Source organism: Labeo rohita, chromosome 25, assembly GCF_022985175.1.
Source record: "Labeo rohita strain BAU-BD-2019 chromosome 25, IGBB_LRoh.1.0, whole genome shotgun sequence".
In the NCBI taxonomy this organism is placed as follows: domain Eukaryota; kingdom Metazoa; phylum Chordata; class Actinopteri; order Cypriniformes; family Cyprinidae; genus Labeo; species Labeo rohita.
Genome location: NC_066893.1, coordinates 14,622,340 through 14,738,826, shown reverse-complemented (window position 1 = coordinate 14,738,826; position 116,487 = coordinate 14,622,340). Strand labels below are relative to the sequence as shown.

Genomic DNA, 116,487 nt, shown 5'->3' with positions numbered 1-116,487 from the left:
AAAAAAAAATTTATATATATATATATATATATATATATATAGAAATAGCATGAGGGAGATTTATCTTCATTGTTAGACACGTATTTTCATATGGTGTTATTTATTTAATATGAAATTATAATTAACTCTATAATTATACTTTTTTCCCCAATACTTGTTGGACAATTTCAAGACTTTGCTGTCAACTGTTCAAAACTGCTGAAAATTAAACAATAATAAGATGAGAGATATTTCTATCTGCCCTATTGCAATACTGTTTTTTAAAAGATATTTTGAGATAAAAACAAATCTGTCTTTGTTTTGTTTTTTTATGTGCATCACACCATAGGACATTATGTCACACTAAAGGACATAAATGGTAGTTATTAAAGTATTTCTATTTAATTTTGAACATGTCAAATGAGAAAGAAATATCTCTAAATAACTATATTTCCATGTTCTCTCTCTTCCACGAATTTCTCTTCCTCAATTCTTTCTGTTTTATAAAAGTATCACATTTTACATTTATTTTCATGACACTTTTTTAACAGTACAAGTTCTCTGAAAAAACATCAGAAAACAGTTTAATTCATGTCATCATTGCATTTAAGAACACTAAAAATGATCAAAGAAAGAATGAAAAGGAGTTAAAATAAATATTTAATAATTTAAAATGTCTTTTAAAGAGATTTGTCCTCTGCCGTGACATCTTTGTCCTATGGTGTGACAGTACAGGCATCACACCGGAGGACATTTCAGCCTTTTGTGTCAATTAATGACTTTGCTGTTCCAAGCTAACCTGTCATTAGCAGTTTGCAAGATATATTTGCATAATTTTCCATGATTCTGTAGTTTAAGTTGCCAAAGGACAACAAAATGTACCACTTTTGAAGTGGTTCCAAAAAAGTTAAATATTTGAAAGATTCTGAGACAAGAATTCACCGTGTGAACATGTGGTAACATGCCAATGAATGGGGTCCATCAACTAATAAAAGTTTTTTTCTTAAAATCAGTATATGGTGTCACACCACAGGACATGGTTTTCAGAGACAAAATGTATCAAGTTCCTACACTTTCAGAAATATATGGATGAAAAAACGATTGCCATTTACTAAAACAGACACTTGTACAATTATGCCAGAAGAATTTATTAAGTTTTGTGCTTTTCTTTTTAATTTATAAAAGTTTTTTTTTATAAAAAGTAATTTATTGAACTATGTTTAAAACAGTCGCATAGGACAATTTTGACATTTGTCTCAATAATTAAGAAAATCTAATAACACTGCAGCTTTTATAACAACATTTTCATGTAAGACAAAGAAATGTTGATTTACAGCATGTTGAATAACGACAATATTATTTATATTCTTTTTTATCTTACAGTGAAAGCAGTGAAAATGCCATGTCATGTCAACAATCCGTATACTCACCCTAAGGACATCCAAGATGTAGATGAGTTTGTTTCTTCATCAGAAGAGATTTGGAGAAATTTAGCATTACACCATTTGTTCGCCAATGGATCCTCTGCAGTGAATGGGTGCCGTCAGGATGAGAGTCCAAACAGCTGATAGAAACATCACAATAATCAAGAAGTATTCCACATGACTCCATTCCATCAATTATTGTCCCGTGAAGCAACAAGGTGAGTGTCTGTGAGAAACAAATCTATCATTAAGACGTTTCAAGTTTAAATCATTGCCTCTAGTCAATATATAAATACATATTGCTTGCTTTATTTAGCTCAATCACGTTAAATTTCTCTAAATCTATTCAATTGAAGAAAATTACTCATATAACTTGCATCTTGCAGGCGAGTGAATTTTAAAGGAGAAGTCCACTTCCAAAACAAAGATTCACATATAATGTACTCACCCCCTTGTCATCCAAGATGTTCATGTCTTTTTTTCTTCAGTCGTAAAGATATTATGTTTTTTGAGAAAAACATTTCTGCATTTTTCTCCATATAATGGACTGGTAAGGTTGCCCCGATTTTGAACTTCCAAAAGTTTAAATGTGGCTTCAATCGATCCCGGATTTTGTTCCTGTTAGAGACAGTTAGGGAATGTCGAAAAACTCCCATCTCACGTTCTCCCTCAACTTCGAAATCGCCCTATATCGCTGTTTTACCTTTTTTGTTAAGGGTGTTTGATCTTCTTTGCATGTTCCCTTTGCAAAGACTGTGTCGGTACTTCTGCAGTGATGTGAGAGGATTTAGAAATGATTTTTGAAGTTGATGGAGAAAATATGATTGGAGTTTTTAGACAAACCCTAACTGTCTTGAGCCAGAATACACAGAGTTCAGGCAGAGCAAGACAAGACGAGCGTCTGAGATTAAAAAAATATTTAAATTGTATGTTTTTAGTGAAAATAACCAATGGTTTCGCTAGATAAGACCCTTCTTCCTTGGCTGGGATCATTTACAACCAGGGATCGTTTGAAGCCACATTTAAACTGAATTTTAGAAGTTCAAAATCGGGGCACCATATCAGTCCATTATATGGAGAAAAATGCTGAAATGTTTTCCTCAAAAAACATAATTTCTTTACGACTGAAGAAAGAAAGACATGAACATCTTGGATGACAAGGAGGTGAGTACATTATATGTGAATCTTTGTTTTGAAAGTGGACTTCTCCTTTAAGATAATTTTTATTAATTCATTAAGTCAATTGACCTCAACATGGCGCCACCATGAGGCGATCCGCTTCATGAAAATTAAAACTTACGTATTACTTAAGGCATTCTTCATGTATTTATGTGTAAAACGTTTTAAAATAAACTTAAAAAATAAAACAAAGTTTAACATAAGAAATAAAGTCACAATTACCTTTTCTGGCTTCGAGGTGGATGCGAATCAAACCTACTTACTATAAAAAAAAAAAACAAACAGTTCACTCTCCGTTCCAATAGATGGCGACAAAGATCATCTTAACACAACAGACTACAGGATGAGAGGAAATCCGAACAAAATAGCTGTAGGCGCATGTGAATGGAACGCATTGAAAATGTGTTGATCGCATCGGTCCAAATTCAACCTGTAACGCAACACACCCCGTAATTAAGCTGATTAACAACAGCGATAATGCGGCGCCTGGGTTCAGTGCAGCAGAAGATCCCATGCGTTTTCCTGACGGAAGTTAGAAACGAACCATCCAGAAAACGCGACTGTCAGGTGGGTAAAATAGAACATCAGCATTTTTGTGTGCATGCTGCTTTCATGCCTAAACCATGTAAACATTATAAAAGCATTACGATTGCAAATGCCAGCATACTTGCTGTCACGTCATTGTTTTTAATTTAAATTTTCATTTTATTTAGAGCACTGAACTGAACTGTCCCGAAGCAATATGCATGTCCAGTCCATGTTTTTTATAAACCAAATTTAAAAGCAACAGGGGCTGACCTAGAAGTGCTGTACAATCGCATAAAATACAAATAAATGAATAAAAATGCACGGGTATTTTGTAATATCTATGCATTGCATAGATATTACATGCAATTGATTATGAGACGATTTTACTCATTCTCGTTTTCATTCTGCAGCAGTTTCAGGTGGTGGCCACTGAGAATGTGAATCCTGCTGCTCTTGAATCAGATATTCACTGTGCAGCAGCAACTGAGAAGATTGATGGGACGTGCTGCTATGTCACTACATACAAAGGTGAGTCATATAAATGAGTCATAAAAGAGTTATGTGGTTGTTAATATGAAATCATTGTTGGTTATCTATACAAAATCTTGAACATCACACACTACACAAAGTTTGTTCACACAAAGGTTTATGGGTTGATAATATTTTAAAAGTTGTTTTTTTCAATAATTTTTAGTATGCTCACCAATGCATTTGATTAAAAAAAACACTACAATAGTAATACTGTTAAATGTAATTACAATATAAAATATAAAAAATAGTAAAATATAGTATATTTTAATATGCAGTTTATCATGTGAAGGCAAAACTGTGTGATTGATCCTAGAAATCATTCTAAAGCGGATTTGCTGCTGACAAATATACACACGCACTACTAGTCAAAAGTTTTTGAACAGTAAAATTTGTAATGTTTTTTTAATTAAGTATAGCAAAAACAGTCACATTTTTAAACTATTTTTACTATTTAAAATAACTGTTTTCTATTTGAATATATTTTAAAATAATTTATTCCTGTGATTTCAAAGCTGAATTTTTAACATCATTACTCCAGTCTTCAGTGTCACATGATCCTTCAGAAATCATTCTAATATTCTGATTTGCTGCTCAAAAATCATCTAATATTATGTTGAAAACAGCTGCGTAGAATTTTTTTTTAGGTTTCTTTGAAGAGAAATTTCGGAAGAACAGCATTTATCTCAAATAGAAATCTTTTGTAACATATTAAATGTCTGTATCATTACTTTCGATCAATTTAAAGCATCCTTGCCTAAATAAAAGTATTCATTTCTATTATTTATTTCCCACAAAAAATAAATTATACTGACTCCAAGGTTTTCAATGGTATAGTGCAGGGGTGCCCAACCCTGTTCCTGGAGATCTACCTACCTGCAGACTTTAGTTCCAGCCCTGCTCCAACACAGCTGTCTATAATTATCAAGTGCTACCTAAGACATTAATTAGCTTGGTTCAGGTATGTTTGATCAGGGTTGTAGCTAAACTCTGTAGGATGGTAGACCTCCAGGAACAGGGTTGAACACCCCTGGTATAGTGTATAATTTTACAAAAGCTTTTTATTTCAGGTAAATGCTGATCTTTGGATCTTTCTATATTTACCAAAAAATCCTGGATATATTATAATAAAAATATTATAATAAAAAATGTTTCTTGAACCGCAAATATATTAGAATGATTTCTGAAGGATCATGTGACACTGAAGACTGGAGTAATGATGCTGAAAATTTAGCTTTGATCACAGGAATAAATTACATTTTAAAATATATTCAAATAGAAAGCAGTTATTTTAAATAATAAAAATATTTAAGCATTTTTCTGTTTTTGCGGTACTTTGGATCAAATAAATGCAGGCTTGGTGAGCAGAAGAGACTTTACAAAAAAATTAAAAATCTTGCTGTTCAAAAACTTTTGAATATCAGTGTATGTATATAATTATGCATTTTTATATCCAAAATTTTTTTTTTTTTTTTTTTTTTTTTTAAGGGGAAGCATATCTCTGGGCTCGCTTGGATCGGAAACCCACCAAGCAGGCGGACAAGAGATTCAAAAAGTATCAGTATTCGCAGAAGACCTGTAAAGGTATTTTGGTTTGATTAAATTTTTTTTTAAAAATTAATCTTTTTATTTTATTTAACTTCAATAAATATTAGAATTACCATAGTGTTACATTTATGGGCTACCAAGAAACTGTAACAAAGCAGTGAATAAAAATGAAACTTCTAAACATCTGATATTTTTTGGATTCTCAGGATTTGTGTGGAACGTAGACAAAGATTTCCGAGAAGTACCAGAATCTTGGATCGCTGCTCACAGAGTCCAGCATGAGAACGGCCATCCGGTTCCGGACGAACACGGACACATACCAGGTGGGTTGATGTCCCTTGAACACAGTTGTCGTTCCTCATCTTCCTGTCACAGGTTATACCCTACTGAGTAAAAATAAAAGCTTCTGATGGCATAGATGTATCTTTTATTAAGGTTGGGTTCCAGTGGATCATACCAACAAGCAGTACTGCTGGCACGCCTCTGTAGTCAACTATGATACTGGTGTTGCCCTTGTCCTGAAGACACACAGCGAGGATGAAGGATTGCTTAAAATTGTCAGCGTTCCTCTGGCAGACCTAATGGAGCAAACCCTTGAGCTTATCGGAACCAACGTTAACGGAAATCCATATGGTAAATATAATGTAATCTATAGTTTATAAGTTTATGGTTTCACACTCATTCCAAGTAATAATTTCTTGTACAAACAAGTTTAGCTGTTAAAGGTACAGTTCACCCAAAAAAGAAAATTACCCCATGATTTACTCAACCTGAACCCATCCTAGGTGTATATGACTTTCTTCTTTTAGATTAATACGGTCGGAGTTATATTAAAAAAATGTCCTGGCTCTTCCAGGTTTTATAATGGCAGTGAATGGGTGTTGAGATTTTGAAGCCCAAAAAAACTGCATCCATATATTATAAAAAGTACTCCTCATGGCTCTGGGGGGTTAATAAAGGCCTTCTGAATCAATGTGTTTATGTAAGAAAAATATCATATTTAAAACTATACACCATAAACCAGGGGTGGTAACCGTCAGTCTTGAAGAAACAGAGCCCTACATAGTTATGCTTCAACCCTAATCAAACGCACCTGAACAAGCTCTGAAGGGTTACTGGAAAGCTACAGGCAGGTGAGTTTTAATTAGGGTTGGTGCTGAACTCTGTAGGGCTGTGGCTCTCCAGGACCGGATTTCACCACCCCTGCCATAAATCGTACTTAAAACTCTGGTGAGAACAGTTAGCAGAGTTTTAAATATGGATTTAAATATGGATATTTTTCTTATACAAACACATCGATTCACTTTAGGAAGCCTTTATTAAGCCCCTGGAGTCGTGTGGAGTACTTTTTATGATGTATGGATGCAGTTTTTAGGGCTTTAAAATCTCAACACCCATTCACTGCCATTATAAAGCTCGGAGGAGCCAGGACATTTTTTTATTATAACTGGCTGTATTTGTCTGAAAGCAGAAAGTCATATACACCTATGGTGGCTTGAGGGTGAGTAAATCATGGAGTAATTGTCTTTTTTCTAAACTGTCCCTTTAAGAAAGTAAGAAACTGAGTGGAATTCTATTGGTTTATGAAGCAGCTGACTGTGTGATTCCATAGGTTTGGGAAGTAAGAAGCATCCAATCCATGTTCTGGTTCCTCATGGAGTCCTGCGCATCCGGAACCCTCCTCCAGTGGAATTCCAGCAGCTGTATTCCTGGTTTCAGGAATGCCAAGAAGGGCGAGTGGAGGGAATCGTTTGGCACTGCGATGATGGGACACTGGTCAAGGTGAATAAAGGGTTCATATGTAAAGCTGACACTCTTCTGCTGCTCCATGTTTTCTTCAGATCAAATCACTTTAAATCGTTTTCCAGGTACACCGCCATCATCTCGGTTTGAAATGGCCTGTTGGTGACACCTTCCTCAACACCAGGCGTGTGGTCGTCCACGTAGATGAAACGCCAGATCCAGATGCTTCCAACAAGGACTTATTCAAATCGTTTTCCAGCATAAATGGAAAACTCTTCAGCTGCATACAGGACATTCAGTTTGAACCCTGATCCCTTAAAATTAAATTACCAAACATTCCTCCTAAATCTGGTTTTAACCAGAGTGAAGAACTTTTGCCAACACTTAATACTGGTCAAAACTGCCTATTGCGAATTCCCATGACACTTTGGACTTAGATATATGATGTGTGCGACTGCTGCGATTACTTTATATTTGGCACTTTTTCTTTTCTTTTAGAGAATGAAAGTTTTTTTTTTTAAATTATGTAATTCTTTTGTTTGTTGGTTTCAGAGGACGGTTCAGCAATATGTATATAAATAAATGTAACAAATTGACATTGATCGGCATTTATTACACCTAAGGAGTCTCCAAAATGAGGCAGTGACTGATAGATTAAACAAAAAAAGGTACAAACCTTTCAGTTTCAGCTTTTGTTAGTAAGGCCATAAATCACAACTATTGTAAAACCTAACTTTATATGAAAATGCTTTAGTATTTTACAAAAAAAAATAAATATGAAGCTACTTATGAAACATTGTAACTTAATTGTACTTGAATATTAACCAACATTGTACATATTTGGCTCTAACTGAGCAGTAACAATAAAATCTAATGACCTGAAAAACGATCTGATGTGTGTTAGCTGATAGACACGTCTACGGGAAGCGGCACTCCAAATTGATCCGACAGCTTCTTCAGCTGTTCCTCCAGAATTATGTTTTTCTTCACCTCCAGATTGTAGTTGAACTTTAGATCCTCAAGTTCTTCGAAAAAGTTTTCCAGCTCTCGGGTCAGCTTTCTTACTTCATCCTACAATGAAAGCATTTATAATATGACAAACAAAGGCACAAATTTCACGATTTGATTACACTGAAGTTTGCGATTCAATTCGATTCTATGGACGCTCATTTCCGCCAAGAAAGAAAAAATGTAATGCCCTAAAGAAGTCGAAATTATGACATACTTAAGTCATTATTATGAGATAAAAAGTTGAAATGATGACTTAAAGTTGAAATTGAGATAAGTCGAAATTATAACTTCAAAAGTCAATTATGAGATAAAAAATTGAAATTATGACATAACAGAAACTACCAAAAGTCATAATTATTAGATAAAACATTGACATTTTGACAAAGTTGAAATTATATATACTTAAGTCATAATTACGAGACAAAAAACAAAATCATAACTTAAGTCATTATGAGAAAAAGTTGAAATGGCAAAGTTAAAATTATGCCATACTTAAGTCATAATTACGAGATAATCGAAATTATGAATTAAGTCATTATGAGATAAGTTGAAATTATGACTTAAAGTTTGAAATGATGAAATTAATTGAAATTATGACTAAAAGTCATAATTATTAGATAAAACATTGACATTTTTTAAAACATTGGAAGTCAAAATTATGTAATTCATTATGAGATAAAAAGTTATAAATCAAAATTATGACTTACTAAGTCAAAATGGACTTAAGTCATAATTCTAAGATAAAAAGTTGAAAAATTATCACTTTAAAAGTTGAAATTATGGCTTACTAAATCGAAATCAGAACTTTAAAGTCATGATTATTAGATAAAACACTGAAATTTTGACAAAGTTGAAATTGTGACATACTTGAAACAATTACGATATAAAAAGTCGAAATAATGACTTCAAGTCAATTATTAGATAAAATGTTGAAATTAATTATAAAGTTAATATTATGACTTATAAAGTTGAAATTTTGACATAAGTCATAATTACGAGATAATCAAAATTATGAATTAAGTCATTATGAAATAAAAAGTTGAAATTATGACAGTCATAATGAGATAAAAAGTTGAAATTATCACTTTAAAAGTTGAAATTATGACAAAGTTTGAAATGATGAGATTAATTGAAATTATGACAAAGTCATAATTATTAGATAAAACATTGAAATTTTTGAAAACATTGGAAGTGGAAATTATGACAAATCAGATAGAGATAAAAAGTTGAGATTATGATTTATAACTCAAAATTATGACTTACTAAGTCGAAATTTACTTTAAAAAGCATAATTATGAGATAAAAAGTCGAAATTATGACAAGTCATAATAAGATAAAAAGTTGAATAATTATCACTTTAAAAGTTGAAATTATGACAGTTTGAAATTATGAGAATAATTGAAATTATGACTTACTAAATCGAAATTATAACGTTAAAAGTCATAATTAGATAAAACACTGAAATTTTGACAAAGTTGAAACTGACATAATTGATTCATATATACGATATAAAAAGTTGAAATCATGACTCAAATCATGAGATAAAAAGTTGAAATGATTTATGAAGTTGAAATTATGAGATAAATCAAAATTATGACTTAGTTGAACTTAAATCGAAATTACGACTTAAGTCATAATTCTGAGATAAAAAGTTGAAATTATTACTTTAAAAATTGACGATTTAAAGTCTAAATTAAATTATGATTTAAAATCAAAATTATGAGATTAATCAAATTATTACTTACTAAATTGACAAGTAATAATTATGAGATAAAAAAATAATAATTATGAGATAAGTCCAAATTATGACTTTAAAAGTATTAATTAGACTAAGAATTTTTTTCTTACGTGGAGGAAATTGCCTTCCATACGATTCCAATTTGATTCAATATTATTTTGGATATATATCAGGTACAGTACATGTAAAATTTTCATGTTAAAAAACTAATGTTGTAAAATATACATGAGATTCAGCTGGTACTACATTACTATAATATTAAAGGTTAAAAGGACAATACTAAACTAAAGTTCACTATAAATTACATAATTATATTTCTACACCAATTTGTTTTTTAACATATAAACATTTAAATTGTGGCTTTACAGGGACAATGCACATTAATAAACATGACTGTAAATGTGCCAGAATTAATGTTAAAAAGTCACCCTTTTCTAGCTGACTAATGATTTTATTGTCACCAAATGTTTTTTTTCCTAAAGTAAATGTGACATTACATAACATTGTTTACAAGGTGTTATACTGATGTCTTTGCACGGTTCAAACACTGATTGAGCGATTACATGAGACAAGATACAGATATCGGTCATGTGACTTCAGATTATTTAGTTATACCTGTAATTTTCTTTTTTCAGTATTTGCTGCCTTAATTTGTTCCTGGAGCTCACTGTATCCTACAAAAGGAACAGGTAGATTATAATATGTCTCATGTAGCCACAATATTCTTGTACAATATGAATTATTAGGAAAATCAATGGTAATCTAACCTGGTCCTGCTTTGTTGGTTCCAAACTGCTCATCATACTTTTGGATCTGGCGAAGAAGTTGAGCTTTTTCCCTCTCGAGTTGTTTACTGGCCAATCTAAATGGAAAATATTTGGCAAAGAATGAGTTTTGAGTCATTTTTTGTGCTTTGAAGTCTATGGATCTTTTAGCGCTTCACCTCAGGGACTGATACTCTCTGGCCAGGCCTGCATCAGTGGTTGCCTCCACAGGGATATTTTTAAGCAGCTCCACCTGTTAATACATATTAGGTTATTAGATCTTGGAAAAAGAACGTGTTGATCCTGGAATGCACTACGTGACTTTTAAAATTGGAGCAGATTTTAAAACACATTTGCCAACTTTATAAATGGTTACAGAGAAAAAAAAGGCTGGTGGTCACACACACTACCAGACTTTCAAGTCATTCTGAAAACAACAAACTCAAACAGAAACATGTGCCTTGTTGCTACGAGACGTGTGACAAATGAAAACAATAAGCGTTCTAAAATCGGCTCAAAATGTTTCAGTAATGGCAGAATATGAGGATTTTAGTGGAGGATCAGTGTCTCACTTGGTCCTTCAGCTGGGTGACGGTGTGTTGTGTGGCCTGCTGTTTCTCATTCGCCTCTTTCAGTTGCACCTTCAGCTCTGAGATGCTGGAGTTTTTCTTGGCGATTTCACTCTCAAGACCTTTCATCTTGTTTTCAAATAACCTGTCATGGGAAAAATTTCTAATAATAATAATAACTTCGAGGAAACAGATGAAAACAGATTTGAGTATTTAAGTAAATGTAATACCTGGCCACAACCGAAGATTTCCAGGTCTTGCTGTCCGCGCCTTCTAAAGACGGCCCCTTCGATTGTGCTAATAAGAGCCTCTGATTGGTCTCCTCAAGCTCCGCCTTCAGTTTCTCATTGGCTACTTCAAGGCTGGACTTTGTAACCCTCAGCTTTTCTGCAGCTTCTGCTTCCTGCAATTTGCCACAAAAACATATATACTCTATCATGATATATTAAAACCATGTTTTACTGACATGAAAGAAATGAAAATGATTTAAAAACCTTTTTAATATCTTTACGTAAGCGTTCATTTTCCATCATGATTTTCTCAAGGCCCTTGGTTTTTGACTCAAGTCTTGCGTTTAGCTGTTCCTCTTGTTTTCCTTTCAGCTTTTCATATTCTGACTGTAACAGAAAAGATGCACATTATTATGAAATGTAGAAAAAAAAATTTTTCCACATGACATTCTTAAAATATTATCACAATCGTGTTTCCACATAATACAGTTTGGTCAAAAGTTTACATCCCCCTTTCAGAATCTACAAAACGTTAATTATTTTATCAAAATAAGAGGGGTTATACAAAATGCATGCTATTGTTCAGTGTTGTTACCTGAATGATCCACAGCTGTGTTTTTATTTGTTTGTTTGTTTTGTTTTTGTTTTACTTTACTGATAGTTGTTCATGAGTACCTTATTTGTCCTGAACAGTTAAACTGCCTGCTGTTCTTCAGAAAAATCCTTCAGGTCCCACAAATTCTTTGGTTTTCCAGCATTTTTGTGTATTTTAACCCTTTACAACAATGACTGTATTTTGAGATCCATCTTTTCACATTGAGGACAACTGAGGGACTCACATGCAACTATTACAAAAGGTTCAAATGCTCACTGATGCTTCAGAAGGAATCACGATGCATTAAGAGTCAGGGGGTGAAAACTTTTGGAATTTGAATATCAGGGTAAATTTAACTTATTTAATCTTCTGGGAAACATGTAACTATGTTCTAGTCTCTAAATGGCAGTACCAAATTCAAAAATATGACATTTAGGCAAAATAAGAAAAATCTCCATTCTGTTCAAAAGTTTTCACCCCCAGCTCTTAATGCATTGTTTTTCCTTCTGGAGCATCAGTGAGCATTTGAACCTTCTGTAATAGTTGCATTTGAGTCCTTCAGTTGTCCTCAGTGTGAAAAGATGGTTTTCTAAATCATACAGTCATTGTTGGAAAGGTTCAAATTCAGAAAAATGCTGAAAAAAAAAAAACAAAGAATTTGTGGGACCTGAAGGATTTTTCTGAAGAACAGCAGGCAGTTTAACAGTTCAGGACAAACAAGGGACTCATGAACAACTATCACTAAATAAATGTATTAAGAATCACAGGAATGTAAACTTTTGAATGGGGCAATTTTTGTAAATTCAACTATTATTTTCTTTTGTGGACAATATGTAAATATATTTTATGTGAAATATCTTATTCAGGTCAGTACTCAGCAACAACTTATATATATATATATATATATAGATGCATTAATTGATCAATAGTGAAAGTAAAAATATTTATAATCTTACAAAATATTCATATTTCAAAAAATGCTGTTTGTTTGAACTTTCTAATTAAAGAATCCTAAAAAAAAAAAAGGTTTCTACAAAAACATGAAACAGCACAAATGTTTTCAACCCTGATAATACGAAATCTTGTTTGAACAAATCAGCATATTAGAATGATTTCTGATGGATCATGTGACACTAAAGACACTAAGGAGCAATGGCTCTGCCATGTCATCATAGAATTAATACACTGATAATATTACATTTTAAAAATAATGTAATAGAATTTTTTTTTTTCGCTAATATTACTGTTTTTACTGTATTTTTCCATCAAATGCAGCCTTAAAAGACTTCTTTCAAGAACATTAAAAAATCCTACTCAGCCTAAACTTGTGAAAGGTAGTGTAACATTCAACAGGTTCACAAAATGTACCTTAAGTTTCTCATGATCTCGTTGTAGTGTAGCAAGCTGCTCCTGCATATTGGCCTCTGATGTCTTCTTTAAGCTCTCATTCTCTCTCTGAACTTTCTCCACTACCTTCTTCATCAGTGCAATGGTCTTCTCCAGCTCAGGTACAGTTTTCCCGCTGCGACCAGACTGCATGAGAAAAGCAAAAGAAATTAATGACGGAGATAAGAGGTTTAGTGTTTTAAAGGGATAGTTCACCCAAAAATGAAAATTCTGCTTCTGTCATTAATTACTTACCTTCATGTCGTTCCAAACTCATAAGACCGTCGTTCATCTTCAGAACACAAAAAAGATATTTTTGATGAAATCCGAGAGCTTTCTAATTCTGAATAGACAGCAATGCAACTGACACGTTCAAGACCCAGAAAGGTAGTAAGAACGTCCTTTCTACCTTTCTGGGCCTTGAATGTGTCAGTTGTGTTGCTGTCTATGCAGGGTCAGAAATCTCATGGATTTCATCAAAAAATAATTTGTGTTCCAAAGATTAACGAAGGTCTTACAGGTTTGGAACGACATAAGGGTGAGTAATTAATGACAGAATTTTCATTTTTGAGTGAACTATCCCTTTAAGATCTTTCAGATCTTGGAGACCTACCCCACGAACATGGCTGAGCCTCTTCTCAACTTCAGCTTTCTCCTTCTTCAAAACACTGCACATCTCTTTAAGGTCAGACACCTGGTCCTTTCATTACAGGGAGAGTAAAGTAAGTACAACAGTTTTAAAAAATGTATTTTTTTAACATGTTATACTGTACTTTTAATCGAGGCAGGTCCTTGTTTGCTTGCTCCAGTTGGAAACGAAGCTCCAGATTCTCAGTGGACAACTTGAGGTTCTCTTTTTGGAGCTCATGTTCTCTTTGAGACGGAGTACCAGAACCACGGCCAGATGTCTGCTGAAACAACAAAGAGATGTTGATGCTGTAGACGACATTCAGCTAAACATTTTTAAAAACATTTTTTTAAATGCTGGACGGAGAGGGTGCAACACAAAAACAAAGTTGCAATGGGACATAAGCAGACAATCCGGGTCTGGAAAGGCAAAATCACAAGCTCAAAGCCAACAAAGCTATAGGGTGGACAACTGGAAGCTTTGCATTAGCGCTTCAATGGGGGCTCCTATGTGTTAAGTACCTTTCCAGATTTTACTTTGCTTTTCATTGTGGGTTCTTTGTCATGAAAGGTGGTGACCTCTGATTCTACAGGTCCAAGATTGGCATCAAGTTCACTTTTAATAACACCTGCATCCAGCTCCTTGGTGGGGGAACATTTTACATTCTCATTTACGATAGGGTCCACATCTTCCTCAGGTATGAATGACTTGGTCTCCTCCATTGCTGGTTGTTCAAGCACCAGATTGGAATCAACTGTGCTGTGTGCTGTTTCTTCCTCTTCAAGCTCTTTAGACCCTGCAGATGTTTTCACATTTTGACTTGGATCACCTTCTTGCTCCTTATTTCCGTCTTGTTGGTTATCCTCCAGATGTTCTTTTGACATCTCTGGCTCTGTGTGCGTCCTATTTTCTTCTGCGTTTGTCTTTTCATTTTCAGCTGTTTCCACTTCCAGCTGATCTCCTTCAAGAGGCTTATCTGTTATCTCTTGATGTGTCAGTCCTGAATCTGTTTCTTCTGCATCTTCATTAGTCTTCAGTTCTTCCTGTGCATGTTCCCCTTGTCCTCCTTGAGTCTCATCTGGCTCCTTCGTATCTTTCTCAAGCAGTGCCTCCTTTTTGTCCTTCTCTTCCTGTTCACTTTTGCTCTCATTCACTAGATCTTCTGGTTCTATATCTACAACGCTATCTCCTAGATTTTCCTTGCTCCTTTCCTCATCTTGACTCACTTCTGCTGCACTGAATGAAGTTTGAGTTGCTTTGCTCTCTGTAACTGCTATTTCCTTTTCAGTGACAGCTTCTGTTTCATGGATTGTGTCATTTACTAATGGAGACCGAGTTTCACCTTCACTGATATCAAAAGTCACAGAATGAGTAACTTTTGAGGACCAATTGAGCTGAGATGGTAAAGCAACATGTTTGTCCTTGATTATCAGAGATGGAAATAGAGGGATGGAGAAAGAAACAGGTTCAGGAAGAAGCGTAAGAGTGAAATTAGTGGGGTGAAATTCAAGAAAAGCGTTAAAAGATGGCAAAATGTTTATTGTCTTGCAAAAGTATTAAACCTACAGATGGTCTGGATGGAGACTCTTTGGACAGTTGACTCTCCAGGGAGTGAAGCCTCTCCTCAAGATAACGGTTTCTGATGGTGATATCCTCCATTGCAGCATCACGGGGTAAAGCCTGCTGCTGCCTACAAAACCAATCATACATATAAAACATTCCTCAAGACAACATTAAAAAAGTTGAAACAATGGCACGATTTCTAGGAAGAACACACTTTATCACTTTGATTTGCTGCTCCAGTTCAGTGTTTCTTCTTTGTAGCTCCTCGATCTCTCTGTCAGCCTCAAGAGTCCGTACACCAACGACCTGATCTGCGGTCACTCCTCTGCCCTTTAGTTTCTTTTGGAGACCCATCTTCTCCAGCTCCAACCTTTACAGACATCAGCCAACATAAACATGATTGGGAATCTTCAACTGTTTTTTCCTGATAATTTACTCACCCCTGTTTCATCCAGGATGTTCATGTCTTTCTTTAGTCGAAAAGAAATTAAGGCTTTTGAGGAAAAAATTCCAGGACTTTTCTCCATATAGTGGACTTCAATGGGGTTCAATGGGTTAAAGGTCCAAACTGCAGTTTCAATGCAGCTTCAAATGGCTCCTCACGATCCCAGCCGAGAAATAAGGATCTTTTCTAGCGAAATGATCAGACATTTTCAAATAAAATTTTAAATTGATATACTTTTTAACCACAAATGCTCATCTTGCACTAGCTCGACTTCACGCATTACATAGTCACGTTGGAAAAGTCATGTGTGACATAGACGGAAGTACTGGTCCACGATTGAAGCGAACGAAAAGAAAGTCAAACGCCCTTTACAAAAAAAGGTAAAACAACAGTGTTTGACGATTTTGAAGTTGGAAGTGAAAATTAGATAGAGTTTTTTGCCCTACCCTACCTTTTTGAACCAGAGTAGTTTCTGAAACTAATCATGTGTGACCTTTCCAAAGTGATTACATGAAGCATAAAGTCGCACATGCACATCACAGAGCTAGTGCAGGATGAGCATTCGTGGTTAAAAAATGTATACATTTTTATTTTTTTTTTAGAAAACGATCAATTGTTTCGCTAGATAAGACCCTTATTTCTTAGCTGGGATCATGAAGAGCCCTTTGAAGCTGCACTGAAATTGCAATTTGGACCTTCAACTCGTTAATCCCCGTTGAAGTCTACTATATGAAGAAAAATCCTGGAATTTTTTCTTCAAAAAGCTTAATTTCTTTTCGACTGAATTAAAAAAAAAGGACATGAACATCTTGGATGGCATGGAGGTGAATTTAAATTCAGGAGTGAACCAATCCTTTAATGCGTCTTTTGAAGCTGTCCATTATGTGGATGGATAAGTGTCACAACACCGACCTGCTGTAAAGTTCTTTGATCGTTGCTAATTGTTTAGAAAGTGATTCCACTTCTTTCTCCTTCTCCTTGAGGACGGTCCGCACTTTCTCCACCTTGGTCTGCCACTTTTTACCTTCCTCCCATCTCACGATTTCTTCTTTAGAGGACTGCAAATATAGGAAAAATTCACATGTATACATGTAAGTTCATACTGTTGTTGTGTTACTAAATGATAAAGTATTTAACAAATCAGAGAAATACTTAATTATATGGAGACTTCACCACAAAATGTAAAATTAAAATTACGCGTCAAAAAATAAGAGCTCAAATAAAAATCTGACTTCAAATTAAATAGGTAAAGATTTATTTAGGCTTCTTCTACATCAGTGGTTCTCAAACCTTTTACAGCAGCGTACCCACTGGGGCGTTTAACATTCTTCTGCGTACCCCCTCTCTTCCACACGCAGTCACAGCTTTTCTTTTAAAGGACAATTTGTTCCCTTAAATTGATTTACAGGTGCATTTTTATACCTTTATAGAAGCAAAGATTTTTTATGTTATATTCTTGACATTCCATTACGTGTATTATATATTACGTGCATTATTAATATAATAAAGCAATAAATGATTGCAAATTGAACTGATACTTAGTGTAGATTTAAAAATATAACCACCAATAGATGGCAGCAAGTCACCGTCTTTGCCCACAAGGCTATCCGTGCCGATAACATGACAATATTCTGTTTAAAATGTAGGCTTCATTTAAAATGTAAAATGTTAAATTAATATTACCTTTTTTGTTAAAGGAAAAGTCCACTTCCAAAACAAAGATCCACAGATAATGTACTCACCCCCTTGTCATCCAAGATGGCTTTCTTCCTTTAGTCGTAAAGAAATTATGTTTTTTGAGGAAAACATTTCAGGATTTTTCTCCATATAATGGACTGATATGGTGCCCCAATTTTGAGCTTGCAAAATGCAGTTTAAATGCGGCTTCAAACGATCCCAAATGCGGTTGTAAATGATCCCAGCCAAGAAAGAGGGGCTTATCTAGCGTAACGATTTGTTATTTTCATTAAAATAATAAAATGTATATACTTTTAATGTCAAACCGTCATCTTGTCTTACTCTGCCTGGACAGTTTTTTTTACGGTTCATGACAGTTAGGGTATGTCGAAAAACTCCCATCTCATGTTCTCCCTCAACTTCAAAATTGTCCTATATTTGCTGTTTTGTTAAGGGTGTTTGATCTTCTTTGCATGTTCACTTTGCAAAGACTGGGTCGGTACTTCTGCAGCAATGTAGGATGATTTTGAAATGATTCTTGAAGTTGAGGGAGAAAATACAATTGGAGTTTTTCGACATACCCTAACTGTCTTGAGCCAGAATACACAGAGTTCAGGCAGAGCAAGATAAGACGAGCGTTTGAGATTAAAAAGTATTTAAATTGTATTTTTTTTAATGAAAATAACCGATCGTTTCACTAGATAAGACCCTTCTTCCCCATTTAAACTGCATTTTGGAAGTTCAAAATCAGGGCACCACACCAGTCCATTATATGGAGAAAAAATGCTGAAATGTTTTCCTCAGAAAACAATTTCTGTACGACTGAAGAAAGACATGAACATCTTGGAAGATAAGGGGGTGAGTACATTATATGTGAATCTTTGTTTTGGAAGTGGACTTCAGTATCAGATTTGCCATCGTTTGGATATTCAGGGAAATTCACATTCTTGCTGGTATTTTAAACATGAAACCAATAACTTGCACATGGGAATGTGTCTGTATCAAAAATCTAAATGTACAGTCCATGTCAATATTACTCTTCATGCTATTAAGTGAAAATCTACTTTAAAGATACATTGAACAGCAGTGCGATTTGCTAAAGCAGCATATTCAGCAGGCATCCTATCACATGCACTCTGCTTGTGTGGATGCAGTCACTTCTGATCACAAAAGATGAGGTAAGCTGATTGGATATGATGTACTTGGCCTTAAACGGCTCTCCCATTTTCCTGTTTTTACATTAGACGTGGCATTTTGCTTGTCAGAAATGTTGTTCAGTTTTAATATTACTTTAAGTTGGGGTAGAAATAAATGAAATGGCAAAACGTGAACACAAAAAAAAATTTGTGTTCACGTACCCCAGTTTGAGAACCACTGTTTTACATAATTTTCTGCAAATAATTTACCTCTAACTAACTTTTCTTGCAGTAAATGCTCACCTTGTCCTCCTTCAAGACGCTCCTCTTGTCTGCAGGCTCTGAGATGCCCTTCCTGTCCAGCTCCTGCTCTAACTTACGGATCTTCTTCTGAAGAGCCTCAACTGTGGGTCCATCACTTTCAACCTGAGCCTGCACAGACACACACAAAAAGACACCTTTATTTATGTAGACTCATTTTATTCCTTTATCCCCTTTTATAAACATTTAAGATGTTTGAATGTCTTTAATAGAAGGCTGCATTTATTTGATCACAAATACAGAAAAACAGTATTACTGTGAAATATTATTACAATTTAAAATAACAGTTTCTATTTTAATACATATTCCTGTGATGCAAAGCTGAAATCGGCATCATTACTTCAGTCTTCAGTGTCACATGATCCTTCAGAAATCATTCTAATATGCTGATTTGCTACTCAAGAAACATTTGTGGAGACAAATTGTTGTCCTGCTTAATATTTTTCTGCAGACCATTTTTTTAGTATTCATAGTTCATGAATTTGTACAGTATTTGAATGTTATTTGAAATCTTTTGTAACACTATAAATATCTTAACTGTCACTTTTGATAAAATTCATTCACACTTTGTACTAACTCCAAACTTTTTGAATGGGAGTGAACATGTCTTCAGTAAAGAACATTGTAAACAGTATATAAACAACTGTTAAAACGCTGAGAGGACTATGAATATACATACAGTACAAATGTTTGTTTCTTCCCAAGGACCGCAAACTCTGATAAGAGCGAGGAGCTTCACAATGGTGTCTAGACGTATTCACTGCCATCAAAGAACGGCTCTGTTCAACCAGACACTGAGCAGAAGCTCTTCATTTGCAGAGAAAAAAAAGGGCCGCTGACTCACTGTCCAAGTGCTTTTGAAACGCTGGTAGAATTACTCAAGAACAAGATATAAAATTCTTGATCTTTAACAGGGGTGAAAAAACACATATGTGGTCTAACCTGCAGGCCACTGCTGAGTCTCTGAACCTTCTTCTTTAGCTCATTCAGCTGATCCTCCAAAGACTCTTTTTCACCCTGCAGCTTGTTATGTGATTTATGGCTCCTCTGCAGATCCTTGTTTAAGCTCTCCAGCTCCTCTCTCAGTGAGTTTTCTCTGGCTTTTGCTGCTCGTACACCATCCTTAGCCAGCTGGAGCTCCTCATTAAGGTCCTTCACACATGCCTGATGAAAAACAGGGATATATAATTCCTTGGTTAGGGTTGAAATAAAAGTCTTTACATTTTAAAGCGGTCATGAACTGATAAATCACAATTCCCTTGATCTTTTGACAGGTCACTGTACTATAAAAACTTCCTGTAAGTTTCAGAACTCAAAACTTTCTTGTTAACAGCTTATATTGAAGTCATTCTGCTGAAACAACAGGTTGTGGAATGTCACTTTACGACATGATAGGGTGCCTCTGTAGAAAAAGATGAACGCCTGCTCATACATCACTACCTGTTTAGCCCCGTCCACCAATTCACTTGCAGTGTAAATAACAAGGGAGGCAAATGCAGGTCAAAGAAGAAACCAAATGATAAAGATGGCTCCGAAGATAAACAAGATGCTGTGCAGTGTCAAGTTGTGGAACAACACAGTCTTTGCATTGCCTTCCTTCTGATCCCAACATTACGAAAAAAGTGGATGAAATTTATTTTTAATGAAGTTCCAGATCACACCAGTAGAAACCAGTAAGAACCATCTGTGAAGGATGTAATCTGTCAAACATAGAGAATAGTTGCAAATCATAGCAGTGGGCATTTACTTCAGAGTCAAACAGAATGTTCAGATGATTAATGAAAGCAACTGACAAATGCTTTTTAAAATGAGTGGAGTAATGTACACTATCAGTCAAAAGTTTGAACAGTAAGATTCTAATGTTTTCTAAAGTCATCTTTTCTGCTCACCAGACCTATATTTATTTGATCCAAAGTACAGCAAAAACAGTAACACTCTGAAACATTTTACTGTTTAAAGTAACTGTTTTGTATTTGAATATATTTTAAAATGTAACTTATTTCTGTGATTTCAAAGCTGATTTTTAGCATCATTACTCCAGTCACATGATCCTTCAGAAATCAGTCTAATATTCTGATTTGCATTTATTTTTATTATGTTGAAAACAGCTAAGTAGAATTTTTTCAGGTTTTTTGATGAATAGAAAGTTCGGAAGAACAGCATTTATCTGAAAAAGAAATCTTTTGTAACATTATAAATGTCATTATCATCACTTTTGATCAATTAAAAGCATCCTTGCCAAATGAAAGTATTAAGTATTATAAGTAAAAGTATTATAGTAACAACTGTTTTAAATATTTTTGATAATAATAATAATAATAATAATAATAATGTTTCTTGAACAGCAAATCAGCATATTAGAATGATTTCTGAAGGATCATGTGACACTAAAAACTGAAGTAATGATGCTGAAAATTCAGCTTTGATATATTTTAAAACATTAAAATAGAAAGCAGTTATTTTAAATAGCAAAAATATGTATTTTGGATCAAATAAATGCAGGCTTGAGCAGAAGAGACTTCTTTAAAAAAAAACAAAAAAAAAACATCAAAAATCTGTTCAAAAACTTTTGACTGGTAGTCTATTTTTATTTTTTACATTTTAAACAAAAAAAAATTAAATGTCTATTTGTCAGTTTTAAAAGTGATTAATTCACCTACATTTTTATTTTTAATGAAGTGTTATTTTTATTCATTCAATTTATTTTCAGTTGACCTTCCTAGTCTTACATAAAAAGTTTATTTTTATTTTATTTAGTTTTGTTTTTTATGTTTACTTTGTATTGTTTTGTTCACGGTTTTCAAAGATGAATGGATGGTCAAGCAATTTGCTGAGCTTCTACAAAGTGACTTGTCACTTTAATAACTGTATTCATCTTCTCAATCATAATAACTGTATTCATCTTCTCAATCATAATAACTGTATTCATCTTCTCAATCATCTTTTAAAAGCTGATGCAAAAACTGATACTAAGTTTGGAACTAATGATTTACAGTTGACAAGTAAATGTTTAGAAAATAAGTAAGAATTTATGTTTCTTCCTTATTTTTACCTTTAGCTCCTTGGTCTGCTTGTCGACAATCTGTTGAACGTTGAGGGCCTCTTCCTTCTGAGCAGCATTGGCGATGATCTGCTGCTCTGCTTGAGATGTCAACTCCGCACGAAGCTCCAAGAGAGCTTTACTGAGAGCCTGCAGACGAGGAACCGAATTCTGTCACATTCAAACATCACCATGGAAGAACTTTTCCAGAACAATTAAGATGTGACACTTTGGACAAAAAAGACCCTCACGAGTTGTTCCCATCAGCGCAGATTTTTATTGAGATTATTACAGAATTTTGCCTGTGAAAATTCACCAATGTAACTGGACATTGTCCACTGTGTGTTACCTTCAGCTGTTTCTCCTTGAGGGCCAATTGCGTCTTCAACCGCTCCACGAGGTTCTTCATGGTGTTGGATGGTGACCTGACATTAGCTTCCTTCTGGGCCTCCAGCTCCGTGCGGAGGAAATGTAGCTCTTTCTCCATCTGAATGAGCTGAGCTCTCAGCTCTTCTGTCTCCTGGGACAGACTCTTCATTTGGGCAACATGTCTCTCCTCAAGTCTTAGAAATGAAAGCTTATTAAAAGTGGCACAAGGAATATCGAAAAAAAAAGTGGATTTGTTTTAATTCCTCACCTGGCTATCTCTGCAGCATGCTCCATGGCTTGTGCCGCCGTCACCTGTTTCTGTTGATCCAGCTCTGTGGTGACGACCTTCAGCTTGTGTGTCAGTGAGGAAAGCGAATTGTCCTGCTCAGCCACCATCTGCTCCATTTCCGCCAACCGCACCAAGTGCTTATTGGTCGGTACAGTGATGGTGGGTTTCTTCATTAGCTCCTGGAGAGGAATAAACTTTAGTAGGCTACTAATGATGACAGCTGGCATGATTTATATCATTACATGTATGATGTGCATTAAAAATTCATCAATTTCTTGCAAGCTATTCCAAACTGAGCTTTATAACGAATTCTCTACGTACCAGAGCGGTCTGTTTGAAACAGTCCAGCGATGTGTCCATATAAACGTCCAGTTTTTGATGCAATGCCCTGACCTCTTCCTCATGCCTTTTGGCAATCTCTTCCTGCTCCTGAGAAAATAAAAGTGAAGATATATGAGCTTTTATAAGGTTTTATTGTGCAATATGGAGCCTCAGTTTTTAGGGGTTCAAGCGTGTAGAGCTGAAACCATATCGTAATTGTTAAAATGGGCACAGATCGTAATCTCCAACGTAAAACTGATTGTGCAGAGCAAACTGTAAGTCGTAGAGACTTGAAACTTGGAGGGATGGTAGTACTCAATACTGCAGACAATGTGCCCAAGCTACAGCAATTAAAAGTACGAAATCACTCAGAACTCCTAAACCGTCAGTCGCAGGCTCAAGTGTCTTATGTCGCTGGAATCCTTGGATCAAGGTGGACCAAGGTGGACACCTCAGATTCAATCGTGAGCCTGGAGAAATTTTCAGGTATTTTGCATTTTTTTGAAAAACCTACTTTTGCGAACTAGTCCTAGGTTTTTCGCCCGATCGGAACCAAACCAGTGCAGAATGATTATCTGGAGAGCGAATATCAAGAAGTATTAAATAAAGTTACATTTTCGTGGAAAAGGGACACAAAAACATTTGAAAGGGCCAGGGCCAATTTTCGTAAAATGCCTATAACTCCTGAATGGAGTTCAGAGATATCTCCGCCAAACTCAGAAGACTTATGTAAGAGCTCAATCTGAGGTCACAGGAAAAAAACGCGGAGCTTGTCAAAACATAAAAATGGCTAGAACTGCACCACCATTTGAAAATCGGTGTGCACGGTCTTGGTCCGAAGTGCCACAACTGTGCATAAGGACATTTGCGTACCTAAAAAAACATGGCTGCCATTGGCTGACAAAGTTTTACAGTTTGACAAAATTTGGCCACTGGTGGGTGATATTGCATTTTTCAATGGTGTAAACCAGGGGTGGCGAACGTCAGTCCTGAAGAGCTGCAGCCCTGCATAGTTTTGCTTCAACCCTAATCAAACGCACCTAAGCAAGCTAATTAAGGGCTGAAGGGTTACTAGAAAGCAACAGGCAGGTGAGTTTTAATTAGGGTTGGAGCTGAACTCTGCAGGGCTGCGGCTCTCCAGGACCGGAGTTCGCCACCCCTGGTGTAAACTATAGTACATCGCACGGTTTTATATCATACAATAGAACTCCTCATTCCAGACGACTTTGCCTCTAGAACCACTGCTGTCAATCAAATTGTTTGTTAAATGATTGAGAAGATGTCAAAAACCTACTTTTGTGAACTAATCCTAGTTTTTTTGCTGGAAAACAACACTGCAGTACAATTTTCTGGACTCTCCAGGTCAGTAATTTACCCTTTGGTAGCCTATAACGGGGTCGTTTAGAAAAGGGGCCTGTCCAGATTTATCCAAATTCCTATAAAGCCTGAAGGAAAACTCAAAACTTCACAAAACCTAGTAGGCACATGCAACAAGTGATTCTAAACAAAAATGCGAATTTTGGAGAAGATCGGACGACAGCTTTTTTGAAGGATATAACAGTCATATCCTTAAAAAAAAAAAAAAAAAAAAACAAAACATATTTCTATGGTAAATTACCTGGATTTGCCAAAGATGCTTTTTTAAAATCATTGATATAGATGGTTACAAGCTTGCTCAATAATGTCTTTTTTCACATGTGCTTAAATGCCTTAAAGCGCATGAACCCCAGTAATCGCTGCTTGCAGCTGTATTTTAAATAGTCACCTGACGAGCCTTTGCTAACAGGTTCTGGTACTTCTTGAGAACCTCCTCTTTCTGATCCAGACGCCCTTGTAGGTTATTAATGGTCTGGTGGGCCACCTTCAGGGCGGGCTGGCTATCAGAGTCCTCTTGTTTGCTCAGGTCTGCCAGGAGTTTCTCTCTTTCTGCAGCGGCTGGTAGGCGAAGCCTGAGTTCATTGATCACTTTGTCTCGAGATAAGACGTTCTGTTCCGATGTCCACAAAGCAGCTTCTTTTTCCTTCAGCCTCTACTCAGATTGAAAGAAACTCCTTGTAAGATCATATTAAAAACAAGGCTTACAATTGCTAAAGCTGACTTAAATTAGTCACTTGATGAATGAAAAGTACCTCTTCCAGAATTTTGCAGGTGGCTTTTGTCTCAAGTATGGTACGGACATGCTCTTTGATTTTTCCAAGAGCGTAGTCTAACTGGTGCGCTAAAGGCTGATTTGGATCCGGTAGAGAGCCTGTGGCTTCCTCAAACTAAAACAGGACAAGTGTAATTTAAACTGTAGTTCATTTAAACTGTAATTCACATTTGTCAAGTCTGCCAAGAGTCACCTTCTGAGCTGTGCTTAGGACTTCATTCTGCTGTTTCTCATAGGTGTCGAGCTGGCGCTCCAGTTGCACCTCTCTCTGATCCCAGATCAGCTGCCGCTCCTCGAGAAGCTAATACAATGATAGCATATAAGATTAGAAATCACAAATGAAGCATGCTCTGTACACTGTAAACTAATTGGGAAGAAACATGTTTAAATGCAATACTGACATTATTCTGCTGCACCAGCTCCTCTTCTAGGCCGCTGATGGTGCGTTCCTGCTCTGCCACAATGTTCCTGAGGTATTTTATCTCTTCCCGTTGGCCACCAAGCTCTCTGCCCTGCCTCATTTCCAACAGACGAACTTCCTCCAGTTTCTTATGCCACTCACTCACCTGTAAGGGTTGATATTTAGCTGTAAACACTGCAGCGGAGTGTACATCCTTCAGAAATCATTCTAATATGACAATTTATTATTAATGTTGAAAACAGTTCTGAGTTCTGCTGGTGTGCAGGTTTTTTGGAATCTGTGACACTTTTTCACGATTCTTAGATGAATAAAAAAAGTACCAAAAAAAACTAAAAAGCATTTATTTAAAATAGAAATTCTTTTGTCACAATATACACTACCGTTCAAAATTTTTGGGTCATTACATTTTTTTTTGAAAGCAGTTAATACTTTTGTTCAGTTTCTAGGGATCACTAGCACCCCCTGTCCTGGTATAGGTCATATCTCACTGGTCACACAGTTTGTCCTAATTAAAAATGTCCGATCTATAGTTACTACTGGTGTCCCTCAAGGTTCTGTTCTGGGCTCACTTCTATTCATCATCTATCTACTCCCTCCTGGGCATATTTTCAGGAAATATGGTATCGATTTTCACTATCACTTACCTGTTTTCCAAACCCTTTGGCTCTTTTCCTCCACCTATCTTGACTAGATGCTTAGCTGAAATTAAAGACTGGCTTTCTAAAACTCAAAAGTAATAAAACTGAGGTCTTACTCATTGGTTCAACATCTACTCGGACTCCATATTTCCATCCACATAATATTAACAGTCTCCATTCTTCTCTCACAACAAATAATACTGCAATTCTTATCCATGCATTGGTTACCTCACGTATTGATTATTGTAATGCTCTTCTTACTAGTCTTCCGTCCTTCTCTATAAACTCTGCAGCATGTGTTTTTTCTAGGACTTGAGCATACTTCTTTTTTTTTTTTTTTCTTTTTTTTTTTTTTTAGAATGCTCCATTGAATAAAATGAATTATTATTATTATTTATTATATATACAGTAGCAACATATACACTACCAGCCAAAAGTTTTTGAACAGTAAGATTTTCAATGTTTTTTTTTAAGTTTCTTCTGCTCACCAAGTCTGCATTTATTTGATCCAAAGTACAGCAAAAACAGTAAAATTTTAAAGCATTTTTATTTTTTAAAATAACTGTTTTCTATTTGAATATTTTTAAAATGTAATTTATTCTTGTGATTTTAAAGCTGAATTTTTAGCATCATTACTCCAGTCTTATGCTCCTTCAGAAATCATTCTAATATTCTGATTTTGTTAAAAAAACCAAAACAAAAAAACCAAAACAAAAACAAAAACATATCGTATTATTATTATGATGTCGAAAACAGCGGAGTAGAATTTTTTCAGGTTTCTTTGATGAATAGAAAGTTCAGGAGAATACCCTTTATCTGAAATAGAAATCTTTTGTAACATTATAAATGTCTTTATCATCACTTTTGATCAATTTAAAGCAGCCTTGCTAAATAAAAGTATTTAATTTCTATAATTTCTTTCCAAAAAAAAAAAAAAAAAAAAAAAAGATAAAATACTGATCTTTGGATCATTCTATTCATCAAAGAATCCTGAAAAAAAATGTACTCAGCTGTTTTAAATATTGGTAATAATAATAATAAATGTTTCTTGAACAGCAAATCAGCATATTAGAACTATTTCTGAAGAATCATGTGACACTAAAGACTGAAGTAATGATGCTGAAAATTTAGCTTTGATCACAGGAATAAATTACATTTTAAAATATATTCAAATAGAAAGCAGTTATTTTAAATAGAAAGAGTTAAAAAAAAAAAAATATTAACATTTATTATAAATAAATAAAAATGATTTATTTTTTTCTTAGGAATAAAATATGATTTCAAGAATTGCAACTCTATTTGTAATTGATACACCTACTTTCTGAGCTCCTCTGGCATCTTTTAGTGTTGCTATGAGCTCCTCCAACCCCTTTAGCTTTAGCTCCAGTTCTTGTGCCTTTCCTTCTGCTTTCCTCCTCTCCTCCTCCGCCCTATGTGCTTCCTCCTTGGCCCGTGCCTTGTCCTCCTGCAGCTGGAGCATGGTGTTGGAAAACTTCTCCTGTTGGGCCAGCGGCAGGGCTCCAGAGAACTGTCTGCGGAGGGCTTGGATGGTGTGGCGGAGGTGTCTGGCCCGCTGATGACCCTCCTGCCTCGCGTGCCACAGCGCCTGCTGCTGGGCATCCAGCTGCTGTTCGACTCTGAGCTTCTGCGCTTCGAGTTTTTGCAGGCGTGTGTTGGCGGCCTCCAGCCGGCTGATTGCTGTGGTCTCGCTTAACTGAAGAGCCACAATGTGCTGGTGGAGCTTGGCAATGAGGGCCTTTTCGTCGGACTGAGCCTGAAGAGATGATGTGCAATTAGGGACGTGATCAAGAGGCTCCACAACTGAAAATAAAAAGAAAAACATACAGTACCTGGTAGTCCAACACCTGTCTCCTCAGGCTTTCTACTTCTTTCTCTCTTGACTGCTGTCTGGCCTCCAAAGCAGACACCTGCATTTTAGCGACATCTGACACCTCTCGCAATCTGCAAACATTTCATACATCTTAAAAGAGATGTCTGTGTATATTATCATAGCAAGCTTATGCACAGGCTGAGTCATCAGGCTTACTTGGACACTTCAATCCGCAGATCTGCCTCTGTTTTCTCCAGTTCGGTGATTCGTTTGCGATCGGCATCGCTAATGTCTTTGCTTACGCTGTCTGCCAGCTCATCCCTGAGCTCCCGCTCTATCCGCTGAGCCTCGAGGTTTAATTTTGTAAGCTATACAGGCATACAGAAATATATGCAAAATAATAGTCAAGTCAAGTTAAGTCATCATTATTTTGACGCAGATTGTGTCAAAGCAGTTTTACAGTATTAACAGGGAAAAAGTTCTAATTCTAGGCTGCAACAAAGTCAGATTGTGCAGAGGACTCATCTGGTTCCCATAGCTCATTAAATGTGTATACTATGTTTTATGAAAATAAAATAAAATAAAATAAAATAAAATAAAAGGTTATTACATTGTGTTTTATAAAATAAAACAAAAGCTTTTACAAAAACAAAATCAAATTAAAGCAAAATTATTCTGTTTTACTAAAATAACACCAAATAATAAACTTACATGTTCAACACACTGCTCGATAATGCTCAACATAATGCATTTTATAAAAAATAAGATCAAATAAGATCAAATAAAACATAAAATAAAAGATTATTAAATGTTTAAAATTGTGTTTTATCAAATAAAACTAAATATTACAAAATGTTTAACAAGCAGTTTTACAAAAATGAAAGCATAAAGTTTTATTAAAATAACACCAAATACAAAACATATTAAATGTTTAAGACACTGTTTTTGTTTTTTATAAAAACAAAATTAAAGGTTATTAAAATATTTTAAATACTGTGTTTTATAAGAATAAAACAAAGGCTAATTTGAAGCTTAATATAATGTTTTTTATCAAAACATAAAATAATAAAATAAAAAATAAATAAAACAAAAACACACAAAATCAAATATTATTAATTTAAAGAAATTAATAAATTAAAATTGTGTTCAACATGCTGTTTTATGAAAATAAAATAAAACCGAAGCAAAATTAACATCATTCTGTTTTATTAAAATGTATTAAATGTTTTACACACTGTTTTAAATAAAATTAAAGGTTATTAAAATATTTAACACACTGAGTTTTATGAAAATAAAACAAGGGCTAAAATGATGCTCAATGCCATGTCTTTCATTAAAAAAATAAAATAATGAAATAAATAAAATAAAATAAAAAAAATAAAATATTATTAACAGTTTAAAAGTGTGTTTTATAAAATAAAACTAAATATTATGAAATGCTCAACAAGCTGTTTTACAAAAATAAAATAAAACTAAAGCATAATTAACATTATTCTGTTTTATTAAAATAACAAATTATTATTATTAAAAAACAAATAAAAAACTATTAAATGTTTAGCACACTGTTTTTATAAAAAATAAAATTAAAGGTTATTAAAATGTTTAACACACTGTTTTATAAAAATAAAGGCTAATTTGATGCTCAATATAATGTTTTTACTAAAAATAAAATAAAACTAAATATTATATATAAATATAATAAAATAAGATCATTAAATGTTTAAAACTGTGTTTTATAAAATAAAATTAAATCATATCAAATGTTCAACAAGCTGTTTTACAAAAAATAAATAAAATTAACATATAATTAACATTATTCTGTTTTATTAAAATAACACCAAATAAAAAAAAAAAAAACTTATTACATTTTTAGCACACTGTTTAACAAATGTTTAACATGCTGTGCTTCATAAAAATAAAACAAAGGCTTATTTGTGCTCAATATAATGTCTTTCATTAAAAAAAATTAAAACTGTGTTTTATAAAATAAAACTAAATCACATAAAATGTTCAACAAGCTTTTACAGAATAAAAAATAAAAAATAAAATGAAAGCATAATTAATGTTATTCTGTTTTATTAAAATAATACCAAATTGAAAAACTTTCAAAAAAATGTTTAGTACACTGTTTTTAATAAAACAAAAATATATAACATTAACAGTTGTTAAAATGTTAAACATACTGTTTTAATGAAAATAAAACTGATTCATATTTAACGCTCAATATAATGTCTTTTATTTAAAAAATCAATTAAAATAATAATAATAATAATAATAATAATAATAAAATAAAATATTATGTTTAATGTTTAAAATTGTTTTATAAAATAAAACTAAATCATATAAACAGTTCAACAAGCTGTTTTATAAAAGAAAATAAAAGCATAATTGACATTATTCTGTTTTATTAAATTAACACAAAAAAAGTAATTAAATGTTTAGCATCCAAAGGTTATTAAAATGCTTAACATGGTGTAAAGATAAAACAAAGGCTTATTTAATGCTTAATATAATGTCTTTTATTTAAACATTACAAAATTAAAAATAAAATAAAATAAAATAAAATAAAATAAAATAAAATAAAATAAAATAAAATAAAATAAAATAAAATGTTCAAGCTGAGATGATTTTGTCGCTATGATATTCTGCTATTCTGGATGCTGTGTGATGCAAGAGATAAGAGATAAATCAGACCCACCTCAGCAAACTTGGTCTCAAGCTCAAAGTTGCGTTCTTCCACCTGTTTAAGTGAGCTCCTCAGGTGCTCGTACATCTTCTGGGCATGCTCGGCTCTCTGTCTTTCATTTAACTCCTTCATCTCCAGCGTTGTGATGCGTCTGGACACAGACACAATCTCACTATTGGCCAGAGCTTTGGCTGCCTTGTCCATGCCATTCTCACCACCTGTAAACACCAAAAGACATAGGCAGTAGGTCAATTTAGGACACCGCGGCAACATATTTCATTCAATTACATCTTTGCACCACTTCAGCATTGCTTCTGATTCAATTAGCAGTGACGTCTACCAGTCGTGCAGATGTTTTCCCAAGCCTGCTCCAAAGTGTGAAGCTTCTCCTTGCTGATCTCCAGCTCTTTATTGATGGAGTTAATGCGTTCATGTAAAGACACATTCTCCCTCTGAAAAGGAAAAGAGAGTACTGTAAGAAAAACAAAGAAGGTCCATCGCTTAATATAACTTGGAAGCGATGTACCTCCAGGTGCTCCAGCGTGGTTGTCTTCTGAACAAGGTGATTGTCTTTCTGTAGGAGGTTTCTGTATTTGATTGTGAGCTCAGTGTATTGTTTGTTGGCTCTCTCCAGCTCGGACGCAGGAACACTACCATCAAGAGATTTCTGCAATGCGGCCATTTTAAAAGCTGCCATTTCCTAAAGACAAAGCAAGTTACAGCCCTCCGCAAAGATGACTACCATTCAATATAAATTGGCCAGGCCAATGTTTTCCTTTTTTTGAGTGATATACATAGGCCTAATACCTTGAACCTCTGCAGGTAGCCGATTCTTTCAGTCACCGCAGCCTCCATTTGACTGAAATCATCCTTTAGTTTGCCGTTCTCCTTTCTCAAGTGTTGCTCGAGCTCAAGCAGAGTCGTATAACGTCGCGTCAGACACTTTTCATTCACCCTGAGCACCATCATTTTTCGGGCCGTCTCAGCCAGCTGGTGTCTGATCTCTCTCGGGTCCTTTTCAAGAGCCTCAAGCCAGTGCTGGGAATGAGTCAAGCAGATAATGGGAAACTTAGTGCTTTGTTTGATTTCATATTACACTTTTGTTCAAAAGTCTGGGATCAGTACGATTTGTAATGTTTTTAAAAGAAGTTTCTTATGCTCGTCAAGTCTGCTTTTATTTGATCAAAAATCCAGAATGTTGTGAAATATTATTTTTAAATGTAAAATAACCATGTTCTATGTGAATGTATTTTAAAATGTAATTTATTCCTGTGATGCAAAAGCTAAATTTTCAGCATCATTACTCCAGTCTTCAGTTCAGAAATCACTCTAATATGCTGATTTATTATCAGGGTTGAAAACAGTTGTGCTAATTAATGTTTTGTTGGAACCTGTGATACCTTTGCTGCAAGAGCGAGCCAAAACTTTAATATTTGAGGTTTTAAGAAGTTATTAAACTGTGTGTCACATTATCACAAATTTATTAGGATGACTAACTGCTAAGCCCACACAAAATCTATGCTTGTGGAAAGCTAATGGAAATTTCCACAGAATTTGACTGCCTGTCACCACTTGTATGTTCATAGATTCTCCCCCACTGCAACTGCATTCTGTAAACATTTATATTAAATGTTTTTTAAATAAAATGCTCTCTCAGCCCAGTTAAACACATTTTACCACAGTAAATTGGGATTTATATAATAAAGATTAATAAATAAGCTTTCTATTAATGTATGGTTTGGTGAATGGTATAGATGAATCTGAGGGTGCAAAAAAAAAAAAAAAAAAAAAAGAAAAAAAAAGAAAAAACATAATTTTGACCCATACAATGTATTTTTGGCTACTGCTACAAATATACCCGTGCTACTTAAGACTGGTTTTGTGGTCCAGGTGTGTATTATGTATAATTGTAAATGCACAGTGACATTTAATATTTATTCATAATTTGTTAAAAATACAATTTACTATTCTATTCCCACATAAATATTTTTTTTCATTAAAAATTTTACTACTCATTAAATGTGTAATTTTATATGTATTTAATTGCAGAATTACAGCTATTATTAAATGTTTATATTTATTATTTAAAATGCATAATTATGAGATTAATTATTTATTTGTAAAATAATTTCTTATTATATTTTTCACAACTAATTTTTGTAACTAATATTCTATTTCATATCTTTTTATTTTTAAATTAATAACTTAAAATGTAATAATTATGACATTTAAAATGAATTCATACTTTGTTAAAGATACAATTTATGATTTTATTTCCACATAAATTATTTTTTCATTAAATATTGTATTACTCATTAAATATGTAAGTTTATATGTATTTAATTTTACTTTTTCATACTTTTTTCCAGGATTCTTTAACAAATAAAAAGTTAAAAAGAACAGTAACAATATAAACTACCATTTAAAAGTTTCTGGTCAGTAAATTTTTATTCTTTCTTTTTTTTTTGAAAATTCAGCTTTGCATCACAGGAATAAATTCTACTTTACTCTATATTAATAAAGAAAAGCATTATTGTAAACTGTAATCATATTTCACAACATTATGTTTTTTTCTGTATTTTTGACAACAAAAACAAAACATAAAATCTTACTGATTCTAAACTTTTGAACGACATGAGGCAGCTATTAACCATTAGCTAATAAAGCAATAATCCCCAAGAAGCCATGGTTTACAGTGAATTTATAACAGCTCAGGGGTGTTGTTAGGCAAGACGCCACCGAACAATGTAGTTTCTCAGAAACAGTTGTGGTTGCAACAAAGTGGTTGCCCAGCAACACACAAAAGTAAACAAAGGTGTATGTTTGTAGAGTAGTTTACAACAGCTTTGAACGTTGCTCAACCAATCAGAATCAACGACCGACATCCGTTTTAGAATAAAGAATTCAACATTGCTGTGGTAAAAATCTATTTATAAAACGTATAGTTCCGGTCCTTGATTCTGATTGGTCGAGCTGCGTTCAAAGCTGTTGTAAATTTGTTGTAAAACAAAAGCAGTTGTGCAACCACAACTGTTTCTGAGGAACTATATTTTTTGGCGGAATAATAATGTTTTTATTAATATCATTACATTTTATTTGCTCTGTTTTGTGAAACCTTACAATGTTTATGGAATAACTGTTTTCTAATCAGTGTGAAGCCCTGTGTTTTACGCCCCTTAGCTGTTATATATTCACTGTAAACCATGGCTTCTTGGAGTTTATTGCTTTATTTTGAAACAATTTCAAACTTCAAAAATTTTCCAAACAAAATCAGTTCGTTGGCAAGTCATTAGAGTTACACAAATTTACATAACTGAAGAAAAATGATGAACTATCCCTTTAAGAGACTTACATTGTACTCTTTGACTTTTACTGCATCCACCTCCCTTTGTTCCTCGAGTTTGGATTTCAGTTCAGCAAAAGAGTCTCTGTCTTTCTGCCAAGACTCCCTCTCACTACATCGAAGCACATGAAGTGACTTAAAATCATGCTTTATTGATCACTGAACATGTGCATAATCCAACATATTTTATACTGTAATACAAACAATATTTTTTGGATCAGCATACCTTTATGTATATAATAAAATCTCCTACAGGCGCGTACCTTTGATACTCCTTGTACAGCAGTCCTTGTTGATGGCGGATCACTGCAAATTTCCTTTTATATTCTTCCAGAGCTGAACTGAGCTGCTCGATGGAATCTCCTTTGTTTTTGATCTCCTGAACATCCACAGTCGGGAGTCTTAATATTATGTACGTTACATCTGGTTTGTGTTATAATGTGACTGACACACACCTGTAGGAGTTGTATCATGTACTCGTTGAGAGCGTTGATGGCCTCGGCGCTAGTTGGCGGTATCTCTTCAGGCAGAGCTAATGACTTGTAAAGAATAGAAGTCCCAGCTGATTTGCTCATTGATTCAACTTCGCTTTCCAAGCGAGCAATCTACAAAAAAAAAAAAAAATGACACGTAGAGATGAAAACCTATTTTTTTAATCCAGTAAAAGTTTAAGGTAATGTTTTGAGTGAATACCTTCTCGTTAGCTTTCGTTAACTGATTGAGAGTGTTTGCTGCTTCTTCTCTGGCTGCCTTCATCTCCTGCCGTAGCTCTTCGTTGCGGCCGGTCAGCTGGTCTACCTGCGACCTCAGGTGGAGGCTTGCATCAAACTTTCCCTCTGAGTACTTCATCTCCAGAGCCTTGAGATAACACAGTTATCACTCATATAAGTTGTGACAGGATATTTAGGAACAGTAATTTCGCTTTGCTGCAAGAGGGAGCCAAAACTTTAGTATTTGAGTACAATTACACCAAGTTATTAAACTGTGTGTCACAGTATCAGGATGACTAATCACTAAGCCCACACAAAATCGGAAACACTTTATTTTGACACTTGGTAGCACCAATGAATATTAAAGAGCACCACAACTGCCAATTGAGAGGAATGGCCAGCAGCATCCTGATGATTAATAGCTTCACCAGTCAAACCTGATCCTGAATTCTTTACCACACACTTCTTTTTAGTAATGCACTGATCTTGATTCTTCATGGCCGATTCTGATTGTCGATGCTTTACAAACAAATATGCTATTTTAATAATTAATTAATTGTCTTAAAGGAGAAGTCCACAGGAGTCCAAAACAACAATTTACAAATAATTTACTCACCCCCTTGTCATCCAAGATGTTCATGTCTTTCTGTCTTCAGTCGTAAAGAACTTATGGTTTTTGAGGAAAACATTTCAGGATTTTTTTTTCATATAATGGACTGCAATTGTGACCCCAATTTTGAACTTCCAAAATGTAGTTTAAATGCAGCTTCAAAGAGCTCTAAACGATCCCAGCCGAGGAAGAAGGGTCTTATCTAGTGAAATGATCTGTCATTTTTTTTTTAAATAAAAATTTGTATACTTTTTAAGCACAAAAGCTCATGTAGCACAGGCTCTGAGATGCGCGTTCACGACACTACGTACTATTGAATCACGTCGAAAGGTCACGCGGAACTAGAAACCCAGTGTTTATAAAGCGAACGCGCAAAGACTAACAAAGTGCAAGTAAGTCAAAAGCTGTCTACAAGCAAAAAGCTACAACGATGTCGGACGATTCTGAAGTTGTAGGAAAAAATAAGATTGAGTTTTTCACCATTCTCTACCTTTTTGAGCCGGAGTACACAGACGACGAACTTTGACGTGATTCATAGTAGTTCAGTTCGGATCATTTTACAGACTCGGACCTTTTCGAGTCATTTTGTTCATTTTAGCAAAATATAATTAAAATGTTACGTGTTACTTCCCTAACACATCTACTGCTTACACAAATGTTGATCACACTACAAACAAAACAAAACTGTAATGTAGTAAGAAACAGAAAAGATTAATTTTTTAACATTGTTTACCTGGGTCTTTAGTCTATGATTAGCTCACCTCACCTTTTATCTGACAAGTTTTGGGGTTTGAGTCGTTCGTTCATCACTTGACAGCCCCGTAAGATGAGCGAACGACTCGAAAAACCCGAAGACTCGAAACAGATGAACTAATTCCAGTACAGAACCTAATAGGATGTGGCGTATGCGTGACTGAACGAATCACTCCCAGAGACGACTCGTTCCTCCTGAGTCACATTAAAGATCCGTTCAAAATGAACGAATCATTCAAGAATGTGCATTCCAGAGCTTGTGCTACGTGAGCTTTTGGCCTTAAAAAGTATACAAATTTGTATTTAAAAAAAAAAAATGACAGAACGTTTAGCTAGATAAGACCCTTCTTTCTTGGCTGGGATTATTTAGAGCCTTTTGGAGCTGCATTTAAACTGCATTTTGGAAGTTCAAAGTTTACTCTATGTGCATGACAATATTAGCACCATCTACCAGTCAGAAATAAGCCGGTTTGTTGACTGGTGTGATAAAAATGAGTTAATAATAAATACAAAGAAAACAGAAGAGATTTTTTTGACCGAAGGGAAGTTTTTGACCCAAAATGCATAGGTGACCATCGTCAAGTGGTCATACATGACCATCATATTATCCAGTCACAGACCTATAAGTATTTGGGAGTTTACAGTGATGGTACACTTACATGGAAAACACACATTGAATGAGTTTGCACTCGTCTACAACAGAGATACTGTACTTCTTACGCAGGTTACGTCTCTATGGAGTACATAAGAATCTTATGATGTTATTTTATAAAGCCGCTTTGGAAAGCATTGTTAGGTACGGTATCACGGTATGGTTTGGAAACCTGTCAGCACAGTTTAAAAAGTAAGTTGATGCACGTGTTATTGACAGCATGGAAAATCGTTGGGCATGACGAACAGTGTAACCTTCAAGTTCTATATGAGAAATGTGTTCTTAGTCAGGCAGAGAGGATTCTTAGTGATCAGATTCATTTTTTGTACTTACAGTACGAATTGCTTCCTTCTGGTAGAAGATACAGAGTCCCAATGTTTAAGCTAAATCAATATAAGAAATTCTTTGTACCTGTATCAGTGTGTTTATTGAACAAGAGTTTACATTGATTTTACTTTGAGTTTATCTTGTTTTTAGTGTATTTATTTTATTACTAATTGTTAATTGTATGTTTGCAGCAACATTTAGTCCACAACAAATTTTCTTTTGGAGGACAATGAAGTATACTACTACCATACTACTACTCACACCAGTCACATACTGTGCAGTACTTAGTTTTGTAAAGAAATGAAAACAAGTCGCACCACAACAATTACTTGCACTCGCATTCGCACATATGCTCCTAAATATATTTTGAAGTCGCGCAGATTAAAGTCCGAGAGCATATGTAAGGCCCTATGAAATCCCAAATTCCATTTTATTTTTTTCCAAATTTAGTTTTTTCCGTTTTAATTTTTCTGGATTCCCTTTTTTTTCTATTTTAATTTTTCTCAACTCCTTTTTAATAGTAAATGAAATGTTATTAATCAAAGAGCATGTCTAATTAATTAAAATCATGAAACTTGTACAATTTCACATCAATTTAATAAAGGTTTAACAAAAATGACATGTTTAGGGCCCTATGAAATGTTTAATTTTTTTCTCACCATGTTTTATTGTTATCAAATTCTGTGTTTTAGCATGTCTAATCATTTGAATGCATACTTAATTTATTCAAATTAATTCTTAAAAAAGCTTAATAAAAGTTTTTTTTTACCCTCAGAAATTCTGTGTTGTGTATTTAAAATGTTCTGGTTACCAAAATGAAGGCATAAAACATTAATTTAATTTATCTTTTAATTACTGAAAATTAAGCAAACTTTTTAAAATGTTGTAATATGTAATTTTATATGTATATAATTTTATTCCTTTAAATACTGTATTACTATTTAAATGTATAATTTAATATTTATTATTTTAAATGCATAATTATGACATTTATTATTTATTTTTAAAAGTATATATATACTTTTTTTACAACTATTTTTTCCATGAAATATTTGGTCATATTACAATGCATACTTTTATATTTAAATTCATAATTCTGACATTTAATATTTATTCATAATTTATTATTTATTCCCACATGAATTATCTTTCCATTAAATATTGTATTACTTAATTAAATGTGTAATCTTATGTATGTATGTATGTATGTATGTATGTATATATATATATATATATATATATATATATATAATTGCATAATTACAGCATTTATTACTCATTTATAAATGTTAAAAATATTTTTTTCCACACCTTTAATTTTATTTCATTAAGTACTGTATTACTATTTAAATGCATAAATTTATATTTAAATATATTATTTTAAATGCATAATGAGATTTATTATTTATTTTTAAAAGTATTTTTATTATAATATTTTTCACAACTATTTTTTACATGAAATATTGTATTTAATATTACAATTGATACTTTTATATTCAAATTTATAACTTTAAATGCATAATTATGACATTTCATATTTATTCATAATTTGTTAAAAATACAATTTATTGTTTTATTTCCACATAAATAATTTTCATTAAATATTGCATTACTCATTAAAAGTGTAGTTTTATATGTATATGTATTTAATTGCATAATTACAGCTTTTATTATTCATTTATAAATTATAACAATGAGTTTTATCCACACCTATAATTTTATTCCATTTAGTACTGTATAAGATTTATTATTTATTGTTAAAAGTATTTGTGTTATTATATTTTTCACAACTATTTATTTCCAATAAATATTGTATTTATTATATGAAAATGTTTGTTTATATGAATTTTTTTTAAATTCATAATTACGAGATTTATTTATTTTTATAATTAGTAGTACTATTTTTATTATTTCATTTACCTATTTTTTTCACTAAATATTCTATTTCATATTAAAATGTATGCTTTTAGATTTAAATTTAGAATTTTAAATGCATAATTATAGTTGTTATTATTTATTTATATATTACTCCAAATATAATTTAGTATTATTTCCACACATACACTCATATTTTTCACATTACTCATTAAATGTATAATTTTATATTCAAATTATTGCAGGTAATTATTGCACAATTGTAAAATGTATCCTTTTTTTGAAAAACTATATATAATAACTAAATAATTATGGATAATAATAATAATTTGTCACATATATTTGACACAAATGCAATAATGCAGTACTACACAGATTTAGTGTGGGCCCACTAATTGTCGGTGAACGTACATTGACAAGTCTCTCCAGGCTGGGAATGCTGACGCCAGTAGATGTGGGTGTTTTCGTCTGAGTGTCCTGGATAGCCTGCAGGATCTCCTTCATGCCCTGCTCCAGCTGTTTATTCTCATTCAGCATCTCATTCACTGCAGGAGAGAGGGAAACATTATTACAGAAACCACCTGACACTGCAAGTGTGCAAAGGTCACGCAGTGATGCCGCTCACATCTGGCTTTGAACTGGGCGGATTCTGTTCTCTTGAGCTCAAGTTCTTTCTCCTTATTGCTCAACTCTTTCTGCAGACGCTCGTTCTGAAAAACAAACAGGTTATGAGCTTATCTTCAGTGATTACAGAACTCATTCTTTCTGATAAAAAGCTTACTTTGCGTTTCATCTCTTCATCGGTGGATCCAGAGACAGAAGATCTGCTGGGCTTTTCTTCAACACTGTCATCAAGTACTGCACTACTAACTACTGATAAGCCTAAAAAAAAGGAAATGTGCTGTCAGGGTTCATTATATAATGCAACCAAGCGATCTGATTATGTGTATAGGACGTGAGTGTGTAACTGATATGCACCATCTTGGAGATAACTTCTCACCTTTGTCCTTCACCAGAGCACGAATGCGTTGTTTCAGCTCAAGCCTTTCCTCCTCCAGACGCTCAATCTAAGGAGAGTCCCGTTAGGGGTCACAGACTAAATTAAACAGGGCTAACGGACTAAAGCCAGACTATAAAGATAACGTTAATCGGTTTTACCTCTTTCAGCAGGACTTGGTTCTCTGCTTTGTACTGTCTCTGCTTCAAAATCTTTGATCTCCGGAATTCACTCAAATCCAGTTCTTCCTTCGCATTTAATCCTGATGCGGGAAGATGATCCCAATGAGGGTCAAAGCAAAGAGTTTTATCTTAGCAAACTCAACACAGGATTTAAAAACAATCTAACATGTCTACGTGTAGAAGTAATTTATACGGGATCCCTAAAGGCATAAAAGCAGCTTGAGGAAACTTACCAAGGCGTTCTCGTAGGTCTTCGTTCTCATCTAGCAGGTTGTTGATTTTGATCTCCAGCTGGTTTATCTCCTTTATCATGGATTCTATCTCCCGGTCTCTAACTCTGATGTGATTTTTACATTCTTTAATCTCAGTGATTGCAGCTTCTAAACCATCCGTCCCCTGAAAGACAATGGAGTGCTTCAAGCCAAATTCTGTGTAGGTATAATATAACATTCTATAGGTTTTTTGGGTTTTTTTTGTAAATGTGACCCTGGACCACAAAACCAGCCATAAGTAGCGCGAGTATATTTGCAGCTAATAGCCACTGTAATGGTCAAAATCATAGATTTTTCTTTTATGCCAAAAATCTTTAGGCTATTACTTAAAGATCATGTTCCGTTTAGATATTTTGTACATTTTTTTACCGTTAAAAATATCAGAACTTAATTTTTGATTAATAATGTGCATTGCTAGGGACTTCATTTGGACAAATTTAAAGATGATTTTCTCAGTATTTAGATTTTTTTGCACTCTCAGATTCCATTTTTAACAAATAGTTGCAAATATTGTCCTATCCTAACAAACCATACATCAATGGAAAGCTTATTTATTAATTGATTTCAATTTTTAAAAATGGACCCTTATGACTGGTTTTGTGGTCCAGGGTCATAAATGTTTACATCTTAATCATTTGTGATTAAGTGTTGCTACTTTCCGTCATTAATTGGAGAAGTTGCAATATACAGTTTGCTATTTAAAAAGTCGCCCCAAAAACTAGTGATCAAAGTTGTTGAGTATTAATTTCAACATTATATTAATAAATCATTTGTGACCTGATATAATTTATTTTACTTGAAAATACAGATTATTTGAACATAAACCTAAATAACTTTAGCAAGTGGTAACAAATAGAACTACAAAAATGAATTAAACTCTTAATAACTATATTCACATGTATAAATGGTTTTTTTCATTAAATGCATCATTTATATTTACAGTTTACATTTCAAACACATAATTATGAAATTTTAGTATTACTTTTTTAAATTATTAAAATATTCACATATAAAAATAGCTGTTTTTATTAAATATGAGTGGTCACATAGATGCAATATACAGTTTTATGCAAACGTTTGGGAACCCCTTGCAGAATCTGTGAAAATGTGAATAATTTTAACAAAATAAGAGACATTATACAATTTTTTTTTTTTTTCTAGAAAAGATGTTTACATATACAGTAGTCAACATCTGAAGTGAATCAAAACCTTTCATCAAAGTTGTCCTAAAACCAAAACAGTACCCGTTCTTGTCTTAAGACAACTTTGATGAACTTTTCTGATCCACTTCAAATGCTGGACTACTGTAGTCCACAAGACAAAAAAAAAAAAAATAGCTGAAATTATTAAAATAACCCCCAGCAAAAGATTGGGAACCCTTGGTTCTTAATACTGTGTGTGGTTGTTCATGAGCCCCTTGTTTGTTCTGAACAGTCAAACTGAGCACTGTTCTTCAGAAAAATCCTCCAGGTCCTGCAGATTCTTCAGTTTTCCAGCATTTTTTGCATATTTGAACCCTTTACAGCAGAGACTGTATGATTTTGAGATCCATCTTTTCACACTGAGGACAATTCAAGGACTCAAACACAACTATTAAAACACTCAGAAGGAAACACGATGCATTAAGAGCCAGGGAGTGAAAACTTTGAACAGGATGAATTTCGCCAATTTTTTCTTATTTTGTTGAAATATAATTTTTTTTCCATTTAGTACTGCTCTTCGGAAGCAACAGAAGGTACTTGTATGTTTTCCAGAAGACAAATTAAATACAATTTACCTTGATCTTCAAATTCAAAAAGCTTTCACCCTTCAGCTCCCTCAATTGTCCTCAGTGTGAAAAGATTAATTTCAAAATATACATTGCTGGAAAGGGTTCAAATATGCAAAAGATTCTGGTAAACTGAAAAACCTGCAGGACCTGGAGGATTTTTCTGAAGAACATTGCTCAATTTAACTGTTCAGAACAAACAAGGGACTCATGAACAACCATCACAAAAGAAAAAACAGTCGTAAATCATCCAGGTAACCACACACAGTATTAAGAACCAAGGGTTCCCAAACTTTTGCAGGAGGTTATTTTAATAGTTTCAGCTATTTTTTTTGTCTTGTGGACTATATGTAAACATCTTTTATGTAAAATATCTTACTCAGGATAGCATGCATTTTGTATGATATCTTTTATTTTGTTAAAATTATTCACATTTTCACAGATTCTGCAAGGGGGCCCCAAACTTTTGCAAAAAACTATCAAAAATGAATAACACTGTTGATAACCATACTAAACGAAACATTTTTGAAGATGCTTAAGCAAATAATAATAATTATGATAATAATAATACTAATAACACATTTAATTATTATTTTAAATAGTTTTAGAAGCATGACTGTATTTTACAGTAGTTCACATTTACAGTGAAGATCAAAATTAGAGAACAACCTACAATTTCCTAAATTTCAAGGTCACCGTTTAGTCCTATTTAAAGTCTTCCTAACAGGAGTCGAAGGGCAGTTTTTAAAACCTATTTCATAAATTAATTGTATTCTGATGCATAGGGCAAAAATGTAATTGAGATATTTGAAAAAGAACGCTTACAGATACCTCCAATTTATTGGTGTTAATCTTTAACCTAATGCTAATTTTCTTAATTATATGACAAACCCTACAGACCACTTTACAGTAGACGTCACAGTTAAGTCACTTGCAGCTGCGCACACATTGCTGTGGCAGAAAAACACTAGTAACAAGTGGAGAGAAACAGGAAAATCCACAGAATAAGAGATCAAATGTATTGTGCCTTTGGATGTCAGAATTGGTATGCAAATAATTTTTATAGAATACTGTCATCAAAAAACGCCATTTGACGCTAAATGCAGAAGTTTAAACAGACAGACTATGGGTGAAACCTGCTATGATTACTCTACTTTTAAAGCATAAATTTGATTGAAACAATAGATCTACATAATATTCACATATGAAGTTCATAGGGAATTATTAGCTCTAGTTACAGCATGTTAGTTATGTTTTAGGACTAGGTGAAACAATCCCATTTTTAGGACCTGAGGTATGAGTGGCGACAATGCATCCATCGATGAAATTTCCTTACTATGATGGTGATTGAGTGGAATAAGAATGAGGGTTTTTGCTTCATCGGGGTCATCAGGTGGGCACCCTCCTTCTCTGGCGTTTCGATGATAGGCCCACGACACCTCCAGAGGGCTCATCGGCATCACCTGGCGTCCCAGGTGTGCCCCCCTCTGCTTTCAACCCCTCAATGACTCAGGTAATATTAGGGGCCCAGTTGGAGTCTCCCCTTTTCACCCAGAGCCATCGACTTGCTTCTTCTGCTGCACCTGATAGGGCTTTGATGGTTCGGCGTAAGGTTTGACCTTGCACTCCCAATTCCTTAAGCAGCCTGATAGTTGACTTGCCCACGAAGCCTCTGCAGCCGACTTCCACTGGGCAGACCTTGGATTTCCATCCGCGTTGCTCAGCATCAGCTGCCAGCTCTGTGTACTTAAGGCTTTTGCGCTCAAATGCCTCCTCCACAGCATCCTCCCAGGGAACGGTAAGCTCTATTATATACACAGTGTGGAGAGAGGAGGACCAGAGCACAAGGTCTGGTCTAAGGTTTGTTGTGGCGATCTCAGAAGGAAAATGAAGTCTTTGGTTCAGATCTACCACCAACTTCCAGTCTCGAGAGCCCTACCAAGCTGGCCAACGTCCGATATTGTTTGGACTTTGGCTGTTTTTGTACCTTCTCGGGTGAACTCTCTTGCGTATGAGGGATGAAATGATGAAGGAGGCAGGGAATTGATCTTTAACCGTCTGGACTCCAAGGTAGCTGCTAGGCATTTCAAGACATGGTTGTGCCTCCAGGTATAGCGGCCTTGTGACAAGCTTGTCTTACATCCAATCAGAATGTGTTTTAGGTTTGCAGGGGATGGACAGAGGGGACATGTCGGGTCTTCCCCATACCATTGGTTGAGATTTGAGGGGGAAGGCAGGACATCATACGTTGCACGTAGGATAAAGCTGATATGAAATGCTTCCATGCCCATCAACTCCCTCCAGGATATCTTTCTCCTCTCAACTCCCTCCCATCTCGTCCATTGTCCTTGCTTGGCTTGTGAGATAGCCTTTACACACCTTGTTGCCTGTTCGTGCCGACGCACCTCCTCCACAACCAGCTGTCGGCGTTGAGCTGGAGCTGCCCTTTGCCACGATGGTCTACTGCCTCCAAGGCCAAGGCCTCCTCTCCCCTGTTGCACGTTACCAATGATGTCTCTGTGCCTGAGGTCTGACTTTGCCTGGTGAGTAGCTGCCGCTGGATTCCATTTTCTTCCAGTCACCAGTGTAGGGGCTGATCTTGAAACACTTGGGTGTTAGTGTCATGAAATACTATTTAAACCTATAACATTTTACTTTTTATCATATCAGAATTTAAACGCAAGCTTATATCTCATATTTCATACTTTATAACTTGATGTAACTAAACAATAGGGAGTTTGTCCATTCTGAGGTTAAAAAAAGTCAGAAGTGTGGGATATAAACTTAAAAGAGAGAATGGCGAGTTTATTTTTCTTATCAGAATTGTGAGATATAATCTCGGAATTGCGAGAATAAAGTCAGAATAAAAAAAAAAAAAAACATCATTACAGTTTGCAAACACTGAATTGGTCTATTTAACTGCCAGCTTTTCTCCAATTTTCACTGAGATTGCAAGATGGTGGGCCGCTCTAAAGTGACTGAAATCCTGTGACAGGGGTTGTCCAGATGAAAGGAATGACGCTTTCAGCCACCACAAAAGAAGCTGGTCATTCCAAATCTGTGATTTCTCAAATATTGCAGGTTTACAATGACACTAATTTATTCAAGTCCACCAAAAGGTCTATGAGAAGACAGGATAATGCACAGACTCTCAATGGGAAAATCAGTTCAACACTGCAGCTGGAATTGCTTGCCAGTTCAGCACTGAACAGGGTAAGGATCCGTCTCGGCATGTTTAACAGAAGTTGAACTGAAAGTGTACTCTGCAGTGATTAAGTCCTGATCTAAACCAGACTGAAAATCTCTAAGAAAATCCTTGCCAACAGTAATGGCTAAGAAACCCACCACAGTTACTATGAAGAAGAGTGGACCACACCAACGCAGTCTGAGAAACTAATAATGCCCTGCAGCCACAGATGTGCTAAAGTCACTCAAAGGCTTCTATTTCCTACTAATGTCTGACAGATGTAACCCTCCAAAAAAATGTATCCCACAGTGGTTATTGTTCTCTAATTTTGATCACTGTTTTTCTCAAAATAAATGTTTTTGTTGAAATTCCTTGGATATTTTGTTATAAAACATGTTAGTAGAGCAGTGTTATACTTACAGTTGATATTTCTTCAAATGTTGTGCAATGAAGATTAATAATATTTGAGAAAAGTATTTTTAAATTGTTCTCTACACTCTTAGAAATAAACGTTCCAAAAGGGTGTTTTTGCAGTGATGCCATAGAAGAACCATTTTTGGTTGCCTTTCAGTGAACAGTTTCTAAAAGAACTATTTTGAAGAACGTTTTAAAAATCTAAAGAACCTTTTTCGACTATAAAGAACCTTTTCTGCATTTGAAAGTGTCCATGGATGTTCAGGGTTCTTCATAGAACCACTGACGCCAATAAAGAGTGTATTATTTTTAAGAGTGTAATTTTGATCTCCACTGTATTTAGTCATCATTATTTAAACATTTTTTTTTTAAATGAACAGAAATGTGGCCTTCCATCGTTCCTAAAAGCATCATGGGCAACTTCTGATTGTAGATTCAAGGACAAGTTCTTGTGAAGATGCTTTGTGACTTTTGGAAAGTAGAGTAACTAATTTAGACTTTGTAATACTGAGAGTGAATGCTAATGCGTAAACTCACAGACTCATAGAGACGTATTCGAGTGAGGGTGTCATTGAGTTCTTTATCTTTGTCCCTGGCGTCACGTTCAGCCAGATGGGCGGTACGTTCAGCCTCCAGAGCTCTTTTCTCAGCCACCTGCAGTTTAGAGCTCATGTCTTCCAACCTACGCTGCTGCACGCTGACGTGACCTTTATCTTTCTTTAGCGGTTTCTTCAGCTCCTCAATGAGCACGGCATTCTTTTCCATTTCAGTAGTGTACTGCTCGACTTGCTCCGACAGCATCTTGATCTGGTTGTCCCTCTCTTGCACAGCCTTTTGAAGTTAAACACAAAGTCACTGACTTCCTTAAACCCCCATTGGGATAAAATAAGATGACGGAAACAGATGAATGATGACAGATGACAGATGTAAAACTGAAGGAGAAATGACACATAAAGCAAAGGAAATGAGAAACAGAGATACTCACGCCGCACAGTTCATATATGACCTGGCTCGGCCGAGTGGTAAACAAGAGAGAATGGAAAAAGGAAACAGTTGGAAGCCAATGAAGCATTTGGAAAAGAAGCAGTAATGAATAAAAGGACAGTGCATCAAAAAAAACACACAAATAGAGAGAGACACGATAAAGCACGCAAACAAAGTCAGATTCACATTAGAGCGAATCGGAGGCCTGTTTCACACATCCCGCGTCTGTGGCGAGTTTCGTCCGCCATATTAACAGGTTACAGCATTCGTGCCGTGTTCCCAGAAGCATCACAGTGGCGCTGGTGTGTTCTGCCACTGAAAATATTTCTCTCATGCATCATATATTAAACATGAAACAAAACACATTGAAATGCAACATAAACCAATTTATCAACACCATCTTTTGCAATGCAGGCTTTTATGAAGCAACATAAAATAAAAGCGGGACACATTGTTTAAAACAACACATCTGGCGGGCTACGATCCACACGCAGTGACAGACACATAAACACTTTCTATTCAGCAAATCTGACTGAATCCAGATGATTTGAGTATTTTATAGCTGCACTTTGGGGTTTGGGTTGAATTCCTTATGAACATTTGGGTATAAATATGGGTGCTCCATCATGTACATTCGATTTCACAATAATTAAGTTTGTTAAAACTATCAATGGGCACCTAAAATTATCAGTTAGTTCACCCAAAATGGAAAATTCTCATTAATTACTCACCCTCATATCGTTCCAAATCTGTAAGACCATTGTTCATCTTTAGAACACAATTTAAGACATTTTTGATGAAATCCAAGAGACTATTTTAACAATGTCCTTACTGCCTTTCTGGGCCTTGAACTTGGTAGTTGCGTTGTTGTCTATGCAGGGACAGAAAGCTCTCGGATTTCATCCAAAATATCTTAATTTGTGTTCTGAAGATGAACGAAGGTCTTATGGGTTTGGAACGACATGAGGATGAGTATTTAATAACAGAAATTTAATTTTTGGGTGAACTATCCCTTTAAATGTAATAACTAAGAAATCACTTCCTGTGTAGCGTATATACCTTGTCATGCCACAAATGCAGGATGTGTGAAAAAGGCCGCAGACATACCTCGTATCCTAATTAAAAGGATAAAAACTTGAAGTAATACAAGTAATGCAACTCAGTTTTTAACCATTTTCAAAAATCATAGTTTTCATTGTGCATTCCAATGAATTTTATCAAACTGTAGTTTTGAAAATGTAAAACAACACAAAAAAAAAGATTTCTGTTTTTGCAAATAAACTCTTCATATATATATATATATATATATATATATATATATATCTCAGGGTTGGGGTCAATTCAGGAATTAACTCAACAACTCCAATTCATAGAAGGAAATGGTATTGGAATTGGAATTCAACAACAATTACAGGAAACAGAGTTGGAATTTAATTGGAATTACAGGAAGTGGAATTTAATTCAGGGAAATTCCACTGAATTCCATTTATTGCTGTTTCTGAGCATTTATTTGTGATTGCATTTAGAGACATAGATTTGAACTTTATTTATGATGCTTTACAAATACCAAGTAATGTATGAAATAGAGTTGATCAAATGCAAGTAAATAAAAATGAGAACTGTACATTATGAATTAATAATTGAATGACAGTGGTGATAAGTTTCTGGATGTACTATACATTCAATATATGACTACCACATAATATATGTCTCAACTCACAAAAAAATGAGTCATGTTCATTCATGTATTTCATTCACTTTTTATTGCATCGAATTATCATCATTTCCTGAAAATTGTCATCGCTAAGATTGCATCTCTCAGGCCTAACTATCTCAAGTGGAATTTAGTGGAATTTATTTGATTTCAATTCTGTTTCCTGGCATTCCAATTCAATTCCAATTCCATTTCCTGTCAGCTACATGCAATTCCAATTCCAATTCCATTCCAGGAAGTGAATTGGAATTTACCATTCATTCTCAATTCAATTCATGAATGGCCCCAACCCTGATATAAGCATTTAAAATAACTGTTTTCTATTTGAAAATATTTTAAAATGTAATTTATTTCTGCGATTTCAAAGCAAGCTGAATTTTCAGCATCATTACTCCAGTCACATGATCCTTCAGAAATCATTGTAATATTCTGATGTGCTGCTAAAAAAAAACATTTATTATTATTATGTTGAGCTGAGCAAAATTTTTCAGTTTTCTTTGATGAATAGAAAGTTCAGATGAACAGCATTTATCTAAAATAGAAATCTTTTGTAACATTATAAATGTCTTTATCATCACTTTTGACTAATTTAAAGCATCCTTGCTGAATAAAAGTATTAACTTTACCCCCCACCCCCAATCACGAAAAAAAAAAAAATATATATACTGACTTCAAGCTTTTGAATGGTATAGTGTATAATGTTAAAGCTTTTTATTTCATACAAATGCTGATCTTTGGATATTCAACAAAGAATAATGAAAGAAGGTACTAAACTATTTTAGATATTGGTAGTAATAATAATAATAAAAATAATAAAAGTTATTTTTTGAACAGCAAATCAGCATATTAGAATGATCATGTGACACTGAAGACTGGAGTTATACTGATAATTTAGCTCTTTTTTTAGCTTATCACAGGAATAAATGACATTCTTAAAATATATTCAAATAGAAAACAGTTATTTCAAATAGTAAAAATATTTCACAATATTACTGCTTTTGCTGTATTTTGGTGAGCAGAAGAGAATTCTTAAAAAAAAAAAAAACATCTTACGGTTCAAAAACTTTTGACTGGTAGTATATACTCTATATACACACAGCTGTGTGATACTTTATTTGACTGACCTGTTGCAGTGCGATAATGTTGCTTTTGTCAGAGTCCATCTGAGCAGCTCGAAGTTTCTCCCTCAAGTCTCTGATCATCTGCTGATACTCCAAAATTTCCATATCTTTCCCTGATAAAATACTCTGGAACAGAAACAAATACATGACATGTAGAACCTCCTCAACTTCCAAAAGTAAAATAAATAAAAAAAAAAAAAATAGCATTTCATTGCAGCAAGCAGAAATCACTATGTCTTTCTCAAACGTTAAGAAACGCTGCAGAGGTGCTTTCTCTAAACACCACAAAAACAGTTAACCTATCAAAATGAACCACGTAACATATTTAATAAAGATGTATCAGTGCACATTCTCCACCAGTCCTGTGTAAACTACGGCACGCAAAGTTTTATTTATGTATTTATTTTTTAATATCGTGAGATGGCGGAGCGTAACAACGCAGTCTGAAATACTGTAGCTGCTCAATTAAATGATCTTACTCATCTCAATCTGCTCAAACTTGGTGATGTCAGTGCCCTAAATGATGTTACAACGGACTATTTCACATCCAGAGATAAAGGATCAGATGATAAAGTTACCAAAGAGGAGTCAGATGACAGTCTGTTTTATGCACAGGTGCATGAACAGTTGCGCTGTGCTCACTTCTCTAAATGTAAACTACAAGGCACACTATTCATGCTGTCTAAACATACAAGGGGAGATCAAAGTTCAGAGATTATGCCCATGATACACAATGGAAAACAGACGTGAGTCTGTTTGTGTAATGATTCTATATGAGTATAGCTCTCCTAACTTGACAGGCAGCTATTGTTAAACCTGTGAAGTAAAAGCAATAAACCATCTCATTTTAAAGCCGTTTTTTCTAAATAAATAAATAAAACTGGCATTTGACATTTGGCTCTGAATTTTCACTGCTTAGAGGCTAGACATGGTGTTTTTCAATGTAATTGAGCAACTCTAATTACTAGTTGTTCAGCTTTTTGGGCCTTTTCCATCAGGTATCAAGTCTATTCAAACAAACAGCAGTTACAATGGAAATAGTTACAGGCTTTGTGTTTGGAACATTCTCAACGGCTTCTTTAGGTGATATGTGTCGACTTGTTCAGAGCAGTAGCAGCATCATGAAGTTAAACATGATATTTGTTAGTTAAATTGATATTCTCTACAGCAGCAATTTGTATTACATTTGTTATGTGTTAGAAGTTGTAAAAACAGCAGTACGTTTAAGAGGTTATGCTTTCTCAATAACGTTTTTAGTCTTAACTTTAGGGCAGTGTGAACTAGCCTATTTTCTATAGTTATCAACACAACGTTTAGTTTGTACAACTAATAAAAAAATGCAATAAAACGGCTGCATTTTATTATTCAAAATATCCTGTATATGAGAATAAAATAAGCAATATATTAAGCTTTTGTAATGTCTATATGACTTGATTTGGTTTCTTGGAATGTTTACTGACAATGTTGTTGGTTGACAGAGTCTGGCACAAAAGCAAATATTTCACCTTTTCTTCAGAACTTCAGAAAAACGACTCCTCATTGATGGGAACAACTTCAAACAGGTAAAACCACACACAAACAAAAGAAAAATAATAACACCCACTATCGCAGTAGTCAGAAATGTGTAGGTCATGAAAGTTCATGAAACTTGACCTCAAAAATATAAACTGGTTTAATTTGTCAAAGCTGACATCTTGCGAGGTTGGGCTCACCTTCCACTCTTCCACTTTGGCATTAACGGCAGCCATAACTGGGTCGTCCTCTTCAACTCGAGCCTGGATTTGTTCATTCAACTCTCTGACCTTTAAAAACACATCAGTCGATTAATAATATCAGTATTTTTTTGTTTTCAACATACACACTCACAAACCACTCAGATTCGTGCAAAACTCAACCACAACTATTTATATCAGCCAATAAGTAGCTAACAAACATTATATCGACCAATCAGCATTCAGCACCTGAAGCTTGGCATGATCTCTTTCTTTTCTCAGCTGATCCATGATGGCATCCGTCTGCTGGACTGCGATTTTCATCTTGTTGTATTCGTCCGTCATCTTCTCCATCTCCTTCACGGACTCCTCTAGATTCTTCTGCAGGTGCTCATTCTCGCTCTTCAGGTTGGCAGCCATGTCCTCGGCATGCTGGGAATAGAGAAAATTTGTTGATCACAACATGACGACGCATAACAGATTACATTCGAAACATGCTTTAACGGTTACACACAGGACTTTTGAAAGAGACATGTCACATTTACTTATTAATACTGATAATTAATCTAGACAGTGAGCCTGTCATGTTATGATGGCATTATATGGCAGTGATTTAGGGATTACCTGCAGGTCTTCCATGCACTGGTAGAGCTGTTGGTTGGCTTTGGTAAGTCTCCTCTGGATCTCATTGCTCTCTTCTTTGGTCTGAAGAGGCTCTCTCTGCTCTACTTCCTTTCTGTAGAACTCCACATCCTGTTGCAGCTGCTCGTTCTGCAGTAACGAACAAATTCATTAGTCACCCTGCTGTCAAACATGATTTATTACTAAATGAGTGGATAACATGGATCATTACAGGGTGCCACATTACTGAAACACAACTCTATTGAATTCTTCATTCCAGAAGTTTGACTCACATTGCAGGATTGATTGATTAATTTTCTGTAATTGCACAGTGGCGAAACCATCACTCAGGGCTTAGGAACACAGTTGGCCAGTTCCAGATCAGATCAGTTCCAGATTCGGGCCAGTTCTTGCACTTGCTCTATTGTGGAGTGTTATGTAGGTCACGTACATCTGATTTTATGCTACGAGTTGATGCGAGCTACGTTGATTTATATACAAATTAAGATTATCTAACTAGCTAATGTATAGTAAGAATATATTGAAAAAGAACAGTAATCTGCTGCATCATAAGCCACATACAGTACTTTTTCCAGCAAAAATGTTTTATAGCTACACAATTTCAAAATTGTATTTTTTTTTAAATTTGGCAATAACAATTACTTGTTCTAAATAGCTTGTACAATGTACATTTAACTAAATGCATTCATTTACTTTTTTATTTTATAAAGAAAGCCTACAGTACCCTGCGAAAGTATTCACACCCGTTCATTTTTTCACGTTTTATGTTGCATTTTGTTAAACTGCTTTAAATTACTTTTTCCCACGTCAATTTACACTCCATACACCATAATGACAAAGCAAAAAACAGATTTGTGACAACTTTGCAAATTTATTGAAAAAAAAAAAACAAAAACACTGAAATAAGTACATTGCATAAGTATTTATACCCTTAACTCAGTACTTAGCTGAAGCACCTTTACAACCTCAAGTCCAGTGTTCCTAAACATTTTCTATTTCAAAATTCCATACTATGCCAACTTTTAAAATATGGATTTGAGACCATATTTAACATAAATTGTTCATAGAGCATTATTTTTAGCTATATATATGGTATATAAAAGACTCATCTGTACATATTTTTATTTTCTCAGGGTTTTTTATAGATTTTTCTCAAAGTGACAACATACAGAGCCCGTACAATAAAATAAAATAAAAAAAAACACCACACCTTTACATGCACACAAGAAACTTTTTTGTGCCCTCGATAAACTATTTATTTATATGTGCATGGAAACTTTTTGCATTACTGCCATCTTACTATGACTAAAACAAAAGAGCATGGATGCAAAAGAATTAACAGAGATCTACTTGCTCAAAATTTAGATTTTCTTATGATAGTACCTCTAATATCAAGGTGTAATGTCCAATACACATCCTCTGTGGCAACACAGAAACCATGACACAAAATGGGCTAATGCCATAAAATTGCCAAGTTCAAGGGTTTATTAAAAAAGATGGGTACTGTAAAAAAGTTTAAGATTTGGCTTTAATTAGGGCAGTATGACATATTTCAAAGCCTTAGGCCTCTTTAACACATACTCTGTGGAGGCCAAGAAACCACAATATTAAATGGGCAGATGGTGACTGGTGACTCAGTGTGCATTGTCCTATATGCTAATTTCAATGGTTTCTGCACATAATATATTTTTGCAAAGGCTATGTAGTACAGTGCTAAGAATATTGTAAGAGGAAACCCAAAATGCTTATAATCTGCATAAAAGTGCACCTTGAATTCATTCAGTCATATTTTGACTTTGACTTCTTGTACAATAAATTTATTTTCAATAAATTCTTAAATTTCTATTATAAAAAAAAAAAAAAAAAACTAAACACAGACAAAAGTCTGGAAACACAAATACTTTTCCACACTCTGCTTTCTTTTTTTCCATACTTTTCCAGTCCTGGAAAATACTTAAATCAAATTTCATACTTTTCCAAAGCCAGAAGGAACCCTGCTCAAGTCTTTTTGAGTATGATGCGACAAGCTTTGCACATCTGCATTTGCCAATTATCTGCCATTCTTTACCTCACCTCTTCACCTCTCAAGCTCTGTCAGCTTAGATGGGGGCTGGCAGACATTTTCAGGTTTCTCCTTAAATATTTGACTGTGTTCAAAGGCTCTGGCTGGGCCACTCAAGGACATTCACAGAGTTGTCTATAAGCCACTCTTGCTGTGTGCTTGGGGTTATTGCCCTGAACTCTTTTTTCTGAACTCTTCCCCAGATCTGTGTCTTAACAAAAGCCGGTTTTTCAGCTCTACAGACACTTATTTTGACCTCAGGGCTTGGTTAATGCTCTGATTTGCATATTCACCTGCTAGATTTTTTCTGAGAGGTGTGTGCCACAGTTAAACTCGATATGAGTGCTCCTGGGCTAAATTTCGAGTGTCCCAGAAAAGGGTTTGAATACTTATGCAATGGAATCATTTTAGTTTTTTATTTCTAATAAATTTGCAAAGTTGTTACAAACCTGTTTTATACTTTGTCATCATGGGGTACAGAGTGTAGATTGATATGGGAAAAAAGGAATTTAAAGCAGTTTAATCAGCGGCTTCAGGGTCATTCTTTTATTACTGGTACATTTAGATTTTGACAATGTGAAGAAAAAAGTTTTCCTGTTTCCCAAAAACCCAAACATGACCTTACATAGCTGATTTGAAACAATTTATATTGTAGAAAGTGCTATATAAATAAAGGTGATCTATAAGAATATGTGCATAAAATACCATCTATGTTTGCTACTGTCCACCATGTTACCTTTACTGGGTAACACAGTTGACAGGTAACTTAGTTGACATTTTTATTGTTTTGGGCCTATACTTAACATGGTAGCCAAGAACTACTGAACATATGGTATGTCTAGAAATACATTTTCATAAACAAAACATAAGTTTAAGTTAAATTGTCTTGTTAAAATATGCAGCAATAACACTGCTGACAGTCAATTAATCCCCTCTTGACACAGGTTTGCTAGTTTAACCAATATTAGGGGAAAGAGAAAGAACATAACTTCTAGTGTTTCATCCATGTGCTTCAAGAGGAAATATCATCATACTGTGCAAATTATGCGAGAATGGGACAAACCATCCCTTTTTAAGGGGGGTTTCTAGTGGGTAACTTAGTTGACAATGGTTTTTTAGATACAAATAAAACAAGTTAAAAATAAACACTTATAGGTTTTGAAGAGCACACCCAAATGTCTTAATAACCTAATCTAACTGAGGGCAAAACTATATACTTAATTTATATTTTAGGTAATTTTCATGCTTAAATGCAGAGTAGAATGAGCAACTTTACAAAATACCAGGGTTGTATGTGATATGAACATCATTTTTGAACAAAAGATATGACTTTTTCAACATATAGTAGTGTGATTGGGAAAAATATAATTGTGTACTAGAAAATTAAGCATTGGGGCTTTATATTGATTAAAATATGTTAAAAATATACTTCACGGACATGAGATGTACCCACAATTATAGAATGACCTTGCAACATAAAACGTGAAACGGTAGATGGTATGAATACTTTCGCAAGGTACTGTAAATTGTTTTTTTTCCTATTTTCAAACATATAAATCACTAAAGTTCTACAAATTTTTGTGGTGGGGCATGTTAAATTGTTTCCTGGGAAAGTTGTTTTCAATAAATGGATTTTTTTTTTTTTAAATGGCGAAAAAACATGCCAAACCAGATGGCAATTTGAATTTATCCAAAGACGCCTTGAAGACCAGATCAGACGGTTGTTGCAGTTCCAACTGACATAAAAATGTTTCTAATAAATAGACTGGCTTCTCTAATTCTGCCTAATCTGGGGTCTTACCTTCTTTGTAAGCTGCTTTATCTTGAAGGGGCATTGACAAGAAACGACAGCAAGGGAAGAAAACGGTAAAAAAAGAAAACAATAACAGGCATGCATAAAAATTAAATTAAACGATCAGTCGGGAAATAAAGCTGAGAGGAGAGGCAAATAAAGGTGATGTAGAAGAGATAATGGAATGGATAAATTAAAGCAACAGAAAGAGAAAGATTTTAGATGGTAGTCCATATAAAAGCTTTATGCAGGAAATGACAGGACATACCTCTCTTTTTAGTTTTCTGTTTTTCTCTTCTGCCTCTTCAGCACGGAGAGCCAGCTGTGAAATGCAAAACATACAACAAATACATTAGGTTGTTTTCAATCTTACATCGTCTGTATTTTTTATTCCAAACTTTTTTCATGAAAAGGATATTTATCCAACAATTAAAACACAATTTTGACATCTTTAGTTGAATTAATAATTCTATTAATTGCAGTAAAAAAAAAACTACATAATTATGAACTCTTTAGATTTTATAGTCCCATGCTCTGCATGCAAACACATGATTCACTTTAGTATAAAAAGGTTTCCTTAAAATCAGCACTTGAACCATTTTACAGCATATCAAGATCTCATTCCATGTTCTCAATTTTTACACAAATTTAATCATGCATCAACTTAAGCATTGTAAAATGTATGTTAATTTATGGCAAATTTGAACAGCTTCTAATGTCTGATGTGTTTTGACAACATTTAGGCAACATTTGTATTAACAATGCTATTTATCCATTTGATTTTTATATGTTTATTTATTGTACTGGAAAATAACACAATTACACAAATTCTAGTTTTAAAATGCATTTATTCACATCCCAAATTTTGGTAACACAATAACAAATCTCATTTAAAATAATCTGATATTTAGTTTAAGTTTGACGGTGAATATCTGACGGATAAGCACTTTCTTTCATTACTTTCAACCACTTGGTGATAAAAAAAGGAAAAGACGTATTGTTTCTGGCACTCTTTTGTATCCTATTCATGGAAAGTGCCTACCTCCTCATTGGCTTTCCTCTCCTTGCCCATTTCCTTCTCCAGTTGGGTCACCTCTCTCTCTTTGCGCTCCAGGTGACTCTCCAGTTGGTGAATCTCATCCCGGAGGAAACGTGTGTCGCCCCCTCCCATCACGCGCTGGGCCATCTGGACAGGAAGCGTGACAGATCTGAATAAAGCTCAAGACCCAAAACTCTCCATCTGCATATATCTCTGACACCGGTGAGTTGTGCGGCTCAGTGACATCTCATTGACACTTATTTCACAATAACAAACATATCAGAGAAAATGTGATGTGCAGAACAACTATAGTTTTAACTGACAGCAACACACAAGGAATTAAGCCTGTAATCCTCTTAAGACTGTACTTGTACACAGACTGCTCACAAACAGCACATAATGCAAATCTAATAATCGAACTTGTTTACAATTTTTATTGAAATACCTCCCTTACCTCTAGCTCACCTTCCAGCTTTAAGACTTTGGCTTTCAGCTCATTTTCTGCAAATATGTAAATACACAAGCATAAACGTATTACTTAATAAATCACACTAATATGCTAAAATTATTATAATCAATTTCATAACTTACTGCTTTTAAAGTTCTAGGGCTTAACATACAGACTTAAAGGAGAAGTCCACTTCCAGAACAACAATTTACAAATAATTTACTCACCCCCTTGTCATCCAAGATGTTCTTGTCTTTCTGTCTTCAGTCGTGAAGAAATTATGGTTTTTGAGGAAATCATTTCAGGATTTGTCCCCATTTAGTGGACTTCATTGGTGCCCCGATTTTGAACTTCCAAAATGTAGTTTAAATGCAGCTTCAAAGGTCTCTAAATGATCCCAGCCGAGGAAGAAGGGTCTTATCTAGCGAAACGATCTGTCATTTTTTTTTGTCATTTTTTTTAAGCACAAAAGCTTGTGTAGCACAGGCTCTGGGATGCGCGTTCACGATGCTACTTACTAGTGAATCACATCGAAAGGTCACGCGGAACTACAGACCCAGTGTTTACAAAGCGAACGCGCAAAGACTAAGAAAGTGCAAGTAAGTCTGTAAATGCTGTTTACAAACAAAAAGGTACAACGATGTCCTCCTCTCAAGACGTAGGAGAAAATAAGATGGAGTTTTTTTTCCCATACTCAGTACACAGACGATACACTTACACATGATTTGTAGTAGTGATGGGAAGTTTGGATCGTTTTTATCTTGTTCAGCAAAATGAACAAATCTTTTTTTCAAATAATTTCTATGGAGTGAATTTTGTGCCAATATTCATCAAACAAATCCATTGGTTTGCAAATAAACACAATCTGCTTTGCAAAGAAAAACTGTGACTTTCAAACAAACACAAAGTGATTTGCAAATAAGATGAACGAACGACACAAAAAACCCCGAAGACTCTAAACAGGTGAAACATTCGCTCAAAATGAAAGAATCGTTCAAGAACGACCCATTACTAATTCGTAGCATCGTGGACACGCATCCCAGAGCCTGTGCTACACAAGCTTTTGTGCTTAAAAAGTATACAAATTTTTATTTTTTCGATTTTTAATGACCGACCGTTTCGCTAGATAAGACCCTTCCTCCTCGGCGGGGATGGTTTAGAGCCCTTTGAAGCTGATTTTAAAAAGCATTCTGGAAGTTCAAAATCGGGGCACCAGTAAAGTCCATTTTATGGAGAAAAATCCTGAAAAGGTTTTCTTCAAAAACCATAATTTCATATAATCTTGGATGACAAGGGGGTGAGTAAATTATTTGTAAATTGTTGTTCTGGAAGTGGAGTTCTCCTTTAATTCAAGCTTTGTTATCATTTTAGCCTTAGGTTTACTAGTATGTATATTAGATTCTTTTTTTAAACATATTTCCTTGAATTTAAAGCTATAGTTTACCCAAAAACAAAAATTACCTCATGATTTACTCACCCTCAAGCCATCCTAAATGTGCATGACTTTCTTCTTTCAGACAAATACAGTCAGAGTTATATTAGAAAATGTCCTGGCTCTTCCAAACTTTATAATAGCAGTGAATGGGTGTTCAGTTTCTGAAGTCCAATAAAGTGTATCCATCCATCATAAAAAGTACTCCACATGATTTCAGTGGTTAATAAAGGCCTTCTGAAGCAAATCAATGCGTTTGTGTAAGAAAAAAACCCATATTTAAAACTTTATAAACCGTAATCTCTAGTTTCTGCTAACTTTTGTATGTGTGTTCATGAAAGAGTGGCGTTCTAGCGGATGACGTAGGACGTAGGCGTAGCGTAAACTCCAGTGAGAATATGCTAGTCTCACAAGAACCCAGTTTTGTTTACAGCAAAGGAAAACCAGTCTCCTCTCAGCTTTTATCAAAATCCTCCAACATTTTTTCTTTACAAATCCTCATTTTGTACTTCTAATTTGTGATTGGTGTTTTGTTTTGCTCTTTTCACTGCGCTTCCGCGTTCGTCACTTCTCACCAGAGCTTACACTCATGTACACGCATACACAGTCAGCGGAAACTAGAGATTTATGGTTTCTAAAGTTTTAAATACAGTGATTTTTCTTACACAAATGCATCGATTCGCTTAGTTGAATCCCTTGGAGTTGTGTGGAGCACTTTTATGATGGATTGATGCACTTTATTGGACTTTAAAATCTGAACACCCATTCACTGCCATTATAAAGCTTTTTTTAATATAACTGTATTCATAGGAAAGAAGAAAGTCATACACACCTAGGATGGCTTCAGGGTGAGTAAATAATGGAGTAATTTGGCAAAATGGCAAAAAAGGCACTCACTTATTTCATTATATTATTATTTTTTATGTTTTATTAAACTGTTGCAAACACCTGCAGGAAATGCAAATGACTGTACGTACCAATTCTTGCTTGCTCCACACCTGCGCTGTCTACAACCTCATAGGCACATTTGATTTCATCCAGTTTCATCTAAGGGTCAGTAAGACATCAAATGTACCATCTAGACTGGCCCACACAACACTATTAAAAAGACTGACAGCAGCTGTACATGGTAAGACTCCAAAAACAGGAAATGATTAGTAAATAATTAGTCAAAGAAATTCAAATGAAACAGGAAGACGTGTGGTGACAGTATCTGAGTCTTACCCTCAGGAGGGTTTGTGAGATCCTAAAGAGCTGAATCATTTTCTCTGAATCATCTGCTTTCAGGTCCCGTGGTTTGACCTACGTGGGAAGAAAAGCATGATTGTCAGATGAATTTGCAGGGAGAATATTTTAGTCCCTCACACATTCCAATAAGCAGATGTCAGTCTGGAAGCAAAGCAGAGATATAAATCTTTCGCATTTTTTCCAGCTTCCAAGTTTAAAAAAAGAAATAAATATAATAAAAAATGTAGTTTTTTAAAAACATGCAACTTCAGATGCACACAATACCTGAGCACACACACTACAATTTATAAACATTTATTAACCATTTTTATTGCATTTTTAATCGCAAAGTTTATCAAGTTTAAGTGACAAAATATGCAAAAGTATGAAAATACTATTTAAAATATTGATATATGGATATACACTACTAGTCAAAAGTTTTCGAACAGTAAGACTTTTAATGTTTTTTTAAGAATTCTCTTATGTTCACCAAGCCTGCATTTATTTGATCTAAATATAGCAAAAGCAGTAATATTGTGAAATATTTTTACTATTTGAAACAACTGATTTGTATTTATATATATTGTAAAATGTAATTTATTCCTGTGATCAAAGCTACATTTTCAGCATCTTTACTCCAGTCTTCAGTATCACATGATCCTTCAGAAATCATTCTAATATGCTGATTTGCTGTTCAAGAAACATTTTGTATTATTATTATCAATATTTAAAACAGCTGAGTACATTTTGTCAGGATTCTTTGATGAACAGAAAGATCCAAAGATCAGCATTTATCTGAAATAAAATGCTTTTGTAACATTTTACACTATACCACTCAAAAGCTTGGAGTCAGGATTATTTATTTGGGCAAGAAATTATATAAACAAACGCTTTTATTTAGCAAGGATGCTTTAAATTGATCAAAAGTGATAAAGACATTTATAATGTTACAAAAGATTCTATTTCTATTTCAGACAAATGCTGTTCTTCTGAACTATCTATTCATCAAAGAAACTTGAAAAAATTATTTTCAGCTGTTTTGAACATAATAATAATAATGTTTATTGAGCACTAGATCAGCATATTAAAAATAAAGGATCATGTGACACTGAAGACTGGAGTAATGATGCTAAAAATTCAGCTTTTAAATCACAGAAATAAATTACATTTTAAAATATATTAAAATCTCAGCAAGCCTGCATTTATTTGATCCGAAATACAGCAAAAACTATTATAAAATATTTTTACCATTTAAAATAACTGCATTTAAATATGTTTTAAAATGTAATTTATTCCTGTGATCAAATCTAAATTTTCAGCACATGATCCTTCAGAAATCATTCTAATATGCTGATTTGCTGTTTGAGAAACATGTTTTATTATTATTATCGATATTTAAAACAGCTGAGTACATTTTTTCAGGATACTTTGATGAATGGAAAGATCCAAAAATCAGCGTTTATCTGTAAAAATAAAAATCTTTTTTACCATTATACACTATACCATTCAAAAGCATGGAGTCAGTATTATTTATTTATTTATTTGGGCAAGAAATTATAGAAATAAATGCTTTTATTTAGCAAGAATGCCTTAAATTGATCAAAATGATCAATGATGATAAAGTCATTTATAAGGCTACAAAATATTTCTTTTTCAGATAAATGCAGTTCTTCTATAATAACTATATTCATCAAAAAAAAAAAAAGAAAAAATTCTACTCAGCTGTTTTCAACATAATAATAATAATAATAAATGTTTTTTAAGCAGCAAATCAGAATATTAGAATGATTTCTGAAGGATCATGTGACACTGAAGACTGGAGTAATGATGCTAAAAATTCAGCTTTGAAATCACAGGAATAAATTACATTTTAAAATATATTCAAATAGAAAGCAGTTATTTTTATGAGTGAGCAAAAATAAATGCAGGCTTGTAAGAAAAATCTTACTGTTCCAAAACTTTTGACTGGTAGTGTATGATTTATAATACATTAAATATTCTGCCATCATTTCAATCACTGTCATTTCCACTACATGATAAAATACAACATACAGTATAATTCAACACTGTGATCATGATTTTATCCACACATTTTCTGCCTTAAAATAATATACTCACCATCAAAATCAAATCACAGATCTTCTCATCATCTTCTCCCAGATCTTCTGGGTCTACTCCCATGAGTAGCTTCCAGTCTGCGGCTGCGGGCATCTTTCAGCTTTTGTACAAATGTCCCACAGTGCTGAACTGAACAACAGTTTAATGTATTAGATATCATATGGCCAACCTTCTTCACAAACAGTAAAATACAACGCTAATGTACAATATTCTTACTCACACAGACTTCTTACAGGGCATTATAAACACACCCTCATATAATAACTCAAAATATAACAGTGTCACAATAAATAAGAGGTCAAAAGACAAGCTAGATATTAGAAATATTGAAGGAAACTCAAAAATCAAAGATTAGCATTGTATGCAATTGCCCATATTTAGTATTGTTTTTCAGCTAACGTTATATCATAAAAGAGAATATTGTTTTAAACGCGTTTCTTAATGTCGTGCGTTTCTTTTACACATATTCATAAAACGAAAAACAGAAAATCACGCATTCAGACCTTATTGATAAAACAGCCTAGCCATCTTGTGTTCTCCTTGCACCGCTGCTGCTAGGCAACCATGAAAACAGTCGTAAAGCGGACGTCGTAAATTCGTCTCCTTGCGCTCTTGTTTTTATGCCGTGACTCTCGTTAAATGATTCCCCGTTGTGCGGTACGTTTATAACATGGAATATAATGTGCAAAATATATATCTATCTGTAGATGGTTTTTAATGGGATGGCACTGGCGAAACATAAAGCCTTAAACGAGTGCTTTGTAACTCTTTACTTTTATTCTGCCAAGCGGTTTGACCCGGAAACAGTTTGTGGTTCTTGTTAATTCAATGCTTTAGATCGAACTTGATTCTTCATCCAAAATAAACACCCACATTCTCTTTTCAGTTAGTTTTTACCAGAAATGACAAGGTGAGTCGTCCATGTGACTAACGTTATATATTGCCGATCTCTGTTGATTGTTTAAATGAGTGAAGCCTGTGTGTTATTGGGACATCTGAAGTTAGACTTGATCTTTAATCAGATCAGTGTCCTGATAATTTAACCCAGTTTCTTCAGATCATCACTGCATCCCTTATTTATTAGTGATGGGTGTTGCATTGATGTTTTTCATAACTGTAATGGCAGAATTATTCGATTAATCTCAATGAAAAGCAAATGCTAACTGATAGCTGGATGGGCTGGTCATGATTTATGAGTTCCGCTCGGATTATTGTGTTATTCTGATCATACGACTGATTTATTCTTGTTTTTTAGGTTTGCAACATAGCGACAAAAGGTCGCAGTGCAGTGAGTTGCTTTAAACAGGGTTATGGAGGTCATGGATCATTTCAGGGCGTTTTAAAATTATGTTTGCGGGCTGGAAAAGGTCGTCGAAATGAATCAGATATATTGAAACGCACGGACATTTCTATAGTGATTATATATTTGTCGATCTCCGATCTGTTCTGAATTATTAAATATTGTTGAGGTATGACAACAACATCTAAGTTACAACTAAATATTACAATGAATATATATATATATATATATATATATATATATATATGTTATAAAAGTAAATAAACAATAGCTTTTATTTTTAGATTTTTAGTTTTCATTAAAATTTCACTTAAATTTGTAATTTTGTTGTCTCGTTTTTATTGTTTTTTAAATATTTCTTATTCATTGTAATATTTACTTGTAGACATAAAACTTCAACGATTTTTAATGGTTGTAGAGCTTATGAACACCATATTTAATATCGATGTATTCAACGATACATTCAATATCGTTTAAATATTACAACAACATCTACAACTAAATATTACAATGAATAATAAGAATAAGAAATATTTAAAAAACAAAATATAATAAAAATTACAAAAAAAAAAAACGAAACAAATTACTACAAAAATGACAATAAAATTGAAAATATAAAATAAAAGCTAATTCAAAATCTTAAAAAAATTATAAAAGTAAATTAATTATTAATTTTTGTATTTTCTACTTTTATAACATTTATTAATGTTTTAAATTAGCTTTTGTTTTTATATTTTCAGTTTCCATTTTAATTTGACTTAAATTTGTAGTCATTTTATTAGTTTTTGTTTTTTAAATATTTTTTATTGTTATTATTCATTGTAATATTTAGTTGTAGATGTAATGCTTCAATGATTTTTTTAATAGTTGTAGAGCTAATGAACACCATATTTAATATCGATATATTCAACCATATATTTAAAATCGCTTAAGTATTACGTGTACAAGTAAATATTACAATGAATAATAAGGATAAGAAATATTTAAAAAACTAAATCTAATAAAAAAAAAAACTCTGATAGCTTTGTGGGCTGCCCGCCAACATGTTGCGCTGTTGCGCTCCGGGCATCCTGAGTTCGAGTCCCAGCTTGTGGACGTTTCCCAATCTCACCCCCTCTCTCTCTCCCACTTCATTTCTGCGAAAATGCCAAAAATAAATCTTAAAAAAAAAAAAAAAAAAAGACAAACTAAATTACTACAAAATTAAAATAAAACTAAAAATATAAAAATAAAATTTCATTCAAAGTATTAATAAATGTTATAAAAATAAATAAACATTAATTTTAGTATTATTTACTTTTATAACATTTATTAATACTGAATTAGCTTTTGTTTTTATATTTTCAGTTTTCATTTTAGTTTTACTTCAATTTGTAGTAATTTTGTTTTTGTTTGTCATTTATTCTTATTTATTGTTATATTTAGTTGTAGATGTTGTAATACTTCAACGATTTTTAATAGTTGTAGGTAAAGCTTATTAACACCATATTTAATATCGATATATTCAATGATAGTTTCAGTATTGTTGAAGTATTACAATGTCTACAACTTAATATTACAATAATTAGAATAAGAAATATTTTTTAAACAGAATCTAATAAAACTAACAAAAACAAACTAAACTGCTACAAAATTAAAATACAAACTAAAAATATAAAAATAAAAGCCCCATTAAAATATTAATGTTATAAAAGTAAATAAATATTTATTTTAGCTTTTATTTTTACATTTTCAGTTTTCATTTTAATTTTACTTAATTTGTAGTAATTTTGTTTGTCATTTTTATTAGATTTAGTTTTTTAAATATTTTTTATTCTTATTCATTGCAATATTTAGGTCTAGACATTGTATTACTTCAACAATTTTTAATAGCTGTAGGTAGAGCTTATGAACACTGCTCTTGTCATTAATAATAATAATAATAATAATAATAATAAATTCTAAATAACAGTAACAGTTTTTCTGCCTTAAAACAGAAGATACAGACAAAACAAATTTACACTTTAAATTTGCACCTTACGTACCTGTACATAGTAAATTGTTTATTTTGTATATTGTAAAGTTATTGCTATTTTGCACATTGTCTATCTTGTATAATTGTATATTGTTCTTTTTTTTATGTGTTTTATCATGGTCCTGTCACTGTCATTCTATTGCCCTGTGGAGCTTTTGTCACTACAATAAATTCCTAGTATGTGTAAACATACATGGCAATAAAGCTCATTCAAACGTGAACTTTTGTTTTTTATTTTTATAATTAACCTTGGAAAATTTCCACAGTATTGGATTGTTGCCTAATCTATAGCAAATCTGGCATGCACGTAGTCTGAAAGTTCGGCATGGCCACCTAAGGTCGATGAAGAATGTAGGGCGTGGCCTAGTTTCTTAAAGGGACAGTTCACCCAAAAATGAAAATTCTGTCATTAATGTTGTTCCAACCCGTAAGACCTTCGTTCATCTTTGTAACACAATACTCTTGTGAACGCACATCGAAGACTGGCACAGAAGAGAAGAAATTGTTAAATAAAGTCTTTTTTTTTTTTTTCTTTGCACACAAAAAGTATTCTCATGGCCTCAGAACATTACGGTTAAACCACTGATGTCACATGGACTGTTTTTAATGATATCCTTACTACCTTTCTGGGCCTTGAACGTGTCAGTTGCGTTGCTGTCTATGCAGGGTCAAAAATCTCTCGGATTTCATCAAAGATATATTCGTTCGTGTTCTGAAGATGAACACGAGGGTGAGTAATTAACAGAATTTACATATTTGGGTGAACTATCCCTTTAAAATTCTTTGGAATTAATCAAACCTGTTCACATAAAGGTCTGAATCCAAATGATTTGTGATCACATCAGTAGCCTCAGTTGTTTCTTCTCTGCTTTTGCAGTGCTCAATGAGGTCTCACGTCAGCGATGGCTGTAGTGTCGTGGAAGGAGATCTGTCTTCTGACTGGACTGGTGGTGGGCTGTTACTGGAACAGCCTGTTCTGTGGCTTCGTGTTCGATGATGTCTCCGCTATCCTGGATAACAAAGACCTTCGTCCCACCACACCACTGAAGAACCTCTTCCTCAATGACTTCTGGGGCACGCCTATGTCAGAGGTAACTTTGAAGAAATTCATCTTGCATTTTCAAGACATTTTTTTGGAGGCTTGTATCCAACCTTGTTTTTTTTTTTTATTCAGGAGAGGAGCCATAAGTCCTACCGCCCGCTTACCGTTCTCACCTTCCGCCTCAATTACCTGTTCAGTGAGTTGAGCTCCTCGTCATACCACCTACTCAATGTGGTTCTCCACGCCGTGGTGTGTGTCTTCTTCCTTCATTTCTGTCGTCTGCTTTTGGACCGAAACACCAGCCTCGTAGCGGCTCTGCTGTTTGCTGTCCATCCCATCCACACAGAGGCTGTAAGTAACTGCTGTTATGTCACTTTCAGAGATTCATCAACATGGTTTATGTAACCAAAATGTGAAGTTGAACATGAAGCTTCTGTTGCTTTTGTTCTGTTTATCAACACGCCACTCGTGGTTCTTGTTATCGTGTTGAAGTTTCCTTCATGGTTTACTCTTCACCTTCGTTGCTTTGGTGCAACGTTGAGGAACAAACACTTCTATATGAATGAAGCGTCTTTGCAGATGCCGCCTCATGGTGGCAGTAATACACAGAGCTTGATGTCCCAGTGTGCACTGCATGTAAACAGTCATACATTACCATGGAAACACTGAAATCCAGCCCTTCTCATTTCAGTCAATATCGGTTTGTTATTTCTCATGTTGTCCTTACTTTTTAAGTGAAATACCACTTGCTTGAAGTTCATGAGGGCCAAATCTTCAGAGATGGTGTTTATATCAGGTGAAGATCTGTGCTGGTAGTGAAATGGGTGGGAGATCAAGTCCCTTTGTGAGTTAATCTGATCTTAGTCTTTCTTTAAAAACAATTATACCCTCTACCACAGCACTTATCTTTCGATTGACTATAAAAATGATGTATAAAATCTATTAAAATAATAATAAAATCTAGTTCTCTAGTTTAACATGCTTTAAAATGTAATTTATTCTTGATGCAAAGCTGAATTTTCAGCCTTCAGTGTCACATGATCCTGCAGAAATCATTCTAATATGCTGATTTATTATCAATGTTGGAAACTTTGTTGCAACTTTGAAAAGAACAGCTTTTATTTAAAATATAAATCTTTTGTAGCAATATACACTACCGTTTAAAGATCAGGGTCATGACGTTTTTTCTTTCTTTGAAAGAAATTTATACTTTTATTCAGCAAGGATGTGTTAAATTGATTAAAAACGGATAGTAGAGACTTATATTGTTAAAAAAGATTGTATCTTTCTATTTTGAATAAACACTTTTCTTATTACTTTTAATTCATCAAAGAATTCTGTAAAAAGTAAAAAAATCACAGGTTCCAAAAAAATATTTGGCAGGACAACTGTTTCTAATATTGATCATTCTAATAATAAATCAGCATATTAGAATGATTTCTGAAAGATCATGTGACACTGAAGACTGGAGTAATGATGCTGAAAATTCAGCTTTGCATTACAGGAATAAATTCTATTTTAAAACACTGTAATAATATTTCACAATATTACAGGTTTTTCGTATTTTTGAGCAGTCTTGATGAGCAGAAGAGACTTCTTTAAAAAACAAATCTTACTGATTTCAAACTGTTATTATTACATGTGTTTTTTTCTACATATATTAAAAAGGTTTTAGTATGAAAAATGCAAGAAGGAATCTTTTTTTGGCATTTATTTTTGATAGGACAGTATAGCAGTGACAGGAAACAAAGTGGGAGAGATAGAGGGGGGGAGCCGGGACTCAAACTCGGGATGCCCTGAGCGCAATGGCGCTTGCCCACGAGGCTATTGGAATCTTTTAATAAACATTTTTGAGAGATGATGCAAACAAATCTTTTGTTTCAAAGTCGGCTCCTTTTTTAGCAATTCAACTAACTTTTTGCTGCTGAAGTATAAATCAGACACATTATAAAACGGCTTATCGCAATCCAATTTAAGTCTGGAAATAAACTGAGTTTAGGAGGAAAATGTAATAATGTTATGACGTTCGATGAATGAGAAATATTTCAAGGTCACTAATTAAATAAGTAAATTTGTGACACTGAGCATGTGAATTCCTCAAAAGGTCAGATTTTTTGCTTCCACTGAAGTCATGGTCGTCTGGGATTACAAAAACTTGTGGAGGTCATGAAATGCCGCTGTCTTTGAAGCAGAAAGGGGACAAACTAAATACTGAGACATTCTGAAATGTAACTTTTCACTTAAATTACAGTTTAGAACTCTTGCACTGTTCGTCTCACCACATGTGACCCTGGACCACAAAACCAGTCATAAGAGTCAATTTTTTTGAAACTGAGATAAATAAGCTTTCCATTGAGGAAATACTTGGCAGAGAGGCGACTATTTGAAAATCTTTAATCTGAGGGTGCAAAACAAAAAAAAACAAAATACTGAGAGTATCACCTTTAAAGTTGTCCAAATTAAGTTCTTAGCTATGCATATTACTAATCAAAAATTAGGTTTTGATATGTTTACGGTAGGAAATGTACAAAATATTTTCATGGATTTTTGGCATAAAATAAAAATCGTTTATTTTGACCCATACAATGTATTTTTGGCTATTGCTACAAATATACCCGTGCTACTTAAGACCAGTTTTGTGGACCAAGGTCATATGTTACAATTATGTATGCCGTATAATTCTTATGTAACTGCTTGCTTTATTTTCAGCAAAAGTTCTCACAGGTTGAATAGAAGTGAAAAATAATTTCTGTTTTAGAGTTATGATTGATTGCTTAAAACTGGTTTCTCTTGCACCTGTCACATGACTCTTCGATGCATAAATTTCACATCCAATCTTCAATTGTGGCGTAAGAAGTAACCTTACTGTAAAAACATGCTTTTTAAGAGATAATGTCAGTCAGACAAAAGCCAGATGTTATTTTGCATGCTTCAGTCTGGCACGTATTGGTCAATTGAAATTCCACCTGCTACGAGTGTTGAGAGATTTGCACATTCAGCTTTTGAAATGTTTAATCACATTCCTTTGCAATGTGTAGGTGACAGGTGTTGTTGGCAGAGCTGAGTTGCTGTCCTCCATTTTCCTTTTGGCTGCTTTCCTGGCATACACCAAATCAAAAGGCGCCGATCACTCCATAGGTAAGCGTTGCCATCGCATAACCGCATAATCCATGCATGCATGCATGCGTGCTGCAACAAGTTCACTCCTAGGACACGTCGCGCAAGCTGCGACTCGCCTCCCATTCAAAAGCGCACTGAGCTCCCCACCCAGAAGTCTTGAGTACACAACCCCAGTTTCACAGATCGATCAAAGTGGCATGTTGTTTCTGACTTGATGCACTCCACCACAGTTACTATATTATACCGTCAACCTCCCATTGTCATTCTTGCTGTTTTTTTTTTTTTTTTGTTTTTTTTTTTACATCATTTTAAACCCGTCATAATAATTTTTAATATTAATTTTCTATGGTGTGATGACAAGTGATTATTTTCTTATTTTATTGGATTTTCATTTCTTTTGTTCATCTCAAATTAGCCGTCACCTTCATTTTTAAGTTGTAAAAGAAACGACTGAATAGTGCATTCAAGTGTTACTGAATGCTAAGCCAGTGTTCTTTTTGCATTTGTTTTGTTGTATAACTCACAATCAATTATAATAATCAAATGAATTATATGACTTGGCTGTCATTAGATTGAATTAGATTTAATCAGTGGTGTGTGGAGGTGTTCTGAAATAAGGAGACAGTTAGGAGACAGTCCTCACAGTTTTTTTGTAAATCAAATGTAAATTCATGTCCAATAGCCTTGTGGTTAGCGCCGACGTATAGCACAGCTGTGCTTGCGGCGACCCGAGTTCGAATCCCGTCTCAAGCTCCTTTGATGGTGTCCTATAATGGTGTTATAAATAAACAGTTAAAACGGCGTTACAACGGCGTTAACGTTAGTGACAATAAAATGCGGCATTACTAGGGATGTTACAATACATTTAGTCCACGGTTCAATATGTACCTCGGTTTTTAACAACGGTTTTCGGTTTGGTTCTGGTAGCTTGCCACATCAGTTTTTTTTTTAAATAACAAAAATAGTCCTGTAAACCTCTGTACACTAGAAAAAGTGTTGAGTATTATGTGTCTGCTTAATATTTCTTTTGAGAAAGGTATTATTTTTCTGATTTTTACGCAAAATAGGATGGGTTTCATTCATACTGGACGCCAGAGGGCGCCCTCGTGCAGAAAATCCACATATGCGTCACAGAGATAACACTGATGACGTTCCAGCCAGGAAATCTCTAATATGGATAAAGGCATCGCTATTGCTGTAAATAAATAAAAACAAGATATAACGTGAAACGTTTTGAATGATGAAATGTAAGAACGATAAACACTCGTCTGCAATAATATATGGTTTATAGGTGTTCTTCAAGCCATCTCGGGTATTTTCATAGTATATTTGTAAGCCATTGCTAATCGACATATAGTGTAGAATTTATTGTCTGCCTCATCCTATGATAAAAAGCCTCATCAGATCACAAAAGGAAGTTATTTCAAACACTCGACTGATACTGTAAAAACAAGTTATAATGTTCTTTGCTGCACAACAAGTTTAAAAAAAGGCTTATCATTACATTTTATTACAAGGGAAGATGCTCTGCATGTGTTGCTTTTTCAAATATAAACGGGGAGGCGTTTCCTCATCTCAGCAGGTGACATCACGGGCACACACAGCAAATTTCGAGAGAAATAAAACAAAGAATTTATTTAAATGCAAAACCAAAAAAACGCAATTCACAGGCATGTGTTGAACCGTGGATGTTGTACCGCATGGTTCGATATTATATTGAGTATTGTTACATCCCTAGGCGTTACTATAATTTATTATAATTAGGGATGTCCCGATCAGGTTTTTTTGCCCTCGAGTCCGAGTCCGAGTCATTTGATTTTGAGTATCTGCCGATACCGAAACCCGATCCGATACTTCAATAATACATAAAGAAAGAATAAAGAAGAGCGAAGAAACAGATCCAGGAAGTTCATTATTTTTTATTTAATTCACCTTATTTTAACATTCAACAACTCTGTTGACAAACAGAGCACTTCTGTGAGGTGGCTTGAACAATCAAGTTCACATATCGCGTCTTTTGCGCGCTCAAGTTCGTTATTTCAAATGTAGACGCGCGGCAGCCGCGCTCATAACGGAAGCGTCGCGGTCGCGACGTGCAGGCGGTGCGACGCGCTCGGTTTTTTCAGGCGCGTCTGCACTGCATCGAGTTGAAAACTTCTCAACTTTTCAGAATGCTGCAAGCGCACCGCGGGTCATGTGACGAGATTCAACCAATTAGCTCCATCCTTTCCCGTAACAACATTGAAAGCTCAGCCAAGATGGAGAAACAACTGATCATAGCTGTACATTTTTTAATAAATTTAGTAGCAGAGCTACAGCAAGTGATTTTTAGTGCTGGAAATCCGTTTGTCCTTTGATGAAACTTCTGCCTCTTCATTGAGAGTGCGGGTCATGGTCGCTTAGCAACGGCAGACGCCACTGGAGCGCAAACTACAGAGCGCTTTGGAAAGGAGGAGAAATCGGCGCGCCTAGCGTTTTCCACGCGTTTTTAGGCACGATATGTGAACGGCCCCTAACTCTGTGCCACCACATAACTATAGGTGTGTTAAAAAATATATACATATATATTCGAGTCCTGATCAGGAGGTAACGTCCCATTCCGATCGAGTCTGAAACCACGTGATCGGGCCCGGACATCCCTAATTATAATATTATAATTTTATTTTTCAGTTCACCTGAATGAATGTGCAGCGTACCTGTATTTGACAAACCATAAACTCTAGTGCAGGGGTACCCTACCTTCCTGCACAGTTCAGCTCCAACCATGATCAAATACAACTGAACCAACTAATCAGGATCTGAATGAGCACTTGATCATTACAAACAGGTGTGTTTGATCAAGGTTGGAACTAAACTCTGCCGGAAGGTACATCTCCAGGAACAGGGTTGGGCACCCTGCTCTAGTGTGAAGGCACACAACTAGCTGTTGATTTGTCTCACACACACGCAAAAAAAGATACAGAGTGAGAGAGTCTTATATACCATGTAGAACTGATGCAGAATTTTAAACGATATTCTTTGTTGTATTTTCCTGTCAAGTAACAGAGTTCCTTTAGAATTCTTCAGCTTTTAAGAACTGCCGGTTTCTCCGGTAGTAGGCGGAACTAATGCACAAACGGCTCATTGGCTGGCGTTCCCCTTATGATCGTCCCTGTTTTGATTTCAGCAAATCAGTTCGAGCGAATGCAGACAATGTGATTAATATTCATGAACCCAGCAGCTCATTAATCCTTAGTGCGTTTTATTTATTTTTTTGTTGTTATTAGTAGACGAATTCATAGTAGTTGTGTTATCTTATCAATATTATTTCTATTTTTTTCCTTTTTAATAGAAACACTAAATTACAAACAAAAGCACCACCACCAGTCATAAGTTCAGTCAGGATGCCAAATGTGCATTCATACATGAATATTCTAGTTGCTAAAGTTCTAATTACTATCTCACATATCTAATGTTAGTCTGGTGAGTAAACTAAAAAATGTACTAGCCAATGGTGATTCTATTGCCAAGATGTCCGAGCGGCGTCACTATGTTGTCAAAGAGAAGCTTCAGCTGTGGCAGAATTAATGTAGCGGTAACACTGGTGGTGCGTTACCATGAAAAACAAAACGAAAATAAACTCTTATGTTCACTTTGACATGCGTGGAAAAAACGTACAACAGCGTACAACTGGCTGAGGGCGGAAATATGCTAATACTGTTAATGGCTATGGGCGGGGCCTGAGCAATATGACATCGTACTACTCAGAAAATCAAAACGGCTTGATAATTGAGGATAATAATTTATTTTTTTGGGGGATTAAAGGGTGGTTTGTAGGGTGGTTGTTTATGTTTATGTTCACACACCATGTAAAAGTCCTTTAAGACACCGTATCAATTTAAAATCTTTGCGTTCAGTTCCATTCTTTTGCACTCCATCCAGCTGTTTTTGAACACAGTCGTGTGAACGGCTCCTTAATCATTCTATGCTGCCTGCATCAGGAGTGTGGTTTGGCAAGTCACATTTTGATAATGAATCTTGCTAAATTAACAAGTTAAATTGACAGCCCTGTTTATATTAAGGGTTTTTGTGCGTTTATCTTTGGAAAAACTTGTGGGACGGGATTCCACAGGTCTCCCGGTGAACAAAAACACCAGGCTGTTTTCCTCCTTCCACCTTCTCGTATCTGAATAATGTTTAAAAAATGCATAAAGTTAATCAAAAGCACTTCCGACATGTTAAAAATGACGTACACATAAGCCTTAAGTCATTGCCCTGCATCATCCTTGTGTCTTCAACTTTCTCTTTCAGTGTGGACTCCCATCATTTCAACTGTGTTCCTGGTTGCCGTCGCCACGCTTTGCAAGGAGCAGGGAATAACTGTCATTGGGATATGCTGTATTTACGAGGTGTTTGTTGCCCAAGGGGTAAGTGTGACTTTTATTTATTAACTCGTAAATTAAGGCGCGTTGACGTGCGTGGTTAAAGTCAATAGGATCTGTCACAAGGTCTTGGGATCAAAAGCTTATTTATTAGAAAGTAAAAAAACCCCAATTGTTTTGCTTTTAAGGGAAGTCATAAAACATCCCTTTCTTTTTGATATTAAAAGCCCTATTTTGTTGGCAGAAAGACAGAGGGAGAGCGAAACCACTAACCAGATGGAAAGACTTAATGCGTCCTCATGGGGCGCAGCCTTGCATGATGACTACAGACATATTTGTACACTTTTGTCTGTTGGTGTCAATATCTTGACAGTTTAATACCCAAAAACCTCTTAAAACAAATTAATCTAACAGCTAAATGCACAATGCCGTGGCGGAAAAATAATTTGAAAATTGTAAGCGAGACAAATAACTCTGTTTGAGGTATTAGTGGGAGCGATTTTTAATAATATAAAACATATAGGCTATAAAGCTCTAAATCTATCCCTCGCAGTGAAAATGAACTCGTTTCACTCAACAACTTGCCTTATATGGTTTTTCATTAACGTCTCAACTGTCATGAGCTCATTTGCTGTGAATATAAAATTCGTTTAAAAGCCCAAAGGGCATGTCTGCGTTGGTTTTTTCGAGGAAGAGTGTGAAAATCAGCACTGAGGCATCAGCTGAGTGATAACCAACAGCTTATACAGGTTTCTTATCAGATACAGCATTCGGTACCCTCTGCCTAGGACAAAAAAAAAAAAAAAGCGATGCAAGACATAACTATTTTGTAAGTGACAGTTGAGTAAATATCTTCAGGGCAACATCTCTCATTTCTAATGGCAGCGAAACAAAACAGCAAAGTCTCATAGTTTTGTTAACCACAAGTCTTACCAGATGTGAAAACACCCTGTTGCCTGTTCCGTTTAAAGCAAGCTGTAGGATTTCAAAAATCGGAATGTTTTGACGCACTGTCATTGGTTAGATGTCGTACACGTTGCGTTTAAGTCATTAAGGACGCAGTCTTTTCAAATTAGCATCTGTATTTGAATATCAAGTAGAAGGCATGTATGCAGCGTGCGTTTTGTCCATTAGCGTTCGGATGCTCGTTGGGGCCTTTGCTCTTTTGACAGCCTTCCATTTGCTTTGCATTATGCAATTGAATTTTTGCATAATGGACTGTGGCATAATCCTCTTATGTGAGCTAGCAGCTGAATGCAAGCAGCTGTTGTTGCTGACAGGAACTGGAGGTCTGTGGGTCTTTGCCTTGGATCTTTGCTCCGTTTAGTTCGTACGTAGCCCTGAGCCATCCCTTTAATTTAATACATATGCATGAGTAGCAGTTGGACTTTGATGTTTTGCTGAAATACATGTAGCTTAAGTAATTACTGTAATTGGCCTAAGTCGTTAAAAGCACAGCGTTTAAGCGATAATGTATTACATGAAACATTAATCTAATGCATCCGGAGTTAAGCCAGCGTGCAATGTGAAACTTTCATTGCAGCGACCTCTAATGTAGAATTCATCTCTGTGAAATATGTTGTTTTTTTTGGTCTAGTGGTTAACTTGTTGGCAGACACATTAAGTTGTGGTGGTCAAATGGGGTGTGTGTGGTTCGAATACAGCATGTGTTGTCTCTCGTTGTTGTTTCCTGTCTTCTTTCCACTTTTGCGGTCAGCAAAAAGGATAAAGGCTTACGCATTATGTAAGAATTATACAAAGTAGTTATGTAATTATTACTAGTTAAATGAAAATGAGTAATTTTGTAACTTAATCTAATAATTAGATTACGAGTTATTACAAATCATATTTTATGTATTTATTTTTATTTAAACATTACTAAATGCTTTAAATATATATACACTAGTAGTCAAAAGTTTTTGAACATTACGTTTTTTTAATATCTCTTTTGCTCACCAAGTCTGCATTTATTTTATCCAAAATAATTGTATTTAAAATAACTGCTTTTTATTTGAAAAAGTAATTTATTCCTGTGATCAAAGCTAATTTTTCAGCATCATTACCCCAGTCTTCAGTGTCATATTTATTATGATTATTATTATTATTATTATTATTATTATTATTATCATCATCATCAATATTTAATACAGTTGAGTACATTTTTTTTTCAGGATTCTTTGATGAATCGAAAGATCCAAAAATCAGCATTTATCTGTAATAAGTTTTTGTAACATGATACACCATACCAAAAAAATATATTTCCAAATTTTACTGTTTTTGCTGTATTTGGATCAAATAAATGCAGGCTTGACTTCTTTAAAAAACATTTAAAATCTTACTGTTCAAAAACTTTTGACTGGTCCATTCAAAAGTTTTTTGTTTTTTTTTTCCGATTAAAATGTAACCTTAAAGACGTTTATAATGTTGCAAAAATTATATTTTAAATAAATGCATTTCTATTCATCAATGAATCCTTGAAAAATATATTTTCAGAAATATTAAACAGCACAGCTGTTTTCAGAATTAATAATAAGAAATTATTCTTGAGCAGCAAATCACATTAGAATGAAAACTGATGTAATGATGCTGAAAATTCAGATTTGACATCACAGGAATAAATTACATTTTATATAATAATATATAGCAAAAGAACAAAGTTATTTTAAATTGTAATAATATTACTGTTTTTACTATATTTTTGGTGAACAAAAAATTTTAAATAGTCGTGTATACAGTGCCCTCCATTAATATTGGCACCCTTGGTAAACATGAGCAAAGGTGGCTGTAAAAAATAAATGCATGTTGTTTATCCTTTTGATCTTCCATTCAAAAAATTCACAATGAATTCTTATTATGAAATAAATGTATTTCTCTTGTTCACGTTGGCCACAATTATTGGCACCCAGTTATTGCAACGTCCTTTTCCCAAAATAACAGCTCTGAATTTTCTCCCATAATGCCTGATGAGTTTGGAGAACACCTGACGAGATCAGAGACCATTCTTTCATACCGAATCAATCTGGATCTGTCAGAATTTCAGCTTCTTCTTTTCAGATCAGGGAACTGGGATGGCCATAACAGAAGCTTCATTTTTGTGCTCCGTGTCAAATTATTGTTTTGATTTTGATGTTTGTTCTGGATTGTCATCCTGATCTAGTCACAGCCCATTTCTAACAGAGGCAGTCAGGTGTAGATTTTTTATCTGTTGATATCTGATGGAATCCACGATGCTATGTAGCTGAACAAGATGTCCAGGACCTCCGGCAGAAAAACAGGCCCACCACATTAAAGATCTAGCAGTATATTTAACCCGTGGACATGGGAGATTTTTTTTTTTGTTTTTTTGGTTTTTTTACCCCTGTCTGGGGTAAAAAAAGCTCTTTTTTAGTTTCATCTAACAATACAAGCCAGTCTTGTTTGAAGTTTCAGTCACATCTGAATATCCTGGAGTTTGTTTTTGGATAAGTGAGAAGGATTTTTCTTGAAACCCTCCAGAACAACATGTGGCGATGTAGGGGCTGATTTAATTTTTAATTTTTTTATTTATTTATTTTTTTTAAGGCTTTCTGACCCCAATCTCTGCAATTCTCCAGCTGTGATGCTTGGAGAGTCTTTGGCCACTCAAACTCTCCTCCTCACCGTGCATTAGGACGTTATAGACAAACGTCTCCTTGCAGGCAGATTTGTAACACGTTTAGTTGATTGGAACTTCTTAATTATTGCCCTGATGGTGGAAATGGGGATTTTTGAATGCATTAGCTCTTTTTTTTACAGCCACTTTCTATTTTTTGAAGCTCAACAGTGTTGTTCTGCACATCAGAACTATATTCTTTGGCTTCACTCCTTGTAATGGATGATTAAAGGAATTTGGCCTTTGTGTTCCTCATATTTATAATCCTGTGGAACAGGAAGTCATGGCTGGATAATTTCATGCTTCTAGTCACCCTGGTGTGCTTAAAAAAACTGTAAATGTAAATGGGAATATACTTAAGAGATTTTTTTACTCATAAGAATTTCTAGAGGTGCCAACAATTATGGCCAACATGCATTGGAGAAAAACATTCATAACGTGAGTTTCCACTTTCAATTGTTTTAATTCAATGAAAGGTTAGAATTCTGATGATGCAGATTTATTTTCACAGCCACCTTTGCTCATATTCACCAAGGGTTTACATTACACCCTAAAAAATAAGTCTAACTAGAGGTGTATGTACACATTATAAACCTCTTTATTAAAGTGCAAATAACATTTTAAAACATTATGGAGGATTATTAAAAATTATTTAGTCAAATACCTCTTTTGGTAAAGTGATCAAACCCTTAGAGTAAACAATAACTTGGCCTACTCAGGTGCAACCAACACATTTCCAGATCAAAGAGCAGGCTGACATAAATTTTAGTGGTTTTGATTACATCAGAATAAACCAGCTGTTTATTGAAGATTCCACTATTCGTACCACAAAAAATTCTCCATGGTAGGGAAAGTGCTTTTGAAAGGCCCCCAGGATAAAGTTGTAGAAAGGTACAAGTTACGAGAAAGCTACAAAAACATTTTAGGAGGCTTTAGCTACCCCTTTGAGTTGTGTTCAAAGCATCGTTGAAGGATTAGTTCACTCCTGATTTTAAAATTTAATGATAATTTACTCACCCCCATGTCATCCAAAATGTTTATGTCTTTCTTTCTTCAGTCAATAAAAATTAAGGTTTCTGGGGAAAACATTCCAGGATTAGTGGACATCAATGGGAATCAACGGGTTGAAGGTCCAAATTGCAGTTTCAGTGCAGCTTCAAAGGGCTCTACATGATCCCAGCTGGGGAATAAGAGTCTTATCCAGTGAAATTATGGGTCATTTTCTAAACAAAATAAACACTTGCAAACTTTTTAACCATAAATTCTCATCTTGCACTAGCTCTGTGATGCACGTCCACAAGTTCATGCATTACTTAATCACGTTGGAAAGGTACATCTCATGTCCGTGAACTATATTTTTAATATATTTTCATCAATATAAAGCCCCGATGCTTAATTTTCTAGTACACAATTCTATTTTTCCCCATTAAACTACTGTATGTTGAAAAAGCCATATCTTTTGTTCAAAAATGGTGTTTTTTTTTTGTTTTGTTTTTTAAATCACATACAACCCTGGTATTCAGCTGTCTGTTTTTGTGAAGTTGCTCATTCTACTCTGTATTTAGGCATGAAAATTACCTCAAATATAAATTAGTGCCATAGTTCTGCCTTCAGTTAGATTAGGTTATCGAGACATTTGGGTGTGCACTTCAAAATTAATAAGTGTTTATTGTGATAACTTGTTTTATTTGTGTCCGAAAAACCATTGTCAACTAAGTTACCCACCAGAAAACTCCCCTCAAAAAGGAATGGTTTGTCCCATTCTCGCAAAATTTGCACAGTATGACGATATTTCCTCTTGAAGCACATAAATGAAACACTAGAAGTTGTTCTCTCCTATCCGCTAATATTGGTTAAACTAGCAAACTTGTGTCAGGAGTGGATTCACTGACTGTCAACAGTGTTACACAAGTATTATTGCTGCAAATTTTAACAAGACAATTTAACTTAAACTTATGTTTTATTTATGAAAATATATTTTTGAACATACCATATGTTCAGTAGTTCTTGGCTACCATGTTGAGTATAGGCCCAAAACACTAAAAATGTCAACTAAGTTACCTGTCAACTGTGTTACCCAGTAAAAGTAACATGGTGGACAGTAGCAAACATAGATGGTTTTTTATGCACATATTCCTACAGATCACCTTTATTTATATAGCACTTTATACAATATAGATTGTTTCAAAGCAGCTATGTAAGGTCATGTTTGGGTTTTTGGGAAACAGGAAAACTTTCTTCTTCACATTGTCAAATTCGAAATGTACCACTAATTATAGTTGACTTTCTTTGTATATTCGCTTTGTAAACACTGTGTCGGTACTTTCGCCTACGTCACACGTGACCTTTCCAGCTTGACTATGTAATGCATAATGTCGAGCTAGTTCAAGACAAGCATTTAAGTATTTAACTTTGAAAATGAGAGATTGTTTCACTAGATAAGACACTTATTCCCTGGCTGCGAGCCCTTTGAAGCTGCATTGAAACTGCAATTTAGGCCTTCAACCTGTTGATCCCCATTAAACTCCACTATATGGAGAAAAATCCTGGATGTTTTCCTCAAAAACCTTCTTTTCAACTGAAGAAAGACATGAACATCTAGGATTATTATTATTATTATGGTGAATTATCAGAAAATTTTAATTCTAGAGTCAGCTAATTCTTAAAGAAGTGGAAAGTGTATGGCATGTATTTACTTGTATTTTACTTCCTTGTCATGTCACTTTCTCCTCTTTGTTTTTAATACAGTTCACTCTGCCCATGCTGATTGACACCCTACTTCAGGTGTTGAGAGGAAAAGATGGTTTTCCCTATGCTGTCCTTCAGACCCTGCTGAAGCTCATTGTCCTGATCATCAGCACTCTTTTGCTGGTCATTGTCAGGGTGCAGGTCATTCAGTCCCAGTTGCCAGTGTTCACCAGGTGAGACCATAGTACAATCTTTGTTGTGTTGTATACCAGCATTTCCTGATCTTTATTTCGTCATGGCACATTTTTCAAATTGTCAGAAATTCGTGCCACCCTACACAAACACTACTGCTTTATAGGCCCTGCAGTCTACTCACTCTGGACGGCTACATGCAAATGAAGCTGATGGTTCAGAAGCAGCTTAAAATGTACCTGCAAGCAGCGATTACCAGGGTTCAAGTGCTTTAGGTTTTTAAGCACATAAAGAAAAAGACATTACATATTATTTAGCAAGCCTGTAACCACCTAAATCAATTATTAAAAAAGCTTTTTTGTAAAATCCAGGTGATTTATTATAGAAAAATTATGTTTTTATAACATTTATGACTGTTATAGTGCCAGCTGTGGCCTGACCTTCCTGAAACTTTGCATGCTTGTTTAGAATCACCTGTCGCATGTGCTCAACGGGTTTCGTGAAGTTTTGAGTTTTCGTTTAGGCCTAGAGGCTTTTGGGTATATTTGGACAGGCCCCTTTTCTAAAGGACCCTGCTATAGCTTTGCAAAGGGTAAATTTCAGCATGTTTTTTGAGGCCAGAGAATTGCACTGCGGTGGTTTTTTTCCAGAATGACTGAAAAACCTAGGACTAGTTCGCAAAAGTAGGTTTTTCACATTTTCTCATTCATTTAAAAACCGGCTTGATTGACAGCAGTGGATCTGGAGGCAAAGTTGTTCGGAACAAGAAGGTCTATCATAAGTATGTGCGGAAAACCATGCAATGTACATATCTCATTATTTCAGGCATTTTACTAAAAGTGGCCTTACCCCCTTTCGAACCGTTGAACGTTTTGGCTACAGTGAGTAGAAAGTTTTGCTTTTTTTTTTGGTAATTATTCATATTTACTCTCCAGAGAATCTTTCTGCACTGGTTTGGTTCCAATTGGACCAAATCCAACCTAGGACTAGCTCGCAATAGTAGGTTTTGCAACTCACAGTTGAATCTGAGGCGTGCATTTTGTCCGACGTGAGCCAAGGATTCCAACAACATAAGACAGTTGAGCCTGTGACTGATGGTTTAGGAGTTATGAGCGATTTCGTACTTTTAATCGCTGTAGTCAGGCCGACTGGGGCATGCCTCAGTCACGTAGGCAGTGTGAGTACTACCATCCCTCCAAGTTTCAACTCTCTACGACGTATGGTTTGGTACGCACGATCAGTTTTACATGGAAATTGTTGATCCGTGTCCATTCTAACAATTACAATAAGGTTTCAGCGCTACGCCCTTGAACCCCTAAAGACACTTTAAGTACTACTTTGATGCCACAGTGCATACATGTTATTGCACATTTTGATATCTTATTGGCTGTGAATGTCACACTAGGGCTGCATGATTTAATAATTTAATAGCGATTTTTTTTTTTTTATTAGGGGTTCAAGCATGTAGTGCTGAAACCCTATTGTAATTGTTAGAATGGCAATGGATCAGTGATCTCCACTTAAAACCGTAAGCTGTAAAGACTTGGAACTTGGAGGGATAGTAGTACTCACACCGCCAACAACGTCACCAAGGCTCGCCCCAATCGGCCTGACGGGGGCACTACAGCGATCAAAAGTACGAAATCGCTCATAACTCTTAAACTGTCAGTCACAGGCTCCAGTGTCTCATGTCTTGAGCCTGGTGAAATTTTCGGGTTTTTAGCATTTTTCTACTTTTGTGAGCTAGTCCTAGGTTTTTCACCCGATCGGAACTAAAACAGCAGAAAGATTCTCTGGAGAGTGACTATCAATAATTATTAAAAAACAAAAAGTTGAACTTTCGACTCACCGTCGCAAAGAGACGGCAAAACGGTCGAAAGGGGCAGGGCCACTTTTAGTAAAATGCCTATAACCTATAGCCAAACTCGTAACACGTATGTAAGAGCTCAATCTGAGGTCCCAGGATGAAAATTGTGGAGCTTGGCCACTAGGTGGCGCTATAAGAGGGGGGAAAAAAACATATAAATGGCTATAACTGCGCAACCATTTGTCCTATCAACATGAAAATCGGTGTGCACGGTCTTAGTGCTAAGTGCCACAAAATATAACTCTTCTGTGCTTTTTTAATTTTTTTAAATTATGTTAATTACATATCAATATGGCTACAAAATAATTGTAATATGTGACCCTGGAGCACAAAACCAGTCATAAGTAGCACAGGTATATTTGTAGCAATAGCCAAAAATACATTGTATGAGTCAAAATGATTGATTTTTCTTTTACGCCAAAATCATTAGGATATTAAGTAAAGATCATGTTCCATCAAGATATTTTGTACATTTCCTGTCGTAAATATCACAACTTTTTTGATTGGTAATATGCATTGCTAAGAATTTATTTTGTACAACTTTAAGGTGATTTTCAAATAGTTGTATCTCGGCCAAATGTTGTCCTATCCTAACAAACCATACATCAATAGAGCTTATTTAAGCTTATTTATTCAGCTTTCAGATGATAAATCTCAATTTAAAAAAAAAACTGACCCTTATTACTGGTTTTGTGGTCCAGGGTCACATATTAATAATTATCATGCATATATTTAATTAGTCACACTAAGCCATATCACAGTTTTGGTTTTATTTTGATGAATCGTACAGCCCTGCATTACTTATCAGTTTTGCATTCAGTGTGGACAAATGGCTTGTTGCTGAAACATTAAGCACGGTGTAATGCATATCCCTGTGTGGCTTGCTGCCTTAATAAACTGATTTATTACGTACACATTTGGTCTTGGAAAAAGAAATAATTAGAGTTTCTTGGCTCAAGCCAAAATAGTATCAGTCACCAAGGGGACGATGTGACAAATTAATGTAAACATGTCTGTGGTATTGTATTATGGGAATATTGCTCGTAATACAGTATGTTAAGCTTGTAAAATTTGAGAGCTGTCATGATGATTTTCTAAACATCAACAGGGCCTGAAATGAACTTGATGATCTATATATCAGCTGATCTAGAACCGCCCTCATCGGAGTGCTTTGACTCCACCCACCCTTAAACAAATAAGCATCTCGGCGAATCCGAGAGCTGTGTGTAAAATGCCTAGACATACTCCTTCTGATCATCATCCCCGGGGAAGTTGATTGGGATCAGAGGGAAAATCCTTGTGGATTCGTCACGGAAGCGATCGCTAATCCCCAGACATAATCCACCGACTGTCTCCGACCGCCTGAATTAGTGTTATCACACGGCTCTCTAGAGACATAATACGTTGGATTAACATACTTTCGAAGTATATTTTGTCCCTGTGTTGTATTTGTGAATATTGTGATAATATTTAAACGTCTCAGCCAAAACAAAAACATTCTTCTTCCAGGAGACTGGATTTACGACAGGGTTGTGCAAAGGTTTTTATTGGATTTTTAATACTCGCAGTTGGCTCTCCCACCCTTCAAACCTTTCTCCGTAAACACACCCCTTTGTGAAAGCCAAGTGATAAATTTCGGTTTGTGTCTTTTTCAAACAGTGAAAATCTTTCATATTTGGAAAATATTTGCTTCAAGCTCCGAAAGGAGGAACATTAATATAGCAAGTGTTTATAATGAAGACTTTCAGTTTTCTAGACTTGGGTTTTCCCCCCTAACCTTCAATGTTGTAGTTTGAATGGTATTCATGGGTTTAAATCCCAAAGAGCATGTGTACTAATATGTATATGTTGAATGTTCTACCAAATGTATAAATGTACTAATGTTTTTTTTTTTTTTATTAAAACAGGATGCTCGTGTCATTATCATCCAAAAAAATGTTGCTGTTTAATGCACCATCAACATTTAAAAGCTTGTAATTCAAAGAGCATCAACACTTTTACTTTAATCTGGTTCTTGAGTCAGAGTTAATGGCCTGTTTCTACAGATCAGTCTTGGCCCCAGTGTTGTTTTGGTGACTTTTTTTTTTTTTTCTTAGCTGCCTGATGCCTATCATTCAGTCTGGCTGTTTTTCAATGTGGCTTGGATCCCTTTAAACCTCTTTGTGGTTTCACATGCATATGGAACATGATGCATTGCAGAATAATGGCCACAGGCTGAATTAGATCAACAAAAAATGCTGTAAATTAGCGTACTAAAGAATATAAAAATGTTTTGGGGTTTTTTTCTTGCTAAGAAATGTATGTCTTGAAGTGTTATGTTCTGAACTCGTAGTCTGAGGGAGTATTTTGCAGGGTTGAGCAGAAGTCAGAATTCAAGAACAAGCTTTCTTTCAGTTCATGAGTTTGAATTTGAATTGTGTGTGTGTTTTTTTTTTTTTTTTTTTTTTTTTTTTTTAAATTTAATTTAATTCGAAATGACAGTAAGTTTACTAAATTGCAGTTTTGAATTTCAAGACTTGAGACTTTTTTTAAACTTTCAACCAAGGCTGATGAGCCAACTTTTTTTTTTTTTTTAATTATTTTTATTTTACATTAACTGGTACTTTTTACATCAGGAACTGAGCTAGAAATTAAAAAGTATTCTCAGCTCAGGGCTTAATTGTGTAGAATGTTAAAAATGGTAAGAATTCAAGTTGTCAAGTAGGGCTGACACTAACGGTTAATTGACACTTTATTTCTCTTTTATCTCTTCAATAAAACCATTTCAAAATGAATGGTGTCTAGTGTGGTACGTCTTAATGGAGAGGAGTACTCATTAATTTTTTGCCGTCTTATCATCAGGTTTGATAATCCAGCTGCCGTCAGCTCCACCCCAACCAGGCAGCTGACTTTCAACTACCTCCTGCCGGTAAATGCCTGGCTGCTGCTCAACCCTTCTGAGCTGTGTTGTGACTGGACAATGGGCACTATCCCCCTTGTGGAGTCCCTTTTGGACCCTCGTAACCTCGCCACGGTGGTATTTTACGCCATGTTGAGCCTCCTGGCTTATCACAGCCTTTGGTACGGCCACAGCTCTGCAAAGATCGTCATGATGGTATGTTTGTGGGTGGGGCTTGTGGAAAATCTGATTATGTGTCAACTGAAGGAACAAAGACATCTAATGTAATTTGGAACTTTTTGTTTAGTGAAAAAATGCATTTCTGTAACCATGACTTGAATGAGTTTATTCTTGTGTTTTTTATTATAGTTGTCTATATAAATGCACAAGAAAACACAAAGGGGAAACTGTTTATTCAAAAGCAGTTTGAAATAATATATCATATCCCCAGCCTTATTTGAAATGTGTCAGAGACAATTTAGGGCTGTTTTTATCCATACCGGGTGAACTGTGCACATGAGCTGGTTTCCCAGAATCCAAGTAAACCTAGTCCTGAATTAAGTATTCCTCATGGTATAGTGTAAGCTAAGACAATCATTATGTGATTGAAAAAAAAAAAAAAAAAAAAGAACTGGAGATGTAAGATGTATCTGCTTTAGGGGCATGAGGCTAATGACAGGATTCGAGCAAATTACAGGAGACTCGCTTGGTATCCCTAAAGTCTCTTTAAATGTAAGTCATTCCTCTCCAAGGCAATCTTGGCTCAGCTATTTTCCATACTGGCAACTGGCAGAACAGAACCTATATACTTGAATCTCCAAAACTGGTCACGGATGAACTTTTGCAAGTTTTGCAAGTGCCAGGTAACTGAGATGATTTACTGGCCGATATGGTTTCTTCACTTTGCATTATTTTTCATTTGAAAATATATTTATTGCCAGTGGTGAGTGAGAAAACTTACTGACTCTAAACATTTTGTAATTTTTCATAATCCTTTTTAAAAGTACACTATCTGTCGGCACCGACAGCCTTGTGGGCAGTGTGCCGACATACAGCGGCGTTGCGCAACGGGTGTCCCGAGTTCGAATTTCAGCTCGAGGACCTTTCGCGATCCCACCTCCTTCTCTCTCTCCCACTTCGCTTCCTGTCAGCTATGATCTATCCTGTCAAAATAAAGGCGAAAAGGCCAAAAATAAAAAGTATACTATCTATTAATATATATTAAAAGTATACTATCAACTGCAGATGACTTCAGAAAATTTACTGGCCATACATTTTCTTTATTTTTCATTGTTGCTTTTTCAACTGCCTTAAATGTTACTCAATTATTATTTATTTATTTTTTCTAAATTATAATTATTATTTTCAGGTCCTTTTTAAAATTTTGCTATTGTTTGTTGCATATAGTAGGGGTGTAATGGTATTATCAATATACTGGTATCGTGATAGCAAAACTGTCTCGATATCATCATGGCCACATGACGATATGAAACGATGGGTCTTGCGGGCAAAAAGTGTAGATTTTTTAAAATATATGTGACGCGATCTGGGAAAACCCGTCGGCTGTCACACTGGAACATTTTCTGGAAAATCGAGAAATTGGTCGAATCTCAATTTTTTTTTTTTTGTCAAAATTAGGTTTTCATTAAATTATTATACTATAACATCTTGGCAAAATTAACTTGTTTAGTTAGTGCAGAAAATAGCGATTTGTTGCAGCAAGCAGAAATGACTGTCTTTCTGTAATGTTAAGAATGTACTGCTGAGGTGATTTCTCTTAACACCACAAAAACGGTTAATCTATTTATTTATTTTTTTATATAATGAGAAGGCGGAGCGTAACAACGCAGTCTTAAGTAGCTGCTTACTTAAACAATCTTACTCATCTCAATCTGCTCAATCTTGGTGATGTCAGTGCCCTAAACGATGAGGAGAAGTCCGATGACAATCTATGTACAGTGCGCCAACAGTTACGCTGCACTCGCTTTTCTAAATGTAAAACTACAAGGTACACTATTCGTGCTACTTAGACATACAAGGGGTGATCAAAAGTTAAAAGACTATGTCTATGTCCTCTGTCCTCTTCAAGGTAACGTTAGTCTGTGTAATGATGCGTTATAGTGCTCCCGACTTGACAGACAGCTCTCGTTAAACCCGTGAAGTAAAAGTGAAAGCCGTCTCACTTTAAACTCGTTTTTCTCAAAATTCCATTCCTGAAAATCATAGCTATCAGCCAACTTAATATAGCTATAACTTTTGTTACGTTCAAGCTATGGACAAAATAAAAACAGGAAAAGGGCTTGAACCCAGCTTTCATATGGTATCAAAACCTAAAAAAGGTAAAATTGTGTTGGGTTTTCCTAGATAGCATCACGTTTAAACTTCTTATTCTAATTCTATTTGGGCCATTATGTTTTATCACAGGATAGTATCTGTCAAACAAACTTAAACTGAAAGCACAATATGGCTTAATCCCTTCAAGTCTGTTTTCGCTGTGCATTTCAAAGCGAAACACTGCAAAAAATGCTTTTATTACTTCGATTTTTGTGTTGTTTCCAGCCAAAATATCCAGCCTAAAAAATTTTAAATGAAGAAGGATTTTCTAGAAAAGTAAAAATTGTGTTGTTTTCAGAAAAAAGAAGTCAAAATTAAGTGAGTTTTTGCTTAGAACAAGCAAAATAATCTGCCAGTGGGGTAGGCAAAATAATCTTATTTCAAGCAGAAAACTAGATTGTTTTGCTTACCCCATTGCCAGAAGTTGTTTGTTGTTTTAAGCAAAAACTCACTTAATTTTGACTTCTTTTTTCTGAAAACAAGACAATATTTTTAGCTTGTCTAGAAAATCCTTTTTTCCTCGTCTAGAAAATCTTTTGGCTGGAAACGAGACAAAAAATCTAAGTAAGAAAAGTATTTTTAAATTAGATTTGAATCAGTTGTGTCACTCATCAAATAAGGACTATTGTTCTTATTTCATTTTAAGAAAAAGTATTATATTGCAGTTCCTGAAACTGCTACCCAACTGATGCACAATTAACATCCTTGTCGAAGCCAGCTTTTACTCTCGTTTGGCAGTTGGTGAGCAAATTCATTTTGGACCTTATTTGTCAAGATCACGTTTCAGTCACATCAAATCAGTAATACAATCTGACAACATAATTTTTGCTATTTAAACTCGAATCACTCTCAAGTTGTATTTTCAGGCTGTTTCAGCTTGTGCGCGGTCTTGTGGAAACTAAATGCCGAAAAGGCGATTGGCTGTTTTAACTAGAAGGAAGTTAAAGGAAGGCACTTAATTTCTAGAAATGCATGTGCGTCAGAAGCTTTCATTATAAACAGATGGTAATTACTGCATAAAATGGGTACATTTTTAGGCAAGGTATTAGTCATTGAGTTCAAGTACACCTAAAAATTGGTCACGCTATTTCATACCCACGGCGCAATGCATTCTGGAGCTTTTTTTTTTTTTTTTTTTTTTTTTTTTTTTTACAACTCATGGAAACTGTTGCGACTCGCAGCGCATGATTAATGTCACCTGTCTGAATGCACAGATTTCCCTCTCGCTGAACTTTTGCAACAACGTGTATTTCATGTTTAAATGATCAGTCTCACACAGCATTTTCTTCTCAATTTACAGCCGTCTTTTTTTCCGTCCGTCATATAAGATGTTATCGTCCTATAGTCTGGCTCTGTAGCTCTGATGTCTACATATGTTGGACCACTGACTGATTCCACGAGTTCAGAGTGTCACAGTTGAAATCCCTTCGTCTTGTGTGTTCAGCTCTCCGCTCGTTCGTTGTGTAACAGCGGCGTGAATTCTTCCTCCGCGTCTCCACGCGCTGTCAACAGAGTTTGGTGAACTTCCTCGCTCTGTTGGCATAGGCCGCCCTTTGAGACCGGGGGGCCACAAATCATTTTTAACGGACAGTGCGAGAAGGGGGAGGTGCTTGGGCATTAACATTTTGCTCTGGTCTGCGCAGTTAGGAGACGGAGAACAGGTTGCATGAGGATATTCATCCGAATCTGTTTTATTTGGACATGGTTAGTTATTTTAATGATTCCCTGTGCACAGACCCTCGACACTCACTCTGAGCAAACAGGAAACACTTTTGTTGTGAAAGTTTGGCTAATTTGACTGTGAAGGTTTTTTTTTTCTGGTACGTTCCAAAGCAACCAAACAGCATGCAGCGCAGAGCTTATGATAACCGCAGACAAAGCTTTTGTTTGTGCAGAAACCTCTTTCATCAAGATTGATTTTGGCCTCTGAAGCGTCAAGCAAATTGGATAAATATGATGTTCCCCGTACTGCCGCTTTCGGCTCTGTTAAATCCTTGACGGTTTGGTTCTTGACGTACTCTGAAGCCGCTGCCAAAACCAATTCCTGCGATTCACTTTTACGACCGCATGGTGCCAGATGAATGCCCCTGTTTTTTCGGGATGGCTCGATTTTGAAAAGGCCTCCTTCTATACGACACCCTTCGGTTTATGTGAAGATAAACTCATAAAAGTGAGCGGGCTTTTGAAAAGCGATTCTTTCGCTCATAAAAAGGGTGAGATTAGCCGTAGCTAGACAAAACAAAATAAGTTTGTTCTTCAAAACAGGGTGTCCAAGGGCTGTGCCCTTGCAGGGGTTCAGCGTTTCAAAAAATCCTGATCCATCACCTTGTCATAAGGTGCTTTTCGTAAATAAAACCGATAATCCCAATCTTACATCTTGTGGCCTGACATGCGTTGTGCAAGACAGGCGTGTTTGCTTGTGGTTTTGATGAGAGGGACCGTGTTTGAGGAGCACTGCAATGACATGTTCTCGTTTGTGTTGAATTGTTTAAACCGTTTAAACGTTCAGAGAAATTATCTCGGACCGTCGTGGTTATGCGGATGGTCGTTCTCTTGCACTTTTCCTACAGGTCAAGCATGTATAATTGGGTTTAGTTCCAGATTAATCAAACTCATGGTCTTGGTTTCAGACAAAGCTTTATGAAACCAAAGTGATTAGCATTCAAACCTGCACAAGCTTGTCTGAACCAAACAATGAGAACATTTAAATCCAAGATTTTTCGCTTATGGAATTTCTCAGTTTACCAGGCCGTTTATCTGCCCACTCAAGGTTGCCACTTAGACAAATCCCTGATTGGATTGCCAGAGCGTTTCTACTTCCTCTCATTAGATTTCAAAGAGCGAGGGGAAAAAAACAGGTCATTTCATTGTTGAATGCTCAATGATTTTCACGTAGGTGGTCAAGGACTGTGTCTGGAGGCTTGATATCTTGAGAAACATCTGATTAGTTAAAAAAAAATCTTGAAGCTTGCACAGAGAGACTGTGGCTGTACACTAAATGGTATTTTATATTAAGATCATTTTCCATGAAGATATTTTGCACATTTCCTACCGTAGTTATATTAAAACTTAATTTTTGATAGGTAATATGCATTGCTAAGAACTTCATTTGGACAACTTTAAAGGTGATTTTCTCAATATTTTGATTTACATCAATTGAAAGCTTATTTATTCAGCTTCAGATAATGTATTAATCTTTTGAAAAATGTACCATTATGTCTGGGTTTGTGGTCCAGGGCCACATATGTATGCATATGCATATGAAAACTAATGCAGTCGTCAACACTAACCACATATAAATGAAAACTGACTAATGTTACAGAGTGAAATGCCAATTCACGATTCAATCCATCTACTGCACATTTGCTTTGATAATATTACTGAATATGATCCAGATGTAGTATTTGATAAAAATGCAATTTTTCTCAGGTTTTTGCTCAATTTTTTTATAAAACCTACCTACATTCAAGTGTTGATTAAAAAAACAATGCTTGCAGCTAGAACAAAACAGATTTTTTTTTGTTTGAAAGTAGAGGTTCTGATCTGATTCTGATTCATACAACATAATATTCTGGGCACCATGAAACTTTTAGTGAAAATCACCAAAAAGGCTGGCAACTTTTTTCAGAAATGCTGGCGGGGAAAGAGTTAAAGACCAAAAAGCATTAATAAAGAGGACCCAGCACATTTTTCAGAATTATTCCTCTCCATTATTCCTTTTTTTTTATAATGCGTTCTCTTTGGGTCGGACCCCTGTTCGTGAGCTCAAATATCCCATGTAATTTACTGTGTTATTGCTGAAGATCAAAAGGAAGTTATGTAAATAGCCTATGATAAATGTCTCCAGAAGGGACCTAAGATATGAGCTATGCTTTTAGATGTTGTGAAAGTGTTTTGTTCAGTGTGGAAAACTACACCGTAGTGTTTTCCTTTTTATTAAAGTCCCCCTGTAGTGAAAATCAAGATTTTTACGTTGTTTATTTGTCTAAGTGGTGTTTTTAATATGCTTTAATATGCCAGTCCATTAATCAACACCATTGCTGAGTATTTCTCTTTAAAACTAGTTTCCCAAAGGTTGCCCCAGAATTTTTTTGGTTTGAAACAGCCCTTTTTTGCTACGTAACAAACTTCAGTAACCAATCACGTCAAAGGATAGATTCCTATCATTAGCATGCAAAATATCAAATCAAAACAAAACCAAATATTAAATGGAGCATTTAATAGAGCATATAGAGCATTAAATGGAGCACAACCGTATACATTAAATGGAGCACAACCATATACTCGCGGGCTCAAACTGGAATCACAAACTAGGCTGCATTCGAGCCTTCAAGGCATTTTGAGGTCCACTGTATCCACTGTAGTTGTCCGCTAGTAAAAACATAGTTTTATCAGTCATTATCCATGTTTCGCCATTATATCACGTTTACCACAGTTTAGTTAGTGAATCAGGGGGCTCTGGCTGGTGTTACTGCGTGGAGGTGGGGCTAATTTGCATATTCATAGATTCACGTATAGTAAATGAGGCAAGGGGGGAAGAGTTACATTCAAGCTTTTTTAAGGCATGAGAAAATCATTTTCACAAGAAAAAACATTTAAATATGTCATTTTGATGATCAAACATCAGTTTTAAGGGATAAAAAATGTTGACTACAGGGGGGATTTTAACTGATTATGTACTTTATTTTAAAGCAAGAAATATGTATGTACTAGAGATTTCCATATTTGTTTAGCACAATTTCTCTGGTCTTTTTGTGTCCTTTAGGCACTGTCGCTGATCGTCCTCCCATTTATTCCTGCATCCAACCTGTTTTTCCCTGTTGGCTTTGTTGTGGCTGAAAGGGTCCTGTACGTACCCAGCATGGGATTTTGTGTTTTGGTAGCCCATGGATTTAAACTCCTGTCCCAAAGAGGGTAAACTTTCTATAAGCAGATAGTTTATTACTTTTAAATGACTTGTTCAGAGACTCACTCCTTGTTTTTGTGACATTATCCAGAGGCCTGAAGAAAATCTCTTGGTTGCTCATGGGAGTTCTTCTAACAACACACGCTGTGAAGACTTTTAACAGAAACTGGGATTGGGAATCCGAATACACGCTTTTTACATCTGCACTGAAAGTATGAACACATCCAAGGACACATTATTTATTTATGGATGCACATCTGGCCACAGGCTCATACATATTGTATGCTTGTGTTTTGAGATCATTACTTACTGAAACAATCCAGCTCGCTGCCTTATGTCAGTACAATGAATGATGTCTGGATATTATGATTTGTAATGTCAGCATGGCCTGAAAGATTTCAAAATTGTTTTCCACCAGGTGAACAGGAACAACGCCAAACTCTGGAACAATGTCGGGCATGCTTTGGAGAATCAGAACAGCTATGAGAGAGCTTTGAGATACTTCCTTCAGGCCACACGAGTGCAACCAGGTAATTGACTGAGCAAGGTTGGCTTTTTAGCAAACGTGACTATTCTGCTTGCGTAATTGTGCATGAAACAGGTTATTTAATATGAAAAAAAAAAAAAATTGTGGATGGGGATTTTTTCCAATGGGAATTTATTGGAGTGGAGAGCGGTACATTCTCATAATGGAGCCTTTTGGCTATTAGTTGATGTTTCTAATGGTGCGTGTGGCGTCGGCAAAAAGGAAAGTTGTTTCAGAAGAAGAGCAAGTTGTTACATTTTAATTAAAGTTTGAGAAAACAAACTTAAGCACTAATGGATCATTCACAATGACAGTATTAAGAAAGTAAATGAGGCCCATCTTAATTTATGTTGACTTGAAGTTGTTTTTACAGAGTCATTTTAGGCAAATGTGCTAATGATAAATGATAGCATGTCTCTGGGAATGATTTTGTCCACATTGTTTTCTTCAGACACAAAATACTAAAAAGACTTGCGTGTGTAATATTTCCATCAGTTCTTTCTAAAATATTGGCAGAGGAAGTGAACATGAAGCTTATTTTAAACAAAACTCACCATTGGATATGTTATTTCAGGGAGGTGTGGGAAATTCTGCTTTATTATTGTAAGTTTGAAGGCTTGTTGGTAAAGACAATTTCAAATTGTGTTTAAGTTAGCGAGGAGTAGTTTATGTAGTATTTCTTGGGACTGTATGAAAACATTGGCGTATAAAAGTATTTTCGCACTTTGGTGTCCTGAGAATATGTGGATTTAGGGATTTGACGTGAGAAGATGAGGATTTAGGTTTTGTACCTGATGGCTGTAGACGGCTGTGGCTGCCAAAGGCATTAGACTATTAACTTTAATTGTTTAGATTATGTTGGTTTGTTGAGCTAACGTGACTTTGGAGATCCACCACCCAAGATGTGTTTTTCCCAGATTGACTTTGTAAGCACATTAATGAGTGAGGAAATCCTGGGCAGGCTATCTATACGCGTCAGTTTGCTTCTCATAACAAAAACTCATACTGCTTGAGTGAGTCGAGGCGTTTCTTAGAAAATGCTGGTAGCGCTATCAGCTTGACACATCAAAACCTACCGGCACTCTTGGTTAGCTCTCTGTTGTTTGAGGTTACATAGGCCACATGGCAGTAAAAGGTTGTAAAGGGAGCGCTTTCACAGGAGGTGCTTTTCCTTTTCCTGGCCTCTCCCGCCAGTTCTCATCCCAACTGTGTATTAAACTGGTCAGCTGCCTCTAACGCTTATTATTTGTTGCACTCAGGCCGTATAATTCACATTCCACTATCTACTGTCTTTAAGGTTTGGTCTGTGCTATTTTCTTGATTTATGACTCTATACTAAACATTGTGTCCTCTTCTAAGATGACATTGGGGCCCACATGAATGTGGGGAGAACGTACAAGAACCTAAACCGGTCCAGAGAGGCAGAAGAGGCGTATCTGATTGCAAAATCCCTTATGCCACAGGTATGAATTCCCGTATCAGTAAGAAAAAGGGACTTTTTGTTTATTTTTGGGTCGTCAACAAACTTTGATATGAATGGTGAAATGCTTTCATCTTCAAGCCACAATAATCTTCTAAGCATTCTTCTGTTCATTGGTAGATATCAATGCCGTTCAGATATGATTTGCAGTCCAGCACAAGAAAACTTGTTACCTCCTTTCCTGTTCTCCTCTACTGCATTCCCCTGAGCCAAATGCAACAATTTTAAGTTTGCACAGCCACTGTGTTGCTCGCCATAAGAAGATCTCAAGATAAACCATCACTGTCTGAATATTACAAAACCCAACAAACCCATCTGTAATTTTAAAGAAGTTGATCGAATTTGAAGGGAAGTTTTGGTCTGAGTTATTGGCTGCCGGGGACTGTTAAAAGGTCTGCGATTTTGTTCCCTCTTTCTCTCTTTTCTATTAATAAAAGGCAGAAAAAGCCATAAATAAAGTCAAAGACTGTCAGCGCTGAAAAATAAATAGTTTGTGGCTTTTAGTCCATGTGTGTTAGTGTTCATCATATGCTAGTATACCCCTAAATATTATCTGTGTTGAAAGTGGTTTTGCTGCTAAATATTTTTGTGGAAATCTTGATTTTTTTTTTTTTTTTTTTTTTTTTTCTTAACAGAAAAAAAACATTTATGTTAAATCCTTATGTTACATTATAAATGTCTTTACCATCACTTTTGATCAAGTTAATGCATCCAAGCTGAATAAAAATATAAAACCATGTCACCAGAAAATCCATGTCATTTTATACATATTTTTTTTAAACTATGGGGGGCGCTATTATTTCGATGACATGATATGGTTGCACTTGATGAGTTACTGGCAGTACCTGCTGCTATTTTGACTGCAACACAAATCGGAAAATAAAATACTGATCCGATGCCACATTGTGCGGCTTTTGGTTGTAATTTTCAGTCGAAGGGCAACAAGAGAAGCAATGTTAGTCTTCACTGCTTTCCTAGCGATAAGAAGAGGAAAAAAGAATGGGAGGATGCTTATGGACGAATAAAACCTCCAAAAGACCCACATCTCTGTTCTCTCCACTTTAGCCTTGATACCTTTTGAAGCTTTTAGTAACCACAGCTACTGAAAGAGCAGAGACAAGAAACGCTAGATGCCATCCTGGCAGGATGTAAATGTGCCAACGCTTGTCATGACACCGCAGCCACTGATGGAGTTTCTCGGTGTGGATTTCCCTCGATATCTGTGGCCGTTTAGACTCCTTGTGGGGAAAACTGATGGTATGGCATTTGGTTTAAGTCTACACTTGTAAGCTCTTTCAGTACCTGTCGTACATCAGTATTTTATTTTCCGAGTTGTGTTGCGATTAAAAAAAAAAAAAAAATAGCAACAGGTAGCGCCAGCAGCTCACAGCGTGCAACCATTTCACCTAATCGAAATAATGGCGCCCCCAAAGTCTAAAATATGTATGAAACGATGTTGATTTTTTTTAAAATGTTAAAATCTTTCATGAGTTTTCTTTTACATATTTCAAAGAGACATCATTTGTTATATTAAGCCAAACAAGTATTAATACCCGGGGTTCACTTTTAGATATAATAATTATGAATGTATCAGGGAAAAAACAGCAAGTAGACTGCATTAACGTTTTAATAATTTATTGATAAACTAGTGCTTTCTTTGTTTTCAGCAAAAGAGATGAAGTCAGTGACGCACGTCATCTCCGCACTAGCGGATGCGCCTGTATACATATTTCTTTCAGATTATATAATTAAGAATATTTTTTTCTATTTAAATTAGTTCATTTTAAAAAAGTAGACATTTCACTCTCTATAGATGTATTTTTCATATCTGTAAGGCAAGTATACAGAGTTTCGAAGTTTCAAGTCATTTTACAAAAGCGTAACGTTTTGTTGTTATTCTGAGTGCACAGAAATAAACATAGTCTTTACAGATTCAAAAGATGTATTACTTTTATCTGTACGACCAAAAATGGAGTATTTTAAGAGCAAGTGAGGGCACCGGCGCCTCCATCTGTCATGCAGTTAGCGCGCTACTGTTCAGCTTCCATACTCCGCACAGACACTTAAATAGCGCACATTTTTCTAGGCTCACATTAGATTGAGCTGCCATGTAAAGTTGCTACTACATACAGAACAGTACTAATAAAATTTTGGTTGACCAAGCCTCTTCTCGTCGACTAATGGTTAGTCGACTGTTAGGGCACAGCCCTAATTATAGTGCCAATTTATTTAATTATTTACTTCCATTCGTTGCCAGAAAATGAACCCACACCAGCATAAGGCTAAATGTTTTTAATGTTTGTATTCAACATAACAATTTAATAGAAACATTGTAAGTTACTAATTATAATGCTTACATTTTTCTCAGTTATTCAAAAAGCAGCTACAGAAAACGAGGTTACATTGGCCCATTTTAATCTGTGAAGCTATCCACACTGTATAATGCATAAATCTCTTACTCCTTATTTACATTGCACACACCTGCAGGGTGTTACGGCTCCGACGTGGCCACCATGACACTCTAGTCAATGCTTGTGTTTATAGCAGTTTTGAAGGATAATAATAATCATCTTGATATCGTCAAAGGAATCAGCGATCTCTGACTATCGTCGATACATGATTCTATCGTCTATTACAGCACAACCCTATAGCCTTTACCTTCACATGGGTCTTTATTTCATGTTGGAATGTATAGAATGCTGAATATATTATTGTTATCCTTGGAGTCAAATGTGTATAAATGTTTAAAACCTTGGCTGACCTTTTCAAAACACATTGGCAGATCATTCCAGGAAAAAAGTATGCTACCCGTGTGGCCCCCAACCATCTAAACGTCTACATTAACCTGGCGAACCTAATTCGGGCGAATGACTCCCGCCTCGAGGAAGCCGACCAACTCTATAGACAGGCCATCAGCATGAGACCAGACTTCAAGCAAGCCTACATCAGTCGGCAAGTCTCTGTTCATGCTGACAGGGTCAAAAATGTGTTTGTATGCTTGCGTGCTTGCTGAGATGGCCAAATGAGACAGTTTGGCTTTGATGAGGTTACTGAAAGTCGTTTTTTTAGCCCATGTATACACTGGATGATGTTCAAGAGATACAATCTTGTTAAAGAATTGAGCACCCGTGTCTTACAGTTTCACACCCATCATGCCATCCGAAAGAAAATCACATGCCATATTAAGAAAGTATTGGGTGTTCACTGTTTTTGTAACATTTTGCATCAAGTGAAAATTTACTTAGCTTTCACACTTCGTAATTCTCTCTACATGTCTCATCCTGTTAATGAAATGTTGATCAGATAAGCTATTGAAAGTGGATTTACAGGAATGCCTTGGTTCTCATAAGCGTCAAGACTTCTCTCAGCCACACTGTGAAAACAGTACAAAGCAAACTGAGGAATAAAGTCAAAGCCAAAACATTTGTATTACTCGTACTATTTACTAAGAAAATATAAGAAACTGATCTTTCTCGTTGTACATGTGTGTTAGATTTCCAAGATGTCCTGCAAGCGGTATTCCAAAAATGTCTTTCTGTTTCTCTCACATCTCAGAGGGGAGCTTCTGCTGAAAATGAACAAGCCCAGTGAGGCGAAGGACGCCTACCTACGAGCGCTGGAGCTGGACCACACCAATGCAGACCTCTGGTACAATCTGGCAATTGTCAACATCGAGATGAAGGACCCCTCGGAGGCTCTGAGAAACTTCAATCGCGCCTTGGACCTGAATCCGCGCCACAAACTGGCACTCTTCAACTCAGCGCTTCTCATGCAAGAATCAGGTGTGTAGACGTGATTAGATTTGTACAAAAGCTAGTGAGCCGCCTGTATAGGCTGCTGCCTCCTAAGCATCCTAACTACCATAAAACATCATTAGCAATTTGGAACGCTCTACAAGAGCAGCAATTTTGCGTGGCACGCAACACTGAACTCGCAAAAGCTAAAGGTGGAATATTCGATTAAACAAACATACTTTTCAGGACTTTGTTGGCATGCTGCTAAACCATGTACAAAAAGCATGCAAATGCATATAAATATTATGTTTTATCATTAATACTGTTAGATCACTGTCTCCATGCCTAGACGATTAAGATCCAGCCCCGGACACCAGATCCAGTTTGTCCGGTAACATAACAACTCGTCAGCAGAGTAGTCTAATACCCAAACCCTGTTAACAAGAGGTCTTGTCTGGTACCCAAAATACCTATTAACAGTTAACACTATTAACAGTCTTCTATCAGCCAAGACGTTGACTGAGGAAAAAGCCAGTAAAAGTGAATAGCAGAAGCAGGAGACAAAGTAAGGACGGTAAACAGGAGCTTTTTTTTTTTTTTTTAATGAATAGACTTAGTTGCGTATGTCTGAATGCTCAGACTTCGTCTGAAGAACACAAATCCAACAAGTGTTGTTATACCAAACTGATTCACAACAACATCCCATAAACCTTGAGTTTCTATAAACATTCCCTTTTATCTCTTATTCATAAAGACAAACAGCCCTTGAAACCACACAATCATAAGTATAAAAGTATATAAAAACAACTATAATATAATATAAATGACAAATCAGTTAATGAATCAATAAAATTAATATATAAATGACTATAATGATTATTATAAATGATTATATGATTAAATGGAATAATAAAATGATTAATGATTATAAATGAATAAATAGAGAATATATATAGAAAGAAAGCAAAACACAACACAAATGTATGGTTGCTCTCAAGGCAAAACACACTCAGTTTGCTTTTGAGGATCGTCCGATCCATCAATACCCTTCACAACACATTAAAGTTTATTTACAGTCGACATTCGCTATCTTTCCTTGCTGGGTTGCATTCTCCATTAAATATGCATGCTGTTATGCCTTCAAGTTCGGATATGCATCTTTGTTTACACATCATAGCATTTGCGTCAGAGGTGTGCCATTGATGTTTTAAAATCCAGTGCCACCTGTGCACGCAGCTCACTGGATTATGGGGAAATAATGTTGCAAAATACACTCCCTAATTTTTGATTTATCAGACCTGATCTTCAGAAAACATTGGATTCATTATAAAAACCGGTGAGGTGTTAGTAAACTCTTTGAAGGCGACAGTTTGCTAGTTAATGTTTGATTCACGAGGTTAGACGTCAGAAGCATAAGCCGAGTTATTAACCTATGGATGCTTTGCGTGCCACCTCAAGGAAAGGCAGAAACCTCTCACCTAATTCGGTCATGTTCTCATGCCTAAGAATGTTAGCGTTTGATCCAAAAGCAATACGTTTAAATTGAAAGTGACTCATTGACCCTAACTTTGAGTTTTCTGCCGTTTTTTTTTTACTCTTAGCTTTGAATAGCAGGAAAGACTGATGGATTCTTGCAGTTCGAGCGAGGCATTAGTTAGTCATTTTTCGGAGATTAGCACACCTACGCTGCTGCAGTGTAAATACTATGAATACAACGGCTCTATTTGCACATGGTTTTAGGCCTGTTGTACAGACAGTTTAATCACGTGACTGAGGAAGCATTTCGTGACCAATTCACAGGCCTCTTTCATTCGGTTTTGTAGTTGTGCCCATCTGTATTAGTTTTCAAATAAAAGCAAATTTGTTTTAAACATAACCTGCTTTCCATGGTTTCCCTACTTTCGGCCTACAGTAGTTATTTTGAACAGTCTTCAAGGGGTGATAAAAACCTGACCGACACTCCTTACCCTCGTTCTGACCCTATCGTTGCAACATAGGATGGTGAGCAACGTAGATCTTGTTACAAAACCAAATAACTGAGCCAATTACTCCAAACAAAGAAGAAAGCTTAATAAATTGGACAAAAATTAATGCATAAAACTAATTAATGTGGATTAACTAAATCTAAATAACTTATATTTTTAGATATGCAATATTTTAATGGAATGGTTCGCTCAAAAATTAAAAAAAAAACTCTGTCATTGATTACTCGCCCTCATGTCATTCCAACCCCATAGGACCTTCGTTCATCTTCTGAACACAAATTAAGATATTTTTGATGAAATCTAAGAGCTTTTTGACCCTGCATAGACAGCAACGGTAGCAAAGGTAGTAAGGACATTGTTAAAATAGTCCATGTGACTTCAGTGGTTCAACCGTAATTTTTACATATGTTTAAAGACTGACAAGGAAGAAAAGGAACTGTTGAAGAATTTCTTGGCACTACTTTGAACGACTGATGTCACGTTGACTATTTTAACAATGTCCTTATTACCTTTCTGGGCCTTGAACGTGTCATTTGCGTTGCTGTCTGTGCATGGTCAGAAGGCTCTCGAATTTCATCAAAGATGTCTTAATTTGTATTTTTGAAGATGAACGAAGGTCTTGCGGGTTGGAACAACATGAGGGTGAGTAATTAAGGACAGAATATTCAATTTTGGGTGAACTAACCCTTTAATTTATTTGACTTCAGTTGCCCAAACGATTTACAGCATCAAGGACATCTGGTAACAGTACTCTCTTTTCATTTCTTTTTTGGTATGGTTGCTTTATTACCAATACTACAATTTCCCACATTCACTTTCTTTGTGTGAAAAAAGCTTTTTATAATATGGAACAAATCATTTTTATACTCTATGTGAAAAAAAAAACTGTATTTTTCAAAACTATTTTAGTATCAACTAAACTTGGTATTTTTTCTCCACAAAAAGCAGCAATAAGGGTTCTCCTAAATTGTTTAGCTGTTCAACTAGTCACTTTTGTTTATTTTTGTTTTTTATTATTAAACAAACAAAAACAATTAAAGGTGACCTATTATGTTCCTGTTTACAAGATGTAACATAAGTCTCTGTGTGAGTGTGTGATGTTTTAGCTCAAAATACTCAACAGATAATTTTTTATAGCTTGTTAAAATTGACACTTTTAGAGTATGAGCCAAAACACGTTATTTTTGTTTGTCCCTTTAAATGCAAATGAGCTGGTGCTCCCGGCCCCCTTTTCAGAAGAGGGCAGAGTTACAAGAGCTGGTAAAAATCTCACGCTCTGAAAATGTTAGAAACTCTCAGCAGCGGTGTTCAGCCTTATATGTTCGAACCAGAATCGGTTTAAAAGTCAGTCATCTGATAGTCTCGTGTAGCCAGACTAACAGCAGACTGACGGCAGAAGGTCTGGGAACTTTGGCCGCTTGGCCAAAGCCCGCCCAAGAGGCCATATGACTGACAGGTAAAGCAACCAATCACATTTCTTTTTGTGCCGCGTCATGTTTAGGGATGTGGAAATGTCGCCACAATAACAGTGTAATAACAGTGTAAAACTCCCGGACATATTTTAAAGATTCTAAACTGCGAACTTTTGAAAATCCAGCGTTTAGTTGATCCTAATAGGCGCTCGTCATCACAGCTGTAGACACGACAGCTTTTTTCTTTCGTGAGGGGGCTTGGCGCCACGGCGTTGTTGTTTCCAGATGGAACGTTAAAGAACGCGACACACACGTCTCCCGGAAATCCTGTAAAATCTAACCAAATCAGATGACTACTTCGAAACTCTTGAAGTGTTTCCAGCTAAGTGTGCCATATACATCCGACGTTTAGCCAACGTTCCGTGGGCATGACGTCTGAGGCTGAGACTAGTCATCTGATTGTTCTGTGCATAATAAATTGTATGAATTACACAGATGGGAGCACGGTGTAATTATAAATAACACCATCGCGTGCTATCTTTATAAGCCCCACTTGCGATTATGAGCTTGACAAATTTAAGCGGTAGAGTTCACATTGCTTTCATGTGCAATTTTAAACTACCACATTCCTATTTACAATAGGTACCACGTGAAAGCATCAGTGAAAACAGGCAGAGACAATGGTAGCTTTAGCAATATTAGCCTTACAGAGTTCCAGGAAGCTCTTTCAGAAAGGTGATTTGGAAAAAAACATGTGATACTGCAGTTGACGTTCATGGACAAAAGCACTGGTGTTGATCCCTACACATATAGGGGACTTTACAGATTTTTTTTCCGGGACATTTCCTTCGAAAATTAAATTTGCACAAAAACACTGCAGGGCTTTACGCTTACTTTTCTTTTTGCTCCTAACATCAAAAATGTAGGAGCACACTCAAAATTTCAGGAGCACCTTCTAATCAAGAAATCAAAAATTAGTCTTTCCATTACGAGGTGATATTTGACTCCTTAAAGTGATTTACAGGGGAATTCTGTTTTTCCTCTGTAATGGCATTTTCCTAACTTTATTAAATATCATGTTTTATGACAAATTTGTAAAAAAAAAAAAAAAAAAAAAAAATATATATATATATATATATATATATATAATTTTATACGTTTTTTTAGAATTTATAATTTAAACAATAGAATAAGAACAAGTAGAACAAGAATATGTTACAAATTAAATGAAATCAGTATTAACAAAATTATTTTGTACTACAGAGGTGGCACAGAAAAACACAAAAGTGGCTTGTAGCTGTATTTTCATGCTTAATGAGGCTTAGAGGTGGCATGAGTGCAATCAAATTTCTAAATTCATGTTGAGATTAATGTTTTAAATATAAAATTTTGAATGTAGAAATATTAAATGATTTAATTAACTGAAAAGATACTTAAAAAAGAAAATCAAAACTAAAACTGCAGTAGGTGGCGGCAAGTCACTGATTTAATTACTGAATCATTAATTCATTTGATTCAAACGGCTGATTCAACGGTCTGATTGAATCATCGACTCACTAGATTCATTTAAAAACGCACATTCATTCATTCATAAACAAAACAATGCAAAAAATGCATGACTGTCTTCACTAATGGTTTCTCACTCAAGGCTGTGTCTATGCTGAAAGGGCAGAGATTGTCACAAATGGGCGGGACTTTTTCCCTACGATTATGTGAATCGAGTGTTCAGAGAAACTGTTTATAATTTATTGGGATTATTAAAAAAATATATATATATATATAAGAGTGAACTATGTTCAAACATGATTTTTGCATTAAGGATTCTTTAAATACTTATAATATTTGCACCATCTGATGTTGTTGTTCTTCAATAGGCGAGGCGAAATTTCGTCCAGAGGCGAATCGTCGCTTTCTCACCTACGTGAAAGAGGAGCCAGACGATGCTAATGGTTACTTCAACTTAGGCATGCTGGCGATGGACGCAAATGAGAACGAAGAGGCCGAGCACTGGATGCGGGAGGCTATTCGGCTGCAACCCGGCTTCCGCAGCGCATTGTTTAACTTGGCCCTACTCTACTCTCAGTCACAGCGTGAACTGGATGCACTCCCGGTGCTTGAAGAGCTGCTGCGGTACCACCCGGAGCACGTCAAAGGCCTGATCCTCAAGGGAGACATCCTCATGAACCACCGCAAAGATACGCGTGGCGCCAAAGCCTGTTTTGAACGCATCTTGAACATGGACCAAAGCAACGTGCAAGCCAAGCATAACCTCTGCGTGGTGTACTTTGAAGAACGGGAGCTCCAGCGTGCCGAGCGCTGTCTGGTGGAGAGTCTCGCCATGGCCCCACACGAAGAGTACATCCGACGGCACCTCGCCATCGTACGCAACAAAATGGCCGCCATGAGCGCCGCGGGCCAGCCGATTGCACCGGCTGAAGGTGGTAGTGCATCAGACAAACAGCAAGAGCAGCAGCAACAACAACAACAGGACAAAACGAAGGAGGAGGAAGGGCAGGGAGTTGCCTCAGAAGCAGAGGAGGGGGCCAGGAAAGAGAAGAATTTGAGGAAATCCTCCCCCACAGAAGGCGTCAGCGGCCAGGGCCACGGCCAATCAAAGAAGCTGGATGCGGGCCAGCCTGACAAGCGGACTAAGAGCAAATCCACAAAAGAGATTAAAGATATAGAAAAGAAAAGGGCGGCTGCCTTGAAGAGACTGGAGGAGATTGAACGCATATTAAGCAGCGATTAACCTTGTTTATCAACCACACCACACTATTTTTATAACTATTTAAAGCGCAAGAACGAGACTCTTCTCTCTTTTTGTTTTTTCAAATGAGCCCTTGTTTATGCATGTTTCGTGGCGCTTTTGTTTTGATTGTTTTGTGTCTTTTATATATTGTGTGGTATACCTCTTTTTCCCACAGCTTTAATTATGTAAAGCTGTTTGGCTGAAAATGAAAAGAGGTGTGCGCTCACAACATGCGCTGAGAAAGCACAAAATTAGGTACGTTTTTAAAAGAAACCCTGCAAAAAAAAATCATATTTTACCATATCGTTTATTTATGATTGTCTATATATTTGAGTCACTGGATTAGTTTTTGTCACTTTTGTGTATTGACCACTGGCAAGTATTACTTATAATCAAAAATGATATTGATTTATCAGCCAGCCCATTTAATAACAAGGCCTCCGGGTGGTCCTGTTGTAATTTAGCTCAGCAGGACCCTCCCGCTTTTTGCATGACATCACTGCACTTCCTCCAATTCTCCGCTGCTCTTCGTACATGTGTCATTATTGCTGTTGTTTTGTTTTAATTTTGACACCGAACGGTGTCAGTGTTTAATTATATCCTCTGACATAATCTCATTCTGAATTAGGGTCACCTCCCTTCTCCAGCCCTCTTTATGCAGGCTTCTGGAATTTTATTTCTGTATGGCTCACATACTGTTTTGGCCTCTCGCTGATTTCACAGATTGGTCATGCAGAGGCAGACTTTTTCCTTTTCTTTTAAGGTTTCCGTGGCTTCACGCTCTGTTTCTTGTTCTCCCCACAAAGACCTTAGCGTAACATTAAAATCAGGCTATAAGCAGAAAAACGTTTGAAACCTTAAAGGAATAATTCACCCAAAACTAAACATCTGTCATCATTTACTAACCCTCATGTCGTTCAAAACCTGTATGACTTACTACTTCTAGAACATAAGACTTTTTTTATTCCAACTTCACTTAAGCTCAATAAATGACTCGTTATTACAGTTCTCTGAATGATTCATTTTTGAATCAGTATCAGCAATTCGGTTGCAGCAGGTAACTGCTCGCTAGAGAGGCCGATTTTTCACGAATTACTTTAACTGCGCTGTTTCTCCTCAGGCGAAGTTACCATATGTCTTCAAAAGACAAAATGGCGCATTTTACATTCATTGCAATTGCTTTGACAGGAATGAACAGTACAGTTCTTAGAAATGTGTTTTATATGTGTTTGGAGCGACATGGGTACGAGTAAATGATGACAAGTGTCGCTTTTGGGTGAAATGGCCATTTAATATGGTGAACATCACAGCGTAGACCATAATTTTTTTTGTGGGTTCTTTTAGCTTTTGTATTTGGAAAGAATCAATCATTCGTTTTCTACGCCAATGTGTTACTTCAGTATTTTAATGTGCTGCAGATGAACTTCAAATATTCGCTTACAGTCGAGTCGGGTGTATTGTTTCCTGTGAAGCCGAAGCAACCATATGCTCTCGCTGGAATGCTTTCGCCATTTTTCTGTTTACTTTGAAGGCAGGCCCTGAAATATCTTCTTCTATCTCCTTTGACCTTTCTGAAGATCTTAACAGGGAAAAAGCCACCTGAGAGCTCACCGAGTCCTCAATGGGAGTGCATTTCTATATATTCAACAACACTAGCATATTAACACTAATGTGGGGCACATATGAGGTGTTATTTTGTTGCATTAAATTAATAAAGCCACTTCAAGTAGCAAAAAGTAGCCGACTCTGCTGTTTCACCAGTTTAAGATGTTGAATCTGAATTACTACACCTGTTTGCCCTTTCGTTTGGCAACATCTGTGCATCTGAATCTTTCTTTCATTGTCAGTTTGATAGTTTATAAGGACAGCTTTACATGGCTGTATCATATTAATCTTCAAATATGTAGTTTTGGAGTTCAAGTCTTTTTAAGAGGTCCATTTCCCACTAAATCATCTCTCTGTGATGTGTCATATTTCAAGCTTCCCTCAGCTCAGCTTGAATCTTCACATTTTAGGACTCTTTCCTCCCATGTTTACGCAAGCTGTGCTTTCACCCCGAATGCAGTCTTGATTTATAGCATTTACCTTTTCATTTGGACTAATGTTGACTTACGAGTGGTGATGGGATCTACGGTTTTCTAATAAAAATGACTTGCGTCACTCTTGTCTCATAAATGCTGCTTTTTATGCATTCTGGCGATTGTGACATGATCATTTTTTGATCTGCAAAATCCACACGGTCCAAGAGTACCGGCTCGCGCCTTTGACTCGCGTGCTGCCCAAAGGCTGTAACTGTCATTCTCTTTGTTGTGAAGGCCTCAGGTTTCAGCATGGAGCTTGTGTTGCAATAACGCTCACTGTAATGTGATATGTGCGTAATGAAGCGCGCTGCAAACAAGTGGCACTTTGTTGTATTTGTTTAACAATTTGGTATGATATTGATCTTGGTAATTAACAAATCTTTGTGTGACCCATTAACCCTAGCTGCCGGATTTTTTGTGGAAATAGGCTTAGAGTGAAAGGGCCCATAACTAGGATTTATTGAAACGCAGTGAGATTTGTCGCAAACGTAATTATACGCAGTTATCTGGCCGGCCGAGGAGACCAAACCACAGGAACTTGAGCTTTAAATGGTCTGCAGAGCTTCCAGTTCAAGAAACAAGATTGTCATCACATTGACATTTGATCACACTAGATGTTTAACATGATTATGCTTTTAGTCCATGTGAGAGCACGATTTATATTATTGGATTAAAGGCTCAATGACTCTTTTGTAGTAGTAATGCCTGATTATGCTTTAAATGGCCATGTCTGTGGTTTGGGAATTCATGAACTGGTCCATGCCCTATGAAGGGGGAATTAAAATTAACTGTTTGAGATGATATACCGTTGAAAACAGTCAGGCTACGTCCGTGACGAGTGTTGTCAACCTTTGCGCTTTTATATAACCTGCACAGTGCTTACTGTAATGAACATAATTTCTTTTTAGCTCATTATCGCCTCCGGGACTGACCTAATTTGGTGTACTCCCTTTTTTTTTTTTTTTTTTTTTTTTTTTCTTTAAACTCGTTCTATATACATATATAACCTTATTTTATATTGTATTATAAAACAAATAAAAACAATGGTAACACATTTGATTAGGGAACAGACATTCACTATTAACCTACACTACCAGTCAAAAGATTCTCTTCTGCTCTCCAAGCCTGCATTTTTTTTTATCCAAAGTACAGCAAAACAGTAAAATTCTGAAATATTTTTACTATTTAAAATAACTGTTTCCTATGTAAATGTATTTTAAAGTGTAATTTATTCCTGTGAATTCAAAGCTGAATTTTTAGCATCATTACTCCAGTCACATGATCCTTTAGAAATCATTCTAATATGCTGATTTGCTGCTTAAAAAACATTTATTATTATTATTATGCTGAAAACAGCTGAGTAGAATTTTTTTTAATGTTTTTCAGCTTTTTATTTCAGATAAATGTTGATCTTTGGATTCATCAAAGAATCCTAAAAAAAAGTGCTCAACTGTTTTAACTGTTTACTGTTTGTTTCTTGAGCAGCAAATCAGTATATTAGAATGATTTCTGAAGGATCATGTGACACTCAAGACTGGAGTAATGATGCTAAAAATTTAGCTTTGATAAATTCGATTTTAAAATACTCAAATAGAAAACAGTTATTTTAAATGGTAAAAATATTTCACAGTATCACTGCTTTTGATTTATTTTGGATCAAATAAATGTAGGCTTGGTGAGCAGAAGAGACTTCTTTAAAAAAAAACATTTAAAAAAATCTTTTGACTCGTAGCGCATCTGCTTATTGATAGGCAGTTGTTGTAGTAGTTATGTTTAGGTATGGGGTAGGATTCAGGTACCACCTACTACTAAAGCAACTATTAAATAGTGAATAGTGCTCCCTCATCTAAAGTGTTACTAAAACAATATCAAAATATAAAAAAAAAAAATCATTTTTAGAAGTAGTTACACAAGTATTTATAAAAAAAAAAAAAAAAAACAATATTAGGGCTTTGACACGAATTTCACAATTCAATTCGATTTACAATATTACGATTCGACTCAGTGTTGATTATTTTGGATATACAGTTGAGGTCAAAAGTTTACATACACCTTGCAGAAGCTGCAAAATATTAATTATTTTACCAAAATAAGAGGGATCACACAAAATGGACAACGGAGGGACTCATATGCAGCTATTACAGAAGGTTCAAAGGCTCACTGATGCTCCCGAAGAAAAAAAAAATGGATTAAGAGCCAAGGGTGTAAACTTTGAACAGAAATTTAAATTTAAGCATTTGTTCAAGTAAGCATTTGAACTTTCTATAATAGTTGCATATGAGTCCCTCAGTTGTCCTCAATGTGAAAAGATGAATCTCAAAATCATACAGTCATTGTTGGAAAGGGTTCAAATACACAAAAATGCTGAAAAACCAAAGAATTTGTGGGACCTGAAGGATTTTTCTGAAGATCAGCGGGCAGTTTAACTGTTCAGGACAAACAAGGGACTCATGAAGAACAAAAACAAAACACAGCTGTGGATCATTCAGGTAACAACACAGAAGAATCAAGTGAAACATTTGAACAGGGTTAAATTCAACTATTATTTTCTCATGTGGACTATATGTAATTGTCTTTTATGTGAAATATCTTATTCAGGTCAGTACTAAATAAAAAAAATAACATGTATTTTGAATGATCCCTCTTATTTTGGTAAAATAATTAACATTTTGCAGATTCTGCAAGGAGTATCTAAACTTTTGACCTCAACTGTATATCAGGTACAGTACATTTTCTCAAAGGAAAAAAAAATCTCTCAACTAATGCTGTAAAATACACACTAATGTCAGTCGGTATGACATTACTAAAATATTGAAGGTTAAAATTAACTTATTTGTACACAAATCCTTAAATTACACTCACTGAAGAATCAAGTTGCAGCTGCATAATTATATTTCTACTCCAGTTCGTTTTTTTGAAATACAAACATTTGGCTGTCAGAAAAACTTGACGGATTTATGCAAACATAAATAAAACATTGAAGAGCAGTAAAAAATGATAATGAATATGTTGCATGGCACATATATTTAGCAAAAAGCTCATCTCTAGAGTTCACCTCTAGCTAACTAACAATTTTATGTTCATCGAATATGTTTTTCCTGAGGTAAATGTGACGTTACGGGACATTGTTTACAAGCTGTTATATTGACGTCTTTCCAAGATTGAAACACTGTTTGAGCGATTATATGAGACAGGATATGGATTACGGTAAGTTGTACACTTTCGTTTAACATACCTTGGGATGTTTATTCATGTTTACTTCGTGCTGAAACTGGTATCAAAGCCAAGAAGATGATAAATTCACGTGAGCTTCACGTGCTTCTAAACGGAGGCATTACAGTGATCTGTCACTCCACGTTAAACAGCGCCAAAACGGCATTTATTTTTGAATATTGTAATCAAAAGGATAGAATTTAAAATCTGAGATTTTCTTTTATATCAAAACTAACAAAGCACAAGGCTTACTGTCATTTATTGGATGGGTGGCGAGCTACAATATTCCATTCATTAACTGAAAACAAGGTAGACTAATAGTTTTTTGGGATTTAATAGCCAATATCCTTTCATAAATATAAGAGTTGATTAAAATGGAGAAATCTATACTTTTTACCCAGCCCTAATTAATATTAAAAACATAAAATGATGCATATTCACATGTCTGTATGTGTGTGTAGCCTATATATGTGCAATGTTTTACATTGTTTTTTAAAATATAACTAGCTATGGATAAATACACTTTAGCATGCAGTACAGCTGCCAATGCACATTTGAGAAAATAAAATCGGAATAAAAATGCAGATTTACTGTGAATGGCCAAGTCATGTCAGTGTCAACAGAAGATTAGTTGTCTGAGAAAGTGAAAAGCATGGTTTGTGAGCTCGTCACCTACATACCCCACGGGCACCACTGTCCTCAAAGTTAGGAGTGATCCTTCGCTTTTTTTTTTTTGCTCACGACACCAGTCTGACTACATAGCCCATTCAGTCGCAACTTGCTTTTATGTATTACTTTTTCTAATGCACTTCTTGCAACTTGGTCATCTTGTTCTGTCTCTCAGTTTCTCACAAATGTCAGCGAGACAATGCGAGCATATGAATCAGAGCTAAATTAAATACTTCACACATGCGTCAACTCCATCTCAAATGAGTCACAGCCTTTGTATTCAGAATAATTAGATATATTTAAGCAGCGTTGTTCTTTTTCAAATAGGAAATATGCATAAACACGTGTTTATCAGGTCCCCCCCAGGCACACTGCGTAGTATTCCGAGTCACCGGTTAAGTAGAATTGTGTCGTTCAACAGATGTATTATTAGATCACGGACAAAAACGATAAAAAAAAATTTAAAAAATGAGTGAAAAACACCACGCGAAAGTTTTGTAAAAGCGACGTTTGCTCATCTCTGTGGAATGAGTGTACGTGAGTCAAGACATGACAAATGAAAATCGTTATCTACAGGGGTTTCCATATGTGTTTTTGATGAGAACAAATGTGCCTGGGTCTGATCTGTGAGACCTTGTGATATTTCATTTCTGTTAGTGTTTAAATGGCTTTATTTTGCATAACAGAAATGTTTTATGAGAGGATGTTTTAAGAGGGCTTTACATGGAAATACAAGACATTTGTTGACTTAAAATACATCTTTGAACAGAGGAAGTCTGTATTCGTCTGCCAACAAGTTGTAAACCACCATGCTTCTAATGCCAGATGCAATGTGACTTTTGGGAACCATGGGAATGAGACACATAATTATTTCTTGATTATATTTTCCAATTCCCTTAGCAAATTATTTAGGGATGTGTTGTTGTTGTTTTAGAATGTTCCCGTTAAAATTACAAGACGCATTCTTACCTACAGAAGAAGTGTCAGGTGATAATTCAATCACCTTCATGCCACTATAATCAAAACAGGAGTTTTGTAACACTAAATTGGTTCTCACTAACTTGGCAGTGTGGCTTATTTAATTTTTCCCCCTGCAAAATTATGTCTTGTCTTTACTCGTCACTCTGCCTTGCCACCTCTGTAATAAAAACAATAAATGAGTGGCATAGCTGCTAATAACACATTTATTGCCTTGGACAGAAGTAGCACTATTGTCTCCACACGAAGGCTTGTTTTGAAAATGTGTTCATTATCATTCCTATATATATTAAAATGACACATTTGCAGTACATTCTTTTTAGTTCTGTGGGAACCTTCAGATGTGTTTGTAATCATGCAATGAGGCTTAGGTCATGTGTTTTTTTTAATCTATAACAGTTCACCCTGAAAATGAACATTCTGTTATTATTTACTCGCCTTCAATTTACTTTTGCTCATAAAAAAACAACAGATATTTTTGAAGTCCTCTTATTTAGTTTTTTATTTGAGGTTTGTGATTCAAAATGCATGTACAATATTTTGTGGCCTTTTGTTATTTTGAGTCCAAAATACATTACGAGTTTTTTGTCAAAAATTTAACAAAACGTTACTTTGCTTACATAAAATCTGCAATATTTTTTACATGTCTATTTAAATGTCAGCTTCAGGTGATTCATCACTTTATATGAGCCATTTTACAGAGTTGGTGTAAAATCAAAGTTGGAAACATCTTTAAAAAAATGTCCTTCCACAAATTTTGTATGTATGCAAATTGTATAATATTCAAGGTACACATTTCTAGTAACTGTGCAGTTAATTCTCATATTGTATTTTCAGAAAGTTTTGAAATATTTGTTCTCCCCCCAAATTTGTAAGTTCTGAAACAGTAATATATAATTTAATAAGAAGGGTTATATTGACCTATTATGATTTTAATAACATCTTACTTGTAAATATATTTTTTACTATTTTATTAAAAAGTTTTCAGAGAGAAATCAATAACAATTAAAAATTTGACAATATTTCAGGTGTTATTTATGAGATTTGTTGTATTTTTAATCCTATTTTTCTTTGTAAAATGTAAAAAGTTGATCATACGGATTTTAAAGTTAAGGATTCATTGAATATACATTGAGCCAAACGCTATCATAACATCTTAGTTGATTTTGACAAAACATCCCACGTTTCGGTAATGACAGAAATGTTTTGGTAACGACCACCGAAACTTCACTAAATTTTTCGGTTGCGACTGTTTTGGTAGTGACAATATTAGATACTTTTGAACCTAGCTCAAAGATGCTAATCGACACATGGTTAGCTAGCACAGTGCTGAACAGCTGTACACACACAAAAACTAAATTTTATGGAATAACAGCCAAAAAAACAAAAATATCACTACCGAAACTTCACCAAATTTTCCGGTCATACTGTTTCGGTAGTGACAATATTAGATGCTTTTGAACCAACCTAAAAGATGCTAATCAACACATGGTTAGCTAGCACAGTACTGAACAGTAAAATCAATCTCAGCCAATTGACTAAAACATACACTGTTCCGGCAGTGACATGAAAATGCAGGACACTTTTTTTTTTACATAAAATTTCATAATTTACAAAGAAAATATAAAATCAATTTTTTAACTTCCCTTTTTTAAAAAATCAAAAATATATTAAATGCATTAAAAATAAAATGCAAAAAATATTTCAATGTCATTTTCTTAAGTTGAAAATTAGGTTTTAGGGTTGAAAGTACTCACTAAATGATGATTTTAAATATATTAAGTTTACTGATATTTTAAATATTATTGTGGATTTCAACAGGTAATAAAAGGATCTCAGTAAACATCTAAGATTTGAATACTTGAATGCTTTTTAAAGTGTTTTTTCATTGTGTTTGCACCAATTCTGTAGAATGGCCCATATGCGGTACCATTCAAAAATGTTGTGATCATTAGGATTTTGAAAAAAAAACGTAAGAACTTAAAGAACTCATTCATTTGATCAGTGTTGTTCAGCTTTGTATAACAGGAATAAATTACCAACAGACGTCTTTCAAAATCATAAAAAGATCTGACCCAAGCTTTTGAACTGTTCTGTAAGATACAGACAACATGGAACACTTCCTTTACGACACTGAAAAGCAACTGACAAATGATAACTTAAAGGCTTAATTGTGAAGCCATTGTCTCGCTAAAGTTAGCGTCACTTGCCGAGGAGCCACGATGGCGATTTCCTGCATTTGATCTGGAAGTGGCTATTTTAAGACCGAGTGGTCTCCGGCCCTCTCGTATAAACAGTGATGCAGAGTTCTCAGCCAAAACAATTGTGGGAATTCCCAAGGTATATGCAGACAGCCTTGGCTCATAGTGTTCTCCTACTGGGTTTGACTTCTCAGCTGTACAACAGCTGGACATGAGCAATTGGCAACAGGAAGCCACTCAGCGGCTACCGAAGCAGGGACGCTGAAGTGTTGAAGCTGGCCCTGACCTCAGATTAAGCATTAAAGTCTTCAGTGCTCACAATCCATCAACTCTCACTTGCTCGCATATGGAGTTAGATTAATCACAGGTCAGTACCTATCTTTTTTCACTTGAAGATAACTCTGTACTCCCAGGCTTCCAGGGAAATCCTGTCATGTGATGGATCTAGATTGTGTAATCTTAAAGATATATCAGTCTGGATCAACTGCCTCAGAACATTCACATCAATTCTTAACAATAAACAAGACAAAGCAACCCAGTTTTATCATGTCTTTAGACTTCACTGTGAATAAACAAAGCTTAAGTATGAAGTTAAAGGAGAAGTCCACTTCCAAAACAAAGATTTACATATAATGTTCTCACGCCCTTGTCATCCAAGATGTTCATGTCTTTCTTTCTTCAGTCAGTTTTTTGAAGAAACAAATTCAGCATTTTTCCCCATATAATGGACTGTATTTTGAACTTTCAAAATGTAGTTTAAATGCGACTTCAAACGATCCCAAATGCGGTTGTAAATGAAGGGTCTTCTCTAGCATAACGATCGGTTATTTTTTATTTAAAAAATACAATTTAAATACTTTTTAATCTCAAATGCTCTTCAGATAGCTCTTCCTGAACTGTGTATTCTGACTCAAGACAGTTAGGTTATGTCGAAAAACTCCAATCATATTTAGTTCCTCAACTTCATAAATCATTTCAAAATCACAGTCTTTGCAAAGTCTTTGCAAACACAATCTTTGCAAAGTGAACAAGCAAAGAAGATCAAACACCCTTAAAAACAGCGATACAGGATGATTTTGAAGTTGAGGGAGAATTTGAGATAGGAGTTTTTCGACATACCCTAACTGTCAAAATAGAACTTTCCAAAGAACTGGAAAAAAGCAGTCCAGGCAGAGTAAGACAAGATGAGCGTCTGACATTAAAAAGTTTATAAATTGTATTATTTTTATGAAAATAACCGATCGTTACACTAGATAAGACCCTTTCTCGGCTGGGATCCTTTACAACCGCATTTGGGATCATTTGAAGACGCATTTAAACTGCATTTTGGAAGTTCAAAATCGGGGCACCATATCAGTCCATTATATGGAGAAAAATGCTGAAATGTTTTCCTCAAAAAGCATAACTTCTTTATGACTGAAGAAAGAAAGACATGAACATCTTGGATGACAAGAGGGTAAGTACATTATATGTGAATCTTTGTTTTGGAAGTGGACTTCTCCTTTAAGCTGTGACTTAACAGATACGCAACACGTTTCCCTGAGCACTTCCTCGGTCTGCCACTGGTCATTCAAACAGATGGCCCCACTCCAAACTTACACCGTTAGTTGAGCCAACTGTTGTCAGGCAGATCTAGATACTCAAACAAACTTTAATGTTCTGACAGACACATTTTCACACATCTTTTGGGGGAATCGGCCTAAAAATGGTTTACTTGTTTTCACACAAGAGAAAAGTATTTTAGCATTAAAAAGAAAAAGACACTTCAGCTTGAAAGATAATTGCAGTCTGACTTTTGGTGCTCTGTGCCCTATTTTGCTATGTAAGCCTCTCTTTTGTTTAAACAGAAAGTCAAATTCCCATATGACCCGACTTAAGCGATTTCACAGACCGGTACTTCCTATATATAGCATGTTAACTGATGCTTTTATTTTTTATAAATCCCTGGAATGTCATGAGTTTGTGATAAATCTGAGATACAAATAGAAATGTGACGCATATTTGCAGAAATACTCAGAGTTAAGTTCAGTTCTATGGAGGGCTCTTATGACATGCTTTCAATTATGACAAAAAATAAGGCAACAATAAAAAAGCAAGTAAAATGCATTAACAATAATGCACTTACAGTTGAAGTCTACGGGGCAAAGCAATACCTGAAAGCATACAGTATTTTTTTAAAGAGATAGTTTACAAAAATGAAAATTTTGTCATTAATTACTCACCCTTATGTCGTTCCAAACCCGTAAGATTTTTGTCCATTTTTGAAACACAAATTACACTCTTAAAAATGAAGGTTGTTTATTAGCATCAGTGGTCCTATGAAGAACCTTGAACATCCATGGAACCTTTCAAATGCTGAAAATGTTCTTTATAGTCAAAAAAGGTTTTTTAGATTTTTTAAATGTTCTTCAAAATGGTTCTTTTAGGAAGTGTTCACTGAAAGGTTCTCTGGGGAACCAAAAATGTTTTTCTATGGCTTTCCGAGATCTTTCTGACCCTGCACAGACAGCGATGCAACTGACACGTTCAAGGCCTAGAATGGTAGTAAGGACATCATTAAAACAGTCCATGTGACATCAGAGGCTCAACCTTAACTTTATGAAAATACAAGAATACTTTTTGTGCGCAAAGAAAACAAACATCCAGGTTCTACCTCAAAACGCTGGCAGAACCACAAGCATACATAGTAGAGGCTGACATTTTTTCGGGAATCCCGCGGGATGAAAAACAAAATCACTAATATTCACGGGATTGGGACGGGATAGGAAAAAATGTCAACGGGAGTGGGCGGGACCGGGAATCATAACGCTATGAAACCCAAATTTATACACAAATATACCTTTTATATAAATAAACTATAAATGATATATTGTAATTTTGAACTTAATTCTAGTTGGCCTGTCTCTTTATGCTCTCCTTCTGTATGCTTTGGTGTGGCTGGTTAAGCAAGTGAGTTCATGACGGACAGATCGTTAACGACTGGTAATGCAGCAGGACATCCAAATGCTC

The 116,487-nt window shown here is 35.2% G+C and overlaps 3 protein-coding genes across 9 annotated transcripts; 2 read left to right on the top strand and 1 right to left on the bottom strand.

Annotated features, from left to right (window-relative positions):
* The first annotated feature begins 2,911 nt into the window (after positions 1-2,911).
* Positions 2,912-7,723, top strand: c25h12orf29 (chromosome 25 C12orf29 homolog). Of its 2 annotated transcripts, none has more exons than XM_051099278.1 (7): positions 2,912-3,149; positions 3,524-3,638; positions 5,127-5,222; positions 5,393-5,509; positions 5,622-5,819; positions 6,799-6,968; positions 7,055-7,723. In XM_051099278.1, the coding sequence occupies exons 1-7, from the start codon at positions 3,060-3,062 to the stop codon at positions 7,238-7,240; spliced, it is 972 nt and encodes a 323-aa protein (XP_050955235.1). In that variant the 5' UTR covers positions 2,912-3,059; the 3' UTR covers positions 7,241-7,723. The 2 variants fall into 2 exon arrangements, with proteins under 2 accessions (XP_050955235.1, XP_050955234.1); XM_051099277.1 differs by having other exon boundaries at positions 3,521-3,638.
* cep290 (centrosomal protein 290) lies at positions 7,522-62,699 on the bottom strand. 6 transcript variants are annotated; one of them, XM_051099269.1, is made up of 55 exons: positions 62,621-62,699; positions 62,118-62,246; positions 59,997-60,074; positions 59,750-59,819; positions 57,347-57,393; positions 56,896-57,039; positions 56,122-56,175; positions 55,863-55,883; positions 51,982-52,128; positions 51,607-51,789; positions 51,358-51,447; positions 49,649-49,771; positions 46,812-46,832; positions 46,364-46,657; positions 40,419-40,581; positions 40,165-40,265; positions 40,007-40,073; positions 39,788-39,888; positions 39,632-39,716; positions 39,418-39,551; positions 34,773-34,937; positions 34,535-34,684; positions 34,343-34,458; positions 34,089-34,191; positions 31,544-31,774; positions 31,263-31,436; positions 31,077-31,188; positions 30,749-30,954; positions 28,267-28,418; positions 28,070-28,181; positions 27,538-27,993; positions 25,562-25,726; positions 25,354-25,461; positions 25,141-25,275; positions 24,777-25,040; positions 23,012-23,119; positions 22,670-22,869; positions 22,382-22,595; positions 22,045-22,182; positions 19,935-20,156; positions 18,975-19,103; positions 16,771-16,916; positions 15,628-15,783; positions 15,417-15,540; positions 14,372-15,271; positions 13,996-14,133; positions 13,836-13,922; positions 13,205-13,369; positions 11,506-11,628; positions 11,242-11,414; positions 11,015-11,156; positions 10,622-10,695; positions 10,446-10,540; positions 10,294-10,352; positions 7,522-8,000 (listed from the first exon to the last, which is right to left on the bottom strand). In XM_051099269.1, the coding sequence occupies exons 2-55, from the start codon at positions 62,208-62,210 to the stop codon at positions 7,830-7,832; spliced, it is 8,229 nt and encodes a 2,742-aa protein (XP_050955226.1). In that variant the 5' UTR covers positions 62,211-62,246; positions 62,621-62,699; the 3' UTR covers positions 7,522-7,829. The 6 variants fall into 6 exon arrangements, with proteins under 6 accessions (XP_050955226.1, XP_050955227.1, XP_050955232.1 ...); XM_051099270.1 differs by having other exon boundaries at positions 13,996-14,130; XM_051099275.1 differs by lacking the exon at positions 14,372-15,271 and having other exon boundaries at positions 13,996-14,130.
* Positions 62,700-62,758: 59 nt separating this feature from the next.
* tmtc3 (transmembrane O-mannosyltransferase targeting cadherins 3) lies at positions 62,759-106,496 on the top strand. The gene is made up of 14 exons (XM_051099268.1): positions 62,759-63,027; positions 66,309-66,522; positions 66,606-66,824; positions 69,512-69,611; positions 73,884-73,999; positions 80,334-80,506; positions 85,174-85,426; positions 92,310-92,458; positions 92,542-92,662; positions 92,869-92,980; positions 94,336-94,439; positions 97,239-97,408; positions 98,012-98,238; positions 103,462-106,496. The coding sequence occupies exons 2-14, from the start codon at positions 66,334-66,336 to the stop codon at positions 104,334-104,336; spliced, it is 2,808 nt and encodes a 935-aa protein (XP_050955225.1). The 5' UTR covers positions 62,759-63,027; positions 66,309-66,333; the 3' UTR covers positions 104,337-106,496.
* Positions 106,497-116,487: the final 9,991 nt, after the last annotated feature.

What these genes read in the sequence shown, in the direction of transcription:
- c25h12orf29 (XM_051099277.1), top strand. Translation starts at nt 3,060, where the DNA reads ATGCGGCGCCTGGGTTCAGTGCAGCAGAAGATCCCATGCGTTTTCCTG. An exon ending in CCAGAAAACGCGACTGTCAG is followed by an intron (nt 3,150 to 3,520) that starts GTGGGTAAAATA and finishes TTCATTCTGCAG; the next exon opens with CAGTTTCAGGTGGTGGCCAC. An exon ending in TTCGCAGAAGACCTGTAAAG is followed by an intron (nt 5,223 to 5,392) that starts GTATTTTGGTTT and finishes TTGGATTCTCAG; the next exon opens with GATTTGTGTGGAACGTAGAC.
- cep290 (XM_051099269.1), bottom strand. Translation starts at nt 62,210, where the DNA reads ATGCCCGCAGCCGCAGACTGGAAGCTACTCATGGGAGTAGACCCAGAA. An exon ending in CGCCCAGTTCAAAGCCAGAT is followed by an intron (nt 39,552 to 39,631) that starts GTGAGCGGCATC and finishes TCTCTCCTGCAG; the next exon opens with TGAATGAGATGCTGAATGAG. An exon ending in TCAAGGAGAAACAGCTGAAG is followed by an intron (nt 22,183 to 22,381) that starts GTAACACACAGT and finishes CCTCGTCTGCAG; the next exon opens with GCTCTCAGTAAAGCTCTCTT.
- tmtc3 (XM_051099268.1), top strand. Translation starts at nt 66,334, where the DNA reads ATGGCTGTAGTGTCGTGGAAGGAGATCTGTCTTCTGACTGGACTGGTG. An exon ending in AGGCGCCGATCACTCCATAG is followed by an intron (nt 69,612 to 73,883) that starts GTAAGCGTTGCC and finishes TTTCTCTTTCAG; the next exon opens with TGTGGACTCCCATCATTTCA. An exon ending in CAGTTGCCAGTGTTCACCAG is followed by an intron (nt 80,507 to 85,173) that starts GTGAGACCATAG and finishes TCTTATCATCAG; the next exon opens with GTTTGATAATCCAGCTGCCG.